The sequence below is a fragment of the Callorhinchus milii genome, unplaced genomic scaffold, assembly GCF_018977255.1.
Source record: "Callorhinchus milii isolate IMCB2004 unplaced genomic scaffold, IMCB_Cmil_1.0 Scaffold5, whole genome shotgun sequence".
In the NCBI taxonomy this organism is placed as follows: domain Eukaryota; kingdom Metazoa; phylum Chordata; class Chondrichthyes; order Chimaeriformes; family Callorhinchidae; genus Callorhinchus; species Callorhinchus milii.
Window position 1 is genome coordinate 52,519,617 of NW_024704746.1, and position 139,026 is coordinate 52,658,642.

Sequence of the window (139,026 nt, forward strand, 5' to 3'; positions counted from 1 at the left end):
CGACCATGCCATCGGCCACCCCCCTTCCCCTCCCTTCTCCCCCCCTGACCCCAGCTTGGGTCTGAAATGCTGTACACTGTCCAGCGCATTGTTTCTCCTGGTGTCCTGGATTACAAACCTCGAAATAAAATTGGTCACTCACTCCATGGTTGTTTGTGCACAAACTGGGTAACATGTTTCACCCACAAAATACACTTTACAGTGTATCCTGTGAAGTGCTTTGAGACATCTCAACAATGCAATATCTAATGCAGGTATTATTGTTAATCAAGTGGCTGATGTGGATGCAAACAGCAATGCAGGATCGATGGACAGAAAGGCTTCTTTTCAATAAATACATTTCCATTATGTCATCAATCATCTTCAATATCCGACAATTAGAAAACTATACTGACAGTATAAGGTGACCTTTTCCACAACTTACAAGTCTCCTGTGCAGATTCTCCCTTTCAGTCATGCACAAAAATCTTGGATGAGTCCCATTAGATGTTTTGGTGCAGCCTCAGTGCTCTCTATCAAGTTAGCAGAAAAAAGGCAACCTTTGGATCCATGACCAGGATGAATATTGAATGTATATCTTGAGCATTGTCAAGCAATCTGTGTACAACATGCTCAAGAAATCTTCAGTAGTAGAAATAGACAGAACCAGAAGTAGAGCAATAGCACTCTCCCTTTTCCCTTCTTCCCTTCTCTTCTGATTAAATCAAGCGGTGATAAATGGGATGAATGACATACATTTGTGATTCTATTCAAATTAGGTTTGGCTACTCACAGCAAAGCACCCGGTGGGCACAAGTCCACAGCCCAAAAAAGATCAATAATTCAACATTAATTAACATCAACACAACAAGATGACAAGAAGAGGTGGTGTGAGAAAAGGAATGGGACTTCACGTGGTTTGGAAAGTTTTTCTGGAGTTAGACAAATGGCAGCTGTAAATGATAACACTATTAATCCTTGAATTTGATATGTCAGGATATCTCAAAGTACTTCACAGGATTCACTGTAAAGTATTGGCTGTGTATTGTCAGCGAATGCCACACAGCCAATTTGCACACAGCAATGTTCCACAAACAACCGTAAAATGAATGACCAATTTTATCTGGGGATTGTTATAAAGTGTGGCTGAGACATCACAAGCGAGGTTCTTTCTGAGTGACCGCCCTACCGTCTTCCCATCACAGCAGCAGACTTTTTGTGAGTCCTGTGTCCTAGCTTTAGCCACACTTTTTAGTTAACTGTTCTTTACCCTCTGGGGTATGATAAACATCACAGCAATATAGTAGATCTTATAGAAATAAATTCATCAATTCTTGATATTGAAATCACTGCTTGATTTCAGCCATTAGTTGTCATTTCCCACATACATCTGCCATCTGATTCTTTGCCTCAAAATCGTTAAGTGCCTCTGATAGGTGTTGGTGACTGCTCCTCCAAGAAGTCATCAATTCTCATCCTCTGTTTCTGCTTGTCTAATTCCATGTTAAATACCCCAGTCGTCTTTTATCTAGCAAATAAAATTGTCCTGGCAAATCATTCTATTCCATGACAACAACAACTTGACGTCCCAGAGTGCTTGACAGTAGCGGAGCATGAACTCTAAGCCTGGGGAAGTGAAGGTGACTGTAGGCACAGTTGAACAGGAAGGTCTTCAGGCACGACATGATAATGGGGAAGGAAGGGGCAAGACGGAGGTATAGAAGAAGGATGTTCCAGAGTTTTGTGGCTGAAAGCATGGCCACCATTGGTCGAACAGAGGTCATGAGTGACATGCAGAACGCCGGAGCCAGTCTAGTGGAGACAGCGGGTAGTGGGTTGGCGGGAAAGCAGGTTGGAAAGGTAGTGAGGTGCCAGGGCATGAAGGGATTTGAATACAAGTGTAAGGAGCTTGAAATCAATCCATTCTGTGATGGGGAGCCAGTGGAGCTTGACTAGAACCGGTGTGATGAGGGTACAGAGTTTAGTACAGGTGAGTATGTGGGCGGCAGAGTTTGGGATCAGTTGATCCTGTGCACGGTGGAGCTGAGGAGACCAATATTTGAGAAGTCCAATCGGGAGATGACAAATGCATGGATAAGTGTTTCAGCTGAGTCCCAGGTAAGGTACGGTCGGAGGCGGGCAATGTGGCGGAGGTGGAGGAAGGCGGTCCTGGTCAGGGATTGGATTTGAGGAAGGAAGAAACAGCTGTGGGTCAAACCTTACGCCTAGGTTGTGCACCGGTTCGGTAAGTCTGAGGGATAGGCCAGGGAGGTTGAGGGGGTCAGAGCCACAGGATAGAAGACGTTAACGGGAGTCAATGAATATGGCTTCCGTCTTGTCAACATTGAGTTGTAGGACGTTTTTGCTCATCTATACCCTGATGTCTGCCAGACAAGCAGAGAGAACATTGGCGGAACTGGAGTCACAGCTGGAGGAGAAGTAGATTTGTAAGTTATCCGCATACATGTGAAGTTTTTTGGAGAACCCTTTTGGAGAAGTTTTTCCAAACCTCTCCTTTTAATTCCTCCAGTTACATAACAATGGAGGGGCTCTTCCCTTTTTAAAGTTTTCTGAATGCGAACGGAAATCAAATTTTTGAAATGATCAAAGGAAGCGGATAAAGAATGATCTGCCAAAAAAGTACAAAATAGCCCTTGTGCCATCACAAACCTTGTGAAATTGGATGCCTCTGTGCAAAGTTTTAATTGTTTCAGGATGTCATGTGATTTAAGCTTTGCAAAGGTTTGTGCAGAGCATTATTCCATGTTCTTCCATTCAGAGCTGAAGACTTTTACGTTACCTTAAAATCGCTAGAGTTTGTCACTGTTCCTTATTCAGTGCAACGCTAGCCCCATCTGTAGCAGACTAAAGGAATTACAAGTATTTAGGTTCCTTTGAAGAGGTCACTTCTGAATGAAACTCTCATTAAATTAACCAGACATCGCTAGCTCCATTGTATTTGGTTCCATTAAAGTTCATAAAACTATGAATCTTTGCTTAACTCCAGATATTGCAACCTTTAAAAGTATCAAGGAACATTTTGTTTTCCATGTAGAAAATATGCATGTTGAATTGTTTACAACACATCATAGAGTCAAACGGTGCAATAATAAGCACAAAGTGTTGGTTGGGATGAGGTTCATCCATAAGAAAATCAAATGCATATCAAAGGAACTGGCACAGTCCAGTCCTTACTTGTTAATTCACTGAAGCAACAACATCAATCATTTGAAAAATATCAAAGTGGAACCATTAAAACTAAATGAAAAATGGCAACAATGACAATATTTAATTGCTGCAAGATGTCGCATCAACATTTTCCGCGATGAAAGATTTTCAAGCGATGAAAGAAAGGTGGAGATGAAAAAGACCCATTTGCTGTCCCTGTCTTTAAAATGCCATTCACAAACCTGAACCTATGCCCTCTTGTTTTGTTACCTTGGCATATCTAAAAGGACATGGGTTCAAGCCAACAATTGAATTGCACTGTATCGTGGAGTGGGCGGAATGTGGACTCTATTTTTCAAACAAAATCCTGGCAGCACGAGGTGGGAGAGAGAAATGGCAAGGACTTTCCACCTGTACCACTTGACAAGGTGGCTGGCTCAGCAATGGGACTGGCAAACACTCAGTGGCACATAAGGGTGGTCATTGATTTTCTGGAATTTATGATGGTTGGCCCCAAATCACAGTTTTCAGACACTTCAGCTTCAAGGAGAAAATCTGCGATTATAGTTCAGTGACAAGAAATCTAAATTTTAATAAGTTGGCATGTGGAAAAGCTGCATGGGAAGAACATTGCATGATTATGAGAAAACTGCTCTGGGTGTTTTTTCTGAAGATTTGTTTCCTGAGAGGAGATGAGGGGAAAGGGCAAGAATTCAGTTTAACCTCTAAGCTTCAATGAATACAAATCACTTCAATCTCCAAAAAAGGTCAAGTGGGGATTGCTTGCAAGAACTGGAGAAGAGACTGAAAACTCTTGAGAAATGACGATGGGAAAAGGTATTCCATCTGGGCTCATTCCATAGGGAATTGTTGTTAATATAATGAGACAGGAAGTAAGAGAGTCCCTTAGAAATAAATCTTGACCTGTATTCTTGATTTAAACACATCAAAGAAAGCTGTTCTGGTTGGCCACTTGACTGTACAAATAAACGTCTATTGATTGTCTCCAGACCTGCCACCCTTTTTCCTCTTCTGGACAATTTCATTTTTTTTTGCTTGCTTTAGTGCAGATTTGGGATTATTTATTTTAAAAAGTAATTTATACAATTAACAAAAACGAGTTAAAGGTTAAAAAAAAGTGTATTTTTGGTATACTTTCTTGCTCACTGTGGATTGTCATGGAGTAAAAAGGGAGAGTTGAAATGATCTACAAGGGGCAATCTAGCTTCCAGTTCTCTTTTGTGCAAATGCATAAATTCTCCAGAGTCCTCCGTCCAACTTCTAACTTGGTAAATGGAAACCCAGCAATGAACTGATTCCAATCATGAGCTGGCGTTACTCACTTCCTTTTCAGGTCAGGTCGTTCATCCCAATTACCATTTGGAACTGGATGATATTTCTCATTAAAACAAATCATGAACTCCTCTTTCAAATACCACACTCGACAAGTGTCAAGTGATTTTGTCTGTATGTGTGTGAGGGGCGGGTGGGTTGTGGAGGGAGAGGAAATCAGTGAATTCACATCTCCATTGCAAAAAAAATCATTTGTACAGTAACAATAAGTGCTAAGATACTGGTTAAATATTATTTTAAAAAAGTGCCTTAGTTTTTTTTAAAAATTACAATTTATGTAGCGCCTTTCATTTCAGAAGGCACTGAAAGCATTACATGGCATTGTGAATGTCATCCTTTGTGAATCTGGTCTTTCACTTTTATGCCAGTTGTCAATAGAGGATCCAGGACAAGATTACTTCCAAGGATGACTTCCTCTCACATTCTACCTAGTTACATCAGCAGTAATTCCTCTGTCAACGTGTGTGTAAAAACTAATGTCCACCAATGTTTAAATGGGATGCAACGCTCTTTGCATTGCTGGCTTGAGGACCCCATTTAAAAATAAAGGCCTTTGGGCAATTTCAAGTGAAGTTCAGAATTAGAATTAGAATGTGCACTTAATAACAAATCTCAATAGCAATATCTCTCAACAGATCTTAGACGGAACAATATGCAGAAATTAAAAGACAAAATTAAGGATAGTAATCAAAAACACAGTCCAAACAAATATGTGTTTAAGAGTTTTGGAAGAGTTCCAGAGGACAGTGACTAAAGACTCAACCACCAATGGTGAGACAGAGGGAGTTAGGTTAGTGAGTTAGGAATGAGCCCAGGTTACCTGGTGTACAGAAGTGAGAAATTATCAGCTGAGGAGGATGATTGTTCAACTGAGTTTAGGAATATGCCACATTGTTGGGGAAAATTAGAGCTATACTTTACACCAGGCAATGTTGTATATAACAAGGAGCTTCATGAAAAAGTACTTCTTTGCAAGCAAGGAACCTTTCAATCTTGATGAACATAAGAATTTAGCATATTTCCTATTTTTAAATGGTCAAAAGGTCAAAGCCACTTTCCAGTGTAAAAGGCTGGTAGTTCAGGTGGATGTCAAAAATCCAATGGCATGATTCAAAAAGGGGAAGTGAGTTTCTTTCTCCCTCCTTTTAGTGGCATGGCCAACAATCCACAAATGAAATTGGTCATTCACTTCATAGCTGTTTCTGGGGCATTGCTGTGTGCAAACTAATTGCTGCATTAGCCTCCAAATTCACAATTCACTTTAGAGTAAATACCATGAAATGCTTTGAGAAGTCCTACTAATGTGAAAAGCACTAAATAAGATGTAAGGATGAATATTATTACTGCGTGCTCAGTCAGAAATGAGATTCTACCACAATATGGCTGCACGGAAATCAAAGGTACTCAACTGGGAATATCCATCCTCTGGCAGAAGTTCACCAAACTAAAACATTGCTCCAATGCGATGTTCCACAGTGGAATTCCCATGGGTTTGTGGGAATTCTACCAGAACACCGCAAATTTGCCCCCAAAGTTTCAGAGGATGTGTCGGAGAGAAAACGACTCCAAGGAAGGTGAAAATCTTGCAGCAGAGTTAATTGAGAGGGAGAAGGGATTTTAAATTTAAGCAAGGCAAACTTCGAAGAGATGAGAAATGAATTATCTACAGTAAACTGGGCGGAACTGTTAATGGGTAAACCCACGGACATACAGTGGGAAGTATTCAAAGAAGAATTTGGTAAAATACAAAACCAGTACATCACCCTGAAACACAGAAGCTCTGCTTGTGTATTTCAAGAACCATGGTTGACAAATGAGGTAAGAGGCAGCATCAAATTAAAAGAAAAGTCTTACAATAATGCAAGAAAAAATGGAAATCCAATGGACTGAGAGACCTATAAAAAGCAAGAAAGAGATACAAAGAAAGCAATAAGAAATGCAAAAAGGGAATATGAGGAAAACTGGCAAGGGATATCAAGAACAACAGTAACAGTTTTTATAAATATATTAAGAGAAATAAATTGGTAAAGGGGAATGTGGGCCCATTAAAGACAGACGTAGGTGAGACTATAATGGACAATAACGAAATGTTGAATGAATACTTTGCTTCCGTTTTCACAGAACAGGAAGAGTACAAAATACCAGGAGTACAACAGAAGCTAACAATAACCCAAAGAGAAGTACTAAATGGATTTAATATAAATAAAAGAAGGTAATGGAGAAAATAATGGGACTAAAGATAGACAAATCTCCAAAACCTGATAGATTCCACCTCAGGGTATTAAAAGAAGAAAGGGAGGAAATTCTAGATGTGCTAGTCATAATTTTCCAAAGCTCTCTGTATTCGATAATTTTTGACTTTGGATTGGAGAATTGCAAAGTCTCTCTGGGGAAGTTACTAGAATTGCTCATCAGGGACAGAGTGACTGAGCACTTGGACAAGTCTGAGCTAATCAAAGAGAGTCAGCATGGATTTGTGAAGGGTAGGTCATGTCTGACAAATCTAATTTAATTTTTTGAGAGGTCATTAACATTTTGGATAAGAGAGTGTCAATGGATATCATCTACATGGACTTCAAGAAGGCATTTGATAAGGTCTCCACAAGAGGTTATTAATAAAAATAAGAGCGCATGGAATCGGAGGTAACCTTTGAGACTTCTATAAGTCGTGATAAGGCACAATATCAAATGCAAGGAATATTATTATTGATTATGATTTATCTAAAATATGTCATACTATTTTAAGACATTTTATCTTTGATGGGAATAATAATGAAAGGAACTGAAAAAATTACAGAAGAAATGCAATTCTAAATTGAAAACAGTCAATGTGTTTCATAGTGTCTAACATTTCATTAACTTATTATAACAAAAGTATAACAAATGCTCTTGTTCCTCTGACATGTACTGAATGAAAGTTAGAAGCCCATGTCATCAACAAAGCACTTTGGAGTCCAAATTTTGGAATTTATAGTATCTTAGTCTTGCAAGCCAGAAACACTCAAAGGTGGAATTGTACTTTTCTGATTCAAAACAGATGAGGTTATTAGTCTCAAAGTGATTCGAACTTTGGAACTGGGAGTCAGCTGAAATGGCAGCACAGGAGATTTGTAGGCTATATGATGGTTGCCAACAGGAGTCACAATGCATTTATTTTGTTAACAGGACTGAGCTGACCCTAACCCTAACCCTAAGAGATGAAATGGATCTTTCATGTACATCAAATGGAAAAAAAATCAGAGCTGTCATTTGTTATCTATTAGATTGTACAGCTTTGTCGAGCAGAGATCAGTTGGAAACCAGGATTTTGCAAGTGAGACTTTTCCACATCATTTTAGTGGATACTTTGTGATGTAACCCATTTACTAAGCCCCTATGGTGCCACGACAAACTCCTTCTTTCTTATACGGGCTAAGAACTTGATATCATTCAGACTCCAGCATCAAGTTCATCTGGCAGGGGAAGGCTCTATACATGGACTGTACAAAAACTTTAGAAAGCATGGAAAGAGAAAACACGATTACATCCATCAAGTCCACTCCTTCCAAAGGCACAGGTGTAGGTTGGCAAGAGCCAAAGTTTGGAGACTCAGATTATGCAGTGGAGGACTGCTGGATTTTAACCAGATGAAACTACAAACCTTGAAAGCAATGTCTGTCAGGCTTCCCATTGCTTGTTTACCGAGTACCATCCTGTCCGTTTTCAAAGTTAACAGCAGACGAGCAAAAAGAATCTCTGTTCTCAGTGACCAGTCTGCCAGTCGAAGTCCTACTGATGAGTCAGGCTGGCTGGGCTGTCGTCAACAGTGTTCTGGTGTACTGTGGGCCTGCCTGGCTCAGGAACCAGACCACCAAGACCAGTATAGCGCATTGACTCGATTTTGACATTCCATTGCATGTTACCTGAGCCAGGCAGGTCCGTAGAACATTAGTTCAGCTTAATGAAGACCTTGCTTATCAATCCCCGAAGGAGGATTGTCACTTGTTGGTCACCCTAAGATGGAGTCTTCTACATAGATATACTTCATTGCCAAAACTTGCACTCAGGAATATTTATCCAACCCCACATCTCCACCCTTCTTCTGAACTAACTTTCTTCTGAAAAAAAAGTTCCCCCTATCCCAATACTATGGAAGCTATTGTGTCCTTTGCATTATATGGTTGCAGTCTGTACTTAACATAAGAGCATAAGAAATGCTAGACGACAAAAGATCAAGGTCCATCTAGTTCGCTTTCCACCTTCCTGGAGGTTGCATGACTTGTTAATATAATGTTTCCAAGTAAACTCTTGTTCAATAATTTATTCTAGGCATTGGCATGATGGGAACTCATATATTTGGTACTCAATTTTACATTCTGTTTAGTGGTAAAATAATTCTGTTTCATTTCCATTCTTGAGATTTGTTGCTTTGACCCAGTTTTTAATTTATCACTATCTTTACGCCAACATTGCCCATGCCACTCACCATTTTGAAAGCTTGAATCCTGCTGTCTTCAATGTTCTTTTTCCAATGAAAACAAATTTGATTGTGTGGGCAGAGTGATACCGAAGTAATCTTTGGGTACATGTACAAGTGAAATCACTTCCAATATGCTTTTGGGAGCAAACCCCTTTCTGAATGCAATTTCTGGTAGACTGGCAGGCGACCAGCAGGAACAAGAAAGGGACTCAGGGAATAAAACTGTCCAAAGGGTCTGAGAAAAGGCAATCTTAACGCAAAATTGTATAAATCAACATGCCAACTTCAGGGAAGCTCAGGGAAGGGATTTGGAAGAGCCATCGCCCAGAATGTAAGAGAAATATCATAAATATCCCAGCAGTTTTCACATTGGGAATACAAACGTGCATTCTGAGAGAGTCAATGGAAACTAATTCATCTGCCCAAAATATTCCATTTCCTCTGCGTGACTGATTCATGGAATTATTTTCATCAAATAGCCATTGGAACATCCTCCACGGTTTGATGGTATGCCATATTTACTGGCAATGCATATCTTGAGAGCATGCCATTGAAGAAGATGGATTATATGTTGAAGTTAACATAAATTTAGGTAGGGTGAGCGACATACAATCCAAAGTGAGTAGTGGCACTTAATCAAACTGTTACTGTTTCAATGCTTTTGTTGTTTCTTATGTGGTGTGAAAGTTTTGGTTTTAAACAGCAATGATTTTCTTTCCTAGAAATTTTTTTGGCTGAGTTTGTATCTTGCACCTCCACATTAACAGTTCTCAAACTTTCCAAAGAAAAGCTGCCCCATGTTAGTCTGTCTTTTGACATCTCTTTCAGGTGGACAATAGATTCTTCCTTCTTTAACAATAATGTTACAGAGATATGCAATACATTTACTATTTTGTCTTTAAATGCTCTAGGACACTAGATCATTTAAAGGCATGAGGCACCAGGCATGAGGGGCACTATATAAATGCAAGTTGTTGTATAATCTTGAATTGTCTAAACATTAAAAATTTTTGTGAAGTGTAGTGATTGTTAGCCAATTTTTGCACAACAATGTCCCACAAACAGCCATAAAGTGAATGATAATATAATAATAATCCTTACATATGATATAATAATTCTTGCATTTGATATAACACCTCATCAAAGCACTTCACGGGATTTCCTGTGAAACGGAGTGATCCTCCTGTTGTGAAAGGTACTATATAAATGCAATTTGTCATTTTTGACTGTAACCGAGGAGGAGCTACCCTCCTTGGTCACTCTCCTAAACAACTCCATCTCTATCATCCTCAATACCCTAGCCCCTGTCATCTCCTACACTGCCTCCCACTCGCGCAAGTCCTGCTGGTACACCAGCCACCTTCGCTGACTCAAATCTCAGGTCTGCACCACCGAATGCACCTGGTGCAAATCCAATTTAACAGTTCATCAGATTTGACAGTTCTGCACCAAGACCTACCGCTCTGCCCTCGCCTCAGCTGTCATTCTTTTATTCCAAGATCATCTCACTGCCTCCTCATCCTTCTCGACCTCTTTGCCACTTTCGATACCGTCGACCACTCTATTCTTTTCCCCCGCCTCTCCTCTCACCTACACCTCAATGGTTCTGTCCTTGTCTGGCTCCAATCTGTAACAAGTGTAATTTGTTGTTGTATTTGTGGGCAAATGTGATAGTATAATTGTGCACAGCAATGTCCCACAAACAGCGATGAAATTAATGATTAATTTTTATTTGGGGAGATTGGTGGCCAGAACACTGGGAGAGAGAAATTCCCTTCTCTTTTTGAAAAGCGCCATGGCATCTTTAATGTCCATCTGAACAGGCAGACAGGACCTCAATTTAACGTCTGATCTGAAGGACAATGCAATATACCCTAACATTGCAATGCAATCTTAAACGTGGGACTTGAACCCGTAACCTTCTGACTCAGCGGTGAAAGTGCTACCGCTGAGCCAAGCTAATACATGTCTTTCGCACTGGGAGGACATCTGAAAGTTTTTTACAGGATATACTGATCTGGAGTGTCAGCCAAGATCATGAGTTCAAAATCTCATCGAGCGCTTCACAGCATTAAGACAGCAATGGACAAAAAAAAACATTTCTCCTGTTCTTCTGACCTGCTTGGGTTTGATTCAGGGTGCAGCCCCCAAAACAAATATCAGGAAGTGGTTTCACAAATGATATCAATGTGAAGTTCAATGATTTTTGAGGAACTTCTGAATGCAAAAATCAAAATTATGTTAAATGGGGAAATGGCATTAAAATGATATATGAAAATCCTGGTGGAGCAGGTTTGATGGGTAGAATGGCCTCCTCCTGTTCTGAGCGATGCACTGACTTCAGCTTTTTTAATATTATCAATGAGGGTTGCATTCATGGGACTTCAATGACATGAAAATCTGACTGCTGTTTAATGCTAGTTAGCAGATTTCTATGCACATATTCTGTAGACTCCCTCAGTGGAAATCAAGCTGGAGTTGCAAGTGCAAATCATATTTCATTGTTTCAGTGCTGAAAGTGACATTGCTTTCCTTCTGGTAGCATAACAGGGGCATTATTTATAAAGGAGAGAATCATGGAACAGTCACAACCTTGCCTTGAACTCATGATCAGCTGGTGGTCACCCTCTCAATGATTACTTCTTTATGCATCATTATTAAAGTCAACCTTTGCTCTGCCCACTCAGTAGATCTGCCTTAAGTTCGTCCCCTTCCCTTCTGGAACTCTCTCCTGAAATCCTTCCACCTCGTTCTTTCTTTGCTTTCAAATCCCCATCGTATTACCTACTACCTGTGCTTTTGACTAGCCCTAGCTGCTTTCCAGCTCAAGTTTCCGATCAGTGTTTTTAAAGTGCTTTGAGACATTCTCCCAACACGAAAGGCACTGTTCAAGTGCAAATTACAACTTGCATTTATATAGCACCCATCATATGGAGTAGCATCTTGGAGTGCTTAAAATTATTGTTGTTATCTGCTGTTAAATCAATGGGTGGAATCTCAGAACAAAACAGGTCTGTAAAGCTCATTGGAGAGCAAAGGAGCTCCCTCTCAGAATAAATATATTGATGTTGCAAGGCACTAGGAACCGTCAATAAATAAAACACTAAGGATATGTCAAATATGAAGCAGAACTCATCACTGTGATGAAAATATTATGAATCAAATCCAATATTCAACAAATGCATAGTACAAATAGAATGTCCTCTCCACTGGAGGGCGCCTTGTACATATAACATATTAGTGTCACAATTAGCAGCAGATTGTATCACTGCTCTTCAATTAATATTTTAATTTCATCAGGGTTTATTTGGGCACAGTAACAGAGCGGAGTTGTGGAAAAAAAATGAGAGATCTCTGCTGAAGTAGACTTTGGTGGCATTTGAGAGCATTGAAGAACTCCAGAACACTTATATAAATCTTTTGTTAGACCAGTTAGAATATTGTGTTCAGTACTGGTCATCACACTTTAGGAAAGACGTCAAGACAATAGAGGGATAGAGCTGTAGGGGTATGGTGAAAGGCAGGTAAATGGGATTGAAAGGACTGCTCTTGAGGGAGCCAGCACAAACACGACGGGCTGAATGGTTTCTTCTGTGCCATAAGTTTCTTCGGTTCTAACTCGTGGAGGCCAAAGGAGCAATTCTTCCCGCAGCCTAGTGTGCCCACCAACCAACCTAGTCTTCCAAATCTGCATGGAGGGGCATAAGTTTAGGGTAGCAGACCTATCTGGAAGAGTTCCATTGACAGAGCCAACTCTGAATAGACGTAGAAACGAAAGGTTTCAGCTGTATTCACTTCATGGATCATATCAGATATAATAATAAAAATCTTTGCATTTGATATAGCACCTTATCACTGTGTCGACCCTCAGCTGTCTTTTCTGCCCCAAATATCTGTATATCCGTGCCATGGCTTCCTCTGCCTTCCCCCACCTCTGCAACATTGCCCGACTCCGCCACTGCCTCCCCAACTCTTCCCTCTACAAGCTGCAGATCATCCAGAACTCTGCAGCTCGTGTCCTCTCCCGCACCAGGCTCCGTGACCCCATCACCCCCACCCTCGCCCGGCTCCATTGGCTCCCCATCCCTCAGTAGAATTCAAAATCCTCACCCTCACTTTCAAGGCCCTTCACGGCCTTGCCCCCTCCTACATCTCTGATTAGCTGACCTCCTATCAACCCGTCCACTCCCTCCGCTCAGCTCCATGTCTCCCGCCCCACCATTGGTGGCCGGGCTTTCAGCTTCTCTGCCCCAAACTGTGGAACTCCATACCACAATCCCTTCACCTTTTTACCTCTCATGCCTCTTTCAAGGCACGGCTCAAGACTCTCCTTTTTGACCTTGCCTTCAGCCGCCCTCCTACCCCCTCTGCCCTCCCCCATCCCAATCCTGCCCCCCATGCTTGGGTCTTGATCCAGCTTCTTGGAACGTCCTCCCTACGTGAAAGGTGCTCTGCAAATGCAATCTTCAGCGCCATGAGACATCCTCCTACCTGAAAGGCACTTTACAAATGCAATTTTGTTGTTCAAACATCTCAAAGTACTTCACAGAATATACTCTAAATAATAATAATAATCCTTGCATTTGATATAGCACTTTTCAAGTCGGGAGGACATCCCAAAGCGCTTCACAGAACACACTATAAAGTGAATTGACTGTATATTTGTGGGCGAACGCAGAAGCCAGTTGCGCACAGCAGTGTCCCACAGACATCCTGCTGGGGTGTGGGTCCATGGGCCTTGGCTGATTGTTCGAGGGCGACAAAGTCGAGCCTAACCCTCTCCACACCCAACTGCCACACCTGCACACAACCAGTAGTGTACTAACCTCCCTAACCCTGCTAATGCTGGTGTCAATTTTACCTCCTCACACAGCACTGGCTGAGGCCAGCAAACACAGCATGGACTGGGATTCGTATCAGCAAGCTGTTGATCTGCCTGAGAGATGGTTCTCTTTGAGGTATTTCAAATAATAAATTGCAAGGATACAGTTCCTATGAACAGAAACAGAAGAGAAAAACAATATTTCGGATTAAACGAAGAAAGTAGGACACAACAAGATACAGTTCAAATAGTAAAGAACAGTGTGTTTCCTGTTGGAACAGTTCTGTCTGTGTTAACTTCTTTTTGGGTCACTCAAACTTCCAATAACACCTTGTTCCTCCTGCACATTCTTATCTAATGTTGGGTTTCTGTTCCTGTATACATTCCATGTTTTTGAACTCAATTGGATATTTTTTCAAAAATCTTTAATTTTTTTAAGTTCTGCTACAAAGAACATTTTTTAAATAACTTTCTGTCGACTTCTTTTGAATATCTTTCAACAATTAGAGCTGATGTATTTTAACAGGGAGAGTTCATGATATGTAATTGGGCTCAATTCTTACAATTCTCCTCAAACGTCACAAACACTCATCGCCATGGCTCACACACAACAGCCACATGAGTTTGGAGTATAATGGTTGCCAACGCCAGTACTGCCACATGCCAGTACGAGTTGATGTCTTCAGCGCTTCAAAGAAGCTCTCGTCTATTTGGCATCTTCTGGCACAGATGCACAAGTAAAATTTTTATCAGGAGGTACCCCTGAATTGGGGTCAGTATAATAATCAGAGGATACAATATGGCTCAGAACCAGACGATTGAAAAACAGTTTTGGGTTCTAAACTTCAGAGGTCTTGGCAACAATGTGGAGTGAGGGAGTGAAGTGGAGGATTTAACTGCAGAAACCGAGAGGAAGCCTGCAGTGGCATTTCCCAAAATGGCGCAGGAATCACTGGGATTCCTCAGTCCAAGTGAAGTGTGCCACGACCGACCAAACAATTCAGACTGCTTTGAATACAATTGTTGACACAAGAGGAGAACCCTTTCACCAGCTCCACACTTACATACTTTGTCTAGGTTACGGCATTTTACTCTTCCACCTCCTGCTCAGCATCTGGTGGGCACTGGAACAGGAAATTTAAACAATTTGAAGAATGAATAGTTCTCAGTTGGATTCTAAAAATAGCTGAACACAGTGGGTGATGTTTGTTCTAGACAATATGCTGCAAAGCTGAACTTCCCAATCGGAGTCTGCTTGCTGCGGGGTACACTTGCTAGCCTTCTGCTTTGCACCGTTTCTTAAACAAACACCAAACGTCTGCATATTATCTCCCCCCCATCCTTTGTACAAAACCCATTCAAAATTGGGATGAGCTGTTTCTTGGCTTGTTCCAGCCCTGTGGAGTTGTCCATGCTTTCCAGTTTCTGGACTGGAACAGGAAGGGAGCAGCACGCATTACAAAGTTGCAATTGACCAGATCATTTGACGAATAGCAGAAATCGTGCTTTGTAAATCTCCAATTCCAGCCGTGAGTAAGCTCCACCGGAATGTGGAGAATCGGAATGACTAGTTGACAGAAGGACTAAAACAGGTGCATATTTTGATGGTGACAAACACACAAGGTAAAACACATCCTGAATAATTTGTACTATCATCCCTGAAATTGAAATCAGAATCTTTCCTCAGTTTACAAGTGCACATGTTGGAGGGTGAAAAATGAGCCCATCATATTATTGCAAGTGGTAACTGTCACATCAAACAAATGAGCAGTGAAAGCAGTCAACAGCTATCACTGGTGATCCCAACCCCCACACTCACCCACACGAGACCCAGTGATATCTACTGACTGCATTTTTGGTTGATATTATATCAAAAGTTACAAATAATTGTCATTTAAATATAGACCAAATAGGTGATGCTTAAGTTATATATATCATGAGTTAGACCACAGTTAGAATGTTGCAACAGTTTGGGCTACTCCGCTTCAGGAAAGATATCAAGGCAAGAGAGGGTACAGAGCAGATTTACTAGGATACTGAGCCTGTGAGCAGATATTGAAGCTTTTTCTTTTGCGACAAAGAAAGTTGAGGGGTGAACTCAAAATTTGGAGGTGGACAGTCAATAGGGCAAAATTATTTCTGCTGGGAGTAACCAGAGTACATCAATTAAGATAGTGACCAGAGTACATCAATTAAGATAGTTAACAAACAAGCAAATGGGAAGGTTAGAAGAAATTCTTTTAATTCTTTCATGTACAGAATAGTTAGGATACGGAATGCCTTGCTGTTAGCGGTGGTTGAGACAAAATCCATATTAACTTTCAAAAGGGAAAGAGATAAATACCTTAAAATGAATAAATTACAGGGATATTTGGAAAAGGCTGGTAATTGGGACTGGAGGGATTGCTTTTAAAAGAGCCAGCACAGATATGTTGAGCCGAATGGCCTTTTGTTGTATTGTAAATTTCTATGGTTTTATGGTTCCTGATTTCTCCCCCACCCTCATTGCATTGAGTTTTAAAGAACCATTTCAGTAATCATCTCCCAACTCTTTTTTTTCAGTTACTCTTTATGATATTATTCCGTGAAAAAACTACACTCCTTTACAACTGTCGCTCTGCCAGCACTTTGCTATTTCATTTCTAAAAGTGGATCCCAGATGATACGGGTTTAAGCAAATAAGTGGCACTGCTTATTGGAAAATAATGCCCTTTATCCATCCACCCGTTGGTCTTATGGTGGAATGGATGGCATGTAAAACTGCTCTCTTGTGATACTATTTTTGCATTGAAAGAGATCGTCTTGATAAAGCATCTGGCAATGCCCTTTTGTTTCACTTGGGAGAAGAAAAGAGCGAGGAGTGAACCGTGATTTCCATTGCACTGGGATAATCGACAAGACTCAATGATGTGGGTTAAACACATCTGAAGTCAGTGCATCATGTGTTTGTAATAAAACAAATTGAAACTTTTCCAGGCATTAAAAGACACTCACAATGATCCTTTGATACAGCGCTTTGTTATGGCGTTGAAGTCTCAAACCACGTAACAGGATTTATTGTGAAGTGTAATGATGTGTATTTATAGGCAAACATGGCAGTCAGTTTACACAGAGCAATGTCCCACAAACAGTCATTAAATTAATGACTAATTTTATATCTGGGGAATCGTTGGCCCTTTAAGCATCCATCCATCAGCAATCACTCATCCGGTAAACCAACATTAATAGTCTGTAATATTGCACAATTTCCCAGTAACTTGGCCAGATGAATAAATGTCTAAATCACAGAGATACTGATCGTTGAACCAGGGAATGACTAAATTCTTGCATTTCATTCAGAACACAAAAAAGTTAATGAGCTTCATGCCATAAGACCTTAATTTCCTCCTGGTGTCCAATCATTATTGTCCTGTGTACACACTGACCCTTGATTATGTTACAAATACTTCTATAACTTACACAGAAGTGTCCTACAAACAGTCATGGATTGAGTGACCAAATCATGTTTATTTAATTTATTTTTTGAAGGGATTAACCCTGGAAAAACGATCCGCCAATCAACTAACAAATGGGTTCCTACTTACTGCTAGGTAAACAGAGGCGTGTGTAGTAAGGAAACTTGCCAAATGTTTCGCCCTGCCCGGGAATCAAACCCAGGTCCTCTCGTTTGCGAGGGGAAGGCTCTAACCAATACGCTTCACAGAATATACTATATATTTTGTGAGCAAAATGCAGCATTATATATTATGTACGTAAGTGCTGAAAATAAACTCCTGGAAGAGAGGTTCAGACATGATATAGGATGGGGGAGTGAAAGTTATTTGTAAATGAACAATAGAATAAACTGTTAAAATAAACAAAGTGCAAAATTTGCAACAAATAAATAGTTTCCCTGAGTAAGCATTGGTGCGATTTTGTATCTGGGGCACAAAAAATACATTTGCACAAATGCATGCACAGATGGTCATGCAGACACGTACACAAAGATTACAAAGGTTAGAGTGCATCGAACATTTTTTCGCCCAGAGCATTGTGAAAATGTGCAATCTACGTCTCCATAAACAATTGATTGGAATGTTAAAAGGGGAGTTCCTTGTGAAGTAAATGTGTTAAGGAATACAGAGAAAAGTTACGGAAATTGGATTAAATGTTGTGACACGATTGAATAAAATGACAGAATAGGCTTGATGAGCTGCATGGCCTCGTCTTGATTCTGTGTTACCACACAAGGCAGAACAGGCTGACGAGAAGAGGTTTTTCAACAATGCTTATAGAGTCTAGCAAAATCCCGCCTTGTGGTTTCAGTTGAATGCCATTTTTTTTCGCACAATAGCAAAATAGGGTTCGCCCCCCACCCCCCCATGATTACTCTTCCACCTTAACGCTTATTCACTACAGTTTGGTGGGATGGATCCAGGCTGACAATTTTATCCGTACAGTACTGAAAGGGATACACCCATCCTTCTTTACCAACTCTGTCNTTTTTGTCAAATGTATGTAAATTTGGGATCCAAATGGACACTTATCCTCAGCAAGACTGAACTGGTGTGATCATTCTCCATACACAACTACACAATCTCCGGTGTGTGCAAAATTCTTTAATCTTAGCATTCAAATCAAAGTAATTTGTCTTATTTTGACAATGAAAATCAAGCATTGGTTAACGAAAAGCAATTTAAACCCATTTCTCACAAAAAACAATGCTTGGGGGAAAAAACAATATTTAAGTCAATTCAGATGTGGCTAACAAAGTTTGGAAAATAGATCCTGTAGCAGAATTGATCACATATTAAATGTGGAACCTCTTGGGGGATGGGTTGAGCCTAGAACAATTCAGCATCACACTTGCTGTTGGAACATCAGAACAATGTCAGGCACAAGGAATTTTTGCAATGTAAACTATGTCATGCTGCAAATTTGCGAAGAGACAAAGTTTCGCAATACCTTCAGAGAGTTATGATACCTAGTTTAAGCAGTAAGTAATGACTTTCCCTGTCTTTGTAACTGATCACTGGCATGCCTTCCTCCTCCAGGTAGGAACAATCATGGTTCCTCCTTTTGCTTTCTTGTGGCACAGTCAACTTAGAAACCTCATCTAAAAACATGGAAATTCACTCACAAGTACATTTAACGGCAATGATGGATTCCACCTGGGTACAAATCAACAACCAAAGTATGAAAAACACTTTTAACTGGGCAACTACAGCATTACAACACACTAAAGAAGAGACTTGTAAAAACTGTGCCATAATCCATCAGATATTCTGGTAACAAGGGATATATTTTCCAGAAACAATCGTAAGCTATACTTGCAACAACAGACTTACAAGACTCTTCTTTCTCAAGACAAGTTTGAGGTCTGCCTACACTTTGACTTAAATGACGGCGTAAATAACAGAACAGTTGGTGGGTTCAAGTAATCTTGATTTTATACAAGTGGTGCTTAAAGATCTCGTGTTTGTAAAGTTAGTGTTCAAAAAAACTTTGTAACGTAGTGTACAAGTGCCTTTCTAGATATAAAGTTCCCGAGGTTGGAAGGCTAATGGTATTGCTGCCTTTCTTGATTTGTATAAATCAAACATAATTTTTTCCAGCATATGCAAAAAATGCTTTCAAATATACAGAAACATAAAAATGGACAGTGTCAGATTATTCTCTATTTCTGGAGATGCTGCACATTTCAATGTTCATTTAAAAACTGTCATTTATCCTCTCGTTCCTCTGTGACTAGCTGGTTTTCCATCAGGCCAGATAACTGATTCTGGGCACAGGACAGGAACAGCGACAAACTAGACAGGTTACGCTGTCGGATTACATGGTCAAGCTGAAAGACAGAAGGAAGACATAAACATTACTGAATGGAAATCCATTTTGAAATCTACAAAGACAGGAACTGTGTCCAGATAATGTAGCGCTGCCAAGGGAGGCTCTGCATTATTGGATGTGTCATCTTTTGCATGAGACATAAACCAAGGTACCATCTACTAATTGGGGTGGGAGTTAAACATCCCATAACATTGTTGGATCTGACAATTCTTAAGATAAAAAATTGGTCATGCACTTCATGGGTGGAGTCCTGTAGCTCAGTGGTTAGAGCACTCGCTTTGCAAGCGAGAGACCTGAGTTCAATTCCAGGCAGAGGGCGAAACCTTGGGCAAGTTTCCTTACTCCAGACGACTAATAATAATCTCTCCAAAACCAAAAACAATAATAAATTGGTCATTTTCAATCTACGACTGTTTGTGGGACATTGCTGTGCGCAATTGGCTGCTGCGTTCACCCACAAATATACAGTCAATTCACTTTACAGTGTGTTCTGTGAAGCGCTTTGGGACGTCCTCCTGACGTGAAAAGCGCTATATCAAATGCAAGGATTATTATTATTATTATGGGTGTTTGTGGGACACTGCTGTGTGCAAATTGGCTGCCGTGTTCACCAACAAATATAGATGTGTTGAGATGCTTTGACACAAAAAGACAATGTATCAAATGCGAGTATGATTATAATAAGCAATAATAGTATTAATCATTACATTTGATTAGCAAGTGTCATGACTGTGTCTTTGTAGGTGAAAGTAGCAACCCATTTGCACTGTCCCACAAACAGTCAAGAAGTGTTGCATAATAATAATCCTTGCATTTTATATAAAGCCTTATCACGTCTTCAAGATGTCTCAAAGCACTTTAATATACTGTAAAGTGAATTGACTGTATATTTTGTGGGTGAAATGTGGCAACCAATTGCGCACAGCAGTGTCCCACAAACAGTCGTAGATTGACTTAACATAACATGTAGGAGCAGGAGTAGGCCATTCGGCCCTTCGAGCCTGCCTCGCGATTCAATAATGGCTGATCTTCTAATTTAACTCCAGCTAATAACCTAACCCTGCCTTATCCCCATATCCCTTAATCCCTTTTGCAATAAGAAATATATCTATCTCAGTCTTGAATATGTTCAAGGACTGAGCGTCAACAGCCCTTTGGGGTAGCGAGTTCCATACATTCACCACCCTTTGAGTGAAGAAGTTCTTCCTCAACTCGGTGTGAAAGGGCTGGCCTCTGATTTTAAGGTTGTGACCCCTGGTCTTAGTTTCTCCAACTAGGGGGGGAAACAATCTCCCACTATCTACTCTATCATACCCTTTGATGATCTTATGGGTTTCTATAAGATCCCCTCTAACTCTTCTCTATTCTTGAGAATATAGGCCCAAATTGGTCAGCCTATCCTTGTAACTCATCCCCTTCATCCCTGGTACTAACCTAGTAAATCTACGTTCCAAGGCAAGTACATCCTTCCTTAAATAAGGAGACCAAAACTGCACAGAGTATTCCAGGTGTGGTCTCACCAGGGCCCTATACAGTTGCAGCAAGACTTCCCTACTCTTATACTCTAATCCTTTCATAATGAATATACCGTTCTCCTTCCTAATTGCTGCTGCACCTGCAGACTAACTTTCTGTGATTGCTGTACAAGGACACCCAAGTCCCTCTGAACGCTAACACATTCCAATCTCTCCCCTTCTAAAAAATAACCCGCTCTACTGTTTTTGCTACCTCGGTGGATGACTTCGCACTTCCCTACATTATACTTCATCTGCCACCTACCTGCCCAATCACCTAACCTATCTATGTCACACTGCATTTTTTTAATATCATCCTCTGTGTTGACACTCCACTAGTCACATCCCGCCAATCTGAAAAGGATCCGTTTATCCCTACTCTTTGTTTCCTACCCTTTAACCATTCCCCAATCCACGTGAATATGCTCCCCCCAATTCCATGGGCCCCTATCTTTTGGACTAACCTTTTATGCGGCATCTTATCGAATGCCTTCTGGAAGTCCAAATAGACCACATCCACTGATTCACCCTTATCTAGTTTACTCGAAATATGCTCAAAAAATTCTTTGAGATTTGTCAAACATGACTTCCCTTTTGTAAAGCCATGATGACTTGGCCTAATTATATTGTGCTCCCCTAAATACCGCACTACCACATCCTTAATCAATGATTCTAAAATTTTTCCTATCACTGATGTGAGACTAACTGGCCTATAGTTCCCCATCCTTTCCTTTCCACCTTTTTTAAATAGTGGTGTGACATTTGCGATCTTCCAATTCATGGGGACTGTTCCAGAATCCGAGGAATTTTGGAAGATCAGACACAAGGCCTCCACTATCTCATAATCTACCTCTTTTAAAACCCTGGGATGCAAGCCATCCGGACCAGGGGATTTGTTACTTTTTGGTCCTAACAGTTTCCCTCGCACCAATTCTCTACTAAAGAAAATTTCCCTAAGTTGCTCCCTGTCCTTATCCCTTTGGTGCATCTCTCTTGTTGGCAGGCTTGTTGTGTCTTCTAGGGTGAAGACAGATGCAAAGTACCCATTTATGGACTCTGCCATGTCCTTATCCCGCATTACAACTTCTCCCGTCTCTGACTGAAGTGGACCTACATTTGCCCTCACTAGCCTATTCCTCTTAATGTATTTGTAAAAACTTTTACAATCTGACTTAATGTTCCTAGCTAGCTTACCCTCATACTCCTTTTTCTCGCTCTTAATGAGTTTTTTAGGTTTTTTTTGAGTGACCAAATTATGATTTCTTTTTGAATGGATTATTACCCTCAGAAAGCGATCCGCCAATCAACTAACAACTGGGTTCCTACTTACTGCTGGTGTTCAGAGACGTGTGGACTAAGGAAAGTTAGCCAACGTTTTGCCCTGCCTGTGAATCAATCCCAGGTCCTCTCGCTCGCGAGGCGAGTGCTCTAACCATTAAACTACAGGACTCCATAGTGACCACCTCTAAAATTTTTGATCCGTCTAGATCAATGGCATGAAATGCCACCCGATACAGTGCGTGAGACTGACCGGCTGCATTTGTTTTAAAAGAGAAATTCTTAAAGCTGCATTTAGTTTGAAAGCTTTTTTTAAAAAAACATCCAGGTAAAACAAGCTGATATAACAATAATAATTGTGCTTTCAATTCCTTCCCATCCCCCCCAACCAATAATTCACATATCTTGTATCTAGGGCTGGCATACAAACAAGGTTCTTGATTTTCGATTCATAAGAGAACATTTTTTTAAAAAAAACATAGTTTCCTTACAAATTGTTTGATTAAAGCAAACTCAAGCTGGGTGTCCTGTGAACAGCTAAAATGGAAGGCTCAGCTTTTTGGGTTGTATGAAACTATATTCAAAAAGAGAAGTGCACACGATATTCAATTTGTGAAATAAGAACTTAGCGAAATGCGTGGTGTAAACTTCATGTCCAGCCTCTGCTGCAAGATATCCTCCGAAAGACTTCATCAAATCGTAAACTTCACAAACTGATTTTTAAGCTCTGAGTGTCAAGTTGCCAGCTTCACCAGCTCCAGACACCAAAGCTGCTTTTGACATTTATAAGTGAGAATCAGAGAATACTTTAGGATCTCATTGTACACAACAAAAGACAACCAACAACATTTTGTCGCACTTCCGATCCTTCAATCTGTGATTAGCTAAAGCAGGAGTCATATTTGAACACTGTAATATGAATTCATTGATGGAGAACACGGTGGGTTGAGGTACATTTGGTGGAAAATGCAACAGCTTTGATGAGGTCACTTGAGAATTCATTGGTCAACCCTCAACTGTTGACATCAGCTTCTGCTTCCTATTGTTTTCTGTATCTAAGCTACGTTTCATTCCACCAAGCTGAATTCTCACATCTGGAACTTTATCAAACACTTTCTGAAAAGTGAGTGAGTTATAGCCACTGGACAGTCCTCATCTGCAAGTGTTGGTTCCAGAACATTTCAGTGGATATGTGAGATTTGACCAATTCTTTTGAAATCCTCAATGACTGTTTGCTGTTGCTTGTCTCAAACTACTTGTGTACCAAAACTGATTGAATGGAAATAATAATAATCATCCTGACATTTGATTTCATGTTGGCAGGACAACTGAAAGTGCTTCACAGGATTTTATTGTAAAGTGTAGTCACTGTATATTTTGTAAATCACTTGAAATGATAGGGTGAATTGCTACACAATAAACTACTGTCTCAGGCAGCTCTCCAAAACAGAACAAAATATTCCACATTGGCACCTTTACACTCCACAAAACCTTGAATAATTTCCAATTACTATTCTGGAGGCTCATTTAGTAAAGCCTACCACAGTGGCAAATGTCCTGCCTAGCAGAATGGCACTGTGCTTTGACGCCAGGAAAATGTCTCAAAACGCTTAACACAGTAGCTTAGGCACCTGTGCCGGAGCCCACTGAGCAGAGGGAAGCCGAAGGGAGGTGAAGAGGCGAAAGATGACTAAAAATGCTGTCAAAGAGGTACGTCTCAAGGTGCACTTTGAGCAAGAACAACAACAAAATTACATTTGTAAAGCAGCTTTCACATCAGGAGGAGGTCCCAAAGGTGCTGGACAGAAAGAGTCACGGACCCGAGGTCGAGGTTGGAGTGGGGGAAGGTGGAGGGCGGGGGGGGAAGCAGGGAGATCGAAAAGCACGGTTGAAGAGGGTCTTGAGATGGGTCCTGAAGGTGGCAAGGGAGGGGACGAGGTGGAGGGATTGCGGGATGGAGTTCCAGAGGGTGGGAGCAGAGTGGCGGAAGGCCCACCCACCAAGAGTGGTGCGAGCAAGGCGAGGGACGTGAACCTGGCCGGAGCCCACTGAGCAGAGGGCGCGAACAGGATGGTAGGAGGTCGCAGAGGTAGGGGAGAGCAAGACCGTGGAGGGCTTTGAAGGTGAGCACCAGGATCTTGAACTGCATCCTCTGTGTGATGGGAAGCCAGTGGAGTTGGGAAAGGATGGGGTGATAGGGTCGCGGAGCCTGGTGCGGGAGAGCACACGGGCTGCAGAGTTCTGGATAATCTATAGCCTGTGGAGATAGAAGTTTGGGAGGCCGACAAGCAATGAGTTTGCATAGTCGAGCCTCGTTGTAATGAAATGAACGTAATGACTGTATGAAGGTTTCGGTGGCCTGCGGTGTGAGACAGTGGCGGAGCTGGGCGATGTTGCAGAGGTGGGGGAAGGCAGAGCCGGTCATAGTGCAAATGTGGGTAGAAAGGAATAGTTGAGGATCAAACAAGACGCTGAGGTTCCAGACTGGCTTAGTAAGGTGTAGTGTGCAACCATGGATGGTGATGCTGTCAGCGCCTGAGGTGAGGAGGCGCTGACAGGAGCCAATCAGGAGAGCCTCGGTCTTGTTGACGTTCAACTGAAGAAAGTTAGCTCTCATCCAGGACTTGATGTCTGACAGACTTTCTGTCAGGAAAGCAATGGTCCTGGAGTCAAGGCTGGAGGCAGAGAGGTAGAGTGAGGTGTCATCCGCAAACATGTGGAAGTTGAACACATGTCTGTGGATGATGTCACCAAGACAGAGGATATAGATATTGAAGAGGAGGGGACTAAGAACAGAGCCCTGAGGAACGCCGCACGAAAGAGAGAGAGAGAGTCAGAGGGGGTCTGGGATGGAGTTCCAGACAACGGTGGCAGAATGTCTGAAGCCCAGAATCCCATGGTGGGCTGGATAGGATAGCCAACATAAAGAAGGAAGTAGCTGGGCTGAACTAGGTCACAGAGGTAGGGTGGGCAAATCCGTGGAGCATGTCTAAATGTGATCACGAGCTGAATGGGGGGAGTGGGCGGGGTGATTGGAATCAAAAGCACAATTAAAGAGGCAAGACTTAAAGTGGGCTTTAAAAATTGGGAGGGAGGAGGTGAGTTGGACTATGGGATGGCTGCAGAAATGCTGATCTTACTTTCCTTCCTCCAATAACAAAGGCTTTGTAAACTAAAGTTTGGCATGATCTGAACACTGCTTCTAGACTTCATCTCATTCTCCCTGCTGCTCACTGCGACTCTGGCGGTGCACTGCACCAATGGCCACAGTCAAAGTTCTCTCATTAAAAGTAATACCAGGCACTCCAAGATGCCTGCATCCATTTTCACTGATGCATAATAAATCAAATAATAAATCAACAAAATTACCTAAACAAAATATTTTTAGTTTATTTTTTAATTGAGAATATTGGTGAAGAGATATGCCCACGCTCTGATTCTAACTCCTTCCTTCCCTGGGTCTTTGAACTGTGGAACATGTTGCCTTTCTCTGGTAATCGGTGGACTTTTCCTTTTCCAAGTTTTAGTGTCTGTTAACCACAAATTATCGATTTGTGGGTCCAATCAAAAAAAAATTTCCCCATCTCCCAGTGGATCGAATTTCAGTTCTTCGTTTTCAAATCCTTCCATAGCTTGAACTTAGAAAAGTATTTGGCGTCATATTCTTTTCACTTCTAAACTACTTTTCACTTCTAAACTATTTTTCGCATTTTGCCCACAGTCAATTCACTTTACAGTACATCCTGTGAAGCGCTTTGAGACGTCTCGAAGACGTGATAAGGCTCTGTATCAAATGCAAAGATTATTATTATTACTTTTATATTATTATTCACACACTGAAAAACCAACTGCAACAACACCGAATTACATTTGTATAGTGTCCTTCACATCGGAAAGACATCCCAGGGCGCTGGACAATCAGGAGTTTTGTACCTGAGCTGGGAGTTGGAGTCAGGAGGGATGGAGGGCAAGGGGCTGGGGGTGGGAGGGTGGCCGAAGGCACTGTCGAAGACGATTGCAGGTGTGGGGGTGTGGACCTGTCCTGCAGGTCTTCCAGCTATTGTCCCTGACCTGATATTAGGGTCATGACAGAAGGCCATCACAATCGGCCATTTACTTCAGGGCTGTTTGCGTAGACACCATTGTGCACAAACTGGCCATCACATTCGCCCACAAAACACAAGGTCACTTCACTTTACAATATATTCTGTGAAGCTCCTTGAGTTGTCTCAGTAATGTGATAAAGCTCTATATCAAATGCAAGGATCATTGCTATTATTGCATTTGTTGTAGAGCCTATCACATTGAGAGCAGCTCAATGCACTTCACAATGCCTGTGTATTTGCAGGCAAACACCACTGTCAATTTGGGCGGAGCAAAGTCCCTCAAATGTTGTGATTGACCAACTTATTCGGAAGGTTGTTGGCCATGACACCTTTCTCGTTTGAATCGTGACATAGGTTTTTTTATATCCACCAGAACAGGCAGACAGTAATTTGCATTTATATAGCGCCTTTCACGTTAACGCAAAAGTTCAGTCAAAAAAGATCATTCTTAACATTGGTTTTGAAGGCGGGGAGGGAGAAACCAAAGCGGAAGGATTGAGTTCCAAAGAGAAGGGGCAAAACGGCTGAAAGCTGGCCCACCACGGATGGAGTGAAGTACAAGAAGCGAGTCAATGTTTGCTGAGCAGAGGGAGTAGCTGGTGCAGGCGGGACAAAGGAATGATGAGGGGATGCCATGGAGGGATTTGAAAACAAGGAATTTAAATTTGATCTGCTAGGGGATGGAGAACAAGTGGACCCAAGCGATGACGGTGTTGACTCACGGAACCTCGTGTAGGCGATAACACAGAGTCCAATGAGCAGAATGCTGGAGTAAATGGAGCCTTGATGTGATGAAGGTGTAGATGAAGGGACAGGACCAATTGATGAAAAACACACACCCTGAAGCACAAGTTCACGGAACAATTACCACTTGTGCACGTGTTGGAACCTGATTAACAATGCTTGAACCTGGAAATACTTGACCAAAGTAATGGTGAAACGCGAGGGTCTGAAATACACTGCTAACACTTGGCCAACTAGAGGCTGCCAACTTTCTGTGGGTTTGAAAAAAAAATGCTGGTTAGTCAGACTTTTATAACCTCATCATTCATTTTTTGTGGTGCTGGTGGATATTTTCCCACTGGTCTGAGCAGTCACTCAGGTTCACTGAATGATCTCATTCTTTCCGACAAACATTCATTTGTGTTTTATTTCTTTTCTCTTTGCACTTTTAAAACATCCAAAAGACCTCTCAGGATTGGCACTCATCTTTTTTTGGCAGCAGCTTTTCCCAGGCACAACAGCTTTCTTCTTTTCCTCTCAATGATAACCCAATCTGCAGAGTGGTCATGGGGTGCCGAAGGTGTTGGCTTGGCTCTGCTGGTAGTACTCTCACCGTCGAGTCAGAAGGTTATAGGTTCAAATCACATGTCAGGACTGTAAGCTCATATTGTCTTGGCTGACATGCCAGCGGGGGAAGCACTGCATTGCTTTTTAAGAACTTCAGCTGCAGACTTGGAGTTCATGGTCCAGGCTTACACTGCGCTGCAGTGCTAGGTAAGTGTTGCATTGTTGGAGGTATCGTCCTTCACATGAGATGTTAGACCGAGACTCTGTCTGCCTGTTCAAGTGAATGTTAAAGGTCCCATGGTACTATTGAAAAAGAGAATGGAGTTTCTCCCACTGTCCTGGCCATGAAGTACTCCAGTTAAAAAATTGGCCATGCACTTCTTTGCTGTTTGTGGGATGTTGCTGTGTAAAAATAAGTTTGCCTAAAGGCATACTACATTTCACAGACAAATGTCTTTGAAGTATTTACCAATGCTTTGACACATGTAACTATAATAATAATACCTACATTTTGTATTGCACCTTTCAAATCAAGAGGGCGCCCCAAAGCGCTTAACAAGATATACTGTGAAATGGTGTTACTGTGTGTTTTGTAGGCGAATGCAAAGATTTCTACAAAAGAATCTGCTTGGCAAGAGTTCCCATCATTTCAAAGATTGGGAGCAGGGATGTGGGTGAGGAAAGAACCCAAAACAACAACAACTTGAATTTATATAGTGCCCTCCATGGTATCCCTCACAGGGTAGCGTCTCAGAGAAAAAAAGCCTGTCAGTGGCTCAGTGGGACACATTACCATCCACCACTGTTTACGACCACGAGCTGATATATACAAGAGAAATAAAGAACATAAAATCAATTATCACCAGCAAATACCCTTTTTTTGCTGAAAGTCAGTGGATAAAAATAACAATCTAAACTCAAATTTGATTTATAAAACATAAATAATTTTAGTATAATTGATTTTATTTGGCGCTCGTTATGTTGCAAGTGCATGCCACAACAAGCACTGCCCGTTTCATGAATCCAGACAGAATGAGATACGTGCACAGGTGAACAGGTCCTGAAAATGCGCACACATTCCAATGCCAACATTTTTCTGAAGGTGGGTTTTGGGATGTGCTTGTGACTGTGTAAACAAGATTACATCTTGCATATATATCTGTAAAGTAACAGAATTGGCGGGGGTGGGGAGTGAAGAGGAGACACTTTAAATGCAAACAAAAAGTTAACTCGTAAAAAGAATGTTTTAACCGTATTTGAGACATTTTTTAACTTATCTTAAAAAAGTTTAGAATTTTCTTCAAAAATATTGTAAGTGATCAATGTGTCATATGCAGTATCACATTGGGGAAACTTTTGTTTGATACTTTTAAGATACATGGATAGGGAAGAAAAATCTACTCAACCTCCCAGTAGCAACAGAAAGTCAGTAATCAAAGAAATAAAAAAAACGTATAGGAAACTCTGTGAAGTGGCTCGGTTGTATTAAAAAGGATTTGGTTGGGACTTAATGTTTTTGATGTTTTGAAATGTAATCTATGCAGGCCAATAAAAAGAAACATTAGGACTTTTAAAGCTGTTATTTCTTGTAACCTAAACGGGGGGAAAAAAACTGTTTTCAGAAGATTGAAATGGACACCTTCACTTCACAACTTTAAAAAGAAAGCAACCTGGCATCTTGAGTCTGTTGGTGGTGGATTCCGGTTCTCACTTTCCCATTAAACCTATACCCTTGGGAAAGTATAAACACAGCTTCGTAAAGAAAATGACAAGCCTCCCACCACCGCCCTGGCTTCACTGGAAACTGCCAGTACTGAACTACTCTGTTCAGGTGATGCCTCGTCACCGAGAGGGAGGTCAAAGCTGAACAACACATGTATTGATTACACTGCAGTTTTACCAACACTCACTATTGAACTGAAATTTTGGATAACCATATGTGGCCTTTGACCATGTTGGACAGCAGATTTTTGTGAGTTTTTTTTGTCAATCAGGCTAATGCATTCTATCAAACTCGAACCAATGAAATCAAATACTTCTATTTTTATTTGAATTTCATTGAGAACTGTAGCTTAGTGGGGATAATATTCCCTTCAAAAATAAAAAATAATAATAATTTGGTCACTCAATCCATGATTGTTTATGCTGCGTTTCACCCATAAAATACACAATCAATTCACTTTACAAAGTAAAGTGTTTTGAGACGTCAATAAAACATGGTAAGGCGCTATATCAAATGCAAGGATTATTATTATTATTTTAAAAGCGACACCAAAGTTATGGCCTGACCTTGCACTTCCCAAATGGCACCCTTTGTTCCTCCCACCACGTTGTACTGCATTTGCCCCCTTCTCTCCTGAAAATGGGGATACACACCTGCATACTGTTTCCTACTTGCCCTAGTACCGGATCCCAGAAGCCATTTGTTTTGTGCAAGTCTCAACAGTGAGAGTCTGCAGGATTGTCCAGTGTCCAGGGCATCACATCCAAAGGACAATCCTACCCAAATCTTACACCCAAACACATTTACTTCAAAAATAACAATAAGCTTTGCATTTAATAAAGCGTCTTAACATGTAAGAAAGAGCCTCAAGGTGCTTTGCAACATTTTACTGTAAAGAATATTGATGTATTTTGTAGGCGAACACGGCAATCTATTTTGTCCACAGCAATGTTCCACAATTGGATTTTTTTTTGCTGGCCAGTGCACTAGGAGAAAGCTCATCTTCTCAATGTATGCCATGAGATTTTTAACATTCAACTGAACAGGTAAATGGGACCTCAGTTTTGGACTAAAATGTCGGCTAAGATTATAAGATCAAAGTCCCGACATGAACCTACAACTGTCCGACTCAGAGCAGTGCTACCAACTTAGCCAGGCTTTGTTCTCCATATAAATAAAACGTCAAATGAAAATCACAAGCTGGGTTGCAATTTGAGCAAATTCATTCACTCATTGTTTTTGTAATTCTACCAACCACTATCCCAGACAGGGCGCCCAAACCAATCACAGCAGCAAAACGCAACCTGGGCTGAGATGAGGTTACTTGGTGAGTCCCGTGGCTTTGTAGTTAGCGTGCTTGCCTCACAAGCGAGACATCCCGGGTTCAATTCCCAGGAGTGGCAAAACCTTAGGCAAGTTTCCTTACTCCACACTCTTCTGTTTAACTAGCAGTAAGTAGGACCCCAGTTGTAAATCAATTAGCGAATCACTTTCCCCCAAAAAATGTGGTCACTCAATCCACGACTGTTTGTGGGACATTGTTGTGCGCAATTAACTGCCATGTTTTGCCCACAAAATACACAGTAAATTCACTTTACAACATGTTATGTGAAGCACTTTGAGACATCCAAACGAATTGATGAGGCACTGTACCAAATTCAAGGATTATTATTATTGATACATGCCAGAACCTGAGCTTGTGACCTTTTGCTTAACTGTTGATCCATTAGTATGTGGGAAAAGGGATGGAAATGTGCATGGAGCAGGAAAGAGCCCTACAACTATCTTTATTGTCTTCTGTAAATCAAGCGAAGATTTTAAAATGTATTTGGTTTCAGAAACTGGCTAATAAAGTTTGCGCACAAGGGAAGCCATTTTGACGCTGCGAACGTTAGTTGAGTGTTGAAACACAGGACATTTGACGACTCAAATGACTCCTGGCCTGTCCTACCAAGACACGGGAACATCAGCTCCCACACAAGCCAAACGCTGCTATTACCCAATCAAGGGCAGAAATAAACTGAGTGGTGCCAGGTGCTGCGGGTATTATTGGCTGGGTGTGTGGAGAAAGTGAACAACTTACTCAAATGGCATCAAGTCTTGAATTAGATCAGAGCACAGAGCATCAATGAGCAGAAGTCTGCACGATACAATCTGGCAGAAGGTTGTGAAGAAGCTTCCTGGGATTAACTGGCACATCCTGTCCAAATGCCATTTAATAAGGTACAGGAGTTTACAAGAAATACTTGGAATTGAGAAGAAAGTATACTGTGCAAAGAAAACAGATCAGTGAAGAAAGTACCGGTGAGGGCTGTTTCGTCTTCACTGGGATTCAAAAATAAAAGTAAATCTGCAGGATTAACTTTTTGGGGGTCATGCACTCGAGGCTTTTATTTTTAGACAAAATAAAGTGAATAGTTACTAACCCGAGGCTTTTGCGCCAGGGGCTTTCCAGGGCTTCAGTGCAGACCACAGAACAGTGCTGCGGGCACCCTCTCCCTTGTGATGCATTCCACTGGAAGTTTAAGATCAGAAGAACATTGAAGATGTGGGGGAAATACCACAAGCTGCATATGATATATAACATTAACATTGCTTCTGACAGCACCTGTACTCACACACCAAGCACAACTAATATTTTATCCCAATCAAAGACAACAGAAATGCCTACAGTCCAAATCTCATATACATTATGGCATAAACAGCCACTGCAAAGCAGTCAATAATGTTCAGGAAAGACAAGCTGCCAACGGACAATCAGGCACAACACTTGGCATGCTCATTTCTCTCCTTGACTCATTCGGAAGCATTCTCACATCTGGTTTAGTCATTGAAGGTTCATCTATCTGTACGGACTCCGATCCTGTTTCACAGATAGTGTACTGGGCCAGATTCCCATTTTACGGGCCATGTATGGAAGTGCCACACATACAATATCAGCAGAGCATCTCTGACCCTAGGTGACCTGGTAAGAGGCACAGTCAGTTCACTTTCCTGCCATGATTGTAATACAATGAGAGTGAGCGAGCTGTGAATAGGTAGTGACCGCATTGTACGTGGAACTGCTAATGAAGTACTGAATATTGTTTATACATTTTGCGAGGCTTACTTTTCTTACATCACGTTCAAAGCAAGAAAAACGTACATTGAAAGATTCTGTATCTGTTTGTGCACCATTGATTCTAAAGTCATAGAAAAGTGATTGTCCATCTGAATAAAACAATGCTACAATTTACCATAGTACAGGGTGGCAAATCCTTTGAGAGCAGCAGATGGATTTCTGCACTGAGTCCAAGAATAACACAAGATTAGAGATTTCCATTTTAAATGAAACAACAGGACAGATATAGAGAGCTGACGCCAGATTAGGAAACATATCTGTGTTCTTTCGACCAACGTGATTCCTCCTGCCCCTCACTGATGACACTCACTTCAGCTGCAACTTTATTCTGGTCGCTTTTCTTTATGACTGTTGGGGGCCAGGGCCAACTCTCTTTTTGCTACAAGGTTCAAATCATTGATGAAAATAAGCAGAGGTTTATTCAAAAAAGGTCCACGCAATATCCAATTGCAAATTGATCATCTCCTTCTCCAGGGCTTCCTTGTTCCATTCACCTGCCATTCTCACTGAGTCCACACTTATTTCCAATGATCCGTTCACACGTTAAACCAGTTACCGATTGCAAGCCTCCAACATTTCTATGCTGTTGCTAACCACTATCCAAACTCTCTTCAGCATTCACCAAACCATGGGGTGTCTGCATCCATCTACTGATCTAAAAACCTGGCAGCTCTTATATCCAAAATGGACATTTTTAAACTATAATCATATTAAATCCTAAATTGTGGTTTGAAGCCACCCATCAGGACTTTGAATTCATTGTCTAAACCAACACTCCAATAAAGTGCTAGGGATGCGTTGCATTGTTGAAGGTGCCAACCTTCAGATAAGACGTTAAACTCGTATTGTATATGCCTGTTCAGCTGGATGTTAAAAATCCCATGGCACAGTTCAAAAAGAGAAACATTTCTTCCAGTGTATTGGTCAACATTCCTCAATATAATATTAATTGTTCACTTCATGGCCATTTGTGGGACATTGCTGTGTGTAAATTGTCTACCGTGTTAGCCTACAAAATACAAGATCATGATAAAATCCTGCAAAGTGCTTTGAGATTCATTTTAACGTGAAAGGCTCAATATCAAATATACGTATTATTTCTAGACTCATTATCATGAACTTCTCTTCCTTTTCTGTGGTTAATGTATAGTTCAATGCCGTCTCTGCAGATATTGTGCAGCAATAGAAAATAACAGTGAATTTGGATTTCGGGACATAGCTGAATATTTAGCCTGGGCTCAACGAGTTGAACAGCCTCCTTTATTCCAATTTCTCCCATCTATTATTTCAACCCCTTAAATTGTCACTGTTTTAGTGCTTGTTTTCCCACTTTTTGTCCTCGCTTGAGAAGGAGTCCTGTTGGGCATAGCTCCCTTTCAGTGTCTTGGACAACTGATCATTACTAATGTGTGAGAGACACCATCATGAAACATTATGATACACAGATGGAGTAGGAGAAAAAAAAGCCTTAACACATCCTTACACGTTTTTTTTGTTACACGCTGTTTACATTTTGGACAATTCTGGGAAGCTGGGTGGTGGTTTTTCCCACATTCATAAACATTAATTTCCCACATTAATAACGACTCCAAAAAATGAGTCAGACAAATCACAAGTTTGCACTTTAAAAGGTTTATTATTTGAAGAGAGCGATCCCATCACCCCCAATTCCCATCTCAAAACCCTGCCTTCGGTCACCCTGAATATGTGTTTGGTCGGCAGGCAGTTTTGTGCACAGCAATGTCCCACAAACAGCCAGAAGTGAATGACCAATTTTATGTGGTAGAGTTGTTGGCCAGAAAGGTACAGGGGCCAACAAATCCCCCATCCCTTCTCTTTTGAATAGTGCCATGGGATATTTGAACTCTACCTGAACAGGAAGATGGGACCTTGTTTTAACGTCTTGGCCAAAGGATAGGGCCATCCAAACAATAAAGCTTTATTGTTCTGCGAATCCAGCATTCTGCAGTCATTTCAGTGCATTTTTTTTCTCTGATTACAGTCACGTCATTTCTTGAAGGTGAACCTGCACACTATTGGACTCTGTTGCAGTTAAACATAACTAAAATAACAAGTTCAACATTTAATTTGTTTAGAACCAAAGAAAAGTATGACACAGTTGGAGGCCATTTGGCCCATTGTTTCCTGTTCATATTCTCCAAGAAGCCGTCCATTTTAATTCCAATTCCCTTTCCCTCCAATACCCCCTTTCTCTGCATGTGGAGTCTGTAGCTCAGTGGTTAGCATGCGAGAGACCAGGGTTCAATTCCCGGCAGAGTGAAATGCTAGGCAAGTTTCCTTACTCCACATGCCTCTGTTTACCTAGCAGTTAGTGGGAACCCGGCTGTTTTTCGATTGGCAGATAGCTTTTCCGGGGGTAATAATTCCTTCAAAGAAAAATAATAATAAATTGGTCACTTCAATCCATAACTGCTTGTGGGACACTGCTGTGTGCAACTGGCTGCCGCGTTTCGCCCATAAAATATATAGAGTCAACTCACTTTACAGTATATTCTATGAAGCGCTTTGGGACGTCTTGAAGACGTGATAAAGCGCTATATCAAATGCAAGGATTATTATTATTATTATTATTATTATTATGTGTTCTCATCAAATGTTCCAATCAACTTTTCTCCCCAATCAACTGTTTTCCCCATCATCACAAAATAAATCCCTATCACCATCAGCAATCCCTGGCAAATTATCCCATACCAAGATAACCCTATGATAATCCCAAGTCACAAATACTGAATTTATGCCCGCTTGTCTCATGGAAAGAATTTTCCATGATTTCTGCCAGGACCCTCATCCTTGCAGTCATCACATCAAGACTCAACTATGCCTACTCCCTGCTGGTTGGCCTTACCAACTCTTCGCTCGACAAACTGCAGATCATTCAGAACCCTGCAGCTCGTGTACTCTCCGTGACCCAGCACCACCACCCTCACCTGGCTTCTCATCCCTCCTTCCCAACTCTGTGATCTACTAACTCCATATTGACTCTGCTCAGCAGACTGCGGCCTGCTCCAGGTCCGCCACCCGGCCAGCCTCACCATCGGTGGTCACCCTGCCCCCACCCTTTGGAACTCCATCCTACAGTCCCTTTCCCTTACTCTCTTCATTGCCTCCTTGAAAGCAAGTCTCAAGACCTGCTCTTCGACCGTGCCTTCAGTCACCCTCCAACCCCTACACTCCCTGCCCTCCACCCCTCCTGATCTCAACCCCCTGCTCAGGTCCAAATCCCTTCTGTCCAGTGCCTTGCAACATTGTGGAGTCCTGTAGCTCAGTGATTAGAGCATTCACCTCACGAGTGAGAGGACCTGGGTTTGATTCCTGGGCAGGGCGAAACGTTGGGCAAGTTTCCTTACTCCACATGCCAGTTTACCTAGCAGGAAGTAGGAACCTGGTTGTTAGTTGATTGGTGGATCATTTTTTCCAGGGTTAATAATCTCTCAAAAAAAAACATTTTTATAATTAATAATTTCGTCACTCAATCCTGGACTATTTGTGGGAGACTGCTGTACGCCATTGGCTGCCGCGTTTTGCCCACAAAATGTACAGTCAATTCACAGTGCTTTCACCCAAAGCAGTGTGGAGTGCTTTAAGACTTCTCAAAGACGTGATGAGGCGCTACATCAAATACAAGGATTATTATTATTATATTATTATGGAAGGTTGGGCGAGTTTCCTGTTCGATTAAATCAAATGGATCTTCTTCATCCAAACCTCTCTTGTGATCTTGCAATTCAGAATCACAGAATGATAAAGCACAGAAACAGTCCGTTCTTCCCATCCAGAGTGTGCTGTGGTTTTCTCCCCCTGGTTTAATCCCACTCTCCTGTTCGCTCCCCCATACCTTTTAATATTCCTCTCAATCAACTGTCTAACTCCCTTTTCAAATATTGTCCAGATGAGTTCAATTGGATAACTCGCTGGACAAATGTTCTGACACAGGAAAGTACACAGGACTGTGAACATTTTCATGTACATAGGATTGTGTCAGAATGGCACTCTTTTGGGAACTGGTGTTGGGTACGACAAACAAGGTTTGCTACCAGTGGAGAAAGGATTATAAATTGAGCAAGAAGCTTAATTATTTTGAACCAAGAAAGTTCCATTAACTTGAAAGAATTGAGTTAACCAGCTTCAATTCACTTCTGTGAACTGTTTTCTTTCATTAAGTTCACACTGATCAGAAATCATTTATTTTTGAACACCATTAAGTCTCTTTATCTAATACACAACAAATGGTCCCTGGGATTGTATAATGGCTAGAACCTCAGTAGGACATCAAAGTGTTGGAGAGAATTCAGAGGACGGAAACCAAGATAATTCTGGGACTTAGAACCTGATCATATTCAAAGACTTGCAAAAGCTGCATTTGTTCTCTCTCTAGAAAAAAAGAGGAAATGCAATCCGGGTCTTCAAATGATGCAACACTTATATTAAATAGATGTCAGGAGGCTAATTTGGCTTGGAACGTGCGACCAGAACCTGAGGGCATAGGTTTTACATTCAAAAGCTCAAGCATGACCAGAGATTACAATAAATATTTTCCCGGAGCTATGATTATGTGTAACAGACGCTCAACAAATGCTGTTGATGCTGTATCAATTAACTTCTTCAAATTATCTGGGTAAGTATCTGCTTGAGAACTGAATTGAAGAATTAAAGAATATATCCGTCAATGTTTCTCTTCCAGTCCCCGCACAATCTTGTATGGCGTTCATCAGGGCTCTGTTCTCGGTCCCCTCCTCTTCAACCCTTACATACTCCCCCTTGGTGACATCATCCGCAGAGCATGGGGTCAACTTCCACATGTTCACGGATGACACCCAACTCTAACTCTCTGCCTCCACCGTCGATTCCAGAACAACTGACATTCTGACAGACTATCTAGAAACATCAAGTCCTGGATGAGAGCCAACTTTCTGCAGCTGAGTGTCAGCAAAATTGAGGCTCTCCCAATTGGTTCGCGCTAACACCTCCATACCTCAAGCACTGGCAACATCAATACCCATGGTTCCACACTCCACCTCACCAAGCCAGTCAGGAACCTGGGTGTCTTGTTCAAACTGTCCTTTCTCCCCCACCTCCGTAACATTGCCTAACTCCGCCACTGGCTCAGCTCTCAAGCCGTCGAAACCCTCAAAGCATTCATCACCTCAAGGCTCAACTACGGAAACTCCCTCCTTGTCGGTCTCCCCAACTCTTCCCTCCACAAACTGCACATCATCCAGAACTCTGCAGCTCATGTCCTCTCCTGCATCAGGTTCCGTGTCCCCATCACCCCCACCCTCACCCAGCTCCACTGGCACCCCATCCTTCAGAGGATAGAGTTCAAAATCCTCGTCCTCACTTTCAAGGCCCTCCATGGCCTTGCCCCCTCCCAGCTCTCTGACCTGCTGACCCCCTAACAACCTGTCCACTTCCGGCTTGGCTGAGATGAACATATTGAGGGAAGGAGTCATGAGCTGAATGGTGGAGATTGAATAATGAGATTTGTGGATTGACTGCCTTTGGAACTGAGCAAGTCTCTTCAGAGATAGAGCAAGTGGAGTGAATGTGCAAGGCACATTTGGGTAATACATGTAAGTGACTGGACTTGATGGCCAAAATATCTTTTTATTGTTCCATGCTTTCTTAAGTCCTTCAGAAAAACAAAACATCTGAGCCACAGTATAGTCTAGGACAAATTGTCAAGAAAAGCCATGCAGGTGGATGAAGTTGAAAGAGTCAACCGAAAATGAATGTGAAAATATCGTGGTGAGTCGAACATTGGCAAAAGAACCAACTGACAAACTTGGTTGAAAAGAATGATTTGGGCTATTTTTTGCTGGGATAACCAATGCAAAGTTATATTGTTGTCAATAAAGAAAACCCATCTTGTTCAGATGAGATGAGAAGAAAACAGAGCGTTACCAAGCTCAAAATGCCAAACCCCATGTAGTGTAAAGGCAGACCAGTTAATTGTTTGCCTACATCCTGCAATCTCCCTCTCAGCTGTTTTTGAATCAGACTTTTTAATAACAAGGTTAAAAGAGGCATAAACAAATTCTATGTGCACTCAACATGTTCCACATAAGTTCAATGTTGCTAGCATGTAGACAGGCGCTTCAAGAGAATCAATTTGAGACAGTAGGATAAGACCTGGTAAATCTGAGGGCCAGATCCTTCCAGGAACTGGAGTTGGTTCCTGATTGTAAACCATGGGAGTGGGGTGTTAGCAACAGGAGCAAATGTCTCAAATTGTTCTGCAATGTGAAGATGATATTAGTTTTTCTTTGTCATCAAATTTGGAACTCACGAGTCATGACATTAGCATCAGTAGTAATTATTTTAAGTCCAGTTTTCCCATTAGTTTGTTGGACTTCAGTCAATCTGATTTGAACTAGACTGAGCTTCACTGCACAATTGATAAAAACACCAACAAAGTGGAAAATCAGAGGATGTTAGAATTTAATTAATCCTTGTTACAGTCTGCTGTTTTGATGGCAATACGTAATCACAAAATCCACTATTAAAACCATCAGCTTTTAAGGACTCAGATGGGTATCTCCAGGAAGAGCAAGAGAAATTAAGAACCACTGTGAGGCTGCAGTTTAATTAAATCCTATTTGGAATGGGGTTTGTTCTCCGTCCACAATGATGACCTATTTTAAGGCACAATTAACCCTTGGGGCACATCATAATGACATATTTTCAGATCAGAAAGTAGATTCCAATTTAGACCATCCCACTTTATTCTATTTATAAGATAACAGCAAATTATAAGCTTCAAAACAAATTAGTCCGCTTCAGTTTCAATGCTTCAAACTCTGACTGCGTTCTTTCAGAAATTACTTTTCACTTGTTAAATAAATTGAATTTGTACGTTTACAAAGGTTAATAACACACAGCGCTGCAAAAACAAAGAAAACTGGTGAATGATTGATTTGTTAATATCTGAAATTAGACTGCTTCTTTGTGGATCTCTGCTGGTCACTGAGGTTCAGAATTTACTAAATAATCAACTGAGTGGTAAACTGCTTGATAAAACTAAGTGCTCCTCTTCATCTACTGCTCCTCTGAACATGTACATAATTTCACAAAGTTAGCCTACAATTGGCAATTAGAATTTTGTGGGCTTAACATGTTGATTATTGAGATTTTTATAATAATAATAATCCTTGCATTTGATATATCGCTTTTCACGTCTTCTAGACGTCTCAAATCGCTTCACAGAATATACTGTGAAGTGAATTGACTGTATATTTGTGGGCAAAACGCGGCAGCCAATTGCGTCCTGCAGTGTCCAACAAACAGTTGTGGATTGCGTGATCAAATTATTTTTTCTTTAAGGATTATTATCCCCGGAAAAGAAATCCGCCAAATGACTAACAACCAGGTTCCTACTTACTGCTAGGTAAATAGAAGCTTGTGGAGTAAGGAAACTTGCCCAACATTTCTCCCTACTGGGAAGACGATAGGTCAGTTTGTATCTTTTCAAGAAATAAAACCCAGCCTATAATCACAGAATCGTAGAAGAGGACGTCTTTCTTTTATTATATGCATATGCTGATTTGCTCATCTTAAATCTTTGCATTTGATACAGAGCCTGAAATGTTTAAGCATATCAATGTGCTTCACAGCTAATTACTGTGAAGTGACCAAAAGCAAACGTGTCAGCCAATTTGCACATATCAAGGATCTACAAATAACCAAGAAGTGAATTGCTACATTTTTATTTTTTATCTGGATGATTATTGGTGATTATTCTCTTTTCAAATCAACCAAGTGAGAGGATCCGGTTCGATTCCCAGATGAGGCGAAACCTAAGGCAAGTTTTCTTACTCCACATGTCTCTGTTTACCAGCAGTAAGTAGGAACTTGGCTGTTAGTTGTTTTAAAAAATTAACTCAATCCATGACTGTTTGTGGGACACTGCTGTGCGCTGTATTTTGACCACAAAATTTTGGCCAGTCAATTCATTTTACAACATATTCTGTGAAGCGCTTTGAGACTTATCAAATTATGTGATAAGGTGCTGTATCAAATGCAAAGATTATTATTATTATAAAATCATGCTTTGAAATCAGACGGACAGGATCCCGGTTTAATGTCTTATCCAAAGGAAGTTATCTCGGACAATACAACACTCTTATGCCCTTCCGCTGCGCTGTACTGAATTGACAGCCTTGAAGAAATGATATTTGGCTTTAACTCAAAACCTTTGATCCAGATGCAAGAGCGCAACCAACTGACACATTTTTATACATCATCAGCACCTTCACTTGCTTTGAAAACTCTCTTTGGAAATCCCCCCAAATCCCCTCTATGCTTCAAATCCCCACCTGAAGACCAACTTCTTTAACTGAACTTTTGGCCACTTCCAAAAAGCTGGGGCTGCCAGCTTCAACTCCCACTCAGTATTTGGATAGTGCTTTGAGACGTTAACCCAATATGAAAGGCCCTGTATTAGTGTAAATTACTGTTCTTGTTCAGGAGCTGGGGGGAAAGGGGGAAGAGGGAGAGGTAATCCAGGATCTCTTTTGGGCCTGAATGACCTGCCTGACAATGGAATGTAATAGTCTGAAATGATCTAAGTAGTCAAGTTCCTGAGCCAGGCAGGTGTGCCATACTTCCAAGCACTGTGGATGACAGACCAGCCAGCCTGGCTCATCAACAAAACTTGAAGGAGTCAGGTGGTCCGAACTGGCCAAGCAGCACAAAGCTTGACATTCACTGTGGCATGGTGCATTTTTATCTGGCTAAACTACAGCAAGACCCCAACCTTCACTTTGAGGTCCCAAAGTATTGGCTCATGGTGTGTGCGTTCCAGTCCAACAAGGAGTACTCCATTGCAGACACAAGGAAATTTCCTCATGTAGTTAGAAATTTAGCATGATCTTAAGCATGGTGATGGATTTCTGTATGTGGCTGACAAAAAAATTGAATTGGGATTTCGCCAAGACAACAATTTGGAGTTGCATGTCAACTTTTATGTAGGATGAACATCTCAAAGCACTGAACAGAAATTATAGAATTTAAGATGTTGATTGAAGACATGGTCAAAGAGATATGTATATTTTCCCCCACACAATATACAATCAATTCACTTTACAGTATATTCTGTGACACGCTTTGAGGTGTCTCGAAGACATGATGAGGAACTATATCAAATGCAAGGATTATTGTTATTATACGTTGTCAGAAGGTTTTCAAGACAGGGAGTGAAAAAGGGAGGAACCAAGGCAAAGACATTTTGTAATATTGTCAGAGGGCAGGGGTGCAGAGGCTGAAGACTTGATTGTGAATCTCAATGGGAATCACTAGCTCTGACTATGACAGCAACTTGCATAAATACAGCAACTATCTGACACACAACACCAGATTCAGCACTGTGACCAATCCGGGTGTATGAGAAAACAGCTCCTAAATCCTACAAGTACAATGGTTCAAAATTGCTTCAAGTTGCCTTCCACTCGTTTATATTGTTTGGAAGTGATTCTTTATCACTTCCTGCAGCCAAGTTATTGAAGTGAGAAGCCTGATGTGCATCCATTTCCTGCTGTAAAATCACACTGGCCTGGACCCTGTAATGAGGTCTACCACGTGTACAAAACCATCTCACATTTGTAATGTTCTGAAACAGATGTTTCAACAATTATGATTGAAGTTAACAATCGCAAACAGCAATTTCAAAACCTGTGATAGTAAAAAGTTAGTATGCAGGTAATAATAATAATCCTTGCATTTGATATAGCGCTTTTCACGTCTTCTAGACATCTCAAAGCGCTTCACAGAATAATAATAATAATAATAATCCTTGCATTTGATATAGCGCTTTTCACGTCGGGAGGACGTCCCAAAGCGCTTCACAGAAAACACTGTAAAGTGAATTGACTGTACATTTGTGGGCAAAATGCGGCAGCCAACTGCACCCAACAGTGTCCCACAAAGCCGTGGATTGAAGTGACCAATTTATTATTGTTTTTTTTTGACGGATTATTATACGGAAACTTGCCCAGGGTTTCACCCTGCCAGGAATCAAACCCAGGTCTCTCATTTGCAAAACGAGTGCTCTAACCATTGAGCTACAGGACTCCAGGTACAGCAAGTAATTAGGAAGGCTAATGGCATGTTGGTGTTTATTGCAAAAGGGTTAGAATACAAGAGTAGGGAGGTCTTGCTGTAAATGTATAGGGCCTTGGTGAGACCGCACCTAGAATATTGTGTGCAGTTTTGGTCTCCTTATTTAAAGGACATACTCGCCTTAGAGGGGGTGCAGTGCAGATGCACTAAGTTAGTTCCTGGGATGAGGGGGTTGACCTATGAGGATAGGTTAATATTAACCTTGCATTTGATATAGTGTTTTTCACGTCTTCGAGACGTCTCAAAGCGCTTCATAGATTATACTGTAAAGTTAATTGACTGTATATTTGTGGTGAAACTCGGCAGACAATTGCTCACAGCAGCGTCCCACAAACAGTCATGGATTGAAGTGACCAATTTATTATTGTTTTTTTTCTTGAGGGATTATTATCAAGCATGTGAAGCGCTTTGGGATGTCACCCCGACGTGAAAAGCGCTATATCAAATGCAAGGATTATTATTATTATTATTATTATTATGGGGAGTAAGGAAACTTGCCCAAGGTTTTGCCCTGACCATAATCAAACCCAGGTCTCTCACTTGCAAGGCGAGTGCTCTAACCACTGAGCTGCAGGACTCCTATGTACTAATAGGGACCTCGCCAGTCTCCCCAGCTCCACTATTCAAAAAATCCAGCTCATTCAGAACTCTGCTGCCCGCATACTTAACTGGACCAAACTCCGTACCCCGATCTCACCAGTTCAGGCCAGGTACCACTGGCTCCCCATCACCGAATGGATCAACTTCAAGATCCTCACACTCGTGTTCAAATCCCTTCATTCCCTGGCACTTCCCTACCTCTCTGATCTTCTTACACCCCAATCCACCACCCAGTGCCTTCACTTGACTGGCACCGGCCTCCTACTTGTCCCTCACGCCCTCGCTCCACCATTGGAGGTCATGCATTCAGCCATTACGGCCCCAAACTCTGGAACACCCTCCCTCCATCCCTCCACCTTGAGTAAACTTGAGTAGGTTGAGTAAACTAGGCCTATATTCTCTAGAATATAGAAGAATTAGGGGTGATCTTACAGAAACACATAAGATTCTTATGGGGCTTGACAGAATAGACAGCGTGAGACTGTTTCCCCGGTAGGAGAATCTAGAACTAGGGGTCACAGTCTTAAGAATCCGGGTCTGCCTTTTCAAACAGAGTTGAGGAAACACTTCTTCACTCAGAGGGTAGTGAATTTATGGAATTCTCTACCCCAGAAGGTGCTCAGTTCTTGAACATATTCAAGACTGAGATTGATAGATTTCTAAAGGATAGAGGGATTAAGGGATATGGGGATAAGGCGGGTAGATGGAGTTAGGTTAGAAGATCAGCCATGATCTTACTGAATGGCGGGGCAGGCTCAAAGGGCCGAATGGCCTACTCCTGCTCCTAATTCCTATGTTCCTAAGTAGGATCCTGCAAAGTGCTTTGAGACGTATTCCTGAACTGAAAGGCCCTATATAAATGTAAAGTTGTTGTTGTCCTGTAATATAACCAAGGCAGTGTGGACAACAGTGGTACAGCGTGGGACCACTTCTTAAGCACAAACAGTCCAGGGAAACAAAATGGGGTACCTTTTTCTGAAGGAATGTGACTTCCACCATCCAATTTGGGTCAGAATACGCAGGAGAACTGCATGGTTCAGAGAAGGGGGCATTAATTCAAAATTTTGGTCATCCTCTGGGGCTGGGGAAAGCATTGGTGAATTAGGCTTGAAGGAATTCGGGAACAGTGGATCACCTTTTGTCTTGACGGTTTGGTGGCTGCTACTTATTTCTATTCTGTTATAGGTTGAGTAGATATAGGGAGAGAAGCACTTCAATTCAATGGAAAAGTTTTTGCACTAGGTTTGCACCAAGGCAGCTTCAATTGTTTCTTTATTGTGATTACTGGTTTACTTTCTTGAAAATAAAAAGAAATACCATTCATGAAAAAAAATGTTCACACGACCGCCTGAAACTCATCTTAAACTGACAGGAATGCTTGGACAGTAAGTAAGGTGTGAATCCTGTAAGGATGAGACCAAATGGGATGAAGAACCTTCTTTGTCCAAATCACTCTCATGTTGTTTTGGGAGAGGTCCACTGAATAGAAAACACCAGATTCAGACCCAGGTCAGGAAAATAATTTGATAGAACTTGTCTATGATAAATTAAAATGTATAGTAGCCTTTGCAGAACTGCTAACCCCCACAACACCAATTACAGCAGCCTTCCTTGGAATAATACTCTATCCCGACAATGTTCCCAGCTAGCATTCCACCTTTTATTGTGCATTCACCACTCTGCAGATATAAATACAGGAGTTACTGCAATATCTTGGCCACGACTTAAATCAAAAATACTTGTCGTGGAAAAAAATATCTGCGCAGCTTTGTAGCAAGGCTGAAATATATTGAATGCCGTTATTTTAATAGCATTTAATAGGCTGGCCGGGCAGCCATTGCTAATCCTTGATGAGATTTTGCGTTGCAGGAATTTATAACTCTTTAAAAGTGGTGTAGCATAGTCCTGATAGAGAGGTGCTCAGTGCCCCTTCAATTGAACAGCACAGAAACCTAGTGTTATTAATAATCCTTGCATTTGATATGACTCCTTATCTCATCGTTGAAATTTCAAATCACTTAGCAGGATTTACCATAAATTATAATTATAGTCTGCTGAATTATAGGAATTTCACTGTAAAATGTCATGCCTGTGAATTTTGTAGGTGAAATTGGCAGCCAATTTGTGTATAGCAGTGTTCCACAAATAGCCACAAAGTGAAAGACCAACTATTATCTGGGGCATTGTTGTCCAGGATATTAATTGTTATTTTTCAACGATAATTGTCACTTTTTCACGTAGCATTGAAATAATGATTGTTGCATTTGATAGATACATTTTCCTGAAAATGCATGTCTGAAAGAGCTCCACAGGTAATTGCTGTCATGTGTAATTTGTAGGCAAACCTTGAAGCCTAATGCACATTACTAAGGAAATTCAATGGGAAATAATAATAATAATCCTTGCATTTGATATAGCACCTTTCACGTCGTCGAGCAGTTCCAAAGCCATTCACAGGATATAATTACATTTTCACGGGATATATACACACACATATATATATATATAAAATTTTCAAATGTTCATTAAAACCAACTAAAGAAAGTCAGAAATTATCTACATTCTATAGGAGAGGAAGATGCAGTTAGTAGTAATTTAACTTTCCATGGGTCTACACTTCATTATATCACTAGCCTTGTTTCAAAAAGGAGTCCTGTAAAGTACTGGTTAGAACACTCACGCAAGCGAGAGGTACCGGGTTTGCTTCCCGGGCAGGGCTAAACCTGAGTTAAGTTTCCTTAATCCACGTGCCTCTGTTTACCTAGCAGTAAGTAGGAACCTGGTTGTTAAGACAATTGGTGGATCACTTTCCTGGAATATTAATCCCTTCAAAAAAAAATAATAATTTGGTCACTCAATCCACGACTATTTGTGGGATACTGCTGTGCAAAATTGGCTGCCACATTTCACTCATAAAATATACAGTCAATCCACTTCACAGTATATTCCGTGAAGGGCTTTGAGACGTCTCAATGACGTGATAAGACACTATATCAAATGCAATGATTATTATTATTATACTGTAAAGTGGAATGACTGTGTATTTTTGTGAGCGAAACACCCAATTGCGCACAGCAATAGCCCACAAACAGCCATGGCGTGAGTGACCAATTTTTATTTGGGGGATTGTTGGTCAGGACATTGGGAGAAACTCCCTTCTGTGTTTGAATAGTGGCACGGGATCTTTAACGTCCATCTGAACACGAACAGGTAGACAGGATCTCGGTTTAACATCTCATCCAAAGGATGGATACTTAAATTCACGAAAATAATCCACATGGGTCTGTGTTTACTCTTTATGTAGCATTTTAAGACGTCTAGAATTTTGAAAATTGTTGAATTCAAATGCAACTTTGAAGCCTTTTTTGCTGTTCTTAAAATAAACTTAATGGAAAATAATAAACTTGAAAATTAAGGCTGAACGTGAAAATTTGTCAAAAGTCTGGACTCCTAAAATTCTAAATGCAATACAAATAGAGTAAATCTAGACCCAGGTGGAATATGCATGTCTAAGTCTTAAACGTTCAAGACAATGAGTCTGAGGCTTAATGTCTTGAGGATTTTCTGGCTATCAATGCTTTCCTTCTGCATCTTAGAACCCTTCCTCCTGCTATCCAAAAATTGCTAATCAGAGCTTTTCAGGTGAAAATCAAACTCATAAAAATCATCACCTCAAACTTCCAACAGGGCATTTTCTCTGCCATTGCTCTGGTGATGGGATCAACATTATTTAATTCTGCAGACATTGAAATGTCGTTTTGGTCTGTTTGTCAAAGATCACATAGAAAGAAAATGTGAGCAGTGATGCAGTAAAAGCATTAATCACTTGCCCCTTCTGCACTGCTGTCTGAAGCTGCATTTCCAGAGTACAACAGCTTTCCTGGACAACTTGAAACACACTTAACCAGGAAGACTCTGCATCCTGTTCTGAAGATGGCTGAATGACTGCACTTCAATACAATACAAAATTACATTTGTATAGTGCCTTTCACGTGGGGAGGACGTCTCAAGGCGCTGAATCATATTATAAGCATTGTGAATCACAATCACAATGCTTAGAATATTGCTGGTCTGTGGAGCACAGTAGAAACAAACCATATCTCAGTGGAAAAGAAGGGACAAGCAGAGAATGAAACACCATACAAACAATGACGTCTGTGGAATAGTAGATTTCTGTACCACTCATGAACTTCAAAGGCAATGTGGCCAACTCCATTTAGCCTCAGGGGACAGCTTATAGAAGTATTAAAGATCCTTAAGGACGATAGAGAATCTACACCCTAATTATATGCTTAACAGAAGGTGAAGAGTCCATTCGGAATGAATTTGTTTGAACAAAGTGGATGATATATGGAACAATCCAGGGAGGATTGGGAGGAAACAAGATTCCACCATCAGGGGTCGCACTTCCAGCCCCTGCGCCCCGAAACTCTGGAACATTCTCCCTCAATCCCTCCAGCTTCCCTCCATTCTCCACTTTTTCAAGTCGCGCCTGAAGACCTTCCTCTTTGACCGTGCTTACAGCCACCTCCCCACCCACCACCGGCTCGGAGTCAGGCTCTGCCACTGTTAAGCACTCTTGAGACGTTAGCCTGCGTGGAGGGCACTATATAAGTGTAGGTTGTTGTTGTACTGCACTATCATCAAAAGGCAAAATATTGCAGATGCTGGAAATCTGAAATAACAACAGACGACCTTTTGTCTGAACTGTCGAAAGGTCATCAACCTGAAAAGTTTACTCACGTTACCTCTCTCCATAGATTCTACCTGACCTGCTGAATGTTCCCAGAGACTTCTGGTTTTATTACTGTCATAGTCATATTGCTGGGCTGGAGATTTGGCAATGGAGAGAGGGAGAGAGAGAGAAGTAGCTGTGGAACTAAGGCACCTTTCATATCGGGAGATCATCTCAAAGTGCTTCACAGGATTTCTTGTTGAGTATAGTGACTGTGTATTTGGGAAGCAGTCAATTTGCGCACAGCAATGTCCCACAAACACTCGTGAAGAGATTGACCAATTTTATCTGGAGGACTGTAAATCAGGACACCAGAGGGGACATTTGAGTTTGAAATTTGAGATACAGCCTGCAGGTTTCCAGATTGTACAGCTTACTTTACTAATGGTTAAGGTTCGCATTTGACCAAACTTGTATTTCATTCAATGAAAATCCAAGAGAACACAATAAAATGATATCTCCAGTGGGTAACTTGAGCAATTTAACACCACTGACAATGAACAACACTTACAGTTTTTTTTCCCCTAACTCAACAGTCACAGAGCACAGAAGACCTCTGGAGCCAACATGGCTCAAGGTGAGGGCTTAAGTGGTTGCAAACATCTGTTATTCCCAATATGCTAACCAGTCTTCAAACCACTGTGTGTGATGATTGGGAAGGGGATGTTGCAGCCAACCAGTTTGCCTGCTGCCTCTCTGGAATGTTGTTTTCCCCTCGGATTTGTATTCACTGAGTTTTCAACAATCTCCTGAGTTTGGCGGGAAGGGGGAGAAAAATCAGACACCTGGCAAAACATTCTGCCCTTGACAGTGCCAGTGCATGCAGATGTTTTTGCCTTGTGCGGCAACTCAAAAACATACTTCATCACTCAAATGATATGTTAAAAATGTTCAAATAAATTAAATAGGCTGCTGTAAAGGAGAACAAAGTCATTAATCCAAATTCACACCTGGTGAGTAGAATATTTGCCAATTTACTCACTCGCTTCTGCTCTTTTGTGTATTCCAGCAGATCCTCTCTAGCTTTCTGAACAGCCTCTTGTATCGCATTCTCACTACTTCGTCTTTCCTGCCTTATCGCTTCCCTTGTCACTTCCTAACGAAGAAACAAAAAGGAGGCCATTAATGTTCAACAAACCCAGCCAGGCACACATGCAAGATAACAACAAAAGAAAGCAATTAAAGGGCAGACGATGAAAAAATTATTTACATGTGATTCAGCAATAAACAGCAATCTCATATATATGCACCTATCACTTCGGGAGGATGTTGCAATGCACTTCATACAACTGACAGAGCCCGAACATGGGAAGGAGCTGAAGAGAGGAAAGGTGGCCACAAATGCAGTCAGAGCTGGGTTTTAAAATGGGTTTTTGAAGGTGGGAGAGGAGGGGGTAAAATGGAAGGACTCTGGGGATGGAGTTCCAGAGTGGGAGCACAACGACGATGCTGGGATGGATGACAGGAAGCAGCCTTGTTTGAATTAAAAATCAACACAAGATGCAAATGTCATATCCTGTACTTACAATGTCACCTCCAGGGCAATTCTGCACAAACTTACAATGCACCTTAGTACAGGCCCTCGCTTCATCATAGGAACAAAGTGACCTGCCCAGTAGCAAGAGGAGTGAATGGATCACAGAAATGTCAGCCCGGCTCAGCTGGTAGCACTATTTCCTCTAAATCAGAAGGCTGTGGGTTCAAGCCTCAAATAAGGACTTTGAGTTCATTGTCAAGGCTGATGCTCCAATGTAGGTGGAGTTAGAACAGATCAGCCATGATCCTATTGAATGGCGGGGCAGGCTAGAGGGGCCGAATGTCCTACTCCTGCTCCTAATTCTTATGTTCTATGTAGTGCTGAGGACGTGCTGCATTGTTGGACTGCTGTCTTTTGGATGTGAAGTTAAACCGACATTAAAGTTCCCATGGCACAATTTGAAAACAGAAGGGAGTTTCACCAGTGTCTTGGCCAATAGTCTCCCAGGTTTCTCCCAGACAATTAGTCATTCACTTCATGGCTTGTGGTGCACAAATTCACTGCCACGTTTGCTTAAAAAATACATAGTCACTACATTTTACAATAAATCTGTGATAACACTTGCAAACGTTTTTACAGTAAATTGTGAAGCATTTGCAAATGTTTCAACAATGTGAAAATAAAATATGCTCTGTCAAATGGAAGATTAATTATGATTACATATGACACAGGAAGAAGTCGTATGGCCTAATTTTTTATGTTGGTGTTTGATCTTCCAAAGAGCCATCCATCTTAATCCCAATTCCCTGCTTTTTCCCTATGCTCTCTCATAGCCTTTCCAACCCTTGTTCGTATCCAACTCTAAATACCCCAATCAACTTGGTCCAACAACAAATGTCAAATCACTCCATTCCCTGAAAACCTTCTGGGAGAATAAATTCTTCCAATCCTCTCCCTTTTTCTCCCCAGGGTTTTTTTTAAAAAAAATCTTCCTTTTGCAACTCCCAATTGATCCTTTGAGTTAAAAACAATTCTGATTCTCACTTCAAATTTTAAGCTTCTGGCCTCCGGTTACTCTTTACCTTGCTTTTGCTCCTCTCTTCTGCCAAAGCTTGCTGGATCACTTGTTCCAATTTTTCTTGGTCCTTCCGGTGCTCAGCCTCCCATAACTCTCTCTGCTCCGACTGGATCTTTTCCATCCTTTCCCTCTCCTCTTGCACGGCTTTCAAAACAGCCTCCTTAATGATTTCCTTTTCTTCCTATGTAACAGAGCATTGTTCAAAAAGAACTTTTGTAAAACAAAATTATCAAAAGATACTTTAAACCAAATATAATACCACATAAAAATTCATGACCGTATGCTAAATAAAAGATCAGAGTAACAAATGTTGTACGTTCAGAAACTAAACGTGTTGAAGGCCTGCCAACTTCAACAGGAATCAGATTACAAATCTGGAAAGCGATGTTTCAAAAATTTTGTTGTCCCTTCCTTGCCAATAATGCAAACTTTTCTTATTACAAATATTACCAAGCGTGTGATGGTGGAAAAATGGCTGCCACTGGCAACCACTGAGACAGTCTACAATTTCAAGGGTACAGCAAATTGTGTAATCCGTCAAACGTGACAGCAATACCATTACCCAAAAGTAAGTGATGAGGTTAGTCATTAATTGTTACTCTGCACTCGTAATATTAATTTAAATTTCCATGGGTCTACATATCAGTATATCACTAGCCTTCGTTTCAAAAGGGAGTCCTGTAGCGTACTAGTTAGAGCACTCACTTCGCAAGCAAGGGGACCCGGGTTTGATTCCCGGGTGGGGCAAAACCTGAGGCACGTTTCCTTACTCCACACGCCTCTGTTTACTGAGCAGTAAGTAGGAACGCAGTTGTTAATCGATTGACAGATCGAGTTAATCTTCCCTCAGAAGAAATTTGGTCACTCAATCCAGTGAGACACTGCTGTGTGCAATTGGCTGCCATGTTTCAGTCAATCCACTTTACAATATATTCTGTGAAGAGCTTTGGGACATCTCAACAATGTGATACGGTGCTAAATCAAACGCAAGAATTATCATTATTATATCTTCACTGAGTACTGATGCTGAATGGATGATGAGGTGCAAGATTGGCAAGGCAGATAAAGTTTATTCCTCCTATCCAATGATATTTAAAAAAAGGTTAATTTCTCGCTTCTCAACTTATTTCACCTCTGAGGCTCAAATTACTTTTCCAATTACTAATAAGTTATAGTCACTAAATACTGAGTTCAAATAAAAGAGGACAGAGTTGGGAGCCTGGATTTCAGTCTTTCATTCCCTTTGCATTTTCTTTTTATCACTGTCTCCAGTTTGCGGGTATTAGGGCAGGAGGAGGGAAGTGATGGAAGATAAAGAGTCAGTAAGAAACAATGACAACAACAAATGTTCAGAGCATGTTTAAAGGCACTGGGTTTGAACCCAAACTGGGGATGGAGCCAAGATGGGGTGGGGGGGGCAAAATGACTGCAGGGCAGTCAAGCATGGCATGCAAAGAAAAGGATGTAAAGTTTGATTTTGTTGTGCCTTTTATCTTATTGGTTCACTTCACTGACACCAAGCCCCATGTTGATACCGATGGACATGTGTTGCATTTTGCTTGTTAATCTGAAAATAAATAACATTTCATCCCCTTAAAGAAAAAAATACCTTCATGATTGCTTCCACAGTCTCTTTGCTTCGTTGCCTTTCTTCAACTAAACCTTTTTCCAGTATTTCCTGTAAATAGTGCATCAGACAATCAATTACTCTGGTTAACTAATGTCAAACACAAAAACTGGTATACAATAAGTAAAAAATAGCTTTCATAAAGTGTTAACACGTACCTTGTGTTCCTGTGTTTGTTCCACCAAGGCTTCCTTCACTCTATCTTGCAATGTCACTTTTTCTTCATCCAACATGTCAAGGAGCCGTTGGTGCTGGAAGATCACAGACGAGAAATTTCGCATCAGTGCAAATAATAATAATACTTGGATTTGATTTAGCACGTTATGCCATTGAGATGTCTCAAAATACTTCACAGAATATACTAAAAAGTGAATTGACTGTATATTTTGTGGATGAAACGCAGCAGCCAATTGCCCACTGCAGTGTCCCACAAATAATCGTAGATTTTTAGTGACTGAATTATTATATATTTTTTGAGTGATTATTATCCCCGGAAACCAATCCGCAAATCGATTAACAACCAGGTTCCTGCTTACTGCTAGGTAAACAAAGATGTGTGGAGTAAGAAAACTTGCCTAAGGATTCGCCCCGAATGGGAATCAAACACGGTTCTCTCGCTGGTGAGGTGAAAGCACTAACCACTATGCTACAGTACTCCACAAATCACATAACATTCAATAACACACAGAGCAAGAAACTATTGTTTTCTAGTTCATAACAAAATATTATAAGAGAAGCAAGAATGCTGCCCTCCCTTGCCCAATTGGACATTGACTGTGCCTCTCACTTGCCAAAGGTGTCCCAACTTCTGCCCCACCTGAGGTCAGCTAACTCAGCACAATCCAAGATCAAAACATGTGGCGTATCTGGCTTATTGCTGCAGTCTTCATCCACTGAGTCCTTTGGAGAGCTGAGAGCAAATCAGCGCTAGTAGCTGCTCAAAAGCAAAATGCCACATGATGTGGTATCCCACCATCATTCTTCTCACATAATAAAAAAATTACAAATGTCATTTAAATGTCTTTCAGAAATAGGTAAATATAGGAGAGGTACAGATTAAATGAACCATATAATCAAGCTCCACCAGTGTAGGCTTTCAGTCACTTATCATAGAATCATACAGAACAGAAAGAGGCCATTCGGCCCATCGAGTCTGCGCTGGCTCCAAAAAGAGCAATCCAACTCAATCCCACTGGCCCGCTTTCTCTCTAGCCCTGCAATCCTGTCCTCCCCAAATACCCATCTACTTCTCTCTTAAAAGAAGTTATTGAATCGACTTCCACTACCCTTTCAGGTAATGCATTCCAGATCCGAAAAACTCGCTGGGTGAAAACACTTTTCCTAACCTCCCCTCTGTTTCTTTTAACAACTAACTTAAATCAGTGTCCTCAAGTTACTGACCCAAATTTTTCCCAGTTCAACCTATCAAATCCTCTTATGATCTTGAAAACCTCTATTAAATCCCCTATTAATCTTCTCTGCTCTAGGGAGAATAATCCTAGTTTCGCTAACCTCTCCTCATAACTAAGGTCCTTCATTCCTGGTACCATCCTGGTAAACCTCCTTTGCACCCTCTCCAATGCCCTAACATCTTTCCTAAAGTGCAGTGTCCAGAACTGAACGCAGTACTCCAACTGAGGCCTAATCAGCATTTTATAAATATTCAACATAACCTCCTGACTTTTGAATTCTATGCCCCTATTTATAAAACCTAGTATCCCATATGCTTTTTTAACAGCTTTATCTACCTGTCCTGCCACCTTCAGAGATTTGCTCTGTTCATTTGTCCCCTTTAAGATTGTACCATCAGCTTATACTGCCTCTCCTCATTCTTCCTACCAGAATGCAACACTTCACATTTCACCACACTAAACCTCATCTGCCATGTTTCTGCCCATTTTACCAATCTGTCTAAGTCCTCTTGGTGCTATCCTCCTCACCATTAACTACTTTTTCTAGCTTAGTATCGTCGTAAATTTGGAAATTGTGTTCCCTATATCCAGGTCCAGATCATTAATATAGATCAGAAAGAGCAGTGGTCCCAATACCGATCCCTGTGGGACACCACTACACACCTCCCTCCAGTCAGAAAAGCAACAGTTTACTACCACTCTATGCTTTCTATCTCCTAGCTAGTTCTGGATCCATGTTGCCACAGTCCCTTTAATACCGTGGGTATTAATACACTTTGTCAAATGCCTTTTGAAAATCAAGATAAACTACGTCTACTGCACTAACTTCATCCACAGTCACTTCATCAAAAAATTCTATTAGGTTTGTCAGACACGATCTCCATTAACAAATCCGTGTTGCCTGTCCTTTATTAAACCACATTTTTCTAAGTGAGAATTTATATTGTCCCGGATTATAGTCTCCAGAAGTTTCTCTACTACTGATGTTAGGCTGATTGGCCTGTAGTTCTCAGGTTTATCCTTCTGCCCCTTTTTGTACAGGAGAGTAACATTTGCAACCCTCCAGTCCTCTGGCACCACTCCAGTGTCCAAAGAGGATTGAAAGATTGTGACCCGCTGTTTCCACACTTGCTTTCCTCAGCAACCCAGGATGTATCCCGTCCAGACCAGATGACTTATCTATGTTGAACACCCACAGTCTTTTTAGTATCGTTGATTTTTATCATATCCAATTTCTGTTCACACGCCTGCGATACTGTGGCATTAGTTGCATCGTATTCTTTTGTGAAGACAGTTGCAAAGTACTTATTTAGTACATCAGTCATGCCCTCTGCCTCAACAAGATTTAATTTGGGTCTCTAATTGGACCCACCTTACCTTTGAATAACCTTTTACTCTTGATGTGCTTATAAAATACCTTAGGGTTCCCTTTCATGTTTCCTGCTAATCTTTTCTCATACAATCTCTTCACCCTTCTTAGTTCTCTTTTCACTTCTCCTCTGTACTTCCTATATTCTAGTTGATTATCCTGTGTGTTTTGGACCTGACATTTGTCATAAGTCTCCGTTTTCTGTTTTATTTTAATCCCAATTTCCTTAGTCATCCAGGGAGGTTTGACTGTGCTACCTTTCGCCTTTGTGGGAATGTATTTGTTCTGTCCCCAAACTATCTCCTCCTTGAAGGCTTCCCATTGTTCGTTTGCTGTCTTACCTGCCAATCTTTCTTTCCAATCTACCTTTTTAGCTCACCGAAATTAGCCCGCTTCCAGTTGAGGGTCTTTATCTTTGATTGATTGTTGTCCTTTTCCATAACTATTCTAAACCTAATGATATTTGATCACTGTTATCCAGATGCTCTCCTACTGAAACCTGCTCCACTTGCCCCACTTCATTTCCCAGAACTAAATCCAGCACTGCTTCCTTCCTCATTGGGCTGGAAACATGCTGATCCAGAAAGTTCTCCTGCACATATTTCAAGAATTCCTCCCCATCCTTGCCCTTTACACTGTGTTTCCCAGTCTATGTTAGGATAATTGAAGTTCCCCATTATCACTACTCTATTGGTTTTGCATCACTCTGAATCTGCTTGCAGGTTTGCTCATCTATCTCCTTCCCACTATTTGGAGGTGTATGGTAAATACCTAACAGAGTAACAGCTCCTTTTCTGCTCCGAAACTCTTACCAAATAGATTCATTTCTATTTCTCTCTCCGCGTGCACTATTTAACTAATTTCCCCTCCCTGAAACTACATTCTGATCCCCATCCCCCTCGAAATCAGTTTAAACGCTTCCCCACAGTATTTGTTATTCTTGTTGCAATGACATTGGTCCCAGCCCTACTCGGGTGTAACCCCTCCCTCGTGTACAGGTCCCATCTGCCTCAGAGGTGGTCCCAGTGGTTTAGAAACTTGAAGCCCTCCTTCATGCACCATTTCTCCATTCACGTGTTTGATCCTCCTAGGTTGGTATTCACCTGCATAAGGCATTGGGAGTAATCCCGAGATCACCACATTGAGGTCCTGCTCATTAGCTTCTTCCCAAGCTTCTGATATACTCCCTGAAGGGTCTCAGCCCTTTTATCACCTACATCATGGATTCCGACATGGACCACAACTTCCGGATTTTCCCCTTCCCCCTGTAGTATATTTTCCACCTATTCCGTGACACCATGTACCCTGGCCCCAGGGAGGCAGCATTCCAGGCACGAGTCCCGTCTTTTATGGCAGAAACGCCCTTTAACTGTTGTATCCCTGATCACAACAGCGTTGGCGTTTTTCCCCTTGTCCCCCTGAACATCTATTACCTTTTGACTCTTCTCGCCAGAGGCGTCCTCACCGGCATCTAGTACCGAGAACCGGTTTGTGAGTGCAACACTCTTAGGGGATTTCTGTACTTCCTGTTCTTTTTTTGCTCTGCATCGGATGGTCACCCACTCACCCTTCTTTTTAGCCCTCTGTAGCTGGGGTGACCATCTCCTGAACTCTCTGTGGCTGTGGGATGACCACCCCCTGAAAAGTTCGATCCATAAATTCTTTAGCCTCCCATATACTATGTAGTGACCCTGAGCTCAAGCTCAAGCAGCAGGAGGCACGTCCTGCACACGTGTTTGTCCAAAACACATGAACCATCCTGGAGTTCCCACATGGCAAACAATGTGGTTGGAATGGGTCTCAGCTGCCCTGCCAGGTTTTCAGACATGTTTTGTAATGTATCTCAACAGTTTTGGGGTAAATAGGTAAAAACAAGTAAGTTCACACTTTTATTCCCTTGCTCACACTCCTTATATACTAACCACTGACCTCAACACCACCACCACAGGAATGTGACCTTTTGTGCAGGTTCTTGAGGGTTTTGTTTCTCCTTTATAAATTCTCACCTGCCCCGAATTCCCACTCTCACCCAATTCCCAAAAAGAATTCTCACTCTGTTCCTCCTCACTCCGTTCCCTCCTCATGCTCCTGGACTCTCTGCTCGAGTGCCCTCTTTTTCAACTTTTTTTATACACCAATGTACAAGTTGCAGAAATGGAGGAGAATTTAAAGGACTTAAAAGGACAAAAGCAGCTGCAGCGGAGGAAACAGTTTCAATGACATCATTGCCCTTCATACTGAATGCCAGGCAAAATTCACAAGTCATACCTCTGGATTCGCAAGTTATAAAAAAAACTGACTTTGACGCATACAATCTTAAGGAAGTTGCACAAAGAGTTTATTTAAGCATCGATAACAACAACAAAATTACAATGGAATAGCACCTTTCAGGTTGGGAGGATATCCCCATAAGCACTGAATCATTGAGACAACCCACCAGGAGTCAAAGTAGTCACAAGTTCCGGTGCTTATCAAATTGAGCTAGCCAGGATGCTTTATGTGTGATACCAGGATGTCCTACATGTGTGCAGGAAAATTGCTAAATTGCAAGGTGGTCCCAAGATCAGCCCAACCAATAGTTTGCATAGTGGTATGAGGTACAATGGCTAAAGGCAAGGCCAGCAAGGATGGTTACAATCAAGGCAATGTGGGACTTGTTTGGCATTCTATGCAAGCATACACACACCCGAGCGTTTATGTGTATATATGTGATTGTATCTATTTGTTTGTATATGCTTGTGTATCTGTGTATGCGCATGTTTGTATGTGCGTGTTTGTAGGTGTGTGTGGATGTCCATCGTTCTGCAATTCAGGACTTTGAAAAACAGCAACAGAACTGTTCTCGTCAATACTATCTATAATAGTAATCCCTGCAATTGATATACTGCTTTATCTCATCTTTGGGACTTCCCAGAAATATACTGTAAAGTGAATTGACTGTATATTTGTGGGCGGAACTCGGCAGCCAATTGCGCAAAGCAATATATGTTTAAAAGATTCAAAGAAAGCTTCCCTGATACCTCAGTCAGTTAAGCTCGCTCGCCAGTAAGTCGTGCAGACCAGGAGAGTTAATCAGTCAGTGCTCATTCAACTGATCTCAGATAAAAGTGCTATAAAATGGCCTGAGTGCACTGGGCTGAGGTGCATTCAGTCCAATAAATCTCCTCAGATTTACTGTCCAATGACCATTACTGGAGAATGAGACGATCAACCTTGAAAATGTGCCTAAAGCCGAAGCTCACCATCGGGAATGACACACTGACCACTTGGGTGAGCTGCTGGAGGGCACGTGATATAATACATGCTACTACCAAGTTAAACATCTGTGAACTGTACCCGAGCATGGATCGTTGTTTTCAGGAAATTGAGAAGAGAAAGAAAGACAACGTGTTTTTTCGGGGGAGTCAGAGGAATTAGCTTATGGCTCTCTGCTGCAACAGCACATGGTGCAACAACTTCATTGCACTCAAAGAAAAAAAACTACTTCACATAGCAATAGATATAACCATTTGTTCATTCACTTCTTGTGATTTGGTTTCTTAAAATAAAGTCCGCTGGAGAATTGCACTGGATAATACAAATGTTTCGATGATACTCCCAAGTTAAACACATGTGGAGCAACAGCTGTCAATACAACGTTCATCATAACACATGGTCTACAAAACACTCCAGAGAACCATTTATTTGTTTTTTATATTTCCAGTAAACCGTACCAGATTTCTCTGCTAAAACCTCGGCAGATCTTTTATCTTTAAAACACTGGAGGCACCGAAAAATTAAATTTTTAAGAGCCGGACACAGCTGTTTGAAAAGCATAAAGTACTTCCAAACAATTATTTTCTAAACCTGCACAATGCTGTCATGTCAATCCCCCTCCAATCGGCTAACTTGGGCTTGCTGCACAATCCCACCCTTTCTGTACCATGATCAATGGCCGAGTCTTGAGATTCTACAACCCTAACCTTTGGAACTGTGTCTCTCTGCCCCTCCATCTTTAGCTATCAAGTCCTCCCTTAAAATAATAATCCTTGCATTTGATATAGTGCCTTATCACGTTGTTGAGACATCCAAAGCGCTGCACAGAATATACTGTAAAGTGAACTGACTGTATATTTTGTGGGCAAAACGCGGCAGCCAATTGCACATAGCAATATCCCACAATCAGTCGTGGATTGGCTGACTACATTGACTGAATCCCTTTTTTTTGAAGGAATTATTGCTTCTGGAAAAGTGATCTGCCAATCGACTAACAATCGGGTGATTACTTACTGCTAGGTAAAGAGAGGCGTGTGCAGTAAGGAAACTTGCCTAAGCTTTCGCCCTGCCTGGGAATCGAACCCGGTTCCTTTAACGTGTTGAGGCGAGTGCTCTAACCAACATGGTACAGGACTCCACATTTTTGACCACACTTCAGGTCACCTCCCCCAACCCTTACTGAAGCATCTGACCCTGTCACTGCAAAGCAATCTGAGACATTACCCTGCAATATATATCTAAGTTGTTATAGTCCATCCAAAATTAAGAACAAAATGTCAAGTTGGAAATGTTGGTCACAGAAGTGCTTTGCTGTCCTCAGAATTCCCCTTGCTTAGCATCCACAAAGTATTAAAACGGTTGGGAATTCAGAGCTTCAGCTCCAAGGGTTCAAGGCAGCAACACCCAGACCTAGAGCACAGCCACTATTTGATTCTAGTTTCTCACAACTTAAAAAGCGCATCATCTGCACTGCCAATTGCTTTAACATTATGTGCACTGTGGCTTTGGTGGAGGAAATGGCTTGTTAAAAGATAATATATACATATTTTGAAGGCTCGTTTGGCATCAAGTCAAGCTTGAAAGATGCTGAACGCACAGTAAGAAAGGAAGTGGTACAAGCAAAAATTGTATTTTTTAAGCCAATACAGATGTCAAGTGTTCATCTGATAATGAAAACTAAATGCCAATGTTTCATTGCTCTTATTGCTATCAGGCTTACTGCAGAAGACACGCCAACATTTGGGCACACAAGGCCATGCCAACAGGCCTGCCAAGACGAATGGCCAATTGTTTTTTCACTCAATTACCACTTCTCATTGATTGTATGGAAAATTGTGGGGCTGGACTGTATTAAAAGCATTGAGCCGACATCCCAAACCACAAGTTCAAGCAGTTTATGTAAACCACCCAGGCACTCCCGAGATTGTTTTACAGCCCGCAGCTCACTCCAGCCAAACTGTTATTTTATATAATTCAATACAGGGTATATCATCTCATTTACAACTCTTGGGAAACAGTGTTCAGACCCACCATTGAGCAACAAGGCACTGGGTATCTGTACACTCCCAAACTCACTTGAGGCAGTTTCTGAATCTGAATAGTTTGTGGGCTCATAGATACCACTGGTATGTTTTCATTGTTCTTCTCTTCTGTGAGATGTCCATTTGATGTAGGCACCAATGAGCTATTTACACCACATGCCAGGAGGCAGTGGTGCAATTAGGGGATGATTGCAGTTCTCTAGTACATTAGTTCACACCATGGTTTCAAAAAGAAACATTCCTGCATGCAATGCGGAAACAACGCGTGGCAGATAATTTAAAGGCTTTAAAGGCAGATTCTTAGTAGATTATTTTATGGGATACAGCGAAAAAAAGGGAAATTTTTTTAAATTGGATTAAAACAATGACGAGTTGCCATGAAATAATAAAAAAATGGAACAGACTCAGTGGATCAAATAACTTCCTCCTATTTTTATGCTCCTAGATCAATAGATTCCAGATACATATATGCTGTAGATTGTATTGAAGTTGTTTCCACTTGTTGGTGAGTCCAAATCAAAATGCATAAATAGCTGATGGAGATCTAAAAGCGAGTTTTGGACGAACTTCTTTATGCAGAGATTGGCGAGAATGTGGAACACCTGCCGGAAGTCTGCAGTTGAAGCTGAAAGTATCAACGTATTTAAGAAAAAACAATGCGTCTATGAATGAGAATGGGAATGGGCGATTAGGAGGGGTGAAAGATCACATGGATTAACAACACAACAAAATTACATTTGTATTGCATCTTTCATGTCAGGAGGACGACGTTCCAAGGCGCTGAACACAGACTAGTTGTGGAAAATGGCTGGTTTTGGCGCTGTCGCATTCCATGTTAATTTTTGTTTTCATTGTTTTCTGTTGCCAAAAGCATCAGCCATTTTGCATACAGTAAGGTCCTGTATATAGTCTCGAGGGAAATGACCAATTAACCGAAGAAATTATTTTTGAACAGTGTCGCTAGATCTTTAACATCCATCTTAACAGGAAGACAGGGCCTCAGTTTAACTTCACACCACCAAAATGCCAATGCTCCCCCAGGCCTGCATTGTGTTATTCTGGACTATAAACTTAACTTGAACCTACAACCTTTTGACTCCGAGGTAAGAGGATTCGAATGAACAAGTTAAGGGTCAGTCTTGAAAGCAGGCATCTCAGAGGGGATAGATACATATCTTAGAGATGTATAAAAGTTTACATGAGATTGAGAAAGTAAACCCAGGACAAAACTTTTGGATGCACCGAGATATAAGAACAAGGGAACATATGTGTTATACAAATGGAATTTGTTGTTGATGGTGGTGGTGTTTGAGGATGCAAACAGCAGTTTCAGGACATACAACAGGAAATAATTTCTAACAATTGGAACAAGTTAACAGGAAGGGTGGTTAAGGTCAGAACATTGGAATCACTTTAAAAAACTGCCTGAAGGTGAGATTGGGAAGACTGTAGGGTAGGTGGGTATTCTGGAATGATGAGATCAAACGGGCCGAAGGGCCTTCTTCATCCGAACCTTTCTTGTGATCTTGTGAACAGAGCTACCTCAATTGAGAATGCACTTCCAAGTGCAGGCAGTAAGCTTCATCACTGAGCCATTAGCAAAGAAAGGAACCAAAATTTTAAAAAGGGCAAGATACCTAGATAATTAGGACAAGTTACAGGGCTATGGGGAAGAGAGTGGGGGAGTGGAGTAGGATTGATTTTGATAGCTCTTTTCAAAGAGCCGGCACAGATATGATGGGCCAAATGGCCTCTTGTGCTATATAATTCGATGGTTCTATGATGAACTTCAATGTGATCTTCCTTTAACTATCAACCACAATGTTCACACCATTCTGCTGAGGGAATGCGAGGCAACTGGTCAGATATTTTGGTTAAATATTGAACCCCAGAAAGTGATGAAGCTTTTCTGCAAAAGGTATCGCCAGGTCACATCCAGCTGAAGATGTTTTCTACAAGAGCAGAATGGAACAATACTGCATTTTGATAAAAGTTATCACTTCATCAAAATGTCGCAAAGTGCTTCACAGGATTTATTATAAGGTATCAGGACTGTGTATATTGTAGGGAAATGCAGCAGCCAATTTGCACTTAGCATTGTCCCACAAACAGCCATGGAGGAATGCCTAAGTTTTATCTAGGCGATTGATGGTAGGATATTGACACATCTGAATAGCGTCACTAAATCTACATGTCGTCCTGAAAATGTAGACAATATCTCTATTTTATGTCTCATCTGAAGAATGAATCATCTCTGACGAACTCTAGCACTCTAAGAGTGTCAGCCTAGACAACGTGAGTTCAAAGTCCTGACGTGGGCCTTGAACTCACAACTTTCTGTTTGAGGCGAGTGCGCCAATTTAGCCAGCTGACACTCGAACAAGACTCATTATGGCAAAACTACAACTTGGGGTACCTGGGCATTCAGCAACTCTTCACACTCCCGGGCTTGTTTCTCTATGGCTGATTGTAGGTGTTTACCACTGGTCTCTTGTTGCTCCAGCATAGTGACCTTCATTAATGCCTTGAAACAAAGAAAACATGCCAAGTCAAACAGAAATCAAGCGTGGCTGCATTTATTTCTTCCATTTATTTTGATATTAAAAACCTTTTTTTCAAAAAAAGGCATAAAATATAACTGGAAATTGACCACTAAGAAAATATTTGCACCGGTGTATTGAGTCTCTTGATCTGTTACACTTATTAATAAGATTGAAGCAATGTAATTCAAAGCGAACGGAATTGCCCCAGTTGAAATTATTGCATGGTTGCTATCCCAGCCAGCATTCCCAATTCAAAGGTTCCTTCTCGTGCAAATACACGCACATTACAGGCAGCTGGGAAGGTTGTGGGTTCGCCTTGACTAAAGCGGACTCGATTTACTGATCTGAAGGCAGACCACACAGGACGCAGGCAAAGGAAAGCTGCTGAGGGAAGACGCCACAGACATATTTCACTGACTGACAGACAGATACCACATCCTCCACACATTAAGCCCCACATGCTATGAAATCCCATGGGGCAGTACGAAGTGAAAAACTACAAGTAAAAGCAGATGGATGTTCCAACAAGTGGAGCACGAAAGGCATCACAGCCGAAACCCTGTGGTGTGGGCAAGGCAACAGGATCGTGGCATCCCATGCAACTCCATTCCAAGACATCCATTATAGGGACAGCAAAGCTCAAGGCAAAGCATTACACAATGAGAATGTATATCCCAGCCCTGTTCAAACACATTGGAGATGTCTGTGTGTGTGCGCATGTTAGTTGAAGACATCTGAAGAAAAGCTAGCCAGCTGTAGAACTTCACTGAACACCACCCCCCACCATCACTGAGATACATTTAACATAGTGTGGTGGGAGAAAAATGGTAAAAAAAAACACAAAGAAAGAGAGACAAAGACATACAAGCAAAAAAAAAAACACTCTTGAAAAACAAGGTCCCATCCTGTTCCCCCAAGCCTGTTCAGGTTAGACATAATGCTTCTGGTGTCCAAGTCAACAATTCCCCTCAATATTGGACATTCACTTCATTGCTGCTTGTGCAATGTTATTATGTACAAATTAGCTGCCATACTCACTTATAAAATAAATGTCCATAACAATTTACAATAAATCTTGTGTAGCACTTCGAGATGTCCTGCCCACATGAAAGGTGCTATGGCAAATGCAAAGATTATTAATTTAAATGATCTTGCAAGTCATTCCAACCTAAAGAAACAGCAAGAATTTACAGGAGGAAACCCAAGTTGGAACTGTTACCACTATAAGGATTCCAGGTTTAAGCGCCATCCTTAATCACAGTCAGAAGATTGAAACACTGCTCTCAGGTTCCTTTCTACATCCTAGGCTCAGTTGAACACATTAGTGTACAATATAAATCTTCAGGCTTCACTTCCTTTCCTCAATCAACAGCAAAGGTCCAAACTGTTTGTGGGACACTGCTGCGTGCACTTGGCTGCCGCGTTTCACTCACTGTCAATCTACGTTACAATATAATCTGTGAAGAGCCTTGAGACGTCTCGACAACGTGATAAAGCGCGATGTCAAGTGCGAACATTATTATTATTATGTACCAGAATTCAATGTTCCTGTGATGTCTTCGGCTTTCTCAATGTAACAAAATGCAAATAGAATCATAGAATCGTGCAGCACAAAAAGAGGCCATTCAGTCCATCGAGTTTGTGCCGGCTCTTTGAAAAGAGCAATGTAATGTCAATCCCACTCCCCAGCCCTTTCCCCATAACCCTGCAAACCCGTCCTCCTCAAATACCCGTCCACCGTGTTTTTAAAAGTACTTATCTAATCAGCCTTGACCACCCTTTCAGGCAATGTGTTCCACATTCAAACAACTCGCTGCGTGAAAAAATTTCTTCTCACCTCCCCTTTGCTTCTTTCAGATACTATTTTGAATCTGTGACCTCAAGTCACCGACACACAGACCAGTGGAAATAGTTTTTCTCTTTCTAACCTATCAAATCCACTCATGATTTTGAAGACCTCTATTGGGTCTCCTCATAATCTTCTCTGCTCTGATGAGAATAATCCCAACCTCTCCAGCCTTTCCTCATGATCAAGGTCCCTCATTCCTGGTACCGTCCTTGTAAATCTTCTCTGCACCCTTTCCAATGCCTTAACATCCTTCCTATAGTGTGGTGCCCAGAACTGGGCACAGTATTCTAACTGAGGCCTAACCAGTGTTTTATATAGGTTAATCATAACCTCCTGACTCTTGTACTCTATGACCCTATTTATAAAGTCTAGTATCCCATATGCCCTTTTTACTGCTTTATCTACCTGTCCTGTCACCTTCAAGGATTAATTTACCTGAACCCCCAGGTTTCTCTGTTCCTTCACTCCCCCCCTTAAGATTGTATTACCAGCCTATATTACCTCCCCTCATTCTTTCTACCAAAATGCATTACCTCGCATTTCTCCACATTGAAATTCATCTGCCATATGTCTGCCCATTTTACCATTCTGTCTATGTCTTCCTATAGTTGGCTACTATATTTCTCACTGTTTACCACCCTAACTTTGTGTTATCAATAATGATAACGAGTATCAATAATGATAATCCTTGCATTTGATACAGCACCTTTCACGTAAGGAGGATGTCTCAATGTGCTTACCAGATAGTGCTCTCCTGAGGTTGAGGCAAAGGAACACTATAATTACAGAGAATTTTAGAGAAGATTAAATATCCCCAACATCGCTTTCCACAACTGTCTAAGAAAAGCTTGATGTTGACATTAGGCAATGACTTCACTCAGCACTGGCACAACTCAACTCACTGACCACAATTCATCACAAATGAAGAGAACCACTCATCATCCAATCTCCTTGTTTACCTCACACACCCTATGTCACCAGACAAATGCTCTCGGTCACAAGTCAGATTTTAGACACTTGCCACATAAACAAATGAACCTCAATAGCCATTCATGGTTGCAGGGGCGGGAGGAAGAACGTTTTTCATACAGAGGGTTATTGGAATGCTTGGCACAAGTAGTAATTGAAACTCAATGGGTAAACTTTTTTGTTAGTCAGCCAAGTATCTGGCATATTATCACCATGTTTAAAAGTATCCAAATCAGACAGATTTCCACACAATATATCTACAAAATTTAGACATTTTGGCAAACGGAGATGACTGTAAGTTTATTTTTCTACTCAATAAAATCAGTTCATGGTATTTTTCCAGCTCCTTACAACATGCTTATTATAAAAATAACTAAAGGAAGTAAAAATACTAACAATGGACAAAGGCCATCCCTGCTTAAGACCAACTGAAGTAAGCCACCCTCTTAGCTTTAAAGACAAGTAAGAAGAATGGGTGAGGCCTTAGAAGAAAGTGACAGCAAAAACAATTCAGTGGATCTGACTGCTTCCTCCTCCCTAGTAATACTACCATATTGGAGACGCCCATTCAGGCCATCATCTTTGTCATACTCAGAGCGTAACTAATGACAGGAACAGGGTAGTCAAGGGCAACACACTGGATTCATTTTTTAAAAAAAGGCTTGCTGCTGTGATGGGAAGTTGATTGGGCGAGTATTTTACAAATTCGATCCATTCAAATGGGTCGAATGAGCTTCTTCATCCAAACTGATCTTGTGATCCTGTGAATTGTAGGGTGCCTCATATTTGTAAAGTATGATCTCCATTCAGAGAATTGAGAGAGAAAAACTACAGATTTTACCACAGCTGTGAAAGACCTACTTATCTCCAAAATCCTCTCACTAAAAGCCAGTCACAATCGGAATGAATTCACAAAAACAACCTGCCTGTCAAACCAAAATATCTGTCCTTTCACCAGTATCGCATCCATCTTCACAGACCTGAGACCAGACTCGTCAAACACACGTTAAAGTGGAGGACTGTATCCATGATAACAGGCATTGGTAAGACTAAGTGAAGGTTCACAAGAGCCACAACATGCTCATTTTAAGATGCTGACAGATATATACCTTGAAATGTGGGCAACATTGACAAAAATACTATCTGTAACCTGAACAAATTTACAAAGGAAGTCATGGAAATGATCCAAATAAGCAGTCTGAGAGATCGAACAAATTTAAACAGTCAACTTAAACCAAACATTTAAAAATGGCCCGATTTTTGTAACTTCACAGAATTATGTTTGCACAATCAGATTACCAAATATAATAATGCTGTTGTATTTTGGTACAAGGGCACTATTTTTAAATCTGCTTTTTGCAGTGATGCTTAGCTTTTGGCATGACAAAAATTTAACACAACATTTAGAAAGGTTAAAGTTGACGAGAAATGAACAGCTGATCTTCACTAGTCTGGATTGCAAAACGTCCTTCACATCTCTGTCCCTGTTTCTGTCATACTCACACAGACAAACAGAGAGTGCAACATAAGATTGCAGATTAATGATCTTGGTTGTTTTGCATCCACCTTCCTGGGCTCAGGTTTCACTGAGCAGAAGCTTGAAAAATTAAAACCCTTGAAGAAATTTTGAAAATGCTGTTGAGATCAAACAGATCATTTTATCCACTTTCCACCACCCACCCTCCCCAGCAACCCTCTTGTCTCTGAGATGTTTGCTCTTTTTATCCGTCGCCTCCGCTCAGATCTCCCAGTCTCCACCCAACACAAACAATACAATATGAATTTACAATTAAATAGCTCCTTTTACATAGGAGGACTTAAGACACAGGACAATGTAAGGTTTCCATGTGAGCTGGGGGTTGGCAAGGGGGTGAGGGGAGAAACGTTGGCCGAAAGTGCAGTCCAAGAGGAAGGTCTTGAGGTAGACCTTGAAGGAGGCGAGAGAAAGGGCAAGGCGAAGGGACTCTAGGATGAAGTTCCAGAGAGTGGGGGCATATATACTGATAGCCCGACCACCAATGGTGGGTGGGAAACATGAAGCAGGCTGAGCATAGGTAGCAACTGGGTTTTGTAGGGTTTGAGGAGGTTGCAGAGATAAGGTGGGGCATGACCGTGGAGGGATTTAAAGGTTAGAATGAGGATCTTGAACTTGATCCACGGGGAGACGGGGAGCCAGTGGAGCAGGGGAAGGATGCAACTGATAGGGTCGCAAAGTCTAGTTTGGGAAAGGACAGGAGTTGTAATGTTCTGGATTGTCTGCAACTTGTGAAGGGAAGAGGCTGGTAGCCCGGCAAGGGTTGAGATGGCATAATCTAGCTTGGATGTGATAAATGTATAAATTAGGGCAAAAAGGGCCACCTTGCGACCAATAGGTCCCTTGCAGACCGCATGATACAACAACAACAACAACGATTACATTTGTATAGCGCCTTTCACGTCGGGAGGACGTCCCATGGTTAGAATAGTCACGTGAGCCCTCTATGAGGCCCGCGGGTAGCAAATTGGCCATCCCTGGATTAGGGTCTCAGCGGCCCAAGGGGAGAGGTCGTGGGCGAGGTTATAGAGTTAGGGGAAACTTGACTGGGTCAGTTGAGACTGTTAAGAATTGAACAAGATATGCAAAGAATAATTATGATACTTGCATGGATCTAGCACCCTTCATACAGGGATGATGTCTTAAAGCTCTGCACCAGAGTCGCTGTGAAGTCATGTGACTGTATTTGTGCAGAAGAATTTGACATTGGGACCAAGCAATGGCCCACATACAGCCTATTTTGTTGACCAGAACAGCTGGGGAAACTTGCTTTTCTTTTAGAATAGGGCCAATTGGATCCTTAATGAACATCTGAAGAGGTAGATGGGGCCTCCGTTTAATGTCGTCTAAGGATGACACTTCCAACAACGCAGTGCACTCTATTGTATTGTATTGTATACATTGTATTGGAGTATCAGGCTAGACTATGAGTTCTGAAGATGGGGAAGGAGCAAGACGGAGGCATAGAGGAAGAGTGTTCCAGAGTTTCGAGGCACAGTGGCTGAAAGCGCGGCCACCTATGGTGGAACAGAGAGACATGCAGAAGGCCAGAGACAGTTGAGCAGAGGCAGCGGATAGTGGATTGGAGGGTAAACAGGTTGGAGAGGCAGGGAGGTGCCAGGGCATGAAGGGATTTGAAAACGAGTGTGAGGATTCTGAAATCGATCCGTTCAGCAATAGGGAGCCAGTGGAGCCTGGCTAGAACTAGTGTGATGGGGGTACAAAGTTTAGTGTGGGTGAGACAGAGTTTTGGATTAGCTGGATTTTGTAGATTGGTGGTGTTGGGGAGACTGGTAAAGAGGACATTTGAAAAGTCGAATCGGGAGGTGACGAACACACGGACGAGTGTTTTGGCTGCGGCTTGAGTAAGGTACAGTTGGAGGCAGGCAATGTGGCGGAGGTGGAGGAAGGTGGTCCTGGTCAGGGATTGGATGTGGGTCAAACCTGACACCTAGGTTGCGCACCGGTTTGGTGAATCTGTGAGATAGGCCAAGTTGACAGGGAAGTTGAGGACTTCAGAGCCGCAGGGGAGAAGATGTTGATGGGAGAACTGACTGTGGAGGGTGGGGGATTGGGGGGGAGAGGAGTTGGAAAGGGTAAGAATGTGGATGAGGGAAAGCCTTTCGGAGGTGGGGGAGGCAGCTGTGTCAGAGAGTGGGCAATAGGGCAGCTGGGGTGGCTGCTGCAGAACAATCATCACCGAGAGCCACAATGCCTACAGAGCAGAGGATGCCTAAGCTGGAGCAAAGGGAGGCAATAATGGGGTCCGGGAGAGAGAAGGCGAGGAGGGCATGAGAGAGAAGGACTGAGTGGTAGTAAGGCGTGAAAAGCGCTCTATAAATGCAATCTTGTTGTAGTAGTAGAGTGTGGGGAGTAGAAGGGGAAGCATTTTCGGGGGCGGGGGGGGGGGGGGGGAGGGGGTGGCTCAGAAGGAGTGGCAGCCAAAACGTGCACGTGGAGACCGGGAGCAAAGCATAATAATAATAATAATAATAATAATCCTTGCATTTGATATAGCGCTTTTCACGTCGGGAGGACATCCCAAAGCGCTTCACAGAACACACTGTAAAGTGAATTGACTGTATATTTGTGGGCGAACGCGGCAGCCAATTGCGTATAGCAATGTCCCACAAACAGTCATATGGATTGAAAACGACCAATTTATTATTGTTTGGTTTTTTTGGAGGGATTATTTAGTGGGAGGTGGTCAGCCCACAAGCATGGCGGGGGCTAGGGGAGACAGCACAGAGGGGAGAGAGGGGGAAGGTGCTCATATCTTTGTTTGGAACAAAGCCAGAGGGAGAGAGATGGTGGAAGGGATGGCAAAGGAGGAGGTCAGGGAAGAGGAAAGGGAAAAAAAATGAAATGGTTAGGGAAAAATGAAAAAAATACTTAGGTTTGAAAAACGGCGTCCAGAAGTGATGTTTCAGCCATTGGTCCAGGAGATTTTGAAATGGCATCTCAATGCTTGGAACCTCCTCGCCTGGAACATTGAAACCTTCGCCCCCTCTTCCTCGTTGGTTCATCCGAGGTCTCTGCTCTGGTCGCTCCTGACCTCACCGCTCGCTTCCTCACGTCTGACCTCGCCGCTCGCTTGCTTGCGTTTGGTGGCATTGCTCTCGGGCATTTCATACTGAGATCTGTTGCCCATCGGGAAGCTCGCAGGGAATTTCTGGTATCTACCATTCACCTAGTGAGGGCTCAAACCTGCGCTTTTTGGATGTTGAATGACCAACTAGTTTCTATCCTCCTTGGGGGGAGGTAAGTGGGATCTCCTTGGAGCTCAACTGGATCCAAGGTGACATGCCTGACAATGGAATGTGGGAATCGAGCCAGCCCTCTGTGGGCCCACAGTATTCCAGGGCACTGCTGGTGGCAGCACAACCAGCCTGGCTCATCAGCTTGACTTGGAAGGGCGGACCAATCACTGGGGGCAGGGAAACTTCCATGCAGCTCCTTTTAGCCCTGCAAGCCCTAATAGATAAAGTGGTTGTAGCTGGACAAGCAATGGGAAAGCTTTCCAGATAGTGCTATGGAAGGCAAGCTATGCGATTTTAGCTGGTTAGACTCCAGCAGCTACCCCAACACACACTGTGGGGTCCCCAAGCCTTGGCTCTTGCCAACTTGGACCTAATACTTTCCGGAATTAGGTAAGCAGAATGTGTCCCTCCAGGGAGAGAGTATGCATTGCATTCCAACAACTTATCTCTGGAATTTCCATGTGTAGGTGGGTGCATGGAATTCTCAGTGTGCTTTGGATAAGCATGGTGACGTTTTTCAACATGTGTCAGACACCTGGCTGACCAACAAGAAATATAGAACTTCACAATAATCACAAACAATCACAACACAGCATAAGCATGAAACTGAAGTCACGTCTGCTTGTTCGGATGCACATTAAAGATCCTATCACCCTATTTGAAAAGAGAACAAGGTTTTCCTGAGGTCTGGGCCAACAAATCCCCAAATAAAATTGGCCATTCATTTTGTATTTGTTTGCTGCACATTGTAGTGTGTAAATTGCAGTGTGTAAGCTCCAGCAGTACCCCATCGTACACTCTGAGGTCCCCAAGCTTTGGCTACTGCCAATTTGTGCTAAATACTCTCCAGTGTTAGGGAGGCCTTGCTATGTGAGCTTCTCTGCTGGTAATCCCAATTCCCAGTGCATTGTTTTCTTCAAATACTTATCAAGTTAACCTTTCTAATGTTGTCTTTTGCCAACCTGCACCGAAAACACTACAGGATTAGACTAGCAGGGTATGTCCCTCTTGGGAGAGTGTGCATTCCATCCCAGACATTTCCATCTATAGATGACAAACAAATGCAGAATTCAATCTGGTTTGGATACTGTTAAGTATTCTGATGAACTTCCATATACGTCAGATATCCGGCTGACAAAAAAATGATTTCCCAGTTTATAGCGCTGGAAGATAATAACCACTTAATGAACAAACAAAGTCCAGCAATACTAATTTCCTCCTGGTTTGTTCCACTTTATTCTTGAAGCCAAGGGCAGGAAGTTACTCATCAGTTAGTTTTAATTATGACTCTTAACTCATTGACGTCACAAGTCAGCAATTTAAGGCACTTAAGCACACTCAGGTTTGAATTCCAGCTACACCTGCATGAGAAGAAATGTATTCATTTTCAGTACATTCCAGTACCCAAGTGGCCAGAGGTTCCTTCCTGAGACATTTCTTGTGAAAATGAGGAACTTTCAGCAGCTAATCTGCATATTAGCGACAAGAGACTTATAACCTCAACAAGACCTTGCAATCTTAATCAATGCTGATTCAGGAGTTACAATACTAAAGGATATGGGGAAACAGTTGGGAAAAGAGATTCCAGTCGCCAGATCCTATCGGCAGAGAGCACTGCGTGCATAGACATAATAGGCCCAATCGCCTCCTTTTGTGCTGTAACCTTTATTTATTTGTCCGATTCAACCCTGGGTCCTCATGGCATTGTCAGACTTTGTTTCGCCAGGGTCGCACAAAAGTATGAGAGTCACAGATACAACAAAAATTTACACTTATAAAGCGCCTTTCATGTCAGGACAGCCCATGATGCTTAACAATATCACTTGGGCCCCTGAGCTGTGGGTGAGAAGGGAAAGAGAGAAGTCTTAAGATGGAACAAGCGACTCTAAGATGGAATACCAGAGTGGGGGTATAGGCTGAAAGCCCGTCTGCTATCTATCTGTTCCAATACAAACAGGTTCCCTTTGTTAAGTATGGCATCTGCTGTGGTGGAAAGTTTCCCAGTGCCTGTGGAAATGGGATCTTAGAGTGAGCGATTCCAGGAACCAAGCTGGGCCAAATGCATCCTGCAAGAGTGACTGTACCTCTTCAAAATTGTTCTTTCCAGGAACTAACTGAAATATCTATGCGTGCCATTAAGCAAATTATCTGCCTGTAACAAATCATTGGAACTTTTGAAAAATAATGTTTAATACTTTAATTCAGTATTTTCACATCTGACTTCAGACCAGCAGTTTTTTAAAGTCAGTCCATTCGCAGTCTTAAAATTTATCTTTTCTGAATGTATAGTACTATTTGTGCAGTCAACACTACTACAATTTCAACTCCATTCACACATCGGGGTCAGATTTGTCAGCCTGGCTCAGGTGGTTGTATTCTCAGATTCAAATCAGAAGATTGTGGGTTCAAGCCCCACATCAGGACTTTGAATTCACAGTTTTCTCTGACAATCCAATGCAGTGCTGACTGATGGAGATACTGGCTTTCACATGAGACACTAAACCCCATCACATATGCCTGTTGTAGTGGATGTTAAAGATCCCATGGCACTAATTGAAAACAGAAGGCCACTAACTTCCCCAAAATAAAATTGATTACTCACTTCATGGCCGTTTTAAATGACAATGCTGTGTGCAAATTGGCTGCTGCGTTCACCTACATAATACAGTGATGACGCCACTTTATAGTAAATTCTGTGAATCAATTTTAGATGTCCTCCTGCCGTGAAAGGTGCTATATCAAATGCAAGGATTTTGATCATTAATTCCTAACTGTATCCTTCAATAAGGAATCCCATTATAATTCTTGTTGACCTCTAGAAACTCCCTCCAGATATACATTGTGGAGTCTTGTAACTTAGTGGTTAGCGCCCTCGCCTCACAAACGAGAGGGACCCAGGTTTGATTCCCGGGCGGGACAAAACCTTATTTTTCATTACTCCATATACCACTGTTTACCTAGCAGTAAGTAGGAACTCAGTTATTAATCGATGGGTGATTCATTTTGCAGGGTTAATAATCACTTCAACAACAACAAAATAATTTGGTTACTCAATCCACAACTGTTTGTGGGATACTGTTGTGTACAATTGGCTGCCATGTTTCGCCCACTAAATATACAATCAATTCACTTTACAGTATATTCTGTGAAACACTTTATGACATCTCAAAGACATGATAAGGCGCTATATCAAATGCAAGGATTATTATTATTATCTTCTGCTAGTGCCACCTTCCAGATGGAGTCAAAATACCTGTCAGAAAATCCTAACAATTCTAAGATGGATGTTGGGAAACAAAAGAACAAGGAAAGCTGTCAACCAGACACAATGTAGTTGTTGAAGGAAACCTGCTTTCTGTTGCTCGTTTGGAACCACAACAACCTATATTCAAATGAAATGCCACTGCATTTCTCTACGAAGAGGCAGTTACAAGAGAAAGACCACCTCGACAAAAGAGATGGTGCCTGTGAAATATGTACATTATTCCATGTAAACTTTCAAAATCCCAGAAGAAAATCTTTGCCTTCCTTCAGCTTACCTCCAAATAAGCCTTATGTTTGAGTATGGTACAGGTGCAGTTTATCCTGTCCCCTTATGACATGAATGGTGCTTCCTCATGCCTCACTCCTAATTCATGTATTTATTGGGAGAAACCTTGACACCAACCAATGTCAAGTAAATGAGCAATGAAATTAGCCCTGCAGCATTAAATATCTCCATTCATTCACCTGTGTAGGGAAAAACGTCCACTCGTGCCATCGCAAAGTGGTTTGAATGTTAGTTGTGTATCTTCTAGCTGAGATTCAAGCATGTGGTCCTACACTATGATCGTAAACAGGACTAAGATTACATTATGACATATTTCCCTCCCTTTTCTTCCCAGTCAACTCAGATTCCACATATTTGGAACTATTACTCTGACAGTACCAGTCAGAGTACTGAATCGCCCATTGCACTGAATTGCCCAATGTAAATGTACTCACATGGCCACAGTTTTGGACATCACCGAGATTTGCTTTGCTTCGAAAAAGGGGGAAAATTTTGTTTCAAAAGCCATATCACTAACCTTGAACTCTTCAACGATAATGTTCAGGGCAATGTGCCCGGCTTTTCTCAGGTCCTCTAGTTCCTGCTTGTGTTTGTCCTGCAAACAAACACAATCACACTTTATAAATTTACAAAGTCAATAATAATAATAATCCTTGTATTTGATATAGTTTTCATGAAATCAAAATATCTCAAAATGCTTCATTTATAACTACTATCTAAAATAGTGACTGTTTCATAAGCAAACGCAATGCAACATCCAATTTGCACACTGCCATGTCCCACAAAAACCCATGAAATGTCCTTCCTGACTGAGTTTTCATTTTATAACATTAAAAGGTCAATAATAAGACAATTTCTTGCAAGAAGGATAGTTATAAAGTGAGGGAACATCTTCAGTTTTATTCAAAAAGATTTTTTTAAAGAAGATTTCTTTTCAAAAAATTTCTTTTCAATAACTATAAAATGACATTTGTATAGTGCCCTTCACTATACATCGGGAGGATGTCCCAAGGTGCTGGACAGTCAGTGTTTCGGACCCAAGCTGGGTGTCGGGATTGGGGAGGGCGGAGGACAGTGGGGAAAGCAGGGTGATTGAAAGCACGGTCAAATAGGAGGATCTTGAGATGGGTCTTGAAGGAGGCAAGGGAGGGGTCGAGGTGGAGGGACTGCATGATGGAGTTCCAAAGGGTGGGGGCAGAGTGGCAGAACGACTGCCTACCAATGGTGGGGCGGACTAGCAGGGGATGCTGAGCGGAAGGAGCGGGCAGGATGGTAGGGGCTTTGGAGGTGGCAGAGGTAAGGGGGAGCAAGGCCATGAAGGGCTTTGAACGTGAGGACCAGGATCTTGAATTGTATCCGCTGAGTGATGGGAAGCCAGTGGAGTTGGGTGAGGATGGAGGTGATAGGGTCACGGAGCCTGCTACGAGAGAGGACACGGTCTGCAGAGATCTGGATGACCTCCAGCCTATGGAGGGAGGAGTTGGGGAGGCCGACAAGCAAAGACTTGCATAGTCAAACCTCGATGTTATGGTGTGAGGCCGTGGCGGGGTCGGGCGACGTTACGAAGGTGGACTCACTGACTATGCTCAAGCATACATGGGATAGAAAGGATAGTTGAGGATCAAATAAGATACCAAGGTTCTGGACTGGCTTAGTAAGAAGGAGTGTGCAACTATGGATGGTGAAGCTGTGAGCGCCTGAGGTGTGGAGGCGCTGACGGGAGCCAATCAGGAGACCCTTGGTCTTGTTGACGTTCAACTGAAGAAAGTTAGCTCTCATCCAGGACTTGATGTCTGACAGACATTCTGTCATGACAGCAGTGGCCTTGGAATCAAGGGTGGAGGCAGAGCGGTACAGTTGGGTGTCATCTGCATACATGTGGAAGTTGACCCTATGTCGGCGGATGATGTTGCCAGGAGGGAGCATATAGATGTTGAAGAGGAGGGGACTGAGAACAGAGCCCTGAGGAATGCTGCACAAGATGGTGTGGGGGCTAGAGGCGAAACCATTTGTGGAGATGAAGTGGAGGCGGTGTGAGAGGTACGATCTGAACTATTCAAGGACAAAACTGTGAAGGTTGAGGTGAGAGGAAAGGCGGTGGATGAGGCTAGAGTGGTCAATGGTGTCAAAGCCGGAAGAGAGGTCAAGGAGGCCGAGGAGGCAGAGGGAGCCTTGGTCGCAGATAGACAGAATTTCATTTGTCACTTTGACCAAGACCGTTTCTGTGCTGTGGACATCACGGAAACCTGATTGGAGGGGTTCGTGAAGGGAGTGGCGGGAGAGGAAGGAGCGAAGCTGGGAAGCAACGACTCATTCCAGGACCTGGGAAAGGAAAGGGAGGTTGGAGATGGGGCGGTAGTTTGAAAGCAGGAATGGGTCTAGGGAGGGTTTTTTTTTTAAGGATAGGAATGATGACGGCCGTGTTTAAAGGGGTGGAACAGTACCAGTGGACAGGGAGAGTTTTATCATGTCTGTGAATAGAGGGGCAAGGAGGTGGAGCTGGGAGGTAAGGAGAGGGGTAGGGATGGGGTCGAGGGAGCAGGTGGTCGGTTTCATGCGGGTTATAATGGTGATGAGAGAGGAGTGGGAGACAGGTTCTAAGCTTTACAGGGAAGGATGTGGTGAGAGGGGGATCTGGGGAGGGAGTAGTAGATGGAAGAAAAAGATTTATTTTCAAAAAGATGTACAGAGTCCAGCTCTGAAACCACTTCATGCTTTTTTCAACAAGGATCTCAAGCCTGTTTGGAAATCCAAGGCCAAGGCCAAATTTGGTGTTCGTAATAAGAATTGGATCAGATGAGAATAGTAAACAAATATGCAGTCTGCCCTTTGTCCATATTAAATTAGGTGCAAGCATCTGCTTCAGTCAAGGCGCATGGCCATTTGAGGCCTGTATCTGGCCAGGCACAGAACTGCACAACACTCTAACCCTTTCAAACTCCAATATGAACCATTGGTCAACTGGAAAACCTTCATCTGTCCACCTGCACACTGCAACAAAGGACCCTCCCAAATCCCCATTGGGCTGACTAAGTCCTCCTCTCAAATCTACTGCATCAGAAGGCAAGCAAGCAAGCACATGGCTCTTCATGAATTTAATTTTTAAAAATTACAATAAGAAATAGCAAAGAAACAAATCTTGGCCAGGAAGAGCACAACCTGACGGCTGGAATAGGAAGAGTCCAGTTTCTATACATGTAGATCTGACTGCTTGAATTGTTAAGAATCCAGGATCTAGATGTACAGGTCTGACTGCCAGGACATATGCAGCATGTGGAGTTACTGCTGTTTCAATTGTTAGTTATTGAGCAGATGCAAGGTACGCTGGTTACCTGCTCCACTTACACTTGCAGCGTGCTCCTCCCAAGAGCTTTGCTATTGTTCCAATGCAATAATGGATATTTGCCTACATTTGGTTAGAAAAATACCCATATGACACGTTGTGTTCCCAAGGAACTAAGTTCATTGGTTTCCTGCATTCACAGCAGGTACATTGAAAAGAAATTGATTGATACATCCTGCGTATATTTTAGAGACTTGTAGTTCAATAACCAAGGCTTTATTTTCTCAACTGTTAACACGCAATCACTGCACTTACTCTTTCGTCCTTTCCATCTCCTAAAGGAGCATTCTTGAAGTTAATGAAGAGTTGCCAGAGTCACATATGGGATAAACTTTCATCTGGGTCAAGATTTACTCTATTAAAGTCACAAATTAAAACCTACAGAATTGTTGAATTCAGTCTTAAATTTGGTTGTTTGTCTGTAGTTCTTTGACAGATCTTTGATTCAAAAGAAGACAGTAACTAAATGTTATCCATTCTGAGAACTATTCAGGACACCAGGAGAAACTCTTCTCATTTTGAATTGTGCCACCATGATATTTTAACATCCACTGGAACAGACGTCTGAAGAACGGCACCTCCAACAATGTCATGCTCCATCAGGATTACATTGGAGTATCAACTAAAATGATGAGCACAAAGTCGTGTTTTGCCCACAAAATATATGATCAAGTCACTTTACAATTTATTCTGTGAGACACTTTGAGACATCTCAATAACGTGATAAGGCACTATATGAAATGTGAGGATTTTTATTATATATTATAAAGTTCAGAGGTGGAGCTTGTACCCAAAATCTTCTGACTCAGACAGGTTTACAGCAGGAATTGGGAGGAACCCCACAAAGATTCTTGACTTGAGGAAGTGGATATTGGAGGGGATGGGGAAAGACCTACAGGAAAAACATTCTGCCGAGCATTTGGCAATACAAAACAAATACACGGTCTCTACACTATATAGTATATCCTGTGAGGCTATTTGAGACGTTTTGACAGCGTGATAATAATAATAATCCTTGCATTTGGTATAGCGCTTTTCACATCGGGAGGACGTCCCAAAGCGCTTCACAGAACACACTGTAATGTGTATATCAATATATAATGTGTTATATCAAAAGCAAGGATTATTATTATAATGGGAAATCCCACTAGGGGCCAACATTGACATAGGACTGATGCTAACCAGAATTTTTCCCCAGAATGGAGCTGGACTCAAACAATTTATACCAGAAAAGTTCAAAGGAAAAACTAAATTTTGTCAAGATCTCAATGCTGTGTCGTAACCACGTACCAATGTTTTTTTTTTTGAACACAAGGGAAAGTATCTCAGGGGATAAGGGCAATATAAAACTTTTCTCAGGAATTAAAATACAAATTTAATTCAAACTGGATTCAGCAGGTTAAGAAAGGATAAGCAGCAGGTCAGTAGAGTTCAAATCATAAATAAGAATTTGAGCAGTAAGTAGACAATCTCACGCAGGTTTAGTGTTGTGTGACCAGGGAGAACATGAAGAAGCATTTCTGTGTATGTTCACAGAAGAAGCCGACCCAACGCAGAGGTTGAGTTTTTTTGCAAGATGAGGAAATTATCTTACGAAAAAGTGATCACTGATGAGGAAATGAGAGACAGGCTGATGACACTGAAAGATAAAGTGGAGCATAACAAAGCACCAGAATGAGATCAACTTCACAACCTCAAGAGCCTTTTGCATGATGAACTCTAAGATTCCCAGTACCTCAGTAAGTTGTATACTGGGAAAATGGGTGAAGCATTTCAAGAGGCTCGTTTCTTTCCCTTTCACACATCCGTTCCTCACCTTGAGAGTATTCAAATAAGTCCATCCTCATGAGCCAACTTTTCAAACTAGAACTTTAGAAAAGTAATTCCTCAACAATGAAGCACACATTTTGCACTGTGAGAAGGGGAAAACAAAGGAGGGAAAGACAAGCAGTGAGGAATTGCCACATCCTATTTTGCCTTGGAAAATGGCATGCTGGAAGCTGACACTGGTAAAGTGGAACCATAAACATTTATACAATAGCAGGTCATGTCATGTTTGTGCTGGCTCTTTGAAAGAGCAAACTGGTTAGTCGCATTTACCTGCCTTTTCTCCATACCAAGATTATTCCTCTTCAGATAGCTACCTATTTCTCTCTCAAAAGCTAATATGGATTCTGCCTTAACCACCACACCCGAGAGACATTCCAAATTCTAACAACTGTGCAAAAAAAAGTCTTCCTAATCTCCGTTTGCTCCCTTGCAAACTCTCTTAAATTGGTGTCCATCTGTCACTGAATTAACAGTGGTCACCAAGATATCTGTATTCAGAATGACAACGAGTGAAAAGCAGGAATGAGGAACTTTATTCTTTGGAACTGTTGATACTTCAACCCCTAGGTGTGCAGAGCTGAACAGACCGGAAGCTCAAAACTGGCCAGAAGAAACTCCCTGCCCCATCCGTCTATCAATCATCCTCAAGAATTACTATTCCACAAAACAATTCCAAATGATGTAAAACCTGAAGCATATCGAATGCCCATCAAATCCTGTCAATAAACTCAATCTACCAGACAGACATGCCCTTGAGAACAACAACAACAACAACAAGATTCCATTTATAAAGCGCCTTTCACGTCAGGAGGACGTCCCAAGGAGCTGCACAGTTGGGTCATGGTGGGTTGGATCACGGAGAATTCCATGGTCTGGGCACAAAACAACAAAACTGTTTCAGCAAGTGATCATAATTCCACTGAAGGATGAACAAGTCGATAGTCTGAAAATGTGCTGAGGAAAAACACAACTTTTATAGAATGTAGCGGGCTGCCAAGAATTCATTTTCATGTTTCTGAGTCACGCCTTTATAACAACAACAACAAGATTCCATTTATAAAGCGCCTTTCACGTCAGGAGGACGTCCCAAGGCGCTGCACAGTTGGGTCATGACCCGAGCAGTGGGGAAATGGTCAGGGTGAGGGAAGGGAGGGAGCAAGGAGGGGGGAAATGGTCAGGGTGAGGGGAGGGAAGGGAGGGAGCGAGGAGGGGATTCCTGTTCAGATTTATACTGGACCGCAACAATATCTAGTCTGGTTCAAACTGCACATTTGGCATCAGGAATGGCTTTTCCTCCTCCCTGCCCCTCTCTTTCCTTCTCTTCCCCCAGATGAAAGGCTAAACATACAACATTGAGAAAAGGTGTACAAGCAAAATCTGGCACAGCGCCAACTTTGGGGTTTGAGGGTTTCAATGTACATCATGTTACAAGTGGTCACAAACTCCATTTATAAAAAGGTACAACTAAGCCAATGCCCAAAAACCATTTGGAGTTTTGTTTCACTTTGGCTTTGTGCCCCTAATTGGTTAGTATCTTAACTTCCTTTTAAAAACCAGAGCGCTTATGAATAAACTGAAGGACACCTTACAAGTATTATTTTTTTTACAGATATACTTTAGGTTGGAGAAAAAGAACTGCCGCGAGAACAGAAATATTTTCTACATAAATCAATCTTCTCGGTTTTGCCTGATGGGTAGTACCCTTGATTCTAAATGAGATGGTACATACCAGTTTTTGAGCTCACTAGGTATACTGACACTGACACTGGAGATGAGGGAGTGCTGCAGTGTTGGAGGCACTTCCATAAGATGGAACATTAAATTGAAATCTGTCTCTTCTGGTGGTTCAGGTGAATATTAAAGATCTCCTTCACTATTGTGAAGATAAGGAAGTTCACCCGCTGTCCTGGCCAATATATCTCCCTCATCCAAATTCAACAAATACAGATTGTTGGGCAAGTTTCCTCTCTCCATATGCCTCTGCTAACCTAGAAGTAAGTAGGAACTCGGTTGTTAGTCGATTGGCGGATCGCTTTTCTGGGAATAATAATTCACTCAAAAGAAAATAATAATAATTTGGTCACTCAATCCTCACTGTTTGTGGGACACTGTTGTGCAGAATTGGCTGCCACGTTTCACCCACAAAATACAGTCAATTCACTTTACAGTATATTCTGTGAAACACTTTGAGACATCTCAAAGACGTGATAAGGCGCTATATCAAATGCAAGGATTATTATTTATTATTATTACTGTCATCACACTATAAAGAAGCTTATTGTGCAGAATACTGCTTGAGACGTTTCTACGAGATAAAGCACTGCATCAAAGTCAGATAGCTTGTTCACCTCAAGAGCTTAATTACATTTCCTAACATGAATAACAAATTAAGGAAGGAGAGAGAAGAGGAATGGGACTGAATGAACACCTCTTGCAGCAAGACCTGTGGAGTCCTGTAGCTCAGTGGTTAGAGCACTCACTTTGCAAATGAGAGACCTGAGTTCAATTCCAGGCAGGGCGAAACCTTGGGCAAGTTTCCTTACTCCACACGCCGAATAATAATCCCTCCAAAAAAACAAAACAATAATAAATTGGTCATTTTCAATCCATGACTGTTTGTGGGACATTGCTGTGCGCAATTGGCTGCCGCATTCGCCCACAAATATGCAGTCAATTCACGTTACAGTATATTCTGTGAAGCGCTTTGGGACGTCTAGAAGACGTGAAAAACGCGATATCAAATGCAAGGATTATTAAAACAGCAAACATGGTAGTTCAACAGACCATCTTCTGAACTACAAAATACTGATCCCAAATTCAAAACCCAGCCAAATCCAAAAGAAGTAACATCTGATTAAGACAGGAATAAAGAAACGGAGAAAATACTCCGAGAACGAGAGTGGAGAAATTCCACTCTCCTCCATTTATGTGCGATTTTAAAGTGTGCAAAAATTGGTAACTTGTCTGTTTCAGTCTGAATACCCAGAAAGTGGGTATTCTGTAGTTCTTAAAAGAAACAGGGAATATCGACTTCAAAATAAAAGCTGTATTTGTCAATTTCTGGAGGGTGTGTAATAGTTCATGAATAGTGTAATTTAGACCCAAGTGGAATTTCTCTCCAAAGATCGGCAGCTCTGAGACGCTGGTCCAAAGGCAAAATATCACTCATAAGTTGAAGGCTGCAATACCTTTACTGAAAGGTATTTCATAAGCTTGTTAAAGCTGTAACAAGCTTGTTTTGTACAAATTATTTCAAGATCCTCACCTTTGTATTCAAGTCCCTGCACTCCTCTGCACCCCACCTCTCTGACCTCCTCTCTCCTCAAAACAGTACCCATTGCCTTTGTTCCTCCGCGTCTGGCCTCCTCCTCGTCCCCCGAGTCCTCCGCTCCGCCCTCGGCGGTCATGCCTTCAGCCACTATGCCCCGAGGCACTGGAACTGCTTTCCTCACTCCCTTCGTCTCGCTCCCTCCCTTCCCATTTTCAGGTCTCTGCTAAAGATCTTTCTTTTCGACTGCGCCTTTGGTCACCTTCCCCCCCTCCCCCTGGCTAGGTCCCGGGATCCATTACTGTAAAGCGCTCTGAGACGCCGTCCTGCGTGGAGGGCGCTGTATAAATCCAAGTTGTTGTTGTAACATTTCAGCACCAAATTCTTCACTGCAACGATACAGTATTTCAATCTGTTCCAAGAATGATTTGAATTAAGGCAGTGTCTCGAGGGGGTGCACACATCTCCAACGTCTGTGCTGTGAGCATTCAATACCCTATACAAAATCTTTGGGAGAGGGAATAGTAACTCCAAGCAAAAAGCATGAAAAGTTTTCAACAGAGATTCTGATGACATCAGCAGCTTGTTAAAAATACTTTACTTGGTGAACTGAATGGTGAGAGATAACTAACCAGAATGAGCAACAAAGAACTGAATTAACCTGGCTATTTTAACTGAGGAGCTCAAAGATACCAGCAATACTAGAGAGATGGAAGTTTGCAGAAAGTCATGGCTGTGCAACAATATTTTATTGCAAAAACATCTGCAAATTGAAGATGCGAAAAATTTCATTTATTAAACAGCACTCAAAAATCCCATCAATCACTTGACTTTCTCTCCCTCATATTTTGCACGTGATCAGGTTGTGCATTACCTGCAACTGACTGTAGTACTCTCTGTGAGATCTTTCCGCTTCACCTTTTTCCTGTAGAATCCCTTCTTGCAGCTTTGAGTGTTTTTCTAGCAGTTCTGCAAGTTCCTACAAAACAAATGATAAGACTTTTTAAAATAAACCTGAAGAAGTAGCCAGTCGTGGGGGATGTAAATCAGTCGGAGGAGACCCACAATGACTCAGTTCCAGTAAACTTGGAAATTCAGACAACCAAGTGCTGCACCCTCACCTTCATGATTATCTTGTATTTGATATGGCACCTATTCTGGTAAAACACATAAAAGCTTCACATGTAACTGCTGGCTAGTCTACTGACAGTGGAGGCAAATGCAACAGATAATTTGTACAAAACATTGTCCTACAAACAGCAGTGAGGTGAATAACCAATTTATCGGGGGGATTGTTGGGCAGGAAACCAGGAGAATCTCCATTCTCTTTTCAAATATGTACAGGGGGGGTGGAACCTTGGTTTCATAACTCTTCAGAAATTGCAGCACCTACGACAAAGCAGCGTTCTCCCACGACTAAAGTGGAGCATCAGTGAGAACGGATACTGCCAACTGAGCCAAGTAAACACTGTTGTGCTGCACCAAATGGACTGGTAGAATATATTTTATTCTATATAAATAATATTCTCTATATTATGTAACACTCTCATGGATGTGATAATAATCCTGATCAAATGCAAGGATTATTATCATATTTTTAAAAATCATGTACTCCATAGTGTTAGCAAAGTTGGTGTATCTGGGCTATTAAATGTAGGTGACCCCCAGCCACTCTCCCTACCCTCCAATACAGAACAGTTGCTATTCTGTTCTGCTATACACCTCATCGTTTTTGCATGAGACATTGGTGGTCCAATTATAATAAGTATATCACAGCAGAATTCTTTTTAAAACACAGAGCTATGGCCAGGTTGGTTCATGAATAATTTTCATATTGTGCAACCGAACAGGAGTTTAAGCAAAAGCTCGTGGAAGTTTCAAAGAATTCTGGAAACAACGCAGCCCGTGGCAATCACCAAAAAGTATCAACAAACCTTTTTAATTTCAAGCTTCTCCTCTTCTGCAGCAGAAAGTTTTGTCTCCACATTTTGCAATGTTTCTTTGAGCTTTGCCTCCATCTCTTTTACTCTGGCTGTCTCAGCATCATCGTCAGGGATGCTAGCCGGCTGACCCAGTCTTTCCTCTTCAAGTGAGCTCGCTGGTACCCCCACTGTGTCCAGTAAAGATTGGGGTTTCGGCTGAATCTGCAAATACAGTAGTTTGAAATGCCACTTTACGCTGTTGTACTGCCATAAAAATTGAAACTTTAAATAAAAGCATTATTGAGAATTGTACAAAACTGACATTGAAACACTAGCTGTCCAATTCCATTTTAACCTTTTTATCGTTCACAAAAAGCATGTTTTCAAATGATTCACGTTTACCAAATAGTTTTTGATAATCACTAGCAATATAGAGGCACAAAATACTCAATTGCAATATTTAGAAGTTATAATCATTTTAATTCTCACAACAGGGAGTGAGTCTTCCACTGTATTGTATAATTTATACAATATATAATTTTATAATGCTTTATAATTCTGTCACCACCCTGAAAACTATTGATGATTATGATCAAAGTGGGGAAAACAATATTTAGTATCTGACACACATTACTTGGTACTGTGAATTTCAAATGGCCTCTTAGCCCAGATATTGAACTACTGATAGGTAAAGTAACAGGAAAAGAAACTGTAAGCGGTATAATTACCGCTTAAAGCCCAGTCTTGATTTCTGAAATGAACATGCTGCAAATTCACCTTGCAGTAAAAATGCTGGATACTTTTATTGGGCAAGACAACTGAAAACAGAAGCAGTAGTTGTCATATTATACAATATGGTGGAAGACTCACTCCCTGTTGTGAGAAAAACATACCGATGATTCAGCTGTTCCTATTAATCAAATATGCCACAGATTATTTATAGTTGAATTGGTGCCGGAATAAATGCTCCATTTAAACCAACATTCCCATTATATTGGATGCCCATTAATTCACAGATCCACAGAATCAAGCCTTTGCACTATAGTTATGTGAACTGCAATTTCACTGCAGCATCTTTTTCTATAAAGCAGTGCGAGCCAGCCTCACATCTCACAACAACCATTAAAAAACTTTAGTTAGTTTTGCAATTGCTAAGAGCACTCACCCAGAAAGGGTTTAATGAAGCAGTGTAGCTTCAGGGAACATGTTTTCATACAATCAATGTCATATTGTCTGAATCCTACAGGATATTACTCCAATTATATTGCACATTGGCCAAAAATGGCTTTATGAGCAAGTTGCATTGCACATCTTTATTACAGTTGATTCCTTCAAAAGCATTACTGTTGAAATATATTGACTATCACCTCAGGATACATTGGTATATTTCATATAGCAACCGAATGTTCCAAATGTTTAATAGTTAAATCGTTAAAAGTGGCTTTGTTGGACGGGTTGAGGTCAGCTTCTGATTATGTTTCATATTTTCCTGGGAAGATGTTCAATCCTCTGAGATAATGAGCAATCGGGTCCTTGAGCGTAGATGTAAGAACAAAGGACCACAGAAAGGAAAGGCTACAGACACCTGCCTATCTCAAGACTGAGAAACAAGCAGACTGTGGAAGGCTGTCCAGAAGTTGTCCATGTATCTCTCTCTCTGCAAACCAGCTGCAAAGGGTGGGGGCTATCTCTGTGACAAGGGGAGGTGGAGTTAGAAACACATAAAAGAACGATGTAACTTTGAAATAGTTGGAGTTGCGTAGAGGGTCAGCACACTTCCCAGTGGAATCGATATTGATTCTACTGTATCTATGTTTATGTACAGGGGTAAGGGAATTTACCTTCAGTAAGAAAGTGACCATGTTTCTCTATGATTTGTTGCGTCTTGTGTATTATTGTTTCATTTATTTGTGCATTACCTGCAGTTTTGACCTAAACAAAAAGTGACTTAACTCAACCAATTGGTAAACTGGAATCGGATCATTCTAAAATTGTTGGGAGATAGTTGCAAATATTTCTAACATTACTACTAATAATAAAACCAAGTACAGACTCTGTCTATTCACCATCAAGTATTGAAAATCATAGTAATTCAGGGGTATATCATTCTCAAGTTCATTTTAAAAAAATCCAAGTTATTTTACTTTTCTTTTTCCGGATAATATTCCAGTTTTTGATTTATCCTCTTGGGGAAAGGAAAACAAGCAAGCAGGGGTTCAGAGTACTCAAGGAAATTGCTGATGACAGAAGAGCCAGCGTGGTCCATCAGCAAGACCTGGAGGACAGACTCATCAATGGAGCAGGGATTCTTCCCACTCAGAAGAGAGTGGATTCCCACTAAACCCACAGAGGTCAGCTCTTCTGAGTGGGAAACATTTCTGCGGTTAAGAGTTGCAGTTAACCCTACAAGCCAAAGAGCTAATGAATTGGGTGATCCTCGCTGGACAAACAGCGGGAAACGTGTCAGATCGTTCTTTCAATGGCAAGCTATACGGTTTTAACTGGTTAAACCCCAGCAGTTACCCCAACACACACTTTGTGTCTCCAATCCAATCTGTGCCCAATTCTCTTTGGAAGTCAGTCAACGGGGTGCATTCTTCCATGAAGAGAGTGCACATTCCATTACAGACATGTAGGTGCTTTGGGTGCTTTTAAGCATAGTGATGGGTTTCCTTATGTTTCAAGACACCCAGCTGACCAAACAAAAGTTTTGCTTTTGATTTCAGAAGGTTGCCTCAATGCCAACTGTGGATCAGTCATGAGAAGATACAAGAGACCATGGATAAAAACTCTGAAAATAGATGATCAAGAGATGCTACTGATTTAACTACTTCGCAAAAATAGTGGCAAGTATGTGAAACTTTGGAGGTAAACAATGCAAAACTGCTCCTGCGGATAATTGGATTGGCATCACCCTGACTGATGGGGACTCTGCTCCACAAGGAGTAAGCTCATGTGCTGTACCTGTGCTATCAATGTTGTTTGCTCTTCATTATTTCCTGCCGACCCAGGTTTTGAGATAGAGTTTGGCTCATCTCCTGGGCAAAGGGCAAACTTTGACTGATAGCTCGTGACTGACTGTGTTGTCTGGTCCAAGAGGATATCAGGAGGAGCACTTTGGGTCAGCTGCATCCCGGGTACTATTGCAAACAAAAAACATGCACTAGATAAGATATTGGTAAACCAATCACAAGATAAGACATTGGTAAAACATCCAGAAGGTAAGGTATCGGTAAAACATGCACAAATTAAGACATTGGTAAAACATGCACAAGGTAAGACATTGGTAAAACATGCACAAGGTAAGACATTGGTAAAACATGCACAAGGTAAGACATTGGTAAAACATGCACAAGGTAAGACATTGGTAAAACATGCACAAGGTAAGACATTGGTTGTTTATTTTATCTAAATCAGGTTTAATGGAAGTATATTTATTCTCTCCTGCGGGCACTGTCTGGGGAATGGCTCAAAGAGTACCAGTCACTTCCTGGCATTGCCGATTACCTGAACAAATAGTCACTCCAGGCAGAACCTCAGTTTAACGTGTTATTGTGTACTTATACAAAATACAAGGAGCAACACAGCAGTGCTGTCAGTGTTCCTTAGTGTTGTGGGCCATTAAACTGTATGGAACATCACAATAAAGGACATTCTAATCCTGTCCCCAAACTCACTCAGCATCAGGATTCACCCGATTGCATTTAGGATCAGAAATCCAAATATATAGCTGACATTTACACGCCTCCCCACCCCACACCATCATAGCCTAAAGATGATCAGGATAATTGTCATGCCCCAGTCAGAATTCAGCTGACTGAGCACAGATGAAGGATTGAAACAGAGACTCTTATGATACTGATGGCTACACGCAGTAAACTATCTCAGTAAGGAATAGAAGGTTTAAAATGTGTAACACCTTGGAGTTATATGAAATATACATTGGAATTATACATCTGAGGGGTAGTAAAATCTCAAGGAAATGAAAAGAAATTGCACATGTGGAATTTTTTTTCCAAAATAATGCAATTGAAAAAGAGAATAAAGTTCCTCCTAGTAGACCAGCCAATATTCCTCCAGATGAATTGGTCATTCACCTTATGATTGTTTGTGGATCCATGCTGGTGCAAAATGTTGCTGTTTGCCTGACAAAATAGTTACGACAGACGGAACCTTGTTTTAACATCTTATTCTGCACTTACATGAAATACAAGGAGCAGTACATCAGGGGGTTACCAATTTTCTACATTTTCCTCTAAAAGCCACGCCAATCTTATAAAAATCTGAATTCAACATCACTTCTCAAGAAATATTCATCCGACCCTGACCCATATCATCCATTCTGACTGCGTTGTGCATACTGTAACTCACCTGGGAGTGCACTGCGCTGACACTGGGAAATCGTCCATTTCTTTACACTAACTTATCAAGTGTAAAACTAAACCACACTTTTGATTTAAATAGGTTTGGAAAATAGAAAAGAGAAAATTGGAAAAGAGAAGCTATTTTGAAAGGGCTACTAATATTTTCCATAAAGTTCTGTACGAAGTTACTGCAGCACGAAAACGCAAATACGCAAGTGAGTGGACACTAGGCTACATGCCCCACCACCCATCACATGATGAGCAGGACACGGACAGCACTGAGCTGCTGTCATGCAAGGTTTCTTTTTTACAGGATGTTCACAAAGTCCTATTACCCTCTGTTTTTCTTCATACAATGAATTTTTATTTTTTGTTCCAGGTGAGTCGAGTCTGATATCAATGTCTGATACCAGTAACGTTCTCATCACTACATCGATGTTACGGAAGATGTCGCACTGACATGACGATGGATCCTTATCTGCCATGAAAATGATGGCCCTCACATCAACCTCAGGACGTCTAAATACAGTTAAGCACTTGTACTGAATACAATTAAGTACTTTTTATCACATGTTTTTGTTGGTCAGTGCACTGAAATAAAATGGGAGTAACAGACAGGACTTTGTGAACATCCTGTCGTTTCAAAGAGGGGGAGTGGGGGGGAAGGAAAAAAAACTGGCCAATCTTCCTGAACCCTTCCCCCACTCCTACACCATCCCTAACATTGAATGCACAGGTTTGGTCCAGAACACCCAATCTTACGTCTTCCTGTAACAGCATCAAGCTGTGTTTTTTAAAATGTGTTCAGCGTTCTGACCTCAACCATCCTTCCTGATAACCTGTTCCAGATGCTTATTACTCTCTGGGTAAAGAAACACTTTCTGATGTCAATCCTGATATGCCCTTTTCAACTCTAAAGTTATATTATCTTGTTCTACTGTCTTGGTGTATCCAAAGATATTGTTATGAGTTTACTTTATCAAATCACATTTTAAATGTTATTTAAACATATTTCTCTATAAGATATCCTCTGAGATGTTTCCTTTAAAGACTAAGGAGATCCACATTGTCCAATTGCTGTTCATAGCAAAATTGATTCACATAATTAACCAGAATGTTGCTTGAAATAAACTTTGGTGCAAAAATGATGAAATCCCATCAAGAATCGGGCACAGAATTGTTTCAGCAGAACAGAAAGAATGATAATGTTGACGCAAACCTCCTATTAAAAAAGTCTTTCCATCCTAGTCTGACCAAAATGTAGCTGAGGTCCCTATTATTTTTAACAGTGTACATTACTTTTGAATAAAAAAGGTAACTAACTCCAAACACTCCGAGTGTGCGTTCAATTTTGTTTTCTTGCACAACAACCCGAGCCCCAACCTACACAGGTGCTCGCTCCAAAAGCCAAGCTTTGAATACCCCCTTTCACATCCCCTCTGAACGATAACTCTCAAGTGCCAAAGACCTACATGTTCTATAAAGAGACCACATGCAACCCCAGGGCATTTTTCACTTGAACTCAATATTGCTGATACTTGATCAAAATATCCTGTTCAGTGTTTGCACAAGGTTCACATTTGGCATATATCATTACTTAAAAAGAAACCAAATGCCAAGATCGCATGATACCTGTACTTTTAAATGACATGAAGTCAGCAGAAACGCACTTGAATGAAAATAAGCATGCCTTCCATAATATCTGAAGTTATTCCAATACCAACTCTTTCAACCCACAGCATCAGCAATACTCAGTGCAATGCTCTTCATTAGTTTTACACTGTACCATGTACCCCGCACAGTGCCTCTCAAAGTACAGAATTGGACAGATTTCTCTTTCCATTAGAACAGGAATTTGCTACTACTTAAGTGCATTCAAACACATCTACAATTCAAACAATAGCTTAATATATCAGCACCTATGGTCAAAACTCAAAAAGCCTCACTTTGAATTGGCTTGTAGACTTACTGCAGTGGAAAGATGCCAATGTTGGAGAACAAGGAACTGTTCGGGCATTTCTTACCTCTTGGAAACATGGTTGTGTCACGTGACCAGACCTCTTTTGTACACTGGATGTTGCACGGTGCCAAATTCCATCAGGATCAAACTATTGGAATTTAACACCAAGAAAGTAGTTACTGCGAGAGCCAGTTAGTGTGCCAGACACTGAGGAGTGCTACACTGTCAAGCGATATCATCCTTCGGGTTCTTGAACCGAGGTCCTGTCTGACTGTTGCGGTGGACATAAAGATCCCATGGCTCTATGCAAAAACAAAAGGGAGTCTCTCCTGGTATCATGGCCAATAATTCTCCAGAGGAAATTGGTCATTCACTTCATAGTTGTTTGTAGGACACTGAAGTGGGCAAACAAAATGCAAAATACTGCAGAGCTGGAAATCTGGAACAAAATCAGAAGTCGTTGGGAACGCTCAGCAGGTCAGGCAGCATCTTTGGAGAAAGGAAAGTGAGTCAACGTTTCAGGTCTACGACCCTTCGTCAGAACCCTTCGTTCTGACAAAGTGTCATGGACCCCAAAAATTGATTCACTTTCCTTTCTCCATAGATGCTGCCTGACCTGCTGAGTGTTCCCAGCGACTTCTGTTTTTGTTCCTGAAATGGGCAAATTGGCTGGAGTGTTTTCCTGCAAATAAGGGTCACAATAAATCCTGTCATGCACTCTGTGAGTTTCAGTGACATGCAAAGATGCAATATCAAATGGAGGAATTATTATAATTAAAAACTTGTAAACTCGGTTTTATTAAGTAAAACAGGCAGTTATCACTAAAAGCATTTTTAATAATAAAGTGGAAGCCAATTACACTGGACACATCGGGGCTGGCCATTTTGTCCGACTTAAGCGACGTCCGGGGCTAACTGATGTTCTCGCCTCTTGCTGGCCAGCAGGAGCATTGGCGGTGACTCCTCCCTCCCTCTTTGCTCTTCCCATTGGACATGAAGGGGACCAATTAGCAGTGGCTCCGAAGTGAATGACAGCCTGGAGCTGCTTGTGAATAGACAGGCACTCCACAAGTGGCTCCTGACTTGTCAATCAACTGCGGTTTGACTCGTCTCATTCTCTCCCTTGTTTCTTTCCTCCCCATTCCCCCACTCCCTCACTGATTGACTGCTTGTGAATGGCTGGAGTCCGCTGTTAATCAATCGCATTTTGACTCCTCCCAACTCTGTCCCTGTAGACACAGCGTGAATAGACGCAGCTGCAACCAGTGTGGCATTCTGTCCGAATTAATAGGGGCAGGGCATTTTGTCCGATTTACCCAACGTCTAGGGTTAACTGGGGTCCATCTTAAGTGGCTTCCACTGTAATATAATAATAATCCTTGCATTTGATATAGGGCCCTATCACATCTTCCTCCATGATAGGGCCCTACATCAAAGGAAAATAAGAAGGGGGAAGTGGCAGAAGCCGCGGTGGATGATCTGGGTGGAATGGAAGGGATCATGGGGGGGGCAGGAGAGGGGGATGCAGCCAAAAGGATGTTTTCAATCTTTGAGGTAAAGAAATCCAGGACCTCTTCACACTTGGTGTTTCATGTGAGGATAGAGGGAGCTTGAGGGGAAGCACAGAGGAAGTGCTGCTTTTCACCTCCAGGATGACTTTGGAGTTCTGGCCTGAGAAAGGGCGAGGCAGTAGGTGCAGAGGTTCTCAAGCCACAGATGGCGATGAATCGTGAGGGTGCTTTTAAATGAGCAGAGTGACTGTTGCACAAAGGGGAGCAGGTGGATTTGGAAACAGCCCTGGATTTCAGAGGAGCCAGGAAATTAAAGATTTGTCATTCTTTAATTGAAGAATGGCGTTATTCAGAGGCTTGAGGCTGCATCAGGATCACTGCCGGTTGAGGGCCAGAGGGAGAGAAGGTCCGAGGAAGAGGGCATTTGTGAGGGACTCAGGAAGAAGCTTTTCCCAGAGATGTAAAAAGATGGTGGAGGGCTTGGAAGAGGGGAGGGTGGATGCGGGAGAAGAAGAAGTGATCTGAGAAGGCCTTGTCCATGATGGACAGGTTGGAAATGTCAAGGCCATGTGTGAAGACGAGGTCGAGGAAGTGGCCCTGGTTGTGGGTCGGCGAGGAGGAGAAGGCAGTGAACTCTGAAGAGGTGGTGCAAGGGGAGGTGGAGGTGAAATCACTCATTATGAGCAGGTGTTCAGTGCAGAGGGACAAGGATGAAAGAGATGAAAGAAGAGAGGAGATAGCAGTGAGGAAGGAGCCAGGAGGTTTGAGGGAAGGCAGTAAATTAAGAGAATTTTGAGAGAGAGGAGGGATGGTGTAGGGTGAGGTGCTCAAATGAGGAGAAACAACCAGAGGAATAAGGCTAATAGACCAAGGGAAGCTTGGGAGATGAGGGCCACCCCGTCAGCACGTTAGTTGGGGCTGGGGAGTGTGGTGAAAAGTGTAGCCAGGAGGGGAGGCTTCAATGAGGGGAATGGAGTCACCAGGGTAGAGCCAGGTTTCCGTAAGGCCAAGAATATCGATGTGGTCATCCAGGATGAGGTCATGGATAGAAATGGCTTTATTGGAGAGGGAGCGGACATTTTGTACGGAAATGCGGATAGGTTTGCTAGTGGGGGAGGTGGAGGAGGGAGTGTTACGGGGAGGATTTGGAGTCATGGGGGAGAAATGACTGTGGAGTTTGAGGAGGGGGGAAGAGGGAAGATGGAGAGGGTATGGATGAGGGAGGGGGAAGAGGTTTTTGCCTTTCGTAGATGGCTGGTGTGGAGAGAGTGAGCGATGGGACAGTTGGGGTGGTTGTTCTGGGACAACCAGTACCGAGAGCCATGATGGACCTGCCCACGCTGGAGCAGAGGGAAGTAATGCTGGGGTCCAGGAGAGAGAGAAAGTGAGGACGCGGCGGAAGAGAAGGACAGAGTGGGGGTAGTGGAGTGTGGCGGGTAGGAGCAAGAACATTTTCAGAGGGAGCGGCTCGGCAGCCAAAACACGCGCACAAAAACCGCAAGCGAGCGATCAGCGGGGCAGCAACAGCCCATGGGCTACAGGAGACAGCGCATGGCGGGAGAGAGACGGGATGGTAATCATGGCTTAAGTGCCAGAGACAGGGAGGGAAAAGAGGGAGGACAAGGTAGCAGAAGGATAGCAAAATTGGAACTATACGTATCCTGGAAGATTTGAAAATGGCGCCTGGAAGTGACATCAAACAGTGAGATTTGGCTGTTGTTCTGCGGGGTATTTGGAAATGGCATCTCCACGCCTGAAGCAGCCGAACCTTCGTCTCACTGGCCACTAACTACCGGCCTTGGTGATCACTCGCTCCTATGTGATCTCGGTGGTCACTCGTTTTCCGTGATTCAGGCAGGAGATTTGAAATTCCGTCTCTGCACCTTGACCAGCAAATGGCTCTGCTCTGCCCGCAGCCTGCCTTGCCCCACCAGTAGTTACCCACAGCCTACTTCGCCCCGCCAGTGCCCGCCCATGGACTAACTCGCCCCATCGGTGCCCAACCACGGCCTAACTCGCCCCACCAGTGCCCGCCCACGGTCTACCTTATCCCGCTTTCGTCCACCAAGCCTTCAACCCTCACACCATTCACTGCCCAATCGTTCACCCATGCTCCCAGCGCTCGCTGCTTGCATCTGGTGAACCGTCTCACAAAACAATCCTTGGATTTGATACAATGCCTTTCACATTAGGAGAATGTCTCACAGGATTTACTGTAAAAGTGTAATGACTGTGTTGAGGCCAATTTGTGTCACACAAAAAGTTATCAAGTGACTGATAAAATAATAATAATCCTTGCATTTGATATAGTGCTTTTAGACGTCTCAAAGCTCTTCACAGAATATACTGTAAAGCAAATTGACGTTGGAGATGCGTGCATCCCCTCGAGACACTGCCTTAATTCAAATCATTCTTGGAACAGATTGAAATACTGTATTGTTGCAAATGAGGAGTTTGTTGCTGAAATGTTACAGCTTTAACAAGCTTACGAAATATCTTTCAGGAAAGGTATTGCAGCCTTCAACTTATGAGTGATTTTTTTGCCTTTGGACCAGCGTCTCAGAGCTGCCTATCATTGGGGAGAAATTTCACTTGGGTCTAAATTACACTATTCATGAAATATTACACACCCTCCAGAAATTGACAAATACAGCTTTTATTTTGAGGTCGGTATTCTCTGTTTCTTTTAAGAACTACAGAATACCCACTTTCTGGGTATTCAGACTGAATCAAACAATTTACCAATTTCTGCATACATTATAATCCAACATAAATGGAGAAGTGGAATTTCTCCACTCTCGTTCTCTGAGTATTTTCTCCATTTCTTTATTCCTGTCTTAATCAGATGTTACTTATTTTGGATTTGGCTGAGTTTTGAGTTTGGGATCAGCATTTTGTAATTCAGAAGGTCTGTTGAACTGCCATGTTTGCTGTCTTACTGCAAGAGCTGTTCATTCAGTCCCGTTCCTCTTCCCTCCCCTTCCTTAATTTATGTTTTTCATGTTTGGAAATGTAATTAAGCTATTGAGGGGAATAAGATATTTGACTTTGATGTAGTGCTTTATCTCGTAGAAACGTCTCAAACAGTACTCTGGACAATGAACTTCGTTGTAGTGTAATGACAATCATAATAATAAATAATAATCCTTGCATTTGATATAGCATCTTATTATGTCTTCGAGACGTCTCAAAGTGCTTCACAGAATATACTGTAAAGTGAATTGAATGTATTTTGTGGGTGAAACACGACAGCCAATTGCATACAGCAGTATCCCACAAACTGTCGTGGATTGAGTGAACAAAATTAAAAAAAGCATTTTTGAAGAATTATTATCCCCAGAAAAGTGATCCAGCAATCAAGTAACAACCTGGTTCCTACTGACTGCTAGATAAACAGAGGCGCTTGGAGTAAGGTAACTTGTCCAACATTTCACTTGCGAGGCGCTCTAACCGCTGAGCTACAGTACTCGATTTTATTTAGGGGATTATTGGCCAGGACACCAGAAGAAACGCCTTTCTCTTTTTCGAACAGTGCTACGGGATTGTTAAAGTCCATGAGAATAGGCAGACAAGGTCTCAGTTTAAACATCTCATCCGAAGGATTTCACGTCTAATAATGCAGGCCAGCACAACATTATAAGGAGGGCAGCCTGGACTATGTGAGTTCAAATACTTGACATGAGGCTGGAACCATCCACTGCTGCTGTGAACAAAAGGTGACAAGGCCAGGGAAGTTTGTATTCAATTGATCCATGACATGCTGCAGCACATCAGGGCACAGGAGGGAGAGGAACAGTGATTATACCACAATAATTTGTCATCTTCCACTTTGAGGCCATGACTTGAACAAAGAGAGCTTCCACATTCACACTATGAATATCTAATACTTGAACAAGATGCAGAAATTGTGACAAGGCTTTGTGACCTTCTGGATGTGCAACTCCTATGGCAGTTTCTCTCTGTCTGCTAAATTTGTAGAGTTCTGTAGTGTAGTGGTCAGGGCGCTCACCTCGCAAGCGAGAGGACTCAGGTCCGATTCCTGAGTGAGGCGAAACCTTAGACAAGTTTCCTTACTCAACGCGCTTCTGTTTACCTAGCAGTATGTAGGAACCCAATTGTTAGTCGATTGGCGGATCGCCCAATCTACGACTGTTTGTGGGACACTACAATTGGCTGCTGTGTTGCACCCACAAAATAGAGGCAATCCACTTTACAATATATCCTGTGAAATGCTTTGAGACATCTCAACTACATGATAACGTGCTATATCAAATGCAAAGATTATCATCATTATTATAAAAGCACCCGCAAAATGTGTGCAGGATAACTTTCTAGATCAGTATGTTTCCAGCCCATCGAGGAAGGAAGCAGTCCTAGATCTAGTTCTGGGGAATGAAGTGGGACAAGTGGAGCAGGTTTCAGTAGGAGAGCATCTGGACAACAGTGACCACAACATCATTAGGTTTGGAGTACTTATGGAAAGGGACAAGGAACAATCAAAGGTGAAGATACTCAATTAGAAAAGGGTTAATTTCAGTGAGTTTAAAAAGGGACCTAGCCAAGGTGGACTGGAAAGAAAGATTGGCAGGTAAAACAGCTAACGAGCAATGGGAAGCCTTCAAGGAGGAGACAGTTTGGGGACAGAACAAATAGATTCCCACAATGGGGAAAGGTAGGGCATCCAAAACTCCCTGGATGAATAAGGAAATTGGGATTAAAATAAAACAGAAAAGGGAGGTTTATGATAAATGTCAGGTCTAAAATACAGAAGATAAATCAAATAGAATATAGAAAGTACAGAGGAGAACTGAAAAAGGAAATAAGGGGGGCAAAGAGATTGTATGAGAAAAGATTAACGGGTAACATAAAAGGGAACCCTAAGGTATTTTATAAGCACGTAAAGAATAAAAGGTCAGTCAAAGGTAGGGTGGGTCCAATTAGGAACCAAAGCGGAAATCTTCTTGTAGAGGTACAGGGCATGGCTGCATACTAAATGAGTCTTTGCATCTATCTTCACAAAAGAAGGGGATGCAGCCAATGCCACAATATCAGAGGAGAGGGAAGAGAAATTGGATAAAATAAGAATAAACCGAGAGGAGGTATTAAAAAGGTTGTTGATGCTCAAGGTAGATAAGTCACCTGGTTTGGACGAGTTGCATCCTAGGTTACTGAGGGAAGTAAGGGTGGAAATAACAGAGGCTCTGGCCACAATCTTTAATCCTCCTTGGACACCAGGGTGGTGCCAGGGAACTGGAGGATTGCAAATAGTACTCCCGTTTACAAAATGGGGCAGAAGGACAAACCTGGGGACTGCAGGCCAGACAGTCTAATTTAGTAGTGGAGAAACTTCTAGAGACTATAATCCAGGACAAAATAAATTTTCACTTTGAAAAATATGGATTAATAAAGGACAGCCAACACTGATTTGTTAAAGGCAAATCATGTCTAACAAACCCGATCAGAGTTTTTTGATGAAATAACGGAGGGTGAATAAAGGTAGTGCAGTTGATGTAGTTTACATTTTCAAAAGGCGTTTGTTTGATAAAGTGCCACATAAGAGACTTGTAAGCAAAATAGAAGCCCAACGTATTAAAGGGACAGTGGCAGCATGGATACAGAATTGGCTGGGAGACAGAAAGAAGAGTGGTAGTGAACGGTTGTTTTTCTGACTGGAGGGAAGTGTGCAGTGGTGTCCCCCAGGGGTCAGTAATGGGAACACTGCTGTTTTTGACCTATATAAATGACCTGGACTTGGATGTAAGGGAGTATAATTTCCAAGTTTGCAGATGATACTAAGCTAGGAAAAGTAGTAAACAGTGAGAAGGATAGTAGCAGACTGCAAATGGACATAGACAGACTGGTAAGATGGGCAGACACGTGGCAGATGAAGTTTAATGTGGAGAAATGTGAAGTGATGCATTTTGGGAGGAAGAATGAGGAGAGACAATATCAGCTGATGGTACAATCATAAAGGGGGTGAAGGAACAGAGAGACCTGGGGGTTCATGCAAATCTTGGAAGATGGCGGGACAGGTAGATAAAGCTGTTAAAAAAAAGGGATAATCGGCTTTATAAATAGGGGCATAGAATACAAAAGTCAGGAAGTTATGATGAACCTTTATAAAACACTGGTTAGGCCTCGGCTGGAGTACTGTGTTCAGTTCTGGGCCCCACACTTTCGGAAGGATGTCAAAGCATTGGAGAGAGTGTAAAAGAGATTTACCAGGATGGTACCAGGAATGAGGGACTTCATTTATCAGGAGAGACTAGAGAAGCTAGGATCATTGTCCTTGGAGCAGAGAAGGTTAATAGGAGATTTAATAGAAGTTTTCAAAATTATGATGGGATTTGATAGGGTGAACAAGAAGAAACTATTTCCACTGGCAAGTGGGTCGGTAACCCAAGGACACCAATTTAAAATAGATGTTAAAAGAAACAGTGGGGAGGTGAGGAGAAATGTTTTCATACAGCGAGTTGTTCAGATCTGGAATGAATTGCCTGATAGGATGGTGGAAGCCAATTCGATAACAACTTTTAAGAGAGAAGTAGTTAATTATTTTGGAAGAACACGTTTCCAGGGCTATGGAGGGGAGAATGGGATTGAATTGGATAGCTCTTTTCAAAGAGCTGGAACAGACATGAGAACAAAAAAATAATAAATTGGTCACGTCAATCCACGACTGTTTGTGGGACACTGCTATGCGCAATTGGCTGTCACATTTCGCCCACAAATATATAGTCAATTCACTTTATAGTCTATTCTGTGAAGCACTTTGAGATGTCTAGAAGACATGAAAAGCGCTATATCAAATGCAAGGATTATTATTATTTTATAATTCTACAATTCAGCACAAATAAATCAGTTTTCAGCTGTTATTGTCTCCTTTTAAAAAGATTCAAAGATCAATAGGTACCGTGAGATGACCTATTGATCATATAAAATTGCAGTTTGACTGCTGTAACCCAAAAATATGAGGAATTAAGACCTATCTGTCAGTTAAGAGTGCTTTATTCAGGGACGGTTGTCTACCAGCATCCACTCCTGGATAAACGTTGCTGGATTTGGGGGAAGAAACCAAATGACGATGAAGGAGCCGACACAACGCACACCAGGAGCCAGAAAAAAGTATGCAGTGTTGCGGATTGGGAATGAGACGCTAAGACTAAAAGAGGCCTGCCCCCAATTCTTAGTTCATTGATTGTAGGAACCCTGTGGGTTGGGTTGAATTCAGAATGAAACCTGCATTTGCTGCCATATATCTATGAGTTTATCAGTCCAGGGTAAACTGACAATGGATTTGCAACCCAAATCCAAGGTAAATTTCTCACCCTGACAGTATCAACCTGGACAATAACTTACACATGGGTCCTGAACCCATCACCTTCTAACCCAGAGGTGAGAGTGCTACTAGCCTGTCCTGTACCAGAATTGCCCTGCAACCCAGACAAAAGTGAAGACTCTGAACACCCCTGACTTAAAGCAACAAATATAATATGAGTGTTGAACCACGTGGTTTGCGACTCCCTCAAAAAGAGAGTCCAAACGTCATGAGATTCATCATGAAAATCCAATGGAGGCTCTATTGTGTTTCTGACTTCAACATTTCAAGGTTTTCAAAAGGTGAATGAGGGAAAAGATGTCAGAGGTAATATTGGGGCCACAAAAAAATCCTGGTTTTGGAGTTTGAATGGACTTTAATCCTTCTCTTCCTGTTTCACTTCTCTCTGGAGCATTTCATTGTTGTGCATCAAAAAAAGTTGCTTGCAACGGCTTTACAATAAAAATTGCCTCACTGTGTTAAAAGAATGCTTTACCACTGAAAAACTTGGGAATTCTTGACACCATGATCCTTATCTTGCACCTCACAATCATACACACATCCATTTTTTAACAGCCTCTGTGTTTGACAAACTCGTCCCTTCCAAGAACAAAAGCGGTCGATAAAAGTTCAAGTTAGACAGAAAACAGGATACAGGGCATCTTCACTGCCAGAGAACAGATGTAATCGGATAGTACTATGAAGTGTGTGCACTCTCCACAATCATTGGCATCAATGTGCTCGTCAGTGCCAAGTGGCTGCAACAACTCACAAGAACAGGCAAGTTGGACTCTCTCTGGCCAATATTTTGCTATGTTTTTCCACACAAAAATTAATAAATATAAACTGGGCTCTGCTGGAGCAGCTCATATTCACTTGCTGCATAATCAGACTTTGTTTCCCCAAGCCAGGAACAGGTGTTACTTCAAAATCTTGGCAATTGATGCCGTTCACAGTNAAAAAAAAGTTATCAAGAGCTGTAAACTGCACAAAAGCACAATGACAAGTTAATTTTGCAAAGTGGCTATAACACCGCAGTTTGCAGGATTGGTGGTCGATGTTTCAGCCGCAACATCCCTGCTCTCTGGTACTATCCCCTAAAATCCCTTCACCTTGTGCCCTCTCTCAACTCTTCGCGCTTCCTCACCTCGTCTTCAAACCCTGTTCAAACTAATAATAATAGGTGGCAGAGCTTTTTACAATGGCAGGGTGGAGCAAATCAACTAAACCTTACTTCAAAGACCATTCAAAATAATAATCGAGTCAAAATAAATAATATGGTCACTCAATCCACGACTGTTTGTGGGACACTGCTGTGCGCAATTGGCCGCGCTTCACCCACAAAATACAGTCAATCAATCACCTGTGACTTCACATTGCCACATCCTTGACCCCAGTATTTCCGATACAAATGTTTCTTAAAATGCATCGAGGGATCAAGACAATGGAATATCACTCAAGGTTGATGGAAAGTTAGAGCTTAAAGATTCCGGTGGTGAGTGCAACAAAGTCTCTTGAATCACTGGTGAAAGAAGCCAGTACTGAAGGAAAGGAAACTTCATGTACGGTGAAAGACTGAGGGGGCACTCCATCCTTACCTGCCTCAAATACACAACCCAGATACTGTAGTACCTTTTTCGAAAGGGGAAATCTAGTGAATCATTTTAAATTTGTACAGCGAAAAATGAAATGTAAATAAATACAAAACCGGACTAACCCTGCAATGATTTGCACAAGATGGATCAGGTATGGTTTCTGTGACTCCGCCTCCACCACAATCTCTCCCCTCCCCCTACCCAAGGCTGCCGAGACCATCATTCAAGCCTTTATCACCTCCAGGCTTGATTATTCCAATGCTTCCTTGCCAACTACCCTGTATCCTCTCCTGCCCCAGCAGACTGAATTAAAAATTCCTTTACTCAAATGCGAATGCTTCATCCCATCCCGCTTCTGCGATATGATTGCCCTAGCCATTTCCTTCACTCAACAAACAAGAGTCTGCTTCATGTCACCGGCCCAATTCATCCCTCCATCTACCCATCACCCTCAAATCAGTTGTGTGAAGGTCTGTTGAACTACCATGTTTGTTGTCTTACTGAAGCATTTTGATACGTCCTTCCGAGATGAAAGTTACAATATAAATGTAATGTGTTGTTGTTGACAACTCCTCCTTCAATGTGTATGTCAGCGTCTTTTAGTTATGTGCCAGCTTATCCTGCAGAGAATTGTACAGAAGTCCAGCTGACGGGATAGTCTCAACAGTACACTAGCTCGCCGGTGCCATATAAATTGACTTTTCATGGGACATTTGTTATTAATGTTGACCAGACTCTTCAATTATACTGTAAACACGAGCAACAACAAAATTACATTTATATAGCGCCTTTCACATCAGGAGCACTGTTAGAGGAGCTCCACACATTTGTTTATTTATGCACAGAGCGATAAGGAGCAAGAAGTGCAACTTCTGCTCCCTTCTATGAATCTCCCTGCTGCTGGAAGTAATGTTAAATCACTTCCAGCAATATAAACAAGGCAATACTTTCACTGGCAACCTGCCGATTTCTCAAGAATAAATTCAAAGTAGGAGCCTTGGTGACATCACCAGCACCAGAGAATTGCCAATATGGTGTTACAATTTCTGCAGAAGACTCACTTCACTCGCTGGGAGGTGAAATTGACTACACATTTGATATCCAATTACATTTTATACTTATTGCACTGGTTTACTTTTATAACCAACCGATGTAATTGCTAACTTCTCATATTGCTATTTTTCCTTCTAAGTTCTATAAAATTCAATCCCTTGTTAAGCAATTCACTCTACCAAGCACAAGTTGGCAGACCGTTTTCACATGAAGGAAGACTCTATTGGGCTATTATCATCCACCGAAAATTTTGTTCCAGAGCAGCACTGGAGGATGCTGACTTCACTGGTTATGGAAAGGAGTGGGTTGTTGGCTGAAGACCTTTCGTTTCGAGCGTGCCTTTGGTCACCTTTCTCCTCCTCCCCCTGGCTCGGCCCCAGGATCCGTTACTGTGAAGTGCTCTGAGATGCCATCCGGCGTGGAGGGTGCTATATAAATCCAAGTTGTTGTTGTTGTCGTCACAGGGAGACCCTCACAAACGGAAACAAAATTAAATGTAGATTGCCATCGGCTGGGTTCAGCGTCTCACTGAATTCAGAGATGCTGGCAATGCCTCCTGCGCAAAGTGCGCAACATGCAGAAAATAACATCAATGGTTATCCAAAATTGGAATCTGGATTTACTGGTCTTCTGGTTATCGGTTTCACAGTAGACCTGTGTTAGAAGCAAGGCGGTGATGTATTGAAGGGGTACCCTGTACTTGCAAGAAATAAAGCAGCTTGAAATACTTTGTAACCTGCGAATATTTGTACTGCCAGTCAAATAGGTTACACAGATACAAAACCATGTAATGTGTCGAACTAACCCTAATCCTTGTCAAACTGGCCATCCATCCAAACAGGTGCATCCAGAGCACCGATTCATCAACAGATGGGACATTTTTTAGAAGTCAAAAAGAGACAGACTAGATTTCTGGACGACAGCAGTAGGACAACAGCCGCAAGTTATCCAAACTGTTGCCAAGCCATATATAAGGCCTTACATATCCGGAAAATCCAGGAGGTGTGCGACAACTGGACAAAGATGCTCAGTCACCAAAATAAGTGCAGGTGGAACGGTGGCCAAAGCAGTAGCAAAACTCAGGCCGACAATCATGTGAGCAACTGTGCTGAGAGAACAAAGAGGAAAGGGAGGGAGAGATAGAGACTTTGTCAAGTTCTGCAATGAACCAGCATAATCAGGAACAAATCCAATCAAAATAAGTGAAACCACTGATATGAAGCTTAGTTCTCAAGATGCCCATATCAATCTGTTACCTATGATATGCATTCACAGAACATGAACCATGTGCAATACAGGGTGAGCCAGAACAATGTTACATGATACAAAAAACATTTGTGACATTGTCTGACAGCTGCTTATGTGTTTATGAGGCCCTATTGAGGCATTACTCTATAGACTACTTTCCAATGGTCGATCCTCTGTCCACAGCTTATCCAGCACATCCAAGAGATTTCCTTATCCAGTTTCCAAATTAAACTTCGGACGCACAAGCGTCTAAACTGAAATGTGCTATCCATAACAGCAAGAAATTCGCCAAAGAACCCAGGACAGAGCTAAATCGGTCTGCACAATTTAACGTACCTGCAGAAAATGCTGCCCAGGGGATAGCTGGTGAAACTGAGTGCATGCCTGCTTCCCCATCTTCAAAGCTCTCTGCTGCCTGAACAAAATAAGAAAGGCACAGTTCAGTTTGGCCACCTTGACTCACTTCCAAAATATAAAAAACTCATTAAAAGAATGAATAGTCATCAGAGTTTTTTCGGAATGAAAACGCCAACCTGGACGTAAGATGAGAAAGTGGTTCAGAGCTTGCTCAGGGGGCACTTGGAAACCACTTTCCACTCGTCCATCTGAATGCAGTTAAGGCACATTATATGTTCTCAGGTCATATCTTGATGAGATGTTTCATCCTTGAACATATTCATTCATTTTGGAACTCAACCTCAACACCAGGTCAAAAAAATAAATTTGGTTTCCACATGGCGATCCCAGCCAACATCTAAGTGGCTAATTCTCCCCTTGTAGGGAGCATAGACCAAATAAAAGAAACAAAAACCGGCAAAAAGAACAAGAGAAATTTAAATTTCATGCATCCACAATCATGTTTTTTGCTGCGCTGCCTTTGAGGCATACGTTGCAAAACTGAGCTGTGGAAATATGTCCTGATTTCAGCTGAACTCGCTCCCTTTACAAGATTATTAAAATTCCATTAAAAGTGGAGTCCCGTAGTGTAGTGGTTAGCGCCCCTGCCTCGCAAGAGAGAGGACCCGGGGTCATTTCCCGGGAAGGGCGAAATTTACGCAAGTTTCCTTACTCCACATTCTTCTGCTTTACCTAGCAGTAAATAGGAACCCCTGTAAAATCCCTCCCCCAAAAAATCACTCAATGCCATGTTTCGCCCACAAAATACAAAGTCAAGTATATTCTGTGAAGCGATTTGTGATGTCTCAATGATGATAAGGAGTATAGCAATTGCAAGGATTATTATTATAAAAACAAAAAAGAATTTATGTTGGGCCATTTTACAAATTTCAAAATAAAAAGGATGGGACTGGATAACTACCTGCTCAAAAAGAGTATTAGAGGGGGCAGATGCAGTACCAGACCATACAGTTTACAAGAGAAAACATGTTGTTGGATTGACTCTGCGGCAATACACAGCAGCTGATACGAGTCAGCCATCTGCTTTGGCTGTCAATGCTCCAATGCCTCTCCACTACCCACTCCAAATTGTTTTTGTGCATTTTACATCTGCACAAATTCAAACTTTGCACCCTTGGCTGGCATCTTCCAAGCTTTCCTGCCACCCGTCCCGTTGCAATGTCTTGCGGGCTCCCCACTCCATTCTTATCTGACGGCACCCAACCGAGAACTTTCCCACCTATCACCTTAGCGACTGTGCTCCTTGAAAGGGATGTTCTTGGGACTGAGCAAGCTTGCCAAGTGAAAATCAGAATTGAATTAACCCTCTGCAGTGGTCTTGGTAGTCCAGTCCCTGAACCAGATGGGTCCGCAGTACTCCAGGTCACTGCTGATGACAGCCCAGTCAGGCTGCCTCTCAGTATGATTTGGAGGGTTGGGGGCAGGAGTTCTTTCCACTCAGCTCCTTTGCAAGCCAGAGGCCTTACAGGGAGGGTGGTTGTGGTTGGACAAGCAATGGTGCTGTTAATGACAACCTTTGCAGATTGAGCGGGTTAAACTCCAGGAGAACCGCAACGCACAGTCTGGGGTCCCCAAGCCTTGGCTCTTGCAAATCTGGGCCTTAACCTCTTTGAAATTAAGAAAGCATGGCACAATCCAAGGAGACAGCACGTCTCCATTCTAGACATAGGAACATTTCCATGCTTCCATGTGTAAGTAGCCAGACAACAATGAGCCAGAGAGGCTGATCAACCTTCGCTGACCTCTTGCTCATCAGGCGAGTCAATTCAGAAACAGCTGAACCCAGAAATGATCCGATGACTTTCCAATCCAAATTCAATGGACACTTAAATAGACTTCACAAGCAGAGATTCGTTAACTATCTGTTGAAACTGGATATGAAATAGGATTCCACAAAATAAACTGAAGAGCTTCCTCACATTGTACCACTCAACCTTGAATGCATCGATGCTCAATTTAACAGAAAGATGCCAGATTCCAACACAGCACCCAAACCCTTAACACATACCTCGAAACCTCCAAAGTCGTCATCATCCATTTTTCAGCATGCACCTAAAAATAAAAATCAGCAAGTCGCTTCATGTCCAATTATTATGTGCAAGAAAGTGGTGTCTAAAAAATATATCAACAGAAAATATTCTTCACTCTAGTTTTAACTATATTGGCATAAACTCCATTCAGAGTACCCCCACCTCAATCCACTGCAAAATCTCTTTGTCTTGTTTCCTCTGATGGCCTTCAAAACCTTCTGTAAAAAATATTTCTCTTTGATCGTGCTTTTGGTCAAGTTCTCAATTATCCCATCTGCCTGCCCTACTCCATACCTTCACTTTGTCCCATCCCTCCACACCTTTAAAGCCTGCCTTAACTTTCTTTGGTCACCTTTCCCCTCCTACCTTCCAATCGGCTCTGTAAGGCCCATAAATATACAGTCAATTAACTTTACAATATATTCTGTGAAGCGCTTTGAGACGCCTAGAAGACATGAAAAGTGCTATATCAAATGCAAGGATTATTTTATAAGGCACTTTGAGACATCCTCTCGACATGAAAGCCATTGTATAAGGTTTTACCTCTCTGCATTCTGAGGCTTGCCAATTGTGTAAATTATCACAAAAGGAGGGGCGGGGGAATCATCAAATGGTCTACGCTTTTAAAGTTAACAAATTAATAAATCTGTCTATCACAGAATTTTTACATTGGTGTACAACGTAGAGAGAAGCTGCTGTATTCACCTACAAATACACAATCAAATACAAAGATAATTATATTATAAACACAATTGCAAACTAAAAGTCTTCCTGTGGTAAGGATTGTGCACTCCCCAGTCACCTGCTCGTCATACTCGAATGTTGCCAGCAAAAGGAGGTTGGCAGACGTACAGTAGTTTGTAAATGAAGTCAGTAGGTGACATTGTGGATCAGCTATTGTCCTGACAATGTCCCACGGCCCAGCCGGCAGGCCTCAGGCCTGGAGGCTGCTGGGAATAAACAGCTATGTTCCCACACACCTGCGAGAATCCCCCCCCCAGTCACCCCACCAACCAACCCTCCATCACCCCGGTTACAACAACAACAACTTGGATTTATATTGCGCCCTCCACGCCGGACGGCGTCTCAGAGCGCTTGTTACCTGCTTCCCCTCTCCCAGTGACACCCAAGTCGCACCCCAGTCATCCCAGTTCCACCCCCATTAGCAACTTCCCATCCTGATTGCCTTCCCCACTCCAGGTTGACTGTTTCTCCCCCCTTGGGTTACCTGTCTCCCCCCCCAGGTTAGCTGTCTTTCCTCCCCCCCCCCTCGGGTTACCTGTCTCCCCCCCCAGGTTAGCTGTCTTTCCTCCCCCCCCCTTGGGTTACCTGTCTCCCCCCCCCCAGGTTAGCTGTCTTTCCTCCCCCCCCCCTTGGGTTACCTGTCTCCCCCCCCCAGGTTAGCTGTCTCTCCTCCCCCCCCCCTTGGGTTACCTGTCTCCCCCCCCCCCAGGTTAGCTGTCTCTCCTCCCCCCCCCTTGGGTTACCTGTCTCCCCCCCCAGGTTAGCTGTCTTTCCTCCCCCCCCCTCGGGTTACCTGTCTCCCCCCCCAGGTTAGCTGTCTTTCCTCCCCCCCCCCGGTTACCTGTCTCCCCCCCCCCAGGTTAGCTGTCTTCCTCCCCCCCCCCCCTTACCGTCCCCCCCCCCCAGGTTAGCTGTCTCTCCTCCCCCCCCTTGGGTTACCTGTCTCCCCCCCCCAGGTTAGCTGTCTCTCCTCCCCCCCCCCTTGGGTTACCTGTCTCCCCCCCCAGGTTAGCTGTCTCTCCTCCCCCCCCCTTGGGTTACCTGTCTCCCCCCCCAGGTTAGCTGTCTCCTCCCCCCCCCTTGGGTTACCTGTCTCCCCCCCCAGGTTAGCTGTCTCTCCTCCCCCCCCTTGGGTTACCTGTCTCCCCCCCCCAGGTTAGCTGTCTCTCCTCCCCCCCTTGGGTTACCTGTCTCCCCCCCCAGGTTAGCTGTCTCTCCTCCCCCCCCTTGGGTTACCTGTCTCCCCCCCCAGGTTAGCTGCTTTCCTCCCCCCCCTTGGGTTACCTGTCTCCCCCCCCAGGTTAGCTCTCTCCCCCCCCCCTTGGGTTACCTGTCTCCCCCCCCCAGGTTAGCTGTCTCTCCTCCCCCCCCCTTGGGTTACCTGTCTCCCCCCCCAGGTTAGCTGTCTCTCCTCCCCCCCCTTGGGTTACCTGTCTCCCCCCCCCAGGTTAGCTGTCTCTCCTCCCCCCCTTGGGTTACCTGTCTCCCCCCCCCAGGTTAGCTGTCTCTCCTCCCCCCCTTGGGTTACCTGTCTCCCCCCCCCAGGTTAGCTGTCTCTCCTCCCCCCCCCCTTGGGTTACCTGTCTCCCCCCCCCAGGTTAGCTGTCTCTCCTCCCCCCCCTTGGGTTACCTGTCTCCCCCCCCCAGGTTAGCTGTCTCTCCTCCCCCCCCTTGGGTTACCTGTCTCCCCCCCCCAGGTTAGCTGTCTCTCCTCCCCCCCCCCTTGGGTTACCTGTCTCCCCCCCCAGGTTAGCTGTCTTCCTCCCCCCCCCTTGGGTTACCTGTCTCCCCCCCCAGGTTAGCTGTCTCTCCTCCCCCCCCTTGGGTTACCTGTCTCCCCCCCAGGTTAGCTGTCTCTCCTCCCCCCCCTTGGGTTACCTGTCTCCCCCCCCCAGGTTAGCTGTCTCTCCTCCCCCCCCTTGGGTTACCTGTCTCCCCCCCCCAGGTTAGCTGTCTCTCCTCCCCCCCCTTGGGTTACCTGTCTCCCCCCCCCGGGTTAGCTGTCTCTCCTCCCCTCGGGTTACCTCTCCCTCCCCTCGCCTCGGGTTACCAGCCTCCCCCCCCCGGGTTACCTGCCTCCCCCCGGGTTACCGGCCTCCCCCCGGGTTACCTGCCTCTCCACGGTTGCCAGGCGACTCCTCCCTCCCACTCTGTTCCCGAGCCTCGGCCTCCTCACCGGAAGCTGTTGGAGCGCGCGGTGTTTGTGCGCGCGCAGCTCGCTCCAGCCAGAGCGCGAGAGCATCAAACCTGCAGCGAGGTCAGTGCCAACTGCAATCACACTGCAGCTGCACAGCGGGTCTGTGGGCAGGAGAGTGCTCGGCGTCACATTGGAAAGTTTGCACCGCACAGTATTGCAAGTCTGTGCAGAGAACGGCTTACACACCCATTCAGTCACACAAATTGCAGGCGTTTCGAGAAGTGCCTGCATGGCACAGTGGTGCAGTCTCTCATGTGGCTCCCTGTATGTGCAGAGGAGCACTTGATGGTAGCAGCAAGCGGGAGCAATTGCATTTCACATCACAGAATCATAGAATTATACAGCACAGAAGAATGCCATTCAGCCCATCGTGTCTGTGCCGGCTCTTTGAAAAGAGCTTTCCAATTCAATCCCACTCCCACACGCTCTCCCCATAGCCCTGCAAACATGTACTCCTCAAATAATTATCTACTTCTCTCTTAAAAGTTGTTATTGAATGGTTTCCACCATCCTTTCAGGCAATGCATTCCAGATCCAAACAACTCGCTGTGTGAAAACATTTCTCCTCACCTCCGCTCTGTTTCTTTTAACAACTTTTAAATCAGTGTCCTTGGGTTACCAACCCACCCACCAGTAGAAATAATTTCTCCTTGTTCAGCCAATCAAATCGCCTCATAACTTTGAAAACTTCTATTGTCTCCCCTTAACCTTCTCTGCTCCAAGGACAATAATCCTCGCTGCTCCAGCCTCTCCTCATAACTGAAGTCCCTCATTCCTGGTACCATTCTGGTAAATTTCCTTTGCACCCTCTTCAATGCCTTGACCTCCTTCCTAAAGTGTGGGGCCCACAAATGAACACAGTCTCTCGCTGAGGCCAACCAGTGTTTGTAAAGTCTGTTCATCATAACTTCCTGACTTTTGTATTCATTCTTCCTCCCAAAATGCATCAGTTTGCATTTCTCCACATTAAACTTGATCTGCCATGTGTCTGCCCATTTTATGAGTCTGTCTATGTCAATTTACTGTCTGCTACTGTCCTCCTCACTGTTTTCTGATTTTTTAGCTTAGTATCATCTGCTAACCCAAGTCCAGGTCATTCATATAGATTAAAAACAGCAGTGGTCCCAATACCGACTGCTGCGGGACACCGCTGCACATTTCCCTCCAGTCAGAAAAACATCTATTCACCACCACTCTCTGCTTTCTGTTTCCCAGCCAGTTCTGTATCTATGCTGCCACTGTCCATTTAATACCGTGGGCTTCTATTTTGCTTACAAGTCTCTTATATGGCACTTTATCAAACGCCTTTTGAAAATCCATACAACGACAACAAATTTACATTTGTATAGTGCCTGGACAGTCAGTGTTTCGAACCAGAGCTGGGGATTGGAAAGGGTGGAAGGAGAGTTAACAAAAGCATGGTCAAAGAGGAGAGTCTTGAGATGGGTTTTGAAGGAGGCAAGGGAGGGGGAGAGGCGGAGGGGTTGCGGAATGGAGTTCCAGAGGGTGGGGGCAGAGTAGCAGAAGGCCTGCCCGCCAATGGTAGGGTGGGGTGAGGCGGAGGATATGAAGCAGGCCGGAGCCCGCTGAGCAGAGGGAGTGGGCAGGATGGTAGGGCATTATGAGGTCGCAGAGGTAGGGGGAGAGCAAGGCCATGCAGGGCTTTGAAGGTGAGGACCAGGAACTTGAACTGTATCCTCTGTGTGATGGGAAGCCGGTGGAGTCGGGTGACGATGGGGGTCATAGGGTCACAGAGCCTGGTGCGGGAGAGGACACGGGCTGCAGAGTTCTGGATGATCAAGCCTCGAAGTTTGCATAATCAAACCTGGATGTTATGAAGGTGTGTATGGGGGTCTCGGCAGCCTGCGGTGTGAGACAATGGCGGAGCCAGGCAATGTTGCAGAGCTGGGGGAACGCAAAGCAAGTGATGGCACAGATGTGGGGTAGAAAGGATAGTTGAGGATCAAACAAGACACCAAGGTTCCAGCGTTTACAAGCTACATCAACTGGACTACCTTCATCCACCCTCTCTGTTACTTCATCAAAAAACTATTAGGTTTGTTAGACACAATTTGCCTTTAACAAATCTGTGTTGGCTGTCCTACATTAATCTATATTTTTCTAAGGGAAAATTATAGTCTCAAAAAAGTTTCTCCACTACTGACGTAAGGCTGACTGGCTTATAGTTCTCAGGTTTATCCTTCTGCCCCTTTCAGTACAGGGGAGTAATATTTGCAACTCTCAAGTCCTCTGGCACCCCTCCAGTTTCCAAGGACGATTGAAAGATTGTGGCCAGAGCTTCTGCTATTTCCACTCTTACTTCCTCTCAGTAACCTAGGATGCATCCCGTCTGGACCGGGTGACTCATCTACCTTGAGCACCGACAACTTTTTCAGTACCTCCTCTCTATTTATTCCTATCCTATTCCAATTTCTCTACCCTCTCCTCTCATACTGTGGCATTGGCTGCATCCTCTTCTTTTGCAAAGTATTCATTCGGTAAGTCAGCCATGCCCTCTGCCTCCAAGAAGATTTCCTCGTTGGTCCCTAATTGGCCTACCCTACCTTTGACTGACCTTTTATTCTTTACGTGCTTATAAAATACCTTAGGGTTCCCTTTGATGTTGCCTGCTAATCTTTTCTCATACAATCTCTTTGCACCTCTTATTTTCTTTTTCAGTTCTCCTTTGTACTTTCTATATTCTATTTGTTTATCTTCTGTATTTTGGATCTGACATTTATCATAAGCCTCCTTTTTCTGTTTTATTTTAATCCCAATTTCCTTGTTCATCCAGGGAGGTTTGAATGCCCTACCTTCCCCCTTTGTGGGAATGTATTTGTTCTGTTCCCGAACTATCGGGAGTCCTGTAGCTCAGTGGTTAGAGCACTCGCTTTGCAAGCGAGAGACCTGAGTTCAATTCCAGGCAGGGCGAAACCTTGGGCAAGTTTCCTTACTCCACACGCCTAATAATAATCCCTCCAAAAAAAAACAGAACAATAATAAATTGGTCATTTTCAACCTACGACTGTTTGTGGGACATTGCTGTGCGCAATTGGCTGCCGCGTTCGCCCACAAATATACAGTCAATTCACTTTACAGTGTGTTCTGTGAAGCGCTTTGGGACGTCCTCCCGACGTGAAAAGCGCTATATCAAATGCAAGGATTATTATTATTATTATTATCTACATGAAGACTTCCCTTTGCCTGCCAATCTTTCTTTCCAGTCCATCTTGTCTAGGTCCCTTAATAAACTCACTGAGCCCTCTTCCAGTTGAGTATCTTCACCTTTGATGTTCTTGTCCCTTTCCATAAGTATTCTAAACCTAATGATGTTGTGATCACTGTTGTCCAGATACTCTCCAACTAAAACCAACTCCACTTGCTCCACTTGATTACGCAGAACTAGACCAACACTGCTTCCTTCCTCATTGGTCTGGAAACATACTAATCCAGAAAGTTACCCTGCACACATTTCAGGAATCATTCCCCTCCTTGCCCTTTACAGTGTTATTTTGCCAGTCTATGTTAGGATAATTGAAGTCCCCCATTATCACTACTCAATTGGATTTGCATTTTTCTGAAATCTGCTTGCAGATTTGCTCGTCTATCTGCTTCCCACTATTTGGTGGTCCATAGTATACACCTAACAGATTAACAGCTCCTTTTCTGCTCCTTAACTCTAACCAAATAGATTCTGTTTTTGGACCCTCTAGCACATCGTACCTTTCCAGAACCATATTGTAATCAATATTGCCAAACCCCCTCCTTTTTTATCTTCCTTATCCCTCGTGAAGCCACAGTACATTTGCTAGATTGTAGCCAGGAATATTCAGCTCCCATTCCTGTGCCTTGTTTGAGCCAGGTCTCCATTATTGCCACTACATCATAACCCCATGTGGCAACTTGAGCCTGCAGCTCACCAATCTTATTTGTCACATTCCATGCAAATACACACATGCACTCCAATACTTAGTCTGCTCTGAATTTCTCCCCTGTCTAATCCCTCCTTTTTCTGGATTACTCCTTATTGCATTGCTATTTGTCTCTCCCAGTCCTCTATGTAACATATTCTCCTCTCTGATGCTGCATCATGATTCCTTTCCCCCTTGAAATTAGTTTAAACTGTTCCCCACAACACTCCCTCCTTGCGAGAATATTGGTCCCAGCCCTATTCAGGTGTAACCCATCTACCTTGTAGAGGTCCCATCTACCTCAGAACTAGTCCCATTGATCCAGGAACCTGAAGCCCTCCTTTCTGCACCATTTCTTCAGCCATGAATTCATGTATTTGATCCTGCTGTTATGATATTCACTTGCACAAGGCACTAGGAGTAGTACCCCCCCACCTTTGAGGTGCTACTCTTTAGCTTTTTCCCTAGCTTCTGAAACTCTCCCTGTAGGATCTCAGCCTTTTTTTCCCTACGACATGGATCCCAACATGGACCACAACTTCCCGATGTTCCCCTTCCTCCTGTAAAATGTTTTGCACCCATTCCATGATGTCGTCAACCGTGGCACCAGGGAGGCAACATACCTTGCGAAAGTCACATCATTGGTTACAGAAATGCCTACCCCTTTCACTGTTGTTTCCCCATTGACACTCTTCCTTTTGTTCCTCTGTGCATCCATTTGCTTTTGACTCCTCACCCCAGAGGTGTTATCACCCTCATGGTATTCAGTACAGAGAACCAGTTTGCGAGTGCCATACTCTCAGGGGATTTCTGCACTGCCCATACCATGCCAGGTGGTCACCCACTCACTCTCCTTCTGAACCCTCTGTGGCTGTGGTGTGACCACCTCCTGAAATGTTCGATCCTCCTACATGCTATGTTGTGACTCCAGCCTCTCCTTGAGCTCAGAAACACTGAGCTGAAGCTCAAGCACCCAAAGGCACTTCCTACACATGTGTTTGTCCAGGGCACACAATGCATCCTGAAGTTTCCACATGGCAAACATTGAGCATGCAATGGGTCTCAGCTGCCCTGTCATATTCCCAGACATGTTTTGGTACAGGGGAGTAACATATTGCTCTTTGTGCCTATCTGGAGTTCCACATACAATGGTGGTCACCACTGATTAAGGAAGCTGCCCAGTCACTTGAGGCATGCAGAAAAGAGCAAGGACGACCTTCCCCAGTGTTAGAGGAATATATTATGAGCAACAATTAGAAAAGATAGGGCTCTTCAGTCTTCAAAGGATACATCTCTGAGGGGACCTTATGGAAGTACTGGATATAAGATTTGAAATTGAGAAAGTGAATCCAGAACAATATTTTTGGATGCATCTAGCCAGGAGAACACTTGGTACAACTTAAAGATGTCTCAATGAGTTTTCTTTTTAGTTTATGAAATGCATGTTTTACATGGTGTGAAAAAGCATTGTAAACTTCAGAATGCTTGTTCTTAATGTTAAATTTGTGGATGGGTTTCAAGTTTCCACACCTTATGTTGCACAGTGTTCCAGTCACACACATGGAGCACACTCCAATTTACAGTTTACAGTAAATTCTGTGAAACACTTTGAAGCATCCCGCTTATGTGAAAGGTGCTGAAATGTTCGATCCATGAACTCTTTAGTCTGGTGTCTCATTGTGAGTGGTGGGAAGTGACCTGAGTATTGTCTTTAGTTCCACACCTCAGAAAAGATATATTGGCATAGATTCACCAGAATGATACCAGGGCTAAAATAGTTAAATTATGAGGACAGGTTACATAAACTTGGCTTTCATTCCCTGGTGGTTAGGAGGTTGAGGGGTGATCTAGTTGAGGTGATTAAAAAGATATACGGATTTGATAGGGTAGATACAGAGAAATTATTTCCTCTGGTTGGGAAACCCAACACATCATCTTAAAATTATAGATAGGCCATTTCGGAGTGAAATCAGGAAGCACTTTTTGCACAAAGAGGTGTGGAAATCTAGAACTCTCCCCCAAGCGGCTGTGGATGCTGGATCAATTGAAATGTTCAAGGCTGAGATGAATAGAGTTTGTTAGGTAAGGGTATCAAGGGATATAGAGCAAAGGGGAGTAAGTGGAGTTGAGGTACAGATTAGCCATGATCTAACAGAATGGCAGAACAGGCCCAAGGGTTTCCTATGACAACATGGGGTAAAAGTGAATAGAGTATGTTGTGAATTGTAAAACAGTGAATCAGATTCAAACTCCCTTTAAAAAATATGCCACTGAAAATCATTGTTAAGAATTACATGCCTTAAAATTAATTGTGTTTTCAAGAGGAAAAAAAGGAAGCTACTAAAATGAAAAAAACGGAAATGCTGGTAAAACTGAAGAGAGAAAGCACGGCATCTGAGCATGGTCTCAACTCCCAACAATATATGGCTAATAAATAATAATCCTCGCATTTGATACAGCACCTTTCACATAAGCGAGATGCCTCAAAATGTTCCACAGAATCTGCTGTAAACTCTAAATTGGTGTGCTTCTGTATTTTGTTGACAAATACAGCAGCCAATTTGCATGCAATAATGTCCCACAAACACCCATGAAGTGAATGACCAATTTTATCAGGGGGATTATTGGCCTGGACACCAGGGGAAACTTCCTTCTCTTTTCGAATTGTGTCGTGGGATCTTTTACATCCACCTGTGCCGGCAGGTGGGACATACATTTAAAGTCTCACTTAAAAGATGGCAGCTGTAGAAATACTGCCCTCCCTTCACACTGCCAGCCTAGACTTTGAGTTGAAAGTCCCAATGTGGGGTTGCACCCACACCACAGCCTACTGACTCAGAAGTGAAAGCGGTACCAGCTGAGCCAGGCTGACACAAAGCATGGAAGGAAAAAATGGACACCTGTTTGCATAGAAGGAAAAAAGAATGATTTCAGACAGCCTGACTCATGTTTCCGTCAGCTCAGGTATCCAAGCATCTGTGAAACTAAACTCTTTTAAGGAAGGGAGAAAATTTGTTTAAATATAGAATTGTTGAGCATGATGGATATTTTCCAAATCGAGTCTTCCCTAAAGCTATTCCTCTCTTGTGCGGCATTATGACCACTAATATGGCAATATAAATTTAATGAGCAAGGCAAAGCTCTTTGTCAAATCGAAAACTTGTAGATTGGCCAGATTTACACCTGTGCCTTAAAGAGAAACATTGAGGCCATAAAGTTTTTTTCCTTGCAGCTTCCTGTGGAGAGTTTTTCCTTCCCCATTCCCAATTATTGTTTCACAAAAAAAAGCCAAAGTACCAGAGGATGTAAGTTTAAATGTATCATAAATTGTATGCTTCAGTAAACCACTTCAAATGTAGCCTTTTACCAAATAGAAGCAAAGAATGAGACTAGTCTCCCTCAGGAGATCACAATTCACTCTCCATGTTACACATTTTATTAATAATCCCTCCCCTCAAAATAAATTGGTCACTCAATCCGCAACCGTTTGTGGGACACTGCTGTGCGCAATTAGCTGCCTCATTTCGCCCACAAAATATACAGTCAATCCACTTTACAGTGTATCCTGTGAAGTGCTTTGGGACATCTCAATGACATGATGAGGCACAAAATCAAAAGCAAGAATTATTATTATAAAATTCCTTCTCTTTTCAAATCGTGACATGGGATCAGACTCGCTGCAGCCTAATCATTTCTATTTGGAAATATGTTTTCAGGTGTGAGATTACCTAGAGAAAGTCACGTCAACAAGTTTCCCATGCACCAAATTGCACCCAAAATTCAGCTTTTAATGAGTGAGTGACCAATTTTAATTTGGGGGATTATTGGCCAGGACACCGGGAGAGAGAAACTCCCTTCTCTTTTTGAACAGCACCATGGGATCTTTAACGTCCACCTGTGGGAGGTGCTGCCTTCAGATGAGATGTTAAGCCGAGGCCCCGTCTGCCTGTTCAGGTGGACGTTAAAGATCTCATGGCACTATTCAAAAAGAGAATGGAGTTTTGTTTTCTTGGCCTACAATCCCCCTGGTCAATCGTTGTTTGTGGGTCATTGTTTCACGTTACACCCACAATATACACAGTCAATCCATTTTACAGTATATTGTGTGAAGGGCTTTGAGACAGCTCGAAGATGTGATAAAGTGCCAAATCAAAAATGTAAGGAATATTATTATTATGCCAAATGTAAGGATTTTTAAGTCAGTCTGCATTGACAGATGAGGCTTGCCTCCAACATTTCCCGTCCTTCAGCGAGTCCTTTGTGTCCATCCGGCCAGCACTTTCCTCCCAAGGGCCAGCGACAGTCAGTCATTCGTGAATTCAACCTTTTTAGCATATTTCAAGTCTTACATTGTCAAATCCAAACCAATTTTTTAGGAGCTAGTTATTTGGTTGGCTGAATACACTTAAAACGGAGCTCTCAGGAGCTGCAAAGTGAATGACTCAAGGGCTGACACTGCTTCTCGTCTCAACCAGTTGCATGAGAAAAAATCTGTTAGGCAAAAATAACCGTAAGCATTCATTCTTCTTTATGGCATTAACTAATAGGAATCTGACGAAAACTGGTTTGGAGTGAACATAGACGTCACTTTGCATATCTACTTGCCATTTTCACCTTCAGGCACCAGTTTGTAGAGATTTCATATTGTTTAAAGACAGAACACAGTAAGAGAAAAAGTCTCATCTTGTCAACTGAGCAGCACCATGCTAGTTGTTCTTTTTGATTAGCCGGGTGTCTGACACTTACGAAACCTATTTCCATGCTCAAGAGTATCCAAACCAAACTGAGGATTCTATGCATCCCACCTACACAAGGAAATTCCAGAGTTGGATTGCTGGAATGGAATGCGCACACTCTCCCTGGAGGGACCCATCTGGCTTACCGAATTCCATAAGTTTACATTGGGGTAACTGCTGGAGTCTAACCAACTAAAACTGCATAGCTTGCCATTGACAGCTTTCCCACTATTTGTCCAGCTAGGACGACCACACCAATTAAGGCATTTGACAGCCATGTAGGAGAATTCCCTACCCCCAGTGACTGGTCTGCTCTTCCAAGTCTTGCCAATGAGCCAGGCTGGCTGTGCTGTCATCAGTCACTGCAGCAGATGCCACCAACTAACTACAAAGTTGATGTCATGTAGGACATGTGGAGAAAGGTTAACCTTTGTTACAACAGACTCACTGTTTCATTTTCACTTTTCAAAAACATAAAATTGGTTTAAAGTCCTGGATTTATTTTGAAAATGGAATTACATTCTATTGTTATAATAATAATCCTTGCAGTTGATATGGTGCCTTATCATGTTATCACATCATTGTGACATCTCAAAGTGCTTCCCAGGATATACTGTAAAGTGTAGTGACTTGTATTTTGTGGGCAAAATGCGGCAACAAGTTACTCACAGCAGTGTCCCACAAACAGCTGTGAAACTCCCTTCTCTGTTTTAATATCACCAGGGGATCTTTAACATCCACCTAAACAGGCAGACAGGATCTTGGTTTAGTGCCTTATCTAAAGGACAAATTAAAACAAACTCTTTACGGGATCTCAGTCCAAAAGGGCTGTGCTACTGTTACTCCCTGTGTGCAAGCTGTTCACTGTGTGGTTGGTTGGACTGTAACCATGGCCTGCCCTTTGCTTCGATACGGTGAAGAACTGTAATCTTCATCCTGAGAAGATTTGTTTTTGTCTGTGAGGCGCTATCCTCCACAGGAAAAGATTATTTGAAAACCTTCCTGCTCTTGTACTTTGTTACTTTACCACATCAAAAAAAATCCTCAAGAGTTATGTCTGTCAGCCTGTATCAGCCTGGCACAATTTGAAAAGAGAAGGGAGTTTCTCCCCCCCGCGGTCCTGGCCAACAATCCCCAAAAATAAAATTGATCACTCACTCCATGGCTGATTGTGAAACATTGCTGTACGCAAACTGGCTGCTTGCATTCCGCCCACAAAATACACAAGCACTCCACTTTACAGTATATCCTGCGAAAAATGTGACTCGCTTTGAGACATTTCAATGGTATAATAAGGTACAATATCAAATACAAAAATCATTATTATGATGATTTGTACAAAAGATTGTTTCATCTTTAATCCTTGAGCTGTGCCAATAAAAGGGCAGATCTCACACCAGCCTCCCCATCCATTTCCTTGTTGCCTTGCCCTCCAAACTCCCCTTTGTAGCCTCAGGAGGGATGAGTGAATAATAATCCTTGCATTTTATACAGCCCCTTATCACATTGTTGAGATGTATCAAAGTGCTTCAAAGGATATACTGTAAAGTGTATTGACTGTGTATTTTGTGGCAGTCAATTGTGCACAGCAATGTCTCACAAACAGGTGTGGATTAAGTGACCATTTATTTTGGAGGGATTATTATCTCCGGAAAGAGATCTGCAAATTGACTAACAACCGTATGGAGTAAGCATAATAACAACAAAATTACATTTGTATAGCACCTTTCACGTTAGGAGGACGTCCCAAGGCGCTGGACAGTCAGTGTTTCGGACCGAGCTGGGGGTCGGGATCAGGGAGGGTGGAGGGCAAATGGGGAAGGAAGGTGACCGAAGGTACGGTCGAAGAGGAGGGTCTTGAGACGGGTCTTGAAGGAGGCAAGAGAGAGGGCAAGGCAGACTTGCAGGATGGAGTTCTAGAGGGTGGGGGCAGAGTGGTTTGAGGCCTGTCCACCAATGGTGGGGTTGGCGAGGCAGGGGAAGTGAAGCAGGCCAGAGCCAACTGAGTGGAGGGAGCGGGTAGGTTGGTAGGGGGTTAGGAGGTCACAAAAGTAGGGGGGAGTACTGCCATGGAGGGCTTTGAAGGTGAGGACCATGATCTTGAACTGTATCCTCTGTGTGATGGGAACCAGTGGAGTCAGGCAAGGATGGGGGTGATAGGATCACGGAGCCTGGTGCGGGAGAGGACACGGGCTGCAGAGTTCTGGATGATCTGCAGCTTATGGAGGGAGGAGTTGGGGAGGCCATCAAGCAGGGAGTTTGCGTAGTCGAGTTTGGATGTTATGAATACATGTAATAGGGTCTCGGCGGACTGCGGTGTGAGACAGTAGCAGAGCCAGGCAATGTTGCAGAGGTGAGGGAAGGCAGAGTGGTTCATGGCATGGATGTGGGGTAGAAAGGATAGTTGAGGGTCAAGCAAGTTGCCAAGGTTCTGGACTGCCTCGGGGAGGTGGAGAGTGCATCCTTGGATGATTATTCTGTAAGTGCCTGAGGTGTGGAGGCGCTGACGGGAGCCAATCAGAAGGGCCTTGGTCTTGTTGAAGTTCAACTGTAGAAAGTTAGCTCTCAACCAGGACTAAGGTTTTGCCCCACCTGGGAATCAAACAGGAAACCTCTCATTTGCGAAGCAAGTGAGCTAACCACTACGCAACGGAACTCCAAGAAGACTTCCTGAACGGTGTCACATTCCAAACCATCAGACTGAATTGTACCCTGTACTAACATTTGTACGTCATCAAAATGAAGGGCTTTGGTAGATGTTATGATGTGGGCGAGTTAACACTGCAGGCAACAGCTGTGAGCATTGTTTGGCCTGATGTTTGGTAAAAACAGTTTGAAAAACGAGCTGCTTCCAGGCAATCTTGAAACAAATTGAAAATTCAACACCAGCGTCCAATCCAGTTGAAATTTAATAAGATTATTTCACTAAAATGCAAAAACAAAGTCACTACACTTCATAGTACATCATGTGGAGTTTGGCACGAGACAATATCGAATGCAAAGATTATTATTAAAAAACCATAAAGAGTGCGGTTCTCTCCACAACACAAACTCTCGTTCTGCCAGCTTTATCTGGCTTTAAACCTGCAAGTGGTTACAGGGTGATTATCACATTCCCAAAGTTTTGGTTAACTCTTTGATGCCCTAATACATGAAACAGTGTGCAAATGAAAGGCATCACAAAGCTATGGTGTTTTTAATACCAATCTACTAACGTGCTGCTTTGTATCTAATTGTTATTTCATTCTCTGGCACCTCCCTAGCTTTCTGACCAGATTTCTCCCCACTCCATTACCAGCTGCCTCCGTTCAGCTGGCTCTCGTCCGCTGCTCATCCCTCATCAACCCTTCATCATCGGCGACTGTGGTTTCAGCCGCTGTGTAACTCTCTCCCTCAATCACTCTATCCTTCACCTCTTTTAGATTACAACTGAAGACCTTCTTTGACCGTGCTTCGGTCACCTCCCTCCCAGTTTGGTATCAGGCTCCACCACTGTTGAGCACTCTGAGCTGTAGCTCCAAGTTTGTAGATGATGTTAAGCTAGGAAAAGTAGTAAACAGTGGTAGACTGCAAATGGACATAGACAGACTGGTAAAATGGGCAGAAATGTGGCAGATGAAGTTTAATGTTGAGAAATGAAAACTAATCATTTTGGGAGGAAGGATGAGGAGAAACAATATAAGCTGATGGTACAATCATAAAGGGGGTGAAGGAACAGAGAGATCTGGGGGTTCATATAATTAAATCTTTGAAGGTGGCGGGACAGGTAGATAAAGCTGTTAAAAAAAAGCATATGGGATTCTAGGCTTTATAAATAGGGGCATACAATACAAAAGTCAGGAAGTTATGATGAACCTTTTATAAAACACTGGTTAGGCCTCAGCTAAAGTATTGTGTTCAGTTCTGGGAAGGATGGCAAGGTATTTGAGAGGGTGCAAAGAGAGATTTACCAGGATGGTACCAGGAATGAGGGACTTCAGTTATCAGGAGAGACTCGAGAAGCCAGGATTATTCTCCTTGGAGCAGAGAAGGTTAAGAGGAGACTTAATAGGAACCTAGGTGTCAGGTTCAACGCCCAATTTTCCTGCCTTCCCCACATCCGGTCCCTCACCAGCACCGCTTTCGTCCACCTCCGACGCATCGCCCATCTCCGCCAATACCTCACTCCAAAAGTCGCTGAAACCCTGGTCCATGCCTTTGTCACCTCTCGGCTGGACCATTCAAATGCCCTCCTTGCTTGTCTCCCCTCCACTACCATTCACAAAATCCAGGTCATACAAAACTCTGCCGCCCGCATTCTTACCCACACCAAAGTCCGCTCCCCAATTACCCCAGTCCTTGCCAGACCGCACTGGCTGCCTGTCCCAAAGAGGATCGACTTCAAGATCCTCACCCTTGTCTTCAAATCCCTTCACTCCTCTGTACCACCCTACCTCCCTGGCCTCCTCTCTCCTCACAACAGTGCCCTTTGCCTTCGCTCCACCGGATCTGGCCTCTTCCTTGTCCCCCGAATCTGCCACTCCACCATTGGCAGCCGTGCCTTCAGCCACTATGCCCACTACGCCTCTGTAACTCCCTTCCTCACTCCCTTCGCCTCACCCCCTCCCTTCCTATTTTCAGGTCTCGGCTGAAGACGTTTCTTTGGTCACCTTCCTCTCTCTCCTCCTGCCTCGGCCCCAGGATCCGTTACTGTGAAACGGTCTGAGATGCTGTCCAGCATGGAGGGCGCTACATAAATCCAAGTTGTTGTTGTAATAGAAGTTTTCAAAACTATGAAGGGATTCGATAGGGCGAACAAGGAGAAATTATTTCCACTGGCGAGTGGGTTGGTAACCCAAGGACACCAATTTGAAGTAGTTGTTAAAAGAAGCTGAGGGGAGGTGAGGAGAATTTTTTTCACACAGTGAGTTGTTCGGATCTGGAATGCATTGCCTGAAAGGGTGGTGGAAGCTGATTCAATAACAACTTTTAAGAGAGAAGTATAGATAATTATTTGGGGAGGACAAGTTTGCAGAGCTATGGGGAGAGAGTGGGATTGTTTGGATAGCTCTTTTCAAAGGGCTGGCACAGACCGAATGGCCTCCTGCTGTATAATTCTATGAAGGGTGCTTACAAATCAAGTTGTTGTTGTGTGTTTCACCTGGTCCCACTTTTTGGTGGTCAAACCAATAAACCGAAGTTATTTGAAATATTTCTGCAGCTACAATCAATCCTTTCCCCCAACAAATGCATCTTGGTTTCATTTGTTTTAAATATCATAACGTAGTGGTTAGCGCGCTCACCTTGCAAGTCAGAGGTTCAATTCTCCGGAGTGGCAAAACCTTAGGGAAGTTTCTTTACTCCACACGCCTCTGTTTTCCCAGCAGTAAGTAGGAACCCAGTTGTTAGTTGATTGGCGGATTGCTTTCTGGGGATAATAATCTCTCCAAAGAAAAATTGGTCACTCAATTCACAACTGTTTGCGGGACACTGTTGTGTGCAATCGGCTGCCGCGTTTCGCCCACAAAATACACTCACTCCACTTTAGAATTTATTCTGTGAGACGCTTTGAGACATCTCAACGATGTGATAAGGCGCTATATTAAATGCAAGGATTATTATTATTAGTTTGAAACGCAGTCTGATGGGTGAGATGTGCCTGCCTTTTTTAAAAAAAAACTTTCTTTCGAGCAGAAAACCTCCTGTCACCATGGACAGCTCTCTCTCTCTCTCTCTCTCTCTCTCGCCGCCGCCAGTTGCTGCCAAAAAACACTTCAGAGGCATTTTGTGCTCTAATGCCATTCTCTTTCGGGTTATGTTCCCCGATCCACCGTCCACTCCCAACACTAAATACCTCTCTCTCTCTTGTATTTTTCTTTTAATAAAAAGAAGAAAGATCAGGACAGTGTTCTTCACCTAAGAAAGAATCGCGTTGCCGCACAGTTTTGAATTCCGTTCATCAAATTTCCCTCAAAGTCACTGTGGACTCTGTTCATCCAATGTGATTTTTAATGTATGTGTCTCCTCTGACAAGCGGTGCCAGAGTGCATTTTAATAGAAAATATATACACAAAACGGATTGTTATATATATGTACAAAAATATTCACACACAATTCAGTGCCACTTGATGCTATTTTCCTCCTCTTTAAATGCCATCACTATAAATATTCGCCGCGAGATTCATTCATTCACCCATCCGTCCATCAGGGTATAAAAATAAAGAGAGAAACGGCTTCTCTACCAGAGCAGTGGTTTATTCCGGGCAGAAATCCCCCGGGTTTGGGTTTGCAGCAGAAGTTTGCATTGCAGTGTTGTCCCACCAACTCTGCTCTCTGTGCTGCGCTTGAAGGAACCCGTTCCTATTTGTTTGCACAAACACACACACCTCACACCCCCTTTGAAACTGTTCCCTGTACGTGTTCCCGGCATTGAGGCCGCTGGCGATCACTTTACTGGATGCAAACGCAGATCAACGCGTTCGTGATGTCAGCCCAAAGGTGCTTTATGTAGGAGAGATGGTCAGACTCGCTCCCACACACATGTGGCTGTCAGCCCACGGCAGCGCCTCTCAAACACCGGGACCTTTAAAAGTCGAGTCTGATCTGAAAGTATTTTTTTACGGTTTTTTTTTGCATTGTAAAAGTTTGGACTGTTTACCCCCTTTGCCCACCCCAAAGCCACAGTAAACTCCAGACAGCGGATCCAACTTTCTGTGCCACACTGAAGCCTCATCTCTGGGCAAACAGCTTACCTGCTCTGCTTTGGTGAGTGGACAACATAGGGCAGAGAGGGAGGAGGAGGAGGAGGGAGGACAGCCCTGGGCAGTCCCGGCTGCTGTGCAGGTGGGATTCCGCCCGTGTGCTGTGAGATCAGAAGTGACTGAGCGGTGCTCCCGCACAGGCGGTCTCCCTGGAGGTTTGAGCACAGAGTTACATGTTACATGTAACATGTACTGGAGTTACATGTTATTCCCCTCTTTCCCCCTCCCACACCGAAATATTAGGAAGCTTTCGCGAGACCCATGTCAGTATGTGAAATATGTAAACAACTGGCAACTGGTAATTCGCTTTAAAGTTGTAACGTTTAGGGTTTGTTTTATAGTTTGCTTTTAAGGGACTTTGAAGCCGGTGGTGAGATCCCGACTGCCTTTCCCTGCGCCCTCTGAGGGTTTCATCAGAGTCGGAGCTGAGACACACACACACACAGAGCACAGCACAGCCTCCGAGCAACTTCTCTTGCACCGGCACTGTGTGGGGGAGAGGAGAGGAGAGGAGAGTGATGGGATGGGACTTCCTTAAAATCTTCCTGCCATTCGTCTGTCTGCTGTCTTGTCTGTCTGTCACTCTGTCTTATCTCTCTCTCTCTCTCCTGGACTTGCAGAGCAGCTCTCCCCCAGCAGCGAGTGTTGGTTGGTTGAGGAGCCCCGTCAAACTCGGCCAAACTTCTCAAGGACTGACCAACCAAGTAAGTACGGAGAGAGGAGGGAAAGTGTTTTTTTGAACAAATGTCAATTTCAATTTTTTAAAATACATTTTGCATTGTTTCAAGTGTGCTTTGTGGAAGAGCTTCAAGTTGCTTGTTGCTGTACTTGGTCAACAACAACAACAATAATAATAATATTTGCATTTGATATAGCGCCTTAAGACATAATTGAGACGTCTCAAAGTGCTTCACACATTACATTGTGAAGTGGATTGACTGTGTATTTCACTGTGGAAGCGCTCCAGGATGCGACTACACGTGAAGGGCGCTGTATAAGTGCATGTTGTTGTTGTATTTTGTGGGCAAAACACACCAGCGAATTGTGCACAGCGGTGTCCCAAAGACAGTCATGGATTGGGTGACAACAGTTTCTTTTCAAGGGTTTATCACCCCGGAAAGCAATCCACCAATCAACTATAACCGGGTTCCTACTTACTGCTAGGTAAACAGAGGCATATGGAGTAAGGAAACTTGCCTAAGGTTTTATTCTGTCCAGGAATCAAATCTGGGTCCTCTCACTAGCAAGTTGAGCGTGCTAATCACGACTCCAATGGACTCCACAAGAACTTGAATTTGCATTTTATATTGCACCCTTCACGTGGGGAACTCCTCTGAGTGCTAAACAGTCAGCCTGGGGACTGGCTCATGTGTTTGAATGTGAACCTGTGCAACTTTGGTATTTGCAGATCAAAGGAAAAGGAGATGCCAAACACCAGAAGGCGATTTCAACAGCTCAGCTTTGCCATGTTTCTCCTGTGTTCAATGCCAGCAAATGGGAAGCCAGTGGATGGTGACTCTGATATCAGGTATGCTTCTCAGGTTGTCACGCTTGCAAGACTTGGACACATTGTCATTTGGAGTTGTATGCAGTAAAACTCATTAAGTCTTATCTATAAATTGTATAATCTCCTAAATCATAATCTATCTGAGTCCCATTCAGTTTCTTACCAAAACCATTTAGATTTATTTGGACTAGTCGTATTAATCACCTTCTAACTCGTAATGCCGCTCCTGTCCATTACTCCCGCACTTACCGGCTGCCTTGAAATGATGTCCTGACCCGTCAGTGCATGCGCACTTACCTTCATCGAATCATGGGAAACGTAGCCTTGACCCACCGATGCATGTGCAGAAGAAATCTATTTCCCGCTTGCGCACTTACCGGCAAATGTTGGCATCGCATTGAATCATGGGAAATGTTGTCTTGACCCATCACTACATGCGCACTTACTGACTGCATTAAATTCCACCAATTACGGGGGGGGTAGAGGGCAAAGGCGGGGGAAGGGGGGGAGAGGAAAAGTTGGGGAGAGGGGAAGCAAGGGACCCGAGGGGAAGCGGGGAAGGTGGAGGGGAAGCAGGAGCAGAGGGGAAGCGGGGGAAGGGGGAGGAAAAGCGGGGGGGAGGGGAAGCGGGAGGGGGGGGCGGAGAGGAAGCGGGGGGGCGCGAGGGGAAGCGGGAGAGGGCGTGGAGGGGAAGCGGAAGAGGGCGTGGAGGGGAAGCGGGTGGGCGGAAAGCAGGGGGTGTTGAGGGCAAGTTTGGAAGGTGGGTAGAGGGGAAAGTAGGATAAGGGAACGTGGGGAGAGGGGGAGCTGGAAGGTGGTAGGTTTTCAGGAGGCTTTTGAAAGCAGCGAGCGAATGCTCAGCCTTCCATTAAATACTACAAGTCTTCATTTCCATCAGTTTGAAATGAGTTGCTCAAAGCTTTGCTGGTTCATGGGACCCAAACGAGTAAGTGAAGGGTGGAGATGAAACAATCACATTATGCAGTCTGCCTCTCATGTGCACCATCGGGGGTCACATGCCAACCCAAAGAATCTCCAAAGCAAATCAGGGATTGTATTGTAGATTGTATCAATGTGTGGAGAATTCCCTAAAATAGCACAACAAAGACAACACACTTCCAAAGACCTCTGTGGGAGCACAGACTCTTCCCACTCAGCTCCTGTTACTCTATAAGTCAAAGCCCTGAAGAGTAGGGTGGTCCGAGCTTGACAAGCAGCTGGAAAGCTTGCTGCACATTGCTTTCGGAACCTTAGATCCAAAGGTGCCTGGTTCTTCCAAGCATACAACAACAGCAGCAGCAAACTTATATTTGTATTGTGCCTTTCTGCACTTTGTGTGTCATGTCTCAAATTACTAATTTACTGTATCCCAAAATAATATTTTCTGAAATAAATCTATCTAATTTGTATTTGAATGAATCAAATTACCATGCTTTAGGTCGCATACAGTCTATTTTAATACCCTTAAGCATAATGATGGGTTTCCCTATATGTCAGATACCCGGCTGACCAAAAAAAGTGGAGTCCTGTATGGTTAGAGTATTCGCCTTCCAAGTGATAGGACCCGGGTTCGATTCCCGGGTGGGTCGAACACCTTAGGCAAGTTTTCTTTCTCTACAAGCTTCTGTTTAGCAAGCAGCAAGTAGGAACCCGGTTGTTATTATCCCCGATTGGGTTCCAGGGGTAATAATGCCCCCCCCCAAACAATTGGTCACTCAATCCATATCTGTTTGTGGGACACTGCTGTGGGCAATTGGCTGTCGCGTTTTTCCCACAAAATACAGTCACTCCACTTTACAGTGTATTCTGTGAAATGCTTTGAGACGTCTCAATGATGTGATAAGATATATCAAATGTAAGAATTATTATTATTATAAAACAAATTAAGAAGTTTTGATGAACAACAGTTTGTTGTAATGGACCTAGAGCAACCATGCAAAGGGCTAAGCTTGATGAGCCTGTGTCACGTGTGAAGCATGTTGTTTGTTGTTCTTTTCAGGAAGCGGTCGGTGTCTGAGCACCAGTTCATGCATGACAAGGGCAGGTCCATGCAGGAGTTTCAGCGGCGGATTTGGCTGCACAATGTGATGGGGGAGCTGCATACAGCGGAGAACCGGGACATGGCTCACTCACATCCATCCCGCAACACCAAGCCCCCGGCCAGCTGGCCAGACCCCCCGGACCTCAGCAAGCTCCTCCTGATCAGGACAGCGCCCAACAACGAGGGTACCAGGACACCACTGCAGCAGATGCAGGAGACCGACAAGCCTGGCCCTTTGAGATACCAGAACTCCAAGAAAAACGGCAAGAAAAAGAAGAAAAGGCAGCAGGTCAGGAATGGCAAGCGCCGAGCACAGAAAGCCCAAGAGAAAAACAAACGTAACGCTCGCTCAGCCGGCCCCCAGCGTCGGGACCCCAACAGCGGACCCCACCTCCACTCGCTCCTCATCTCCACCTCCGGACAGCACTGAGGGCCCCAACGGCAGGTGCATTTTAAGTAATAATAATAATAATCATCCTTGCATATAGTTGTTGAGACATCTCAAAATGCTTTACAGGATATATTGTAAAGTAGATTAACTGTATTTTGAGGGTGAAACACAGAAGACAATCGCACACAGCAGTATCCCGCAAACAGTCGTGGATATTGACTGACCACATTTTTTTTGAAAGATTATTACTCTCAGAAAGCTATCTGCCAATCAACTAACAACCGAGTTCCTACTTTCTGCTAGGTAATAGAGGAGTGTGGTGTAAGGAAACTTGCCTAAGGTTTGGCCCCGCCCAGGAAACAAACCCAGGTCCTCTTGCTTGCGAGGCAAACAGGCTAACTACTATGCTATGGGACTCCATAACTGGGGGGGGGGAAATGGCAGTTATTCTCAAAACAATTCTTCGTTGCTTTAGTGCAGGTCAAGGACCAAAAAAAAATGTACAGGGTGACCAAAAAGTCATGATATTATCTAAAACAAAACAAAAATATCATAATTTCTTTAAGTCTTATTAGACACTGCAATGGTATCATGACTTGTTATTCACCCTGTACAATAATAGCCAGAAGGAAAAACCTATCTCGTTAAACAGTGATCACTGAATTAAATTTTAATGTAAAGGTCAGATCTTGCACATTCCTGTCAACAGAATGAACACACTGAGCATCTTACTGTGCCAAATGTCGCAATAACTTGCATTTCTATCATGCCCTTCGTACTACCGGGTAATATCTCAGAGAGGTTCACAAGGACGGGTTCAGATGCCAAGTGAGTGAGAGGAGAAAAGGGGTGTAGGTGTGTTAGAAGTCAGTTTTGAGGAGCTGCTTAAAGACAGTAAGAGAAAGGTGCGAGACAAATATAAGAATTGCAAGACAAAAAAAGACTAAGGTGCAGCTAGTTCAGCTTCTACCATCCTGGTAATCACATGCTACAATAATGGAGATGTTGACAACAGAGTGGAAAGCTTCAGGAACCTTAGATCCAAAGTTGCCTGGTTTTTCCTAACATACTACACTTACTATGTGTCATGTCTCAAATATCTGAAGGAGGGAGAGTGTTCCAGTGGTTGGGCCGTAGTAACTGAAGCTCGGCCACCGATAATGATGCAGGAGACAAGCCAAGGGCAATGATGCAAGCCCAAGGTAGCTGAGCAGAGGAGGTCTCGCTTATAGGCAGAACATAATGACTTTGCTTATTAAATAAAATGTCAGATGAATGATTTATTGGTAAATTTCTGAATAATACCAGCAGAAATGGGTTGGTGCAAACCCCACAACATTGTGAAGTCAGAGAAATGGAATGTTTAAAACCTACAAGCCCATATTACTGAGAATTATTGCACACATTTTCCCACTCTCCATCCCAGTCCATCATGCAATTAATTGTTCGTTCCACTGGAGGGCACTGGTGCTTTGTTATCTCATCCATTGGTCATTTTTCATGCGTGAGTATTATTTGACCACAATTGGGATGGCTTTGTGCCTGATCCTGTCCTCTCCTCAGACCTCTGGCACATGTGCCTGGTTAGTGATCAGGCATGAGAACGCTGGCTGATTTACTTCTCCGCAAAGCTGAGCCAATTGCACCAGCCAACCGCTGAGATCATCAAACCAGAGTTCAAGGTCAAATCACCTATAACAGGTGCACTTTTGTGCACTGGAAAACAATGTGGGTTTGAACATCATGTCGGACGTTGAACTCTATGATGACACTCCAGTGTAGTGCTGGGGGAGTGCTGGGGGATTGTTGGAAGTGTCATCCTTCAGATAAGATGTTAAACTGAGGTCCCGTCTGCCAGTTCAAGTGGACTTTAAAGATCCAACAGAATCTTTCCCTCCCAATCTATCATGCACAACACTATAGAAAAGGAGAAAGGAGTTTTTCTTGGTGTGCTGGCCAAAAATTGCCCAGATAAAATTGATCATTTATTTATTGCACGTTGCTCTGTGCAAACTGGCTGCTACGTTTCGTCTGCAAAAACGCACAGTCACTGCACTTTATAATAAAGCCCATGAAGCACTTTGAGACATTTTCATGTGACAAGGCACTATATCATATCAAGGATGGACATTATGTGTTATGTGTAATATTCACTTTCAATATAAATCAGATTCATTTTATTCAAAAAGTGCAGTGGTGCTGTGTTCCTGACGATAGGTTTAGCAGCTATATAAAGGAAGCCTGAGGCTGAATAGGTTGGTTTGTGAATCTCAGAACCAGGGAAACCCAATATTTAGTTAAAACCACTGGAAGGCAATCCGCCAATCAACTAACAACCGGGTTCCTACTTACTGCTAGGTAAACAGAAGTGTGTGGAGAAAGGAAATTTGCCTAAGGTTTCACCCCACCTGGGAATGAAACCCGGGTCCTCTTGCTGGCGAGTTGAGCGCTCTAACCAATACACCACGGAACTCCTATAGGTTTGAATTACATTCTAAAGAAGATATTTATTCCACTGAATAAAGAAAGTGACCTTTTTTTCTGTTTTCTCGCAGGAAGGTCCGATGTTTTTTGAGAAGACCGAAACAAACCCTGTCGCAACAGTATTCTGTATCTGTGATCATAATGAAAGTATTAGACGTATTTATTGATTGTAAATAAAAAAACACACGAGAATAAAAATTTGAGTGTGCACGAAGGAACTACATTTAGTCATTGCAAATATTTGACAATCCACGATAATGTTACATGCCATAATTTATTTGTGAAATCATCTATTTATTTGAACTGTACCCTGGTGCTGCTAACTTATATATATTTTGTGACACATGCACTTTTAGATTTCAAGTCATTTGTTATGCGACGTATAATAAAGTGTTTTCGTGATTCACTGAATTTAAAGGTAGTGGTACTCTTTAATAAAGCTGAAATAAACACTGAGATGAGGCGTAGAATAATAATAATACTAATCCTTGCATTTGATACATTTCAAAGCACTTTACAGAAGACGTCTCAGAGCGCCTCACAGAAAATATTGTAAAGTGGATAGACTATGGGCGAAACGCAGCAGGCAATTGAGTACAGATATGTCCCACAAAGAAACGTGGATTGAGTGACTCAATCATTTTTGAGAGATTAACCAATTGAATAACAACTGGGCTCCTATTTATTGATAGGTAAACAGTGGAGTAAGGTAATTTGTCTAAGGTTTTGCCCTGCTCGGGAATCGAACCCAGGTCTACTCGCCTTAAAAGGGGAGCGCATTAACCACTACATTAAGGGGGAAGGGGGGTGGGAGTCGTGCAGGAAAGAAGGGCATAGAATACCAGTCCTGATGGCCTTACAGCTTATAGTTATGATAAAGGATGCCTTGGAGCATTCTGTTTGCACAGCCCAACCGCTGGAAGCAAACAACAGGAACTGTTGGGAGTATGAGCACTAAATACCAAAACTTGACACCCATGCCATGTCTTTCACAGAGCTTAAACATAAATCATGACATGCAGAGAAAATTAAATTGAACACAAGGTTTGTGCACACAATGTGCCCTGGAGACCTTTACAACACAAACAAATACAATCGTTGCATTTGATGCAGCGCCGATAACCATGAAACAGCTCAAAACACTTGGTAATTGCTGTCAAGTGTTCACGCAAGCAAATGTGGCAGCCAGGCCTGTGCATGACCTTGCTTCACAAACAGGCATTGAAACGAATGACCAATTTATCTGGAGGATCACTGGATAACTTTCAACCATGATGGATGTCTAGAACTGCTTCACAAAGATGAAGGAAGTTGGGAAAGAGAATGGGAAGAAAGTCTGAGGGTGTTAAGGAATGGCATAGTCAATGGTAGGGAGAGAGCGAGCAAGGACAATGGATTAGAGCTAAATATTTATGAAGGGTTGGTTTTGAAGACAGAGGACAAGGTAAAAGGCGTTTCGAAGATTTTCTGAGCGGTTTTACAAAATTAAAAAAACAACTTTGCTTTTCCATGTCCTGGACTGAGAAATATTGTCATTGAAATACATTTGTATTTTGTTATCATAGAATGTCAACCCTTGTATCAAATCAGTGTTGTATCAGTGGACAGGGCGTCTCTGAGCTGGTGCAGCACTATGGAAATTTGATTTTGAACCAGTAAACCATGGAATCCCACCGCAGCTCAAAACAGTGGCCATCAAAGAAAACGAGCTTGACATTTTGGCCCATCACTAAAACCCAAAGCAGTTCACGGCTGCTTTGCTCAGTCAGACAGCAGCAGTTAATCCACAGCTCCATTCATCGATGCTGCAATTGGCTGGCTTGGGGAGAAGCAGAGCTGGCTTGTGATGAGCTGCCGGAGGCTTATGGAGTTTTTGACTTTTTATTTTGTTAAAGCTTTCAGAAAGTCTTCAAAAACCTCACAAGTGCTCACTGCAAACACAAGGCAAGGCCAAACGTGTAGAAAGCTATAACACACACACTGACTGGCATTTTCTAAATAGGCGGAACAAACAACTAAACACGTCAACCTTAATGGGCAAATCACAGATGGCAAAACTGAAAAGCAGCCCATACAACTTGCATTGTGCATTGAATGAATGAATGATTTTGATAGCTTTGTGTTATTCTTCAATCCTGCACTTCCTACCTGCTTTCAGCATTTGACCAAAATATGTTTCCTCATATTCATTAAATACCCTGCAGAGAGCACAGAAGCCAGAGCAGAAGCTGTGGTGTTGCTGCGCCCTCCACTGGTCACCAGGGAAATAAAATGATGTTTTTTGAGTCAGATTGAATTATATGGGGCAGAAACAGTCTGTATCAGTAGTTGGTTCCGCTATCGCCTCTTGGTCAGGTTAGGTGTCAAAGATCCACATCAGGACTTTAACTTCATCAGTCTATGCTGACATTCAAGTACAGAGCTGGGGGCGTACTAGATTGCTCACAATGTTGTCCTTCAGATGAAATGTTTAACTGAGAATGTCTATCTGAGGTTTAGGTGGGATTTAAAGAAGCTAAGGCACTGTTTGAAAAGAGAAGGGATCTTCTCCCATTTTGCTGGCCAACAATTCTCCCAAAATAACTTTGTGAGACATCACTGTTACTTCACTTTAAAGTGAATCCTGTGAATTGCTTTGAGATGCCCTCCCAATGTAAACGACCGAAGTGAAATATAAAAAATATTATTTTTAGTAAAACTACAATTGATCTGAGACAAAAGGTTGAGAAGTAAAGTCTGAATGAGTACAAATCCATCCTTTCCAATGACTAAATTTCCCCAGAGTTCTACCTGTGTTTGTGTGTCTGTGGCTGTCCTGGAGTCACTTCAATACTTAGAAACCTTAAGTTGATCTCTATTGCTGACGAAAAGTTCCAAACTGAACAGAAAGCATGATTGAGCAGAGAGCACCTGTCAATGTGTTTTGTTTGGATGGTTTTGTTGAAAAGTTGACTTTGTGCAATTTAATCTTGGAGTCTTGTAGCATAGTGGTTAGTGCACTCACCTCACAAGTGAGAGGATCCTCCAAAAAAAGTGATAACAATAATTTGGTCACTCAATCCATGACTGTTTGTGGAACACTGCTGTGTGCAATTGCTGTCGCATTTCGCCCACAAAATACAGTCACTACACTTTACAATATATCCTGTGAAGTGCTGTGAGACATCTCAACAATGTGATAAGGCGCTATATCAAATGCAAGGATTATTATTATTGTTATAATATAATTGAGGCCAGAAAGGTCACAGGAGAGACGTGGGGTGTGATGTCCATTCAAAAAGAAAATTGGAAACAATTCTCCAATTTAACTGGCTCGGTTGGAAACACTCTTGCCTCCAAGTTAGAAGATTGTCAGTTCAATCCCTACATCAGGTCTTTTGAGTTCATAGTCTAGGCTGACACTCCAATGTAGTGCTGGGGGAGCACTGCATTTTCAGAGGTGCTGTCTTTCCAATGACATATTAAACCGAGGTCTTGATTATCCAGAAATCTGCAGTCCGTGTCCTCTCCCGAACTAGGCTCCATGACACTATCACCCCCATCCTCGTCTGGCTCAAGTTCAAGATGATGGTCCTCACCTTCAAAGCCATCCATGGTTTCACTCCTCCTAACCCTGTGGCCTGCTTCACATCCCCCACCTTGCCCACCCCACCATTGGCAGGCGGGCCTACAGTTTCTCTGCCCCCACCCTCTGGCACTCTATCCCGCAGTCCCTCCACCTCACCCCCTCCCTTGCCTCCTTCAAGACCCGTCTTAAGATCCTCTTCTTCGACTGTGCCTTCAGTCACTCTCCTACCTCCACCCCGTCCTGCTCCTAACCACCAGCTCAGGTGAGGATCCCTGACTGTCCAGCACCTTGGAACGTCGTCCCGACGTGAAAGGCGCTTTACAAATGTCATTTGTTGGTGTTGTGTGTCTGTTCAGGTGGATATTCAGGTTTCGCCTGGTGTCCTGGCCAACAACAAGCCCCCTCCCCCCATTAAGATCATTCATTCACTTCATGGTTGTTTATAGAACATTGCAGTGCACAAATTGGCTGCCACATTCACCCACAAAATACATAGTCACTACACGCTGCAGTAAATCTTGTGAAGTGTTTTGAGACATCCTCGAAACGAGAACGAGGCAAAATCACATGAAGGGATTTACAGTGTGGTTGCACTGCCCAGCAGATGATGCCAGTGCCACAAGTTCAAACCAGAGCAAGCTCAGAAGACTTGAGATGTTTCAGACACTTCACTGTCCATCTGAAGGAGAGTGTGTGGAGTTCAGCTTTTAGCTCATAATTTTAAAACCTTAATATTGAGAGGGAAATGGAAAAGGCAGCTTTGTAAGGATATTTCCACAAACTTCAAACAATGTTGACTTTTGCATCCCCAGTGGAAATACTGGAAGAGAAGCGAAAAATTCCCTTCTCCTTTTGAATAGTGCCACGAGATCTTGATCAGGAAGAAAGTTCCTTAAGCTGAAGGAAGGACATTTACAAAGTCCAAATGTCTAAAAATGCTTCCCAGGGAGTCACTGTCAAAAGTAGTGACTGTGTTCGCAAACTCCACTTTGTCCAGATGACAATGAGACAAAGAGAGTGAAGGGCAAGGACACAAGCTGGATTTGAGAATTGATAAGATTGGAGTGACTCGTGCCCTCCTCTGCACCAAAATTAACCCGTCAGTAATGGTTGTCAAGGAATTCACATGAATAATGGGCTTTTGGGTGAGATAACAGAGGGTGCATGGCAACCGTTGGATCACATCCTTGTTTTCACGCAGGAAGGGAACAGAATAATTGGCTGAGAAGATCTGGCAGCAAAACATGTATCATGCAGATGGAATCATTTGGTCAACAAACTCGTTTACTTCCCAATGAGGTGCCAGACGGCGGTCCATGGTGTGCTGGGCTTCGGTTGGTTCCTAAGATTCTTCACAGGGTGAAAACAGCTGCTAGCCTGTCCGGCACATTTCCAGAACCAGATATTTGTTGATTTCACTCACAACCAACCAGAACTCAGAACCATGAAGAGGAGCCACCTTCTCAAATCCCCCCAGGCAGGTCAGACTGGCCATCCTTTTGAGGGAGATATTTATTTCACTAAACCAAAGGTGGGAAACTGTTTCGCTGCCTCTAGTTTCAAGCAATTTCATTCCTTATTCAGTCACTTCATATTTGCTTGTTTTGTTGTTCTTGTTAAGACTCTGTAGTTTCTCCCAGTGTTCTTGCCAACAAATCACCAGAATTGCTGGGTGCAGTGTTTGTCTGCAAATACACAGTCACTACACTCCTGTGAAAGGACATAAACCTTCTTGAAATAATTACTATAATGTGTTAAATTTTCAAAAACACAAGATTTTTTAAAAAACATCACGGGACTTGAGGGACTGTTTCGGGAGGCTGCCATCACCACCTCCTGTTAGCCCACCTGACAGTGAATTGGAGGGCTGGACCTGATGGTGACCCTCTTAATAATAATCCTTGCATTTGATAGAATATAGAAAGTAATAATAATAATAATAATCCTTGCATTTGATATTGCGTTTTTCACGTCAGGAGGACGTCCCAAAGCGCTTCACAGAACACACTGTAGAGTGAATTGACTGTATATTTGTGGGCGAACGCGGCAGCCAATTGCGCACAGCAATGTCCCACAAAGTCGTAGATTGAAAATGACAAATTTATTATTGTTTTTGGTTTTGGAGGGATTATTAGGCTCTGTGTGGAGTAAGGAAACTTGCCCAAGGTTTCGCCCTCTGCCTGGAATTGAACTCAGGTCTCTCACTTGCAAAGCGAGTGCTCTAACCACTGAGCTACAGGACTCCACGACGTACAGAAGAGAACTAAAAAAGGAAATGAGAGGGGCAAAAAGATTATACAAAAAAAGTTTAGCGGGTAACATTAAAGGGAATCCTAAAATATTTTAAACATATCAAGAAAAAAAGGTTAGTCAGAGGTAGGGTGGGGCCAATTAAGGACCAAGGGGGTAATCTTATTGTGGAGGCAGAGGGCATGGCTGATGTACTGAATGAATACTTTGCATCTGTCTCACTGTTAGAATTTACACTTGTTGTATAATGCTAGAATCATAATAGATATTGCGAACAGGTTAACTTTAAGTTAAGTGTGGGGGACAACTGGACTGACACTCATGATTAACACTCAAGAGCAACAAAAGGCAACCCTCAATAATAGCAGCTAATGAGCAAATTGCTTAAACTAGAGGACCTTGGTACCATCCCAGGATACTGATAAGAAATAACCAGTCACTTAAAAGGAATGTACTAATGATCCCACCTAACAAAATAACAAGCATCAGATAACAGGGATCTTAAGGACAGTGTGTTTCAGTGCTGAGGCACGTACACCCCATGAGGTGTTCACGTGAACCCAGTATGATTTCGACCGGGTGATCTAATGTCCGCACCATGATTGGACGAACATCGGTATAAGAGTTCCGATAACTTTGTGTACGGGGCCGTCCCGGGCTGCGGAGACAAGGGTACGGGAGATGGGGCTGTCCCGGGCTGCGGAGACAAGGGTACGGGAGATGAGGAAGACTGAGAGCTAGAAACACTAAGACTGAGGATATCAGATGGAAGATTGAAAGCTGTAAGCAAGAAGACTGAAAGCATTAAGAATCAAGCTTGTGTGCTGTAAAGACACAGTGTTGAACTTGAGATATCTACGGTGGTATTATTCTGTTATAAGATCTGTTGATTGTACCGGCCTTTGGTCTGACCCATCGGGATATTGGGGAATAACGAACGAATAATAATAAAACAGTCTGATATCTGGTTAAAGGAATTAGTGTTATTTCCTTACAGATTTGGCTGATTTTATTTTCTAACATCACAAAAGAAGTGGATGCACCAAATGCCGCAGTATCGGAGGAGAGGGCAGAGGAAATGGATAGGATAAGTATAAACAAAGAGGAAGTACTGAAAAGGTTGACTGGGCTCAAGGTAGACAAGTCGCCCTGTCCGGACGGGATGCAGCCAAGGGTACTATGGGAGGCACGAGTACAAATAGCGGAGGCTTTGGCTACAATTTTTCATCTTCGTGGGACACAGGGGTGGTGCCAGAGGACTGGAGAGTGGCCAATGTGACTCCCCTGTACAAAAAGGGACAGAAGGACAAACCTGGGAACTACAGGCCAGTCAGCCTAACATCAGTAGTGGGGAAACTCCTGGAGACTATAATCTGGGACAGAATAAATCTTCACTTAGAAGAATATGGGTTAATTAGGGACAGCCAACATGGATTTGTTAAAGGCAAATCTTGTCTAACAAATCTAATAGAATTTTTCGATGAGGTAATGGAGAGGATGGATAAAGGTAGTGCAGTTGATGTAGTTTATATGGACTTTCAAAAGGCATTTGACAAAGTGCCACATAAAAGACTTGTAAGAAAAATAGAAGCCCATGGTATAAAAGGGACAGTGGCAGCATGGATCCAGAACTGGCTGGGAGACAGAAAGCAGAGAGTTGTGGTGAACGGCTGCTTTTCTGACCGGAGGGAAGTGCACAGTGGCGTCCCCCAGGGATCGGTATTAGGACCACTGTTCTTCTTAATATATATATAAATGATTTGGACTTGGGTATAGCAAGTACCGTTTCCAAGTTTGCTGACGACACAAAGTTAGATAGTGTGGTAAACAGTGAGAAGGATAGGAGCCAACTGCAGGAAGACATAGACAGAATGGTAAAATGGGCAGACACATGGCAGATGAATTTCAATGTGGAGAAATGCGAGGTATTGCATTTTGGAAAAAGAATGAGGGGAGGCAATATAGGCTGGTAATACAATCTTAAGTGGGGTGAAGGAACAGAGAGACCTGGGGGTTCAGGTAAATTAATCCTTGAAGGTGGCAGGACAGGTAGATAAAGCTGTAAAAAGGGCATATGGGATACTAGGCTTTATAAATAGGGCATAGAGTACAAGAGTCAGGAGGTTATGATTAACCTATATAAAACACTGGTTAGGCCTCAGTTAGAATACTGCGCCCAGTTCTGGGCACTACACTATAGGAAGGGCGTTAAGGCATTGGAAAGGGTACAGAGGAGATTTACAAGAATGGTACCAGGAATGAGGGACCTTGATTATGAGGAAAGGCTGGAGAGGTTGGGATTTTTCCCATTGGAGCAGAGAAGGTTACGAGGAGACCTAATAGAGGTCTTCAAAATCATAAGGGGATTTGATAGGTTAGAAAGGGAAAAACTGTTTCCACTGATGGGTGTGTCGGTGACTCAAGCTCACAGATTTAAAATAGTCTCTAAAAGAAGCAGAGGGGAGGTGAGAAGAAATGTTTTCACGCAGCGAGTTGTTTGAATCTGGAACGCATTGCCTGAAAGG

General features: G+C 42.7%; 2 protein-coding genes across 14 annotated transcripts; one reads left to right on the forward strand and one right to left on the reverse strand.

Moving 5' to 3' along the window:
* Positions 1-18,366: 18,366 nt before the first annotated feature.
* Positions 18,367-108,866, reverse strand: LOC103186228 (coiled-coil domain-containing protein 91). Of its 11 annotated transcripts, XM_042335377.1 has the most exons (14): positions 108,787-108,817; positions 106,095-106,150; positions 105,911-105,954; positions 103,822-103,900; positions 90,825-90,908; positions 84,449-84,658; positions 83,389-83,493; positions 74,591-74,668; positions 62,785-62,892; positions 52,449-52,541; positions 52,273-52,341; positions 50,668-50,844; positions 49,091-49,204; positions 18,367-19,605 (listed from the first exon to the last, which is right to left on the reverse strand). In XM_042335377.1, exons 3-14 carry the CDS (start codon positions 105,934-105,936, stop codon positions 19,483-19,485), a joined length of 1,266 nt encoding a protein of 421 aa, XP_042191311.1. In that variant the 5' UTR covers positions 105,937-105,954; positions 106,095-106,150; positions 108,787-108,817; the 3' UTR covers positions 18,367-19,482. The 11 variants fall into 11 exon arrangements, with proteins under 11 accessions (XP_042191311.1, XP_007903312.1, XP_007903311.1 ...); XM_007905121.2 differs by lacking the exons at positions 90,825-90,908; positions 106,095-106,150 and adding an exon at positions 87,401-87,576 and having other exon boundaries at positions 108,791-108,850; XM_007905120.2 differs by lacking the exons at positions 90,825-90,908; positions 106,095-106,150 and adding an exon at positions 87,401-87,576 and having other exon boundaries at positions 108,787-108,850.
* A 15,175-nt stretch (positions 108,867-124,041) lies between these two features.
* Positions 124,042-131,094, forward strand: LOC103186229 (parathyroid hormone like hormone). 3 transcript variants are annotated; one of them, XM_007905124.1, is made up of 5 exons: positions 124,042-124,264; positions 124,881-124,964; positions 125,669-125,788; positions 127,767-128,264; positions 130,755-131,094. In XM_007905124.1, exons 3-4 carry the CDS (start codon positions 125,685-125,687, stop codon positions 128,236-128,238), a joined length of 576 nt encoding a protein of 191 aa, XP_007903315.1. In that variant the 5' UTR covers positions 124,042-124,264; positions 124,881-124,964; positions 125,669-125,684; the 3' UTR covers positions 128,239-128,264; positions 130,755-131,094. The 3 variants fall into 3 exon arrangements, with proteins under 3 accessions (XP_007903315.1, XP_042191587.1, XP_007903316.1); XM_042335653.1 differs by having other exon boundaries at positions 127,767-128,253; XM_007905125.1 differs by having other exon boundaries at positions 127,767-128,249.
* The last annotated feature ends 7,932 nt before the right edge of the window (positions 131,095-139,026 follow it).

Coding starts and splice junctions, on each gene's coding strand:
- LOC103186228 (XM_007905121.2), bottom strand. CDS start 105,940: ATGGATGATGACGACTTTGGAGGTTTCGAG. Junction 52,542..62,784: donor AAGAGTTGCTGAATGCCCAG/GTACCCCAAGTT, acceptor GTGATCTTCCAG/CACCAACGGCTCCTTGACAT. Junction 19,606..49,090: donor ACACAAAAGAGCAGAAGCGA/GTGAGTAAATTG, acceptor TCTGTCTTTCAG/CTTGACCATGTAATCCGACA.
- LOC103186229 (XM_007905124.1), top strand. CDS start 125,685: ATGCCAAACACCAGAAGGCGATTTCAACAGCTCAGCTTTGCCATGTTT. Junction 125,789..127,766: donor GATGGTGACTCTGATATCAG/GTATGCTTCTCA, acceptor TGTTCTTTTCAG/GAAGCGGTCGGTGTCTGAGC.